This window comes from Ptychodera flava, chromosome 13 (assembly GCF_041260155.1).
Source record: "Ptychodera flava strain L36383 chromosome 13, AS_Pfla_20210202, whole genome shotgun sequence".
In the NCBI taxonomy this organism is placed as follows: Eukaryota; Metazoa; Hemichordata; class Enteropneusta; family Ptychoderidae; genus Ptychodera; species Ptychodera flava.
In genome coordinates this window covers 26,916,425-27,038,320 of record NC_091940.1, presented here as the reverse complement: position 1 = coordinate 27,038,320, position 121,896 = coordinate 26,916,425, and the positions used below count along the sequence as shown (strand labels likewise).

General features: G+C 39.0%; 3 protein-coding genes and 1 long non-coding RNA gene across 4 annotated transcripts; 2 read left to right on the top strand and 2 right to left on the bottom strand.

Annotated features, from left to right (window-relative positions):
- Positions 1–1,413: 1,413 nt before the first annotated feature.
- Positions 1,414–46,565, bottom strand: LOC139148002 (testis-expressed protein 11-like). The gene is made up of 31 exons (XM_070719258.1): positions 46,455–46,565; positions 33,824–33,962; positions 31,481–31,617; positions 30,048–30,132; positions 28,813–28,892; positions 27,329–27,359; positions 25,809–25,858; positions 23,214–23,339; positions 22,208–22,294; positions 21,792–21,877; positions 21,374–21,425; positions 21,034–21,129; positions 19,940–20,021; positions 18,425–18,506; positions 17,866–18,014; positions 16,686–16,765; positions 14,034–14,177; positions 10,851–10,953; positions 10,197–10,333; positions 9,405–9,541; positions 8,879–8,916; positions 8,495–8,581; positions 7,680–7,750; positions 6,523–6,639; positions 5,789–5,885; positions 4,641–4,790; positions 4,020–4,128; positions 3,465–3,576; positions 3,044–3,114; positions 2,757–2,850; positions 1,414–2,238 (listed from the first exon to the last, which is right to left on the bottom strand). The coding sequence occupies exons 2-31, from the start codon at positions 33,867–33,869 to the stop codon at positions 2,155–2,157; spliced, it is 2,820 nt and encodes a 939-aa protein (XP_070575359.1). The 5' UTR covers positions 33,870–33,962; positions 46,455–46,565; the 3' UTR covers positions 1,414–2,154.
- LOC139148001 (uncharacterized) lies at positions 12,827–13,678 on the bottom strand. The gene is made up of 2 exons (XR_011555849.1): positions 13,160–13,678; positions 12,827–13,063 (listed from the first exon to the last, which is right to left on the bottom strand). It is a non-coding gene; the product is annotated as an uncharacterized lncRNA (long non-coding RNA).
- LOC139148003 (tyrosine aminotransferase-like) lies at positions 37,913–64,123 on the top strand. The gene is given in 11 exon segments (XM_070719259.1): positions 37,913–38,075; positions 49,897–50,052; positions 52,234–52,338; positions 53,118–53,344; positions 55,291–55,429; positions 57,033–57,168; positions 60,348–60,417; positions 61,333–61,464; positions 61,957–62,040; positions 63,019–63,117; positions 63,846–64,123. Coding segments are annotated over 10 exon segments (1,278 nt in total). The 5' UTR covers positions 37,913–38,075; positions 49,897–49,898; the 3' UTR covers positions 63,978–64,123.
- A 23,859-nt stretch (positions 64,124–87,982) lies between these two features.
- On the top strand, positions 87,983–89,871 carry LOC139148000 (zinc finger protein SNAI2-like). Its single transcript, XM_070719257.1, is given in 3 exon segments — positions 87,983–88,250; positions 89,045–89,701; positions 89,704–89,871. Coding segments are annotated over 3 exon segments (996 nt in total). The 5' UTR covers positions 87,983–88,003; the 3' UTR covers positions 89,796–89,871.
- The last annotated feature ends 32,025 nt before the right edge of the window (positions 89,872–121,896 follow it).

The following is a 121,896-nucleotide window of genomic DNA, read 5'->3' as shown; positions in this document are numbered from 1 at the left end:
TTTGCTTACTTGTTTTTTTCTTTTACGGCTGTTTTTTTCTGTTTTTTATTTTTTATTTACTTCTTCAGTTACTCAGTTAGAGTTCCCTGTGGTTGAATCTCCCGGTGACAGCCAGCTACTGAGTGACTACGTTGTCTTGTCAATCATCAGTCCTTTGACTTTTAAACTGAATATCCTTTTCAACCAAAGCATTTATTGTCATACAACAATTACATGTGCTACTTTAACCATAGGCCATAAAAAAGATGCCTCAAACAGTGTGCTTTGTGTTGAATGGAGGCACAATCTTACGTTGTTACTTTTAAGATAAGTCTTAAACTTCAAGTGATTATATTATGATTGTACATGATGCCTGTAGATATCATGTATGACTGACACTGGCTGGACTTTTAACTAATTAGTAATATTAGTAATATTGTGCACTTCTTGGGAAAAGAAAATGGTTTCAAGTATTGTTTTGTGGTTTTACTGGTAAATATGTCTTTTTTCTCAACTCAATGTGTGACTACTAAGATGGGCTCAGACCACTTATGAAGCTGGAAAAGTTAAACTTTCCTTGATGAGAAATATTACGGCATAATTTTTGAAATCCATCGGTACAATCAGAGTGATCACTAAACTAAAACTATAGATCAGGTGAAAACTGCACTGCATAATGGAACACACAACCATTTCATATTTTCCTCTGGAGAGTAACGCCTTTTATGAACAAACATTGAATTACAAATTCTATGAATATCCCCAGATATTCTTGCAACCTTCACTTAACCTGTTCACCCCTAATTCCCTGTAAACAGGTCCACAATCACCATTGACAATGATTGGTTTGGGCCAAACCATGGTGGTTAAAGGGTAAAATTTAAGAAATCATTCAAAAACATTTTAGCTTGAAGAAAATCAAGATATGCAAACAAAAGTTGTAAAAAAGTGCCAAAATTTTGTTCAGCTTAGGATGTTTATTTTCTGAATTCCTGTAGATTTTAATACTATCACCAACATGTGAGGAAAACAAGGTTAGGCTAAAACACTGATAGGTTTGTTTCTCAGCTTAGGTCTGGTACAAAAATGATGCTTTGTTTTAACTTCCAACATGAAAACAAACAGGTGATAACTTTAATGTTCAGAAATGTGAAATGTGCATGTGATCTTGCAGCTAACAATGTTACAGTTTCTGCCTTGCATATAAGTACACTGTCATTTACATTTTTTCAAGTGAAAAAAGGTGGACATGCTTGTAAATGGCAGCAAGGATAGGAAACAAAACCTTTCTTTTTTCTGGCCTTGCGATAAAAACAAAAAGTTTACTGAGACCTAAAAACTACAGAGTTTCTTCCTACACATCCTCTCTGACACACTACATGCTACACTCGTACATTATTTATCAGTCTGCTATGACAGGACTCAGCAATTGTTCTGAAATCTTTTATTGTTTCATATTTACAAGTTGGTTCTGAAAAGTTGAACGGTTAGAGACAGTATCCGTAAGAAAACATTGAAGTCAAGCAAAGTCATCAATGGCTAGTTAAAAATACTCAGTAACATACCAAAATGCCATACAATATCTGGTTATTTATGGAAAATCGTTAAGGTTAGGCACAAAAATTATTAAAGTATCAAAAATCTTTCATTTATGGTGAACACTAAGTTTTGTATAATGTTTGTGGTACAACTGTCCATTAAATTTGTAAATCATTCATAATTAAAAATACTGTAAGCTGACAAAGCTTGTAGATTTACCTGTAATATGTAGGATAACAACAATCTGTTGAAGGTTTTCAACCTCAACAACTCCTTGCTTTAAAACATTCCTCTCTCACTTATGTTATTGATTATAGTACTATCATCACCTCCCCAACCCCCAATGAAAAAGCTTTATCACTGGGTACACATAATGCATAACTGAGTAAATTATAGCCCAAACCTACTGCAGTTGCTTTGGAACAAAACAACTTGGCAAAATCTTGAAAAAATGTTAATACTGGTCCTTTCAATGCAAAGACAATTATGTCCAGTCTTACAGAAAATATTTCCTATACAAATATTGGTACTTCAATTTCCTTGTGCTTGGAAAAGTGACAGGAAAATATGAAGAATAGCAGGTGAAGTTCCTATTCAAAGTCCTTCCAACATCACTGCATACCACCATCTTCCCTATCATAAGTTATTTTGTCCAACTGCTGTTTGAGGTCCACATCTCTCATGGAGTTTGTCAAGTATCTCTGAGTACACAACACTCATCTACAAAATAACACAGTTAAAATATGTACTGTAAAAACAAGAGTCGGAATACTATAATATAAATGTGCTAATCAATATATCATTAGTAATTTACAAATCATCAATAATACAGAGAATTCAAGTTGAAAGAACCAAATGAGTTTACAATACAGTATTAATTATGGAAAATTACTTTATTCCGCACGTTAGTTGCCTTCAGTTAGGTCTTACTGACTCGCCTTACATTTATGATTTTAAACAAAAACTGCATTTCTCCCCTTTTCCTAACAAACGCATTAATATTCAGAACCATGGTTACAGTTTATGTTATGTGAGAGTGCTTTCCACAAAGTCAAAGAGATTGGAACATTTAGTATAGGGTCTATATGCCAGTATTGCCTGTAGGAGAGTCTTGCAACTATTAAGAGTTCTGTTTCAAAATGACATCAACCACAAACTACTGAAAGACAATTTTGTAACCTTCAAGTGGACAATTGGAAATCAGCAAAAATGACCAATACTACAGAAGACCCACATACCTGTGTTTCATAATTGGATTTCAATGTTGTCAGGTGTTTCAGAAGATTGATTGCTAAGCTACACCACTTTTCTGCGTCTGTGTACTGACATGAACTGGAAAAATATCATAAATAACAAAAATTAAAGGAAAATACCATGAATATTATCTGAACTGATCTGTAGAAATATAAGTCCCTTCTAAGTGGGCTTTGATAGACTACAATTTCCAAACTTTTTCACATTGGACAATAGTTTCTGACAATGAATTGTTAGCATTTTCAAAACTTTACTCCTGATGACAACCTACCCATACTGATGTATCCCACAATTCCAAGCTTTGGTCATTAACCATAGAATTTCCATCTCTGGATATTGTTCCTGGAGGCAAATGTCAACACAAACATAAATAAATAAACATACCTGTTATATGGTGACATAAATGAATAGTGAACACACAGTCATTGAGCAGAATGTGATGATAACCAGGTCCAAATTAATAATACCTTAGCTTTATTTCAAAATTTGTACTCAAGATTACATTTGTACTTAAACGTGTATATGAAATTTACGAAAGTAAAAGTCAAAACATAAGAAAATAAACATACTGGTGTTCATTTTCTTGTATATCGGTAACCAGCTTACATCCTTCAAAAGAATGGTATTTATTCTCGACAGCAGTGAATTCATGGTTAATTTTTTCACTTGAAAGTCTCTGATAAAAATAATACCTTTGCTTTATTCTGAATGATGTCCAGAACGTCACCATAGTACAGCCATGTCTCTTCAGTATTGCTACCACTGCCTTCAAATGAAAGCTGTATCAAACTGTGAAATGTCTTGCTGTGAATAAATGAAACACACTCAGTGACCTGGATGTAAAGTGTCAGTAGTTCTACCTTGTTCACCCCTGATTCTGTATGAACAGGTCCACAATCACAATTGATAACAATCGGTTTGGGCTAGGCTATAGTGGTGAAAGGGTCAAAATGCCAATGCGACTAGCTGGAATATTCAGAACCAAATTGGCAAACATATCCATTGTCTGTCAATTTATCTCTGTAGCCCATCTGTTGAAAAACTTTTTCTGTATCATTATACTATTCTTACAAAGTCAAGCTTCAGTTTTGTTCCTGTGAATGGGGCTTTGTGTAAAGACAGCCAGAGGTTTAGAAATCCACATGCCATTTATAAGCAGTACTGATTTTCATGCTGTACCGGAAACTTTTCTTCAATTTTCAGGGAAGAAAATACACCAGCTTTGAGCTGACAGTAGCAAAGCTCACCTCAGCTTGTTGTAGTCTGGTGATTTCATCTGCATGAGTTTCTTAATGGCCACTTTTAATGCTCTTGTACAGACAGACTTGTGTTTTAATGATGGTTCCATGGCCAGACCTGAAAACGCATATAAAGGGTTTGTAAAGTGGGCTGGTATTTTTTTTAAAAAATCTTCAATCTCACTGTATCATATCAGCATAACAATGGTATATATATTACAGTATTTCTGAACAAGTCAAACCTGTTTCTCATTTACATAGGAAAATCAAAATTGGTCTACTAACATTACACATAAGAACTTGTTTGAACAAAAGACCCCTGATGTTGAGAGAATAGCACAGATAGTGAAATTTATGAGTTTCCAAGAAAGTTCAGTTTGATGTCAGGGCGCCACCAACTTTGACAACGCTACTGATCCTAACCCTTTTGTTTTTATTTCTGAAGTTGCTAAAGCATACACAACAGAATAACAATGGAATCCTTTCTCCTGATTTTAAAACTAAAAATAATTGCCACATACTATTATGAGATAATTCATCTTATTACAGCCTGAAAATTATATCAAAAATTACTTCAGAATGTGCAAACATACACACGTACATGTACATTACATTTGTAAAATGCCATACCTGCTAGTGTCTCAAATGTCTTGGGTTCAGCAAATGGCAGCGATAATGCTTTATCCAAGAGTGTAGTCAGTTTATCCGTCCTTCCCAATCTTGCATAGGCTTCAAATTCATACAGTATCAGCAGTATTAAAGTGGTGTCTTGTTGGTTTGCTACAGAATAACATAGGAATAACAGTACTTGAAACATGAGTAACTCCTCTGGAGCTGCTAATCACATAACTTTGATTTTATGAAGTCCAATCAGTGAATGGTCAAATTTTGCTGTGCAAGTATGTTCAATGTTGAATTGTACACATCTTACTGTATTACAGACGAATCTGTACATTCATGGAGTTTCACGAACACCACTCTTTTTGACTAGATAAACTATTTAAACTTGTCCACACATGAACTAGCTATGGTTTTACAAAATATCATTTGATACCTTTATTTAATTGAAATAGTTTTTGACAAGACATGATATCATTTGCAATGGATGCATAATAGTAGTACCATATATATCTTATACATACAGAGATGTTTTTGAGACTCTACCTAATGCCAAAAAAGCAAGACAATGTCCATCACAATCCACCTAATGCAGTTGTTAGTGGCATCTACAGTATACCTAGACTGAGGAACAACACTCCATCTCTGGGATCAATGGAAGAGTTTCAATACATTCAAATTTTTAAAATATTTCCAACTAGCAAAAATTGTAGGATTAATCCAGAGTAATTAAATTATTTGTTCTGCATCCATTCCAAATTTTGAAATATTCTTTATTTTGGGTCCATTCAATATTTTGGAATATTCTTCGTTTTGTGTCCACTCAAAATTTTGATATGTAGGCAGGTAAGTGATTCAAAAACACACACATTTGATTGTTTCCATATTGAGTGAGTGTCCATTAAAGAATAAAAACATAAACCTCCATAATTTACACATCAATGAGACATTCCACAGGCACACAAGTTTTACATTTTACAAAATTTGTAAACAAAGATTTGTAGGTGAAAAAGTTATGCAGTAAAGTCCTGTTTTTTTCAATGGAAACCAAAAATCGACCCATAAGGCGATGTAAACCAAAGACCTTACACTTGGCCTTGACTTGGCCTTACAGCCTGAAGACTTTAACCTTTCTTCTAGAAATTATGAGATTCACATACCAGTGTTTGAATCAGAAATATTTCCTTGTTCTTGAAGCTGACTACAAATTTGCCTGCACTCTTCAATATGGCTCAGAGCAAGATGAAAGCTTCTATCCTAAAGGAAGCACAATGCAAAAGAGAGGATTTCAGGCTATTCACATCTTTCAAACTACCATTTCCTAAACAGCTACAATCAAACACCAAAGGCCTGAAGCATTGAAGGTATATCTATTGATGCGGTTCAACCCCTTCACTACAATGGTTTGGCCCAAACCCATTGTTATCAATGGTGATTGTGGACTTGTTTACAGGGAACTGGGGTGAACAGGCTAAGGTGTGAATTTCCAGCTGGTGTGCATTGAATTATTTTTTTCTCCTACATTTATCAACATTACCAGAACTGGGAATTACTTATACAGTGTTTGTACAGTCTAACTTGACTAGAATGTCACAACATGTTTGTATTGTCTAAATTGACTACCAACTCAAAACATGATATCATTCTCAGATATGAAGGGTCCTTGCTTCAGTGCTAGGAAGGATCAGGAAAAAGCAAAGCTGCTAATTATTGACTTTTTCATAGAAGGTGGCAAAATTGTTTATGTAAATAAAGCTATGGCCACTATTATTAAATTTAGTTTGAAAGGGTTGATAAGTCATGCAGCAAAACTTAAAAGTATCAGGTATTTTTGTTTACATTTAAACGTTTGACAATTTACTTAATCATATCTGTGACAACATTTTTTTCATACTTTTTCTTCAGCACTGTCTACATCCTTGGCCATTTGTAGACAAGACGCGGCTGCCATTAATCTGCACGTCTTCTGTTTCACTAAGTTTTCAGTGTCCACTGGAAACAGATTTGCAAACTGTAGAGTAGAAAATAGAAATACCCAGAAGCACTAGATGAAGTTCTGCAAATGTAATGTGATGATTACATCTCATAAGGAATCTTAAAACCCCCATAGCTGTAAATGTGTAATAAACTGATCAGAAACTGTTATTGCTAGATAACAAGTTTATAAAATTACTCAAAGGTTAACTTTTTTGTATCTATAGACTTTTTGTTTGAGTCTCTTTTAAGATAAATAATTGACAGTGCTGTCAGAAAAGTGTATAGTATGTTTTTTATAAGAGAAATCTGTCAGAACAAATCGTTTCCTACAGGCCAACTACTTGTAACTTTGGTACATACACCATCCACTTATAGAACCTATATGTGCAGAGTTACTACATAATACATGTAGCAACACAGCATTATGCTCTTGTCTGACTTCCAGCGTGGAAAAGATATGGATCTCTGGTAACTGGTAAAAACAGAATAATCTTGATGTGATGAAATTACACAATATAGTACACAAGAATACACCTGTACATTGACATCGTATGGTATGGTTGGAATGCCGTACATGTAACGTTGCCATATGTAACTCATGGTTTTTAGAGTACCTATAATCACAGTGGGGTGACTAATAGAATCTCACACCCCCAAGGACCTGGGATCAGATTTCTCACACGAGTTGGGGATATTTTGTCTCACACGAGCCGCAGGTGAGTGTGAGACAAAATATCCCGACGAGTATGAGAAATCTGATCCCAGGTCCTTGGTGTTTGAGATTCTTTTTCTCACATGACCACAAAATGCTTTAAATTCACATTGGACACATACAACATTATCCAAAATCGTGACCTGCTTACTTTGTAGTTCTGGTCCGTGTGTTACTCGTCGTGCCATTAGATAATATTTTGCGCGTGGGAACAAACAGACTGTATATCATCAAATCAGAACTCGTGTAATATTTACTGCAGAGTGTGGGACGGTTTCTGAGAGTGTGGGATCGATTTTTCCAACACTGTCGATCCCGCACTCCCAGCGGCCAGGAATGTGGGGTGACACTCTCTTACTTACCTTGCAGCAATAGTGGAAAAACTCATGCATGTTGTAGCTTGAATCAACACTTTGAAGACCGATGTTCCAAGCTGTTCAATGGGAGAAATACATTTGTTAACTAGGCCTTTCACTGGTTGACAGACAAGAGAACTGAATTTAGCAACATTTTTGTGATATGCAATGCCAGTGACATAATATATTTGATATAAACAGTAAATGTGCTGATAAATTACATGTATATGTAGCACATGTATACTTGAATTACATATGGCATTGGCTAGAGGTAAGCTACAATTTTTATAAACACCTGAAAGTCAAAAAGTAATATTTAAAAGCCATCAAGTAAATCTCAATTCTGTAAGTTGGTGTGCAACCAAGATCCTTTTGCACAAACAAGGTCTAAGATTTGAAAATATAACAGATTTTCTCCTTAGTGACGAAAGGAGTGATACAGGCAGACTTGCAGTTTTTTAAAACCCAACATGACACAATCATGGCACAAAGACTGGCAATAAGAAAAACATTATTATTTGATTTCCATCATAAAGGTAATGTAGGGGAATTTTTAACATCAGTGTTGTATGGGGTGGACACACTGAAATGCATTGCTGCCCTCTCTACACCTGAATATAATATATTTTCCGAGATTCTTTAAAAAAAGCTTGGCTCTTTAGCCCTGCTCATTTCTCATAGAACACTACTAGTGAACACTTTCTGAAGGGATTTGCGCATTACCTATTTTCATAAACCAGACGAACCCTCATTGTAACATGCTCTGTTCATCATCTAGACATTCACTCCAAAACTACAAAGACAGGATCTCAAAACATTACCTATTTTCATAAACCACATTGACTCTTGTTGAATGTTGTCTCCGTTCATCAGCCCCTCTTCCTTGACACTGTGAAGTTTCAGATACGCTGTCAATATAATAAAGATAAAGACAAATGTGTAAATAAACAATAAATAAAAGGTTCTTAAATAAAAAAATAAACATAGTAAACAGAAAGTAGTATGTGGTACAAAGTATTCTGGTTTTTTAACTATTTCAAACTTTGAATCATTGCGTTTGACATGATTTTATTATCCTCACAGGCATTTTAACCTGTTCATCCCGTGCCCTGTAAACAGGTCCACAATCACCATTGATAACAAAAGGTTTGGGCTAAACCATCGTGGTGAAAGGGTTAAACATTTCAAAGGAAGAGAAATATTACCTGTCTTGATATCTCCTAGAACACTGCTTTTCTCATTTCTATAAAAGAAAACAAAATATAAAACACAATTCATTCAGATCCTTCTATGGCCAGTCTAAGTAAATTATTTGTTTTGAACCTGTATTCACGTTTTAAGTTTTTACAGAAAAACACATTTTCTCGCAATTTTCCAATTTCAACAATATTCTGTCACAAGTCTCTTGACTTTTACATTGCAACAAAACACTTCCATATGATTAGGTTATATGAGAAGACTCAAATATGATGACATGTATTTTCTTGTCTTAAATTTCTGAAAGTGTCTTTTTGACCACATGCTCACCTACCTTTCAGAATTTTCAATGTACAAAGAATTTACATACTGTGGCCTAATGTGTACTTTGCAAATCAATTAAGATTCTTGGGAAAATTATATTGCCATAGAATCACACCTGAAGAACACAATCAATTATCAATACACGTAAGCTAGCACACCACAATTGCAGGACTAGTCTTTCCAGTTGCCTGGAAAAAAGCAACCACCAACCTTGGGTCATCTTGGGTGTCCATGCGGGTGAGTTTGAGTCTAATCAGACATCTGAGAGCTGTCAGGATCTGTGTATCATTGACAGAATACTCAACCAAACCTTGTAAGGCTTCTACTGCAACTTCACGATTACTTTTCTGTGAAAGACAGTCATACTGATGTTCAATCTGTAACTTCACATTTCAAAAGCAGGTATTGTAGTAGCCCTCGTTCAAAATATTTAGTCTTTCGTGTTATGCTATGTGCATGCTAACAAAAATATATCATCAAATCACGAAAACATTGGGGTAAAATAAAGCTTTAAAAATAAAAGCCATGCATAAAAGTCACAAAAATCTTCCACATTATTAACACTATACAAAAAATTATTCAGTTTTTCACATAATAAATTGAACATTGATTACACATGCAACAAATTGATTAATACTTTGAGTGTCAAAAGTAAATGTTGTTGCCTCTATAAATAAACACCAACAACTACACATCTAAACACTTTTTTCTCGATTTTTACAAAAATTTTGGTCAAAAATTCGAGCAAATAAAAAGTTATGTCCATCTGGTCCAAAATTATAAAAATATTACAGAGAATTCATAAAATTTGATAAAATGTGACACGTTTTTGGCAGGAAAAATCACAGCAATCAAAGGGTTGATAAATAACTTTACAGAGGAACAATATTATTTTTGAAGTGAATGGAATCATACTTGTAGGAAAATATTTCAAACAGTGGTTTTCAAATTTTATCAACAATACTATCACCTCAGGACAAGTGAACTGCTCTTCAAACCTACTTCAAAGGCTAACTGTGCAGCTAAGCTAATAAAACCATGAATACTGTAATTATCCGTGTAATCTCCAGCTTTAATATCCTCATTCTGACTACTAGTGGGCTTCCCTAGCATGCAAAGCTTCTGCAAGGCATCTACAGCTGATGTGACAAGTTGAAACAATTTATTGTCAGTGAATACAACACAGTAATACTAAGCTTTCTGCTAAAGCTAGTAGGCTGGACTTCGGTACAAAAATCCGCAAACATCATTTAACAATGGTTCGCCCTGGATCAGCTATGCTTGCAGCCACAATTGGACAGCAGCAGAGCTCCTGCAGGTCAATAATCAATTTCAAATTTTCCAAAACCCCTCTTTGCATAAGCACTGGATATACATTAGTCATTTAATTGCTGTAATACTCAATTATAATATCAGCATTTCTGTTTTACTTTCTTTACTGTATTTTAACAGAGATTTTTTTTCCAGTTCCTTTTCCAGAAAGGCAAAACTGTGATTATTGGACTCATGTGACTATTCTTAATAAATTGACAAGCGTTGACAGACACTACATCTTCTCAATACACTGACTTCAATAAGAACAATATTTAATTTTGACTGAAAAAGTGCTTTTTTTCAGCAAGAAAACAATAAAAAATTATGTAAACTATTACTTACCAATTTTGTTATCATTCTTCAATAATGCAATCTTGAAAATCAGATATAGAGTATGAGGATTATTATTTTCATATTTTGCAGCATCATTGGCAGCACCCGTAGCCTAAAATTGAAAAGATTCAGATAAACATACATTGACAGTAGTACGTTGCTTCTCAGGTTAAATGATGTACATATGAGTTCTGAGTCACCACATGGTGGCGCTGTTTGGGTCACACTTGTTTTGAGTTTAGTCGAAATTATTTTACCCTACTGGATGTGCTATGATGAACTGTTCAATAATGGTCCAAAGCAGGATTATGAGACTTTTTTGCATGTAGTATAGATGCACAAATACCCTAATAATTGAATTTCTCAGTCCCTGTGAGTAAGATTGTTGGAATTTATGGTTTATTTTTTTCATCAGAGGGAAAGACCGGAAACCTCAGTCACCAATGACTGGATATCTGTTTGTCAATCGATGAACAAAAATTACTTCTTGCATGAAATATATCAGTCTTGGAGCTACCCCTCTAATTTGCATAATATCCTTTGCGAATCGACCCCCCGCAAAGGTCAAATCATCAATGGCGGTCCACACAAACATGCGAATCCCGGAAGCATCGTTTTTTCCGCTTGCACTGCTAAATTATTGCTGTTCGGGGCAAAATACCAAGGTAAATATTCACTGTTGATGTTTAGCTCTCTCATGGTTTTTGAAATATGTGAAAATAAAGCGAAGAAAATCCAATATGCACGCTGTCTTATTTACGGTGTGGATGTTCTGATCGAAGGTCACATCCGACACATGATATGCGGAGGACCAAAATGACAACTTACTGACCTTGAACGGAATTGCCGATTTAACATTTTTTAGTTACATCGTTTTGACAGCACTGTGCGAAATTTTAAGATTTTTCGTCAGTGGCCTTGCATTTGGGGCAGTGTTGAAATGCACCTGTCATTGTATTGTGGGATCGACCATAGGCGTATATAGAACACCACAGTACACACGCGTACGATGTAATACTGTGAATCATGGGGGTTTGTATCATACTATGCCACTGTAACGTAGAAGCATACGTGTAAATTCTTTGCAAACGTTGCAAATTAGAACCATGAGGACAAATTATTGCCATGAATACGTAGATGAGAGAATAAATTGAAAGTAGCAGCCAGTGACAGCCAGATATCTAATCATCGTCACAATCAGAGTTGTACGTTGTTTCAATGTGACCTTCATCATTCCCACCAGATAATTCAATTACATCATTTTCTGTAAGATCGTACTCCACCTCTTCTTCCTCGATTTCTACTTCATAGTCCTCAATTACAGACACATTCATTTCTTCAAACTCTAGAATATCATCAGGTACAGTGCGGACATTGTAAATTCCTGCTGTATTTGTGCAGTTTTTACACCTGCAACCAGGGCCACACTGTTTGTCCCTTTTGAAGCACCTGCAAATACGACGGTTGCAGCCAGTCGTGCATCCGCACTTCGTACTTGAATATCACCAAGTAGAACATTTTCCACTTTATTTCTATTTACACATTTTTGTTTAAGTTGCCTGAACTGTAGTAGTCTCTTTTTGATCATGTTTATTTCCTTGAAAACTCCAGGACATTGAAATCCAACTCTAAATTTCTTCTGAATAGTTGCAAACTGTTTCATATGAGATTTCAGCTTTTTATGCTGTTTCCTATCAAATCTGCTGTCATTATGTTCATGACAGAAATCGTCTTTTCTATATTTTTCACCAAGTTTGTCAACAAGCATCTGAAACTGTTTCAAATGCCTCAAATTGCATTTCAATGTGAATCTATCTGATACACCTTGAGACACTTTTTTATAGCCCACCATTGTGGCAAGACTAATCTTCTTATTGCTTTGTCAGTATTTGTTGTCAAAGGTACAGTACCTAGCATACATGCAGAATACAAATTACTAAGCTCTAACAAAGTTTGCTTTGAGGACAACGTAAGACAAAGACTCCTTTTGATTCTCTTATCAAATGATGGTTTATTTTGCATGTTCATTGTCTCTAACACTGATACAGCACAGCGATATTTAAAGGATCATGTAGAGTCCAAACTCAAAATCTGTTTAAGGCTTCTGTTCAAAATGAAAATACGGTGAACCAGTTAAAAGCCTTCCGCTGGCCACACATCTGAATACGGACACCAGAGCGTCGCCACAGCAAACCTACCAGAACTGGAATCTTCTATGGTCCCTGTTGATACGAAAAATGGAACTCGATTAGACAAGGGCCAGTCGAGTACTGAGTAGTGCATACAATTGATAACGCACAGGGCAAGCGAGTACGCACTTTGATAATGCCTTCCGGCCTATGATGTCGGCGTGTTGTCTTCGGTATGCACGCTGTGTGAACTGGCGTGAACTCTGGCATGAGGCCCACCTTACTAAAAATATAAGGCTTCGAAACAGTAATTTGATGAATGAAACTGCAATCAAATGTATCCCGACTGGATATAACATAAACCACAGCTACGTTGTTCGCCTAATCCAATAGATCCCGGCAATAGATCGGCTATCGACCTTGAAGACGGACAGCGGGAGGTCCTATGTTACTCTCTCGCTGTCAGATTACACAGTGGAGAGCGCGCGTGATTTTTACACTACAAAAGCGTGAACGGAAATAAAAACAAACTTAGGGACTAAAAGAGAAGTTGGTCCACTTAACTAGGTATATTTTGTTCACATACACGCCTGGCCTTGAAAATGGGGCAGTGTTGAAGATGGGCCATTGCGGCTCCGGCAAAAAACGGTATTTTCCTTCTCGACCATCAGAAAATGCCAATTAGTGTACAAAAAATTGTGTGGTGAAACTTACCTCGCCAAGGAGACCGGTAATGCCACTTTTAGGAATAAAAGACCTCCAATTCGACAAAATTTATGAAAGAAAATTTCATGAAAAATGAATCAACGGTCGCTCTCAGCTAGGTGGGGGCGCTCTTCATTCGAAATGATTCTTTATTTAAATATGCAATAAGGGGGTCCACTGCCAGACTGATATCACAATGGAATATCTTGACGTGGTCAACTTGTAGTACAAAATGTTTGTAACTCCTTCACTATTAATTGAATTTCACATACACACAAACGGACAAAAACCAAGAAGATCTAATCTTACTTTTGAAATTTCCTCACAGTTCAATGATCAGTTTTATCGTTGCACCCACCTCTGCTAGGTTATTGAGCCCAACAAAGCAAGCAGCCCTGTTGCGATGCAACTTGGCCAAGGCCTTCCTGTTATCTTCATCATCCGCTGAAAACAGACTGGCTGAGTGATCAAACCATTCAAGGGCTTCACTGAATTTACCGAGCTGTGGAGTGGAAGAATGAAAAGTGAAAGTGAAGGATTTATGTATTTATTGTGTATTATGTCCAGTGTGCGAAATTAAGAGAAAATAGCTTCAGGTCATAAGGACCTGCTTCAAGCCAAAGCTTCAGGTCCTTACAGAAAACTGCCGGTCCTCAATAAATGCAGTTGTTAACGACCATTAAAGTCAACTTCTCCACCAATACTATGCTTTTGAATGTTGTAATATTTAATTTTTCATGTCCTTTTATCAATAGAGTCAGTAAGTATTCACTCAAGAGGACTATTGTTCACATAGATGCAGAATAGTGTCGGTGAATGATCATGAATCATTTATCTACATGATCTGGAATCTGAAAAAGATCACAGCCCTCATCTTCCTCGCGCACACATTTATCAATGTTTTCCACCTCGGGGGAGGGGGACTATGGGACTAACAGGAAAATTTGACATTTTTTCTAGCCATGTCAAATCCCCCACTCTCAGACTATAAAATGATGTCAAACACCCAGGGGCCGGGGAATACTGGCTCATGCACTGGCTACATGTGGCTGATGAAAGCGAGAAAATTTGTCTTTCATGACTTTCTACGGGGATTGGTGTTCTCTACATTGATGAGTAAAAATGTACACTACACCAGGGCATGTGATATTGTGATTTGAAAATGGTTGGCAAGCTGAAAATCACTTCTGAAATTAGCCAACGCGAGTGGTAGAAGAGTGAGTGAATAACTTAGTACCTTGAAAACAGTCATAGGTGTATGAATAATTTTTTATGCAAACATTGACTACAACGTCTTTTTTAAACAAGGGAGAAAATACTTGGTATGTATTTTGATATGACGTATGGATTACTTTCAACATTTTTCAAAAAATAAATATGCTTAAATGTGGCCTCTGTTGCATTCATGAAGAACCAGATGAAGTTATACTTTTAATTAAAAAAGACAAGTATCGTAACTTTTTCTCGATTATAGAAATTGCAGACAACATGAATGGCAAACGCCACTCGCGGAAATGAATGCATATTTTTTGATTGAAAAGTTTTGCCTGAGCGATTTTTCGACATTTAGGCCTACAGCCCAGGATGACGGTGAGTTTTGCATGCCTGTCGTAACACGGTATCGATATACATCGAAACAATTTGAAGCCTCAGAGAGTATACACGACGGATCGTGCAACTCGACAAAACTGATATGATAAGGCCGCTCTGTTTTATAAAATGTATACTTATTATTACGTCGATATATCGTGGTAACAGTCGGCCTTGTGAACTTTGGTTAAAGACCAACGAGCAAGCAAGATGTTCTAGCGGTCCACAAACAAACACAGCGAAACGTGAATTTGATTGCCGACTGCAAGTAGCACAATTGGGCTGTCGTGTAACATCTAGTCCTTGTATCGGGCGTAGTTCAAAACCATAGAGGTAAAAAATACCTCCATGTTTAAAACCAAATATGATTAGTCAACAGCACTGTTCTCTTAGTAGGTTTTTGTCTTAAACTCTTCTATGAAGTGTTGATGTTTTGAACGCTTCAATGAAAAATCAAAGCAAAGAAAATGGAGTCAGTTTGATAAAACGAAGGGCTGTATTATGTACATTTGTGTACATGTAAATTCCAAACACTTAAAGTGTAGAACTAGTGAAGTGATACAGGGTGTTGTTGTCTTATGACACAGATATGCTAACATTACCAGGGTTACACTCACTAAAAGAGTATTAGTATAATATTGTATCGCATTATTTCACCAAAATCAATCCATTCCATTGCTTGAATCTGCATGCACGGACATAATTCATACTGATCTGAATGTAATCAGCTGCACCGTGCTATGCGTGTCGATCGGAGGGATTAGACTCTTCGTACATGCAAAAAGTCGCAAGACAAAAATTACCATGTTGCGACATTGTCAACCCCACCCCCTCCCCGTCTGGCGTACCATAGAGATCGAACTACCAGAACTCGAAGTGCGATCAATATTCCCTGTTGCCCCGTACTTCCACGGTGGAAAACATTGATAGGTGCATGCATGGCATTCAAGTCTGAATCACATGATTCAGAGTCAGTCATCATCAGCATCTGTTACAGGTCTTGACGGAGAAATTTTCATCATTTATTCCAAATTTCAGTCGGTCATAAGGACCGACATGTTGCTAAAAACTTTCGGCCCGACGAGAAATCTGTCGGTCTCGGACCGTCGGACCGACGTTAATTTCGCACACTGATTATGTCCTAAAAAATTTTCAATATTTAAACAACAACAACAAAAATTTAATTAGAAGACAAAAATTTTACAAAGCAAAATGATTTAGTACATCTTTGATATGATGGTGATTATGGTGCAAAAGGCAGCTTACAAAATATGAAGATTTAGAAATATCCTGTTTATTGGGATGAAAGAAGCCTCTACATTATTTTGATGACAGAGGTAACTGGATGGTACAATCATATAATATTACAAGCTTGGCAATTACAATTGAGAGCTAGCTACATAATTACATGATAACAAACCTCATATTTCTTAGTTGCTTGTTCCCAGAGAGCTGACTGGAACCTTTTCATGACATTTTTGTCCATTCGTTGGCCATGTTCTGCAAAGAGATACAAAGCAGGCCTCAATGGAAGAAGAACTGCAGTCAAAAGTTGATCAGTACTGGCAGTCTTTAAGATGAACAGCGAAGGCTTTACTATGCCAATGCAGCTGGTTAGCTAAGCTTTCAATGGCGGATGGATAGACAAGGATATCTATGTCATTTCAATGGTAGCGTAAAATAAGCCTTGTAGATCATTTTTTACGAAAAATTGGTTAAATACTTGTGACATAAGATGTCAGTGTTGACCACAAGGGTAGATGATACTTTACAGATGAGTACTGAAAGACGGTGAATTATTGTGAAATGCAACAATTTTAAAGGATAAGTTTCCATACGTTTGTTTTTGTGTGTCAAATTTGCAAGTTCTTGATCGTCCATGTAGCCGACACGAACACGAAGTGTCTGTTACCGGCTACCAAAAACTATGAAAAAATAGTAAAGAATGAGGTACAAAATCACTATCACTTTTAAGTTGAAGGTAGAATAAGTCTGTGCCTTTGTATAAAATACTATAAAAATAGTAGATAGTGAGCAACCAGCTGAAAGTTATTCGAGGAGACCTTAACCGCATATCATTTGCATCTCATTGTCGGCTACATGGACTGTGTGCCCAAATTTGCAAGTTCTTGTTCTTCCGTCTCCCCAAAGCATGAGCAAAATATGTACTATTTAGCTTGTCATCACAATGTTTATGAGTGTAAAAGGCACTGTTTGTTTACATTGTCTCCACCAAATTTCACTTCTCAACAATAACAGTGCAATCTACATTATGTACATGCTGAGTTGACAAGCTGAATACTGCACATCTCAACAGGATTTTGGCAGTAGGACAAGAAACTGAAATTGATATTAAAACCAAAAAAAAATGGTGCTAACATCAAAAGTGGGAGCAATCAAGTGAAGCTACAGGAAATGGCTGGTTTCATGATACCATGTGTATCTTTAAATTAAATCTTATCTTTCCATGCTTCAAGTGTACATGTAAATTAAATTGTGATTATTTCATTTGACACTGACATTAGATTGATTTAAAGAAATTCATGAATTTTTGTTGTGATCACAAAAAAGCAGTTACATTATATCTCATTTTAACATACCATGTACACATGAGACAATATTTTTCGCCTTTTCATCATCCTCCTTTTGCAAAAGTAGGTCAAGTTGAAACAAGCGGATTTTTCCAACTTCTGGAGAGTTTTCAAACCAGTCTAGCAGCTGGGTCAGTCCATCCATGGTTAGATCATACCTATGATGTATGTACCATCAAACAATACTTATAAACAGCACATTAAGGTAGATATTCACACTAAAACTCTTTTACAAACTCTTTTGCAGTAACTATGAGGCAGTCTTACATAGATGTACACTACATTTATGTTTTGCGATAGCCTTTTTAGAATACCTGTGTTCACTTTAATCTATACATGAGTTGATAGTTTAGAACGCGCCTGACAACTAGAGAAAACTATGGAATTTTTTTTTACTTTACTTACATAATGAACAGTTCATCTACATTTACATGTTATTGTTTATAAACTATATGCAGAATGTCATTTCTCATCATCTACAAGGGAAGCAAGGCTTTGCATATACACATACTATATAGATGTATATATACATGAACAAAGTGGTAAATATTATATTTCTAAGACTTACTTCTTACTGGACACTGTCAGTCTCAGCATATTCAATGCCATGTCAACTGTCAAATCTGGGTGATGTAGCAGGTCATGAACAGCTAGACAGTAAACAAACACAATGAAAATTATAGGTGGAATGCACCTTGGGAACAGATATTCAGACAATAACTTTTTACATTTTTTTATGATCTACCGTTTGTGTGGGCTCATTTTAAAGCTCTTTGAGAAAATAAAGTTGTTGTTGTCTTGTTTTTTTGAAAATAAAAAAAAATTGTTCCTATAGAGTTAACGCAGGGATGGCGGCCGTTTGGAATTCCAAATATGGCAGGTAATTTATTTCTCTGCAACCAAAATTTGCATTGTGGTCCCTAATTTTTACTCTTGATTTTGAAAGAGAACAGTTCTAAGTTTCCTTAAGAAAAGCTTTGAGCAAAAGTTTAAGTCTTACACTTTCAATAGCACATACTACCTTAATATAAAAATCTCACATATGCAAACAGGAGGAAATATCCACAGAAAAATCCATGTGTGTTTATTCATTTGTACATCTCTTTCTATATCTCAGTTTTTGTGGCGTTCTACACGGTGATTCATATGATTTATGTAAACTGATAACAAAATAAATATCTGGTCTTTCCCTTCACCTCAGAGTAATAATGTAGCTGTGAAGCTTAAAGGCACTGTTTGCGATCCCTGGGATTGCCTTTGTTCTAGTCTGTAAGAGGATTATGGGGGTGTGATAGCCTTTTGTTTTCCATGAAAATTGTAATCTGGTGGGTAAATTTTCTGATGAGACAATCCGGTGCCAACACAGGCCTTTAATCAGTTTAAGCTTAATCAGTTTCCTTTTAGAGCTCTTGACTTTGGTCTTTTAATGTCTTTGGCCATAACACTTTAATAATCAGTTTGGTTCAGGACTCCCATTGACTTTGGTCATTTGATATCACAGCATTGAGAGGATCCAACAAGTGACACTGCCATATGCCACATTAATTGGAGCTAGCATGCTTAATACATGATCTCTTTTCCAGTCTCATTTGTCACATAAGTTCAAAAAGCGAAATAAGCGAAATTCATTCATTTACTGGGGAGGGGGTTTGACCTCCATTCAATTAGTAAACTTCACTTTCGCCCTTTTATTTTGTGATTACCAGCTCTCTTTACACTGTGTGTAAAAATAAGCAAAGACTGCACACTCCTACCACACTCGTACCAAAATTTTGCAGTATAAACTATTACCAACTCATTTGTGTCATGCTCACAGTGGTTGATCGATTACTTGACGATGTCATGTGGTCAAGGGAAATATATTCTTCAGTATCTACAGCAAAATGCTACATTGTACTCTCAGACAGACATCAACATTTCGCACTTTTGAACTTTCGTTTAGGGGGAGGGGGTTTTGATCTAAACGAAGGAATTTCATTTCTTGAACTTAAGCAACAATCTGAGACGGTCCCTAACTTGTATGGGCTGATTATACCTCTTATTATAACACTAAAGGACAATTATTTGTGCAACCTTTTTTTACCTGACTCCAGTCTGTCGCCATCAATCCCTCCAATCAAGAATATTTTCACTTTTAAAAACAGGCCTGCTGGGTGAGAGTGCTCCTGCAAGACACAATGCACTGGTGAAAAATACACACACACTCACACACACACACACACACACACACATATATATATATATATATATATATATATATATATATATATATATATATATATATATATATATATATATATATATATATATATATATATATATATATATATATATACCGGTATAGCTGTCTTTTGCTTTGTAAAGTATAGGAATTTGCGTTTTTCGCAGACATTCCATCATAATTTCACCAGACAGTCTGATTTGGTCCTAAAATAAACTAGCAAAGCAATGGTATATTCACTGCTCAACTGTTGAAAAAATAGAATGTTGATTTCATCATAGATAAAGTGGGGTGAATTCAATATCAAATGTACAAACTTAAACTGTCAAACTGCAGTAGCCAGTAAATCATGTTGCATACGGCAATCCGCCCGATTTTGAAAACGTGGCAACCTAGTTCCTCCAACTATGAACACACAGCTGCTACCAATGTTGGATTAAACGTTTAAGCATTCATCTTTTTTGTATCTGACTCGTCCTTATGGATCCCTCCATGCATAAAATTGACAAACACAAGTGAAATTCATGTGTGCTGTCAACCAGGGATGGCTCATTAGAATATCACACACGTTTCAGCTACACTTCCACTTGTACAAATACAGCTCTTTGTAAATCATGTCACTGTTAATGTCAAAGTTGATACTTGTCTGAAAATTTAGATGTACACTTTTTGGAAATGACGCATGGAAGTGTGACAAAAATATAACTAGATGGGCGACTGCTGATGTTACAATTTCATGAACAATAGAAAAGACAAATTTATGATTGAGACAAGTTAGAACAACAGAAACACATGCAGCACAACAAAATTTGTCTGAATTTCTATCAGTAGTGTCCAATATATGTCATGTGCTTGCAGCTATATTTAGCAAAAAACTTGTGATCATGAACATCCCCTATTGCACCGACTTGAGTGTGACAATTGTGATTTTGATGATGAAAACTCCCTCTACTCACAGAATTTGCCAGTCCTATAGCATTTAAAGCTTTCTGCCAGTGCTGGTCACCATTCCAATCGAGGTAAACATTGGCCAGTAATCTCAAACACTTTGCCTGAGAGAAGAGAAAATGCATTATAGATATTGAATAGCTGCAATTCACTTATTTGCACCGCAGTCAGAGCATGTCTTAGTTATCTTTTTATATCTTTTTTTCCCAAACTGATCTTCTTTGTACCATTTTGCATGATGCAAAGATAATTTCTTTAACGTTAGTCATATTCAAAATATAAATATTTGTATCATTTTGATTTGAAGGACAATTGTGTGTGTAGGCAAAAGATGGTCATTCTACATACCTGATTCTGAGGACCAATGCTATCGTTTCCTTTCCCAAGTTCAAAACTTTCCCTGCAAATCAAAGGATGACAAAAGCAATGGATTATATGTGACATACACAATTTCAGAATAGTAAAACAACATCCAAATAACCTTTAAACTCAGAAACATTCAGCATAGAATATTGTATAAAAGGTCTTCTGGATGGAGTTAATACAAAAAAAGTCTTTTAAGTTGATGATAAGGCCTTTGGGGAAGGGATCTCACATACATGTCTCAGAATATGAAACATTCAGACCAACTAGTAATTATTGTGCCAAATCATCAACCAATCAACCAACAAATTTATGTGAATTCACATGTCATTTTTCAAGAACATGGTGTGTGCATTATTATTAGTTTGTGCATTATTGTTCACAGACATTGCCCGCTTCCTACCTCAGCCAAGCTACACTTTCCTCATAGTTTTTCCAATGGAAAGAGTCAACACCAAAGTTGTAACACAGCATACACAAAAAGGCAGTCTGTGAAATTAGGAAATAAACAAAATATACCACAGATGAAATAGATATCCCTTCTCTGGATCAACAGAAAATGAAGGGGTTTGTTCACATCTCTGTGTGAGAATATTGTGGACAGATACTGATACTAGTCTTGCATGCATAATTGTGTATATACACATGCAAAGAGGTGGACCCTATACTCACCTATAAGACAGATCAATGTCCCTTCCCGGGAACAACAGAAAATGAAGGGGTTTGTTCGTGTCTCTGTGTGAGAACAGTATTGTGGATAGACACCGATTCTATGCATTGTGTATAACACACATGTAAAGTAGTCTGCCTTATACTCACCTCTTTTGGAAGCCTCTGAAGTAACTCTTTAGCTTTCTGAATCAGTTGAAAAGCCTCGCCATGGTTACTGGCATCTTCACTGACATACTGTATATATATAAGAAGAACAGTTACAAAGTTAATACACATTACAACACTGAGGATTACATATTCTTAAATATTCCACTATGGATGTCATGTCATATCCACTGATGTCATCACCCTTGCATAGATATACAGACAGCGATGGACTTTTCAAAGGTGATTTCATTTCAGCTGCAGGCTAGAATTTCAAGTTTATGTAATATAATTTGAGTCTGCTCCCACCATCAGGTCAATACAAGCTGCTCTGATACCATAGACAGTCATGAGGATTGTCTGTCCGGGCTGAAGCTCTCTGTTCACAGCACAGACAGGACAATGGACTGAAAGTTGTCACTGGAAATTGCCATGCTCTTCTTTTTGACAAAGGAATTCACAAACGAGATATGGTCTGGTTACACAATGGTGTGTGGTTTTCTTTTAACACAAACAATTAACTCAATATTTCAATAATAAATAAATAAATAGATAAAATAATTTACACTTTTACAATACTCAAAAACATAAAATCAAACAATGATCACTCTTTCATTGACATAGGGTACCATTCATTTGATTCGTATAGCCTTGTATGCTACAAAATATTAATTAAAACATCTTCAAAAAAATCACATTTTGAATTCTACGATTATTCTCCACTTTTGGATATTGTTCAGCAATAGAACATAAGCCTACAACCACAGAGAACAATTGTTTTAAGGTCATGAGGTAAATCTACTTGAATATAAAGATATATCAAATTTATCATATCACTCTTGAATAAACAGGACTTGGGCATAACTTTCAGCTCCATTTCCTATGCGTAGGTCAGTCCACCCTATTGAAAATAATGAAAGTATACCACAGTCTGATGTTGTAAGGGTATGTCAAGGGAGAATATAGTGTATGGCTGTGAGTATGAGATTTATCACACAGATACACATACACACTCAGCTTTATAGCAGTACAATTTAAAGAAATCCTTCTCAAGGACCAGTTTGTGTTTCCCAACGTCTTGAAGTTTTCCTTCATTGGCGGCTGCAATCACTTGCTCCTGTACTTTCTCCAAACACTGAAAGAGATAAAACATGCTTGAATTAATACCACTGCCACATTATAGTTTTTGATGTATTTTCCATCAGTTTCATTCTTTTTATTCTTTTCGCTTCTTATTCTACTCCAACAATCATGTTGAAATGCTTTAGAGGTCAACTTTTCAATACAAACAGAATAAATATGCATGATGTCCAATGTTATTCATGAAAAATTAAGATAAATTTTTGTCTCTGCAAGCATTCATTTGTCCATGATAACATGTTGCAGTTACAAATACTGCGATGTATTGTAATTTATGCCACAAATACAACAATGTGATTGGTTGATTCAGACGTGAAAATAACAGTTCATATTCCCAATATAGCATAGCTGGAACACGCAAGAGCTCTCACTTTGAGAAAAATCCCTTTTTAAGGTGTACACCAGAATTTTAATATATCGTTTCATTACATGATATGATAGCAATCACTAAACCTCAGCATAAAGTATACCACTAGGTTTTGACACTATAGTTCATCATCAGATCATACACATGGCTGGTTGTGGTTACATGTAATTGCTTAACACCCCCCACCCCCCCACCCCCCCCACCCCCCTGTGCGGACTTAATCCAAAAATCTAGCAACATATTTATGTAGAGATTGCAATTTCAAATAAGACAAAAGACAGAAAACACCTCATAATCTTCTTAACACCTCAGTTAATCCTGGATCCGGGCCTTTTTGAGCCGGGTTCTAATTATTCACGACAATCATTTGACAAGTATATACGCAGCAAAGTTACCGTCTGTCTGTGAAACTGTATGGGAGTTATGTATAATGAACTGGTGACTGACAGAAGTATTATGTGTGTTCCACGGCTGAGTCAAATGGATTGAAGACAACTGTAATGTACTATGTGATGGTCTGGGCAATATGCCAAACAGTGTAGGTGAATGACACATTAATTGGACAGATTGAATGCAAGGTGTACAAAGAACAGGCTTTTAAGTTTGACGTACGCATGATGAGCATATACGGAAGGTGAACGGATGTTTGTATGAAAGGGTTACTCATGCTCCTAATGTTACGTAAGTCTGAAAGGGTGAAATAAACCAGTCTCTCCACTTTGTAAGATTGGTCACTCAAGGCAGGACTCTACCATTCCTCTAATATTAGACGAAGGGTATAGCTCCACCTCAAAGTGAAAGATCTTCCAGTATATCCCTCGACTATGACTTGATCCATATAGCGGTTAACTGAAAACTAAGATACCATATCATATGCTCAGGTTTTAACAATATTTAACAATATGTCAAAGTTTCACTAGACCACAGAGAGTTAAAAAAACTCACTTTTTCCAATTAAAAATGTCATTTCAGAAAAAAGTAACTCAAGGCTTTGTAATATACCGGTAAACTCAAAAATTCCTCCAAATTTTATGTACAGCTCTAGGGAAAGCATGCTTTCATCACATGATAGAACACCATTTTTCAATTTTCACTTATTTCACTTATTTCATTCAAATAAAGAATATTTGCAAACTATTGGTACACTGAGTACAATTATTTGTACATGTCTCCATCACACCTTGACATAATATGAGATGCTAGGATAATCCACTATTGTATTAGCTACAGAATTCAGGTATCAAGGCAACTACTCATCGACTAATCTGTGTAAACAATTACTGTTAGCAGATTAAAAGGACATTATATATACGATTAACTTTTGATTTTTTTTCAATACTTCCATTTTTTGTGTCACCTACAGTTTCTTGTTCTACTCTGTCCCCCAAGCACATTGAGATAGACGGTATTCAGCTTGTCAACTCAAGTCTACCCATGTGTAGACTGCATTGCTATTGTTGACGACTGAATTCTGGTCTGGACGAAACTTCAAATGTAAACAATAACAGTGCATTTAAATCGTATAGAAGCTGTATTGGCATGTGGTTAATATTTTAATATGCTCTGGGGAGTGGACAAATACTTGCAACTGACACATAAAACAAAACCAGTGAAAAAATCAATGAAAGTTACAACTTCTGGCCCTTTAAGTTGACCAGGCTACACCTGGCCAAAAGAAAGCAACTTCATCCACCAATTAGTCAATTAACAGATGTACATTAGGCAACATGATAGCTTATGCAGAGGATTAGCAAATGATCGTGGGTAAAGTGTAAGGCTGACACAGAACAAATAAAATGCACAGAAATAATTCGAAAACATTCTGTATTCAGATGATCAGGAGTTGTTCATAAAAATGGGTCAAAAACTTGCATCTTCCAGACCTCTTTTCTAACTTTCAAGCAGGTTTCTATGGTATACCAAAGTTGTAGGCTTTTGCCTGGGTTGAACACGAATCTTTTACATCATAATTTATACCATAAAATAATTCAGCTATTATGTATGCCACTGGATACAGCGTTACGTAATGTGCTCTACCCAGTACCAAATTTTTCTGTTTTATTGATTGCATTTCTATATGAGGATTTGCAGTCATACCTGTTGAGCAAGCGCCAGGGAATTTTCAGCCATGCTACTGTTGTTAGAGTCTGTGAAGAAAGGAAAAATGGCAAAATTCAAAATTGAAAAACCATTTAATTAAAGGTCTGTGTTGGTGCCAGATTGTCTCATCAAAAATTTACTAATTTAGTATAATACACAGGCAAAGTAGTTTCAATGGAAAACAAAAGACTATTACACCTCAATATACATACTACAACAAAGGCAATCTAAGGGATTGCCAAAAAAGCCTTTAAGAATTCAGCCAGAGTACATCACACTACTTGGATGTTTTAACAATTAAAGCCGCACTTTTCAATCCCTGGTTCTCGCATTAGTTGAGTTCTCCTCCCAGTCAAACACATCGCCAGGACGATGTTTGATTTCTATAACATTAATTACACAAACTGATTTCAATCTTTTGTCACCTTTTGCTAATCCTGCAAACAGAGCTTATATAATCGTTTGATTGGCGGTCGGTTCAAATTGCCAACGGTCATTTATTCCTCAGCACAACACTCGAATTTCCTTAAAAAACGTCTTCCAGTCACGTTATAATTTGAATGTAACCACTGAGTTCTATTGGCAGTAGCTTCGTACTGACCGCTTGGCAGTCTGTCAGCATTTTTGCGGTCGGAAAAAACTAAAAAGTGGCATTTTCTGGAGCGTGTGCCCTCATGTTACCTGCTTGGTGTCCACTTACACAGTGAACGCCGCCATAGGTTGGCACCCTTTTAAAGGGAGGCTCCGCCTTTAACGGTAACCCTTTGAGTGAGGCTGTAATTTTTCCCACTAAAATTTAAATGCAAAATTTTACCAATTTATATGAATTTTTGAGTAATTTTTTTATAGTTTTGGATCAAATAGACATAACTTTCCATCTGCTATAATTTTTGACCAAAGCTTCAGGAAAAATCTGAAAAAAAAAATTTGTCTGGAATTTAAAAAAGTTGTTGGTGTTACATTTTACAAAGGCATCAAAAAATTGACTTTGGCACTGAGAGGATTAAATTTTGTGTACGTCAGTACTCTTTAAATTCTACATACATCTAATTCATGTCAAACCATACACATGGCAAGAGTTTCTTGACTGTGATAACTTTCTAACTCACAAGATTTTATTTTACACTTTATACACTGTAGGTACGAGAAATGTATCCTTCAACCCCATACATTGGTGAAACCCATAGTACTATGAAACATATGTAATAATCTGCAGTACATTTGGATCTTCACACTATAAAATGGGGGTGACACGCCTACTGTCATGACTCCTTGGCTGACAACTTTGATCCTAATGTAAAGAGGTGAACAGTCTTTAAGATATTCAAAATTAAATCCACAACAGAAAAGCTTTGTAAACATAAGGATGCTTGAAAATATTTTGTAATAATTCAACTCATTCAACTATGCTATTTCAACTTTTTTTAAATATTTTTTTTCCCCGATTAATGCTGCTTTTTGACATATTTGTCTCATTTGTCGTAAGTGTATGTCCTTATTTGGAAATCATTGCTTACCTAGAAAAGCCCTTGCAGTCTTCAGAGACATCTGCAACACAAAGACAAAGTGTCCTTTAATTAGATTTATCCTGGCAACGGTAATTCTCTGCCAGAGTGACATCACCTTGGTTGTTTTTAGACTTTAAAGGTAAAACCACGGACTATTTATGCCGTTATATAAAATGAAGTGAAGAAAAAAAATTCTGTACACTTCAGAAATCGAGCTAGCAATTTTAATCAACATTAAAGAGGCACTCCCACTTGGTAACATTTTTAAAACACATTTTTTAATGCCAACGGTCCATGTTTGACGTGGCGACTGCGCGCCAATCGCAAGATATCGATAAAAACATGTCATTTCCGAGCGTACTTTTCACATCCCGAAGTTTTACGATCGTTTCTGATTTTGACCCGAAATCCACCGAAGGTTTTTTGTTGTGCTGATTGACGATATTCTAGGGAGTCTACAATAAGTTCGAACGACGCAATTAAGTTACTTCCCACTGCAAAGACTTTATATACAGCATTATGCCATTACCTCAGGTAAGTTTTGTAAAACTTCTTAGTTATTGTCGTTTTCATTGTTCTAAATCAGTTATACTATATTTTTAACCAATACCACATAAACATCAGTTTTACAGGTCAAATATTAGCCGCCTCTGATGACTACATTTTGTCGTCTGCAACACAGTACACCGTGCGCGCGTGGTATGCGTCTATGCATACCACTCGACGGCCACTATGTATCAACCGCACGTAACTGTGCTAGTCACCTATGTGAATTCTGGTGGAATCAAACTTGTTTTCCGTTTCTTCTCAAAGTCAGTAAGACTCACCTTTCCCCCAGGGAGCATGACTGATCACCGACGCGAGTGGTACTGTGGCGTACAGCAGCGTTAGCGTAGACTCGTACTCCGGTATAGCTTAGTTGAGAATGGCCCCAGTGCCGACTTTCAATGTTCGGAAGCTGAATTTAGGTGGGCCACGGGAATTCAAACTTTCACGTTTTTGAGGACATGTTTTTATCGATATTTCGTGATCCACGCGTAGTCGCCACGTCAAATATCGACCGTTGGCATTAAAAATATGTGCTTTAAAAATGTTACCAAGTGGGAGATACTAGTACTATTTCAAAAGGGATAGATTGATTCTTTCAGGTGGGAAAAATACTAGAGTGACACTGAAGACACATGCCATTACAGAATCATGAAAACTGTGATTTAGGTATGGTGTTATATTGGGTCTAGCAAACTAATGTTAACATATTAATATTCTGAAAAATTCCATCAGAATATATACTCTCTTTCTTGCCAAATGGGCAAAGTTTTTGTGCTCAGAACATTGATCAGAGAAAATGAAGAATCTGAAGTTAATATAACGTTATGTACTGAGTTGATGTTGCCTGAAATATTCTCATTGTGTTGTTTCAGTATTGCAAAAAGGACACTGCCAGTTCTCAATTTAATACAAATATGGACTACAAAAACTGTTGAAAACATTACCATAATTTGCCGTCTCAGAATTTGTTCATCTGAAGCTGCAGGGCTGGCAAGAAAGGTTAGTTTGCAGGCCAGGCTTCGCACTAGTGATTAAAAAGAGATAAAGTGAAATGTGTCAATATACCATGAAGGTCAATTCCCTTTTACAGGGTACGGTAAAATGATTTCTTGTTCTCTCACCCAAGGTCAAAGGTCAAACTTGCATTCAAATGGGATTTTGTATTTTGTTGGTATAGGTTAGGAAGAGTGGTAAATGTACATTATACTGATTGCTGTACTCTTATACAGGTCATGGTATTGATTTTGACAACAAAAGTGGAATGCAAACTTGAATGAACAGTTGAAGGTAACACAAGCCTTGAAATTCAAAGACTGACACTTTTGCTAAACCTATTTGAAAGTTTAAACAATTCCTTTTAGGAATCAAGACCAGAAGTCTTGGGTCACTGAGCAAAATTTGGTACTAGAGAAACAATTACTGACATTTCTTGACCATTGATCGCCCATCAACAGGGATGATTTTTTGATTTTCACAAATATAAGCCAGTGAAAAACTTTATTTACTCCATGAACTTCAAAATGAGCCCCAACAAATAGTAGACCAAAAGACTATTGTAAGTCCAAAGATCTATCCCCAAGGTACGTTCTACCTTACTGTAGTACATTAGCTTTTCATCGACCAAAGCATAGACAGTAGAGAAACTTGTCTATGAGCCAAGTAGGATTTTAAGCACATTAGGTAATTTCTCTCATAAAAGCTAGAATAACAATCAAAGTTACTGACTTTTCATGGAGTTTTCAAGGTAGGTGAAAAGTGGGTGATTAAAAATGTGTGTTAAGCTACTGTTTCCAGTAAAGATGAAGTAGGAAAATTATCTTTTTGTTAAAATGACAAGGAAAAATCAAGGACAAAATTGTAAAGATTTAGGTTTAGTATGTATTTTTCTGACAAACTGAACTTTGTTGAAATATTACTCTGGAACCATATTACTTGCAACTTTTTGTCTGGAAACCATGCTTTTCTTTCCAGCGGCTCAAGTTTGATGGACAGACACAGGTATGAGTAGAATCAAAGCCACGTCCCAATGGAAATATATAGATAAGCAAAAGTTACAGTTACTGTACCTATAGACTTTGACTGCAGCTGTTTGAGAAATTTTGCATTATTCATGTTATTGAAATAAAGAGAAAGCAATTTTAATGTAACATTAACTGTTATGTTATTGGGAAACAGTTACCTTTAGCATTCAATGGACAACTAAAATCCTGGCTTGACTTCTTGGCTACAGAGATGTTCCAGAGTGCAACGGCTGTACTGTGAATCTGACAATGATAAAGTAGACTGTTCCATTAAATCATGGCCTACTGTTGTATTTCTTTAGTCAAACTCATTTTTGGACAAACTGTAAATTAAATTTCATTGTATGATCATAATGTAATGTGTTCAAATTAAAAGTTCAAAGAAACAACTTTCTTGACCAAAATTTATAAATACCCAATTGAAACACACCAAAATCAGCTCATATTTCTGTGAACAAAACAAGAATTGTCAATAAATGAACAACTTACAGACTATATTTTTACATTATATACATAAAGAAATACCTAGAAAGTTATCATTATTATTATCGTTTCTCTTGTTTCAGAAAAATTCAATTTTATTTTTATATAACATTTCTATTGTTTGTAAATGTGGTGTAAATCAGTTATCTTGTATTTACAGGCAAGCAATAAATAGTACAATTATGCGTTTGTGAACATACAGTTTTCAAACCATTGCTCTAACTTTCCTCAAGGACACTTTAAACTAGCTCTCTTATAATGAAATGAAGAATACAAACCTGCGGCCACAATGCAAACTTGGAAAAGAGAAATAAATGACCTAAAATTACCACTATTTCAAATTCAAAATGATTGCTATACCCTGTATAGTTACTAACCGTATAGGGAACGATTAGATACTCATAAGACAAGATATTGAAAACTATTTACTCCATGGTGATGGTAGCAATTTGAATTTCAAATACCATTACATTAAAAGTCACTTTGCTTTTCTCAATTCAACTTTCCTTTCAAATCTACAAATTTTCAGGGTGATAACTCTCATTTTGATCTTTGATATCGTTTGATTTCCTTGAGGAAAGTTGCGGCAAAACTTTCTGACTTTTATTTTGAGATAAATGATGCACACTTTGATGACAAAGTATAGTTAAAATCAAATATAGTCTAGAGATGTGCTAAGCCACATGATTAGCTTCTTTCACTGTCATCGTTTCGAAAGAATAGTACACCTATATATATAACAAAGATGTAGAGCTTGCACATCTCTACATAGTAAAATTGATTTCACAATAATGTTGCAATAGGGCTGTTTGTAAATGAGTTGCAGAGTTCATAAATATGCAAACATAAATATATATCCAAAACTTTTGATCACATTTTTGGAAATTACTCATGCGAGAATGACATAAAAATCTTTACAGGTCACTGCCAATGCTAGTACAATGAACACTTGGAGCTGCAAAAACAGCCATGCATGCAACACAAAAGTTGTCTGCATTTCTAACAGTAGTGTCTGATGTAGCATGCGTGCAGCTATATTTAGTATCAAACCTGTAACTGTGAACAGCACTGTAGTGCTGAAATGTCACACAGGTTGTCTTCTAATTACCTTCTTGGTTATATCATCATCTGATTTTGTGATAACACCATCCAACTGTGAAAATCTTCCAACCAGATTGTCCAACTCATCCAGTGTTTTTTGACTTTTCCTTTCATCAGCATCTTTTTCAAAATCTCTTACTAAAGCTTTGGGATGCAAACAACAGTTTAGATAGAAAATGGTGCGAGATGAGCAATTTGCAATTAAGGAAAACATTCTTTAAAAATGAATCATTTCATGCAAATACTTGAAGAATGTTTGAACTTTAACTTGTAACAAAAATACATGTATTTTGGCATTTCTGTGTTTGTGTTACTAGCATTCACTCATAATGGCCAAAGATGGGCTGGCAAAATCAGAGGTACTAGAAGGAGTGTTCATCTGAAAATGGGAAAAGTGCAAATCGGTCATGCCTTTTTGATACAGCACAGAGGGAAGGGATTATCATACTAGGCTCATATACTGCAACATGTAGGATATTTACAAAAATGCACGGTAGAGCTCTACATGAGGGTCCATTAATTTTAAAAAATGTTTTTACAGGGAACGTGATTAAATTTTAATTTGACCATTTTGGACCCTAAAATTGGGGTCTATGATTTGACAGAGGTGCAAGAAAAATTTGTCGACCCATCTCCAGCTGAAATTGAATACTCCCGTATATCAAAGACAATTTAGTATATCGTGTATATGCACAGTCGCGAGTGGAGTGATACGTACCGGCCGCGGCCGCCGCGTACTATGCATATAATAATTGCCAATTATTATATGCATAGTACGCGGCGGCCGGTACGTATCACTCCACTCGCGACTGTGTGTATATGCACAGTCGTTTGGAGAGCTATTCAGCGCTGGGACTATTCGCCCCATAGATGAGAGTACAGAAGCGAGAAATACCCCAAGTCAGGAAACAGAATGGCTATAAAAACCGCGCCATGTCACATTCCGTGTCCGATTTCACTGTGAAAATTAGCAAGTTCAACTATCATGCAACCGTCGATCGTTCCCTACCATTCTAAAAATTCATACCTGATACTTTATCTGATTCAAAAACGCTCGTTTCGTGTGATTTTCGGCCGAATTCGACGGACAACTCGCCAAAACCTGGGGGTGAGCAACATTCCGGTCACCTCTTGGGTACCTCCACTTTACTGACGTTGGCGCAGCCTACCCATGAGGGATGACTGGAATGTTGCTCACGCTTATGTTTTGGCCAGGTGTCTCTTGAACTCGGCCGAAAATCACAGGAAATGAGCATTTTGTAAGCAGATGAAGTATCAGGTATGAATTTTCGTGTGATTTTCGGCCGAGTTCAGAAGACACGTCGCCAAAACATAAGGCATGAAACAACCTTCCAGTCACCCCTCATGGGTACGCGGCGCTAACGTCAGTAAAGTGGAGGTGCCCAACGTCCACTGTGAGGTGCCCGGAATGTTGCTCACGCTTATGTTTTAGCGACGTGTCCGTCGAATTCGGCCGAAAATCACACGAAACGAGCGTTTGTGAAGCAAATCAAGTACCAGGTATGAATTTTGAGAATGATAGGGAACGGTCGACGGTTACATGATAGATGAACTTGCTACTTTTCACGGTAAAATCGAACATCGAAGTTGACATGGTGGCAAAATCCCTATACGAAATAGCCATTCTGTTTCCAGACTTGAGGTATTTCTGGCTTCTGTATACTCGTCTATGGGGCGACTAGTCCCAGCGCTGAATAGCTCTCCAAACGACTGTGGTATATGCATCTCCCCGAAAAATTCTCACATCATGTCGTAGTAAAGCGAGTGCACAAACGTGTAGTACGCATTCCTTCTCTGAACTCGGGCAACTCGAAAAGAGACGCAGCCGACAGATCCACTTGCGTATGTCCCGACAGATTGGCGCCGCGAGTGAAATACGCGATACATGTGACTATTGAAAAGGTCCGACCATTTCTCAATCTCAGTACCTCACTACGTGTACCACATCGAGTCATCTCATAGACCCTATGCTTGTATCTAGACCACTGTATTAGCTCCGCTCGGCAGGGCTGTATATGGAGCGGCATAGCCTGTAACATATACAACCCTGCCAAAAGCTGGCTTGTGCATTGCTGCAGTTTCGTAGCCCCGCAACTCCCCTTGGAGATATTTTCTGGGTTTTTTTGTTTTTATTTTTCTGCTCTGCCCAACACAAAAAAATCTTCAAGGGGAGCTGCGGGGCTACGAAACTGCAGCAAACCTGTGCACTGCAGTGTCTGACTGTCGTCTGCAACGACAAAACTGACCAGGTCAGTGGAGCAACTCACAGCTACAAACGTTCTGCTGAAGGTTGATCACTGGAATCAGAGTGAAAGTATGATTTATTTACCTTCAAGTTTCCCAATCAAACGGAAAATTTCGCTTCTGTCGGCCATTTGGCGGGATTTGTAGTCTCGCTTTCCTCGAGGACTTCCCTCCACATTTATCTCTCGTTTCGGTGTTTCACATGGGGAGCCTTGCAAGGCCCTCTAACCAATTGTAAAAAAAAAACATCGCGAAAGAATAACTGTACATGTTACGCATGAGAGAGACACACTCGACCCCCTCCCCCTCCCCACTCAACTAGATTGCGAAGTCAGTATTTTGGTAGACTGTCGACAGTCCATTGTGTCTTTTCTGTCCCTTATCGGTGTACTTTACTTTTGTCATAACACTTGTCACACCTATTGTAGGGTGGACAATGGTAGTTTCATGACAAAAAGTGATCAAAATGAGATAAAACCGATAACAAAACAAAAGCAGAACCATAATACATTACTGTATCAAGCAAAAAGCACAAAACAAAATTGCAGATAAAGAGAGTGCTGGAGAAAAACGTAAACCCTAGAGAACTCATATTATGAGTGGATAAAGTGTGTGGGGAAATATCAGTGAGATTAATTTCTAATATTCATACATTCATTTATACAGTTTGCTACTTGTAAACATGATTTGGGTATCCATCACATACATTAGTTTATTTTGTGTGGTCAACTCATAGAATTGGTAGATGTACAGTTGGATGATGTTAATAAGTTGGTGGTTTCTCTGCTGTGTATATCTATTACAATGGAGTAGGAAACGTATTTGATCTTCTATTTCTTGGTTGTTACAGTAATCACATGTTCTATTAATAAGTAACGTTTTTGTATGTCTGCCTGTTTCTATTTTCTAGTTTATTTTCAGTTTATAGTTGCTTGATCTAAACTTGGTGAGAGATTCCCGTAGTTTAGGATTTTTTATATCGTTAAGGTATTTTTCTTCCTGAATGTCCTTCTTTAAAAAAATTTAGCCCTGCTACAATATGTATCACGTTGTCATGACTACTATCAAATTTACATACAACTATGAGAATGCAAAATCAGAGGTGAACTTCAAGATGAACGGTCAAAGCACGCATACAAATACATTGTGCCATTTCCCACCAATCAAAACCATCTACAAGAAGGCTTTGTGGAGATATGTGTAAAATCGCCATAGAGCTTTGAAAAGTAGCCTGCTGATTGGCTAATACGGTAAGTTAACTCATAAAGATTTAAATTAGCTTTCCTTATATGGCGCTATCGTAGAATGAAAATGCACTTCAAGGGCAGAATCTTGAAAACTAGCTTTTTCTTGTCTTGTTAATGAAAAAATGCCCCTAAGCTAATTTGTGCATGGGATACCAGCCATAGCCGCTAGGCTATCAACTACAGAAAATGGTAGCCCAAGTGGACCACCAGGGAAAAAAAGTTGAATTTCGAGCGCTGGGCTGCATTTATTTTTCAGTCACTGTGACAGCAATATTTTTTCTGTTGTTTGATCAAATTATTTCTCTCGTTTACAAATTTTATAACGTGCGGTTAATCTTACTGGTTCACAACGCACCTAGAAATAAATTGTGCTCTGTACAAGTAGTTTAATTTGTAATTCACGGCAGCCTTCAGTAAAACAACTGCCGTAAAGTTTACAAGTAGAGTGTATCGGTAGTCTACAGAAAAGTAATAGTGCATGCAGTTTTCAAAAATCAGTACCTGCAACTTCTTTCTAAACTTCTCGGGAAAACTTCTGTATTGTTCCCGAAAAAAAAAGAACTTGTATTTGTACACTCTATTTCATCAAAGGTCCGGGACAAATATTTGGCTCTTTAGTGTATATACTCTGGAAAAAACTGATCTTGTTACCATTTTCCAAAAGCCTAGATATTGGAAAATGTTGAGATTTGTATTTTATAAGCATTGTTTATACAAGGATCATCGACAGTAAATTTGCAAATTAACCGCTCCTGTCACGTTTAATGCTCCCTATTTACAAAGCCAGTCACACGGTCATCTTATTGTGCCAAACAACATATGTAAAACCCTACCTACTACTGCTGTGTTGCCAAAATCATAAATTTTATGATTTTTGCACGGTAATTGTGCAAAATCTATTCGGCAGGTTGGTGGACGTTATCAGCCATTGAACCCCATCGTCTGCTCGCACGGGTCCGTTACTTCCCACTAAGCATCCAGCTGCCCGGACAAGAGACCTTGGCAAGCGAAGATGCTAAAAGTGAGACAGAAATTCACGACTCTAACAAAAACACTTTCCACAGTCGAGACAGTGGTTCTGCAGCGATGACCTCTGTCTGACCCGAGCGCGATCGACTGCTCGTGCCGCGGTATAAGTACCTACCAAGGCAATTTGGATACATTGTAAAATATTACAATAATGGCGCATTACCAGACATACCGAAGTGGCAAGCACTTGGCACATACCCGTCTTGTTAAACAAGCAAAGTAAGAGCTCGAGCTCATTCCGTTTCAGTTTATCCATCTAGGGCCAAATGTGCGGTCAGTTTGATAAGGGTTACAAATGGATGTGTGTGCAAGAAATTTGATTTTGAAATTTCACCGAAGTATCGATTTACTATACATGGTAGTCTACGAGAGAACTATGATCATTTTTTTTTCCAATGTAAAAGTAAACTAACAATATCTGTGCATTTATAGACATTTGACAATTGATAATGATATACTATGATATGATATCCCATATATTTTTATTTCTTTTCTTTCATCAGTTTGAACTGTTCAAGGTGTTTACTGTAGGATACCACTGTATCTTCTTTGCTTGTGAATCTTGTCGATAATGTGTATCTGTGTAGTAATTAAGTCTCGCCGTAGACTCTGAACCTGGGCAATGGTGTCACTTGTATATTTTGGCACAGATTGTGAACCTATATAAGGGTTTCAAGAGGGTTGTTCACATAAGCAAATTACAATGTATAAAATATGATTTTATTAATCATAATCGTAATTTATTAATAATCATAATTATCACAACAATGGCATTTACACAAAGCAGACGATATTGTTTGTAAAAAATTAATATTCTGTAACATTCATATTAATAATTTATTAATATTCATAATCATTTTTATGATAATGATAGGAAAAAATCATCACAAATAATGCCTAATCGACCTGTGGTGCCGCCAACTTAAAGTCTGCAAAAATGATGTGATTATACTTTTGTATGGGTGGGAACTTTGGAAATTGTCGCGCAGTAGATGCAGGGCCTAAATGCGAATGTTTGTCGACACCAGTGGCTCTTCGAACCACGTGACAGTCGCAGCTACATATGAAGATACTCGATGAAGTGTACGCGGGACAGGTGCCTACAAGTATCCGGTTTGCGCAGGCTGTGTGCGCTGGCCATTAATTATTGGCAATTTGCCAAATCCACACACATACGATGATCGGCAGCACTCAGCAAGGTGGGCGCAGGCCGGGTGAAACCATACAAAAAAACATTCCGAGGTTTTATTTGTGCTGAAATTTTTTTTTCGTAACCTTTACGTGGTTTCGTTACGTATCGTTACGCACTAATCGTGCTGATAATAAGGTTGGCAGTTTTCTGTTACAGTGATGATCTCTATATTTAACATTGTTGGTGTGGTAAAGCACCTTGCCTTTGCGTTACTGGTAAACAAAACGTATCAGTTTGCCCGTCGTGGCATTTGTAATAAATATCTTAATGTCCGGTCCCAATGACTGTGATTTTCTAGATGGACCATAACTTTAATAGCACTGCGTGGCAGGGCTGTGTTACTGTGTTACCGGCTATGTGGTGGGATGGGAGGCCTATATAGCCGGTAACCCACACCCCTGCCACACAGAGCTTGGTCATTACAAACTTCAGAGCTTTTGATTACAATTTTGTAATTACTGCATATCAGTTAAATATTTGCCTCCCGCGAAATGTCATTTGATACCGAGGCCTCGGATGCCCTCTCGATATCAACTTACATAAAGCCTTCAACTTGATAGGCGGACACGTAATGATGAACACACCCTCCATTTGTCATCACTGATTGGCTCTTCCTCGATATACCGGGTCGTGCCCACCCTCGACAACCAATCAGAATGCCGATGCGTGAGCCGGGCCGCGCGTTGCTCTTCACGAGGCAGACTAGCGACTGACCACAACATTGACGTATAAACGCGGGGCCGCGGGAGAAAGTGAGGCGAAACCGTTTTTCACCGTTACGTGTTACACTGACTGATTGTAAACGAAGAAGAAGCTTTAAGGAATCTGTGATCATCTACAAAGTCTAAAATTACGAAGACTGGGCTGAGGTACGTGACAAACATCGAATTTGGTTTTTCCTCCTCGATTACTCAAGCTGCTGTCAATGCTTTACCGCACGGCACTATACTATTCACGCATAACAAACATGTCACATTTACGATCGATGTCGCAGCCGGATATTTTAAGTGTAAGATCGTACCACTACATCTCCAGATCGTAAAAATCAGGCAACGCTTGTAAATTTTGACAGATAATCAGATATCAAAGTGTTGCCAAGGGAATGGACCGCACCACAATTTTAAACACAGAGTTGTATAACGATGTTGATGCGGGCACGATGTAAAAATGTAACATTGGGTGTTGTGTTGTACTAGTAAATTTTCGCGGTCGCTGGCGATGTAACTTTGTGTTTCGGAGCTGGCTCGCTGTTGCGCCAGTTATCGTTGCTTTTGTTCAGTATTTTATTCAATATTTTCCTCATTCGTCTGGTGCTTGTCGACTCGATTGCGCGAATAATAGTTTCCCGACCTTTCCCTGTCCCACCATTTACAATTACATTGACAAGAAACGTAAGGTAAATGTTTACAAGTCGTTAACCTGAACGAGGTCACACCTCGTGTGAGAACACGCGTCTCAAAATATACAACCAGGAACAAATCTTCTATTCCCTAAGATTTTTACGCGCTAGATCATCCAAGATCCTTCAACAAAGTACCGTGACTGGCCGAGCAAAGTATTTCCTGTAAATTTCTGACCGTGAATACGTCATGTTCTGTTACGAAATAGAGCGTGGAGGGCCGAAGCCGAATTACTTCCCAGAGTTCCATGCCAGTTGACCTACTAAACGTGACATGCGTTATTCAACAGACTGGAGTCTTTTGAATGGAAATTCGGTCACGCGTCTTGTTACCCTACGACACATGTAGGTCACAGTCTCTTCACCACCAGTTTTTAAACTATTACCCCTACTGCAAGCACAATTAAAGCTTAATATGGGTTGGTCTTAGAATTTGTCATCCCTTCTCATTATTGAGAAGTTAACAACTTGCAATGCTTGGATAAAAATCGATGATTAATTGTTTATTAAGAAAGGAATTGAAGTGCTATATCAGAAATGTCAACTTTAAAATTGAAAAACGTTTGAACACTAATTTCCTGTTTGATATAATCATAACCATAATCTTAACTTCTTACATAGCGCATTACATATCTAAATATTTCAATGCACATTAGATTAAAAAAGTGAAAAATAACAGTAATAAAAATGTTCAATAAAAGCAACAAATTATAAAATCACAGAATGGTTATAATAAATATAGATCAAAATATAAAACTCATGTGTAAAATAACTTTGAAAGGTAAGTTTTTAACCCTACTTTAAAATTATCGAATGACTGACGAGCGCAAAGGTGTGGCAGTAAAGAATTCCACAAACAAGGTACACAAATTGAAAATGCTCTGTCTTGCAGTTGACATACAAAACAAAATTGATGAAAAAAAAAATCACCATAAGCTACAGATACACTGGCCCTGCAATCATTGAGAAAGATCTCTTCTGTCAACAATTTCGTGAGTAGATTTATACTTTCTGTCCAAATGTGCACAGTGCCGGGTGAAAGTCACTCATTCTGGTCACAGTCACCCCTTAAAAATTAAACTGATCTTAAAAATTCTTTGGGTAAACAAACTGTCACCTTGCATTTCCTGTTCCCCTCCAAATTTTAGTAGCATTTTGAATTGCCTGTGAAAAAACCTGCAGATTTGTACACCATGAAATTGAATGTAAGGGTTACAGATACCTAGAAATCAATTCCAGATAAGTTTAATCAGATGGCAGGAATCTAGTAATTCACTCATACACTTGATGCTGGCATCACTGTGCACGTGCCAAGTGTTTCATTATTTGAACTGCAAGGTCGTATCCATGGCAATGGTGACTCTGAGCTAGATTACAGTCAGTTGGACCATGTGAGTTTCGTTTATTAATTAATCAAAACAAATTCAACAAGGATGGTACTGGTATCAATTGTTTTGCATACTAAAATGTTACAACCTTACAGTCACTATAATTTTACGGTTGTGCTTTATCACAAAGGGTTGTAGAAATTGTATCGGATATTGACATCAAGAAATACTTCTTACTGTTGGTGTCAGTGAGAAAGTTCCTACCATAAGCATAACACATGTAAGCTTTCAGACCCACTATTCTGAAGAATTGGTCAGGTCCTCATTTATCACGATAATATGCCGGTCTTAAGGAGTGTTTCATAATACAGCGATAACATCCCCTCACTTGTACAGATCAGATGAGCCAAATGTTCCATGCAGTCTTGGCAAATTTTCATGAACGTATCTTTGATGATCCCATTAAACGAATCCTAAACTCTTTGTTATCATCAACTAGATTGTGTTGTCAGTGTCTTATCAAAGCAAACAGAGGCACGTGACTGTCAAAGTGACAGTTCAAGCAATGATCAAACTTAGTGCATGTAATGCGCCTGTTGTTGATAATGCAACATCACCTAATATTGGCTTTGAGCCAAAAGTGTGGCAAGGTTGACGTCATAACCTGATGTAGTATTATTGCCTATAATCTAAAACAGTCATCCAGATCACGGGACCAGTTCAAATCTGATTACGTTATCACTTATTTACTGGCAGCACATCCTGTACAACAGTAAAAATTAAATTTATTGATACAAAAAAATGTTTACTGTATGTATTACATAGACATGTGTCCCACCAAATCATTATATATTAATGTATGCCCTTCCATAAAACATGGATTCATCACCAGGAAGTTTTAAATTTGTTTAAATATTTACAGAAATTTCAAAACTTTACCAAAAATATTCGCTACTATAGAGTTGAAAATTCTTCAGCTCAATGTCCTTTTCGGCATAATTAACCCATATCCTGCCAGGCCTGTGACTTTCCCATCTGCGCAGTAAAAAAAAAATGTGGAACCCAAACCTCTATTAAAGTATTATCACCCAGTACTTGGCATGTAATGGTACAGTAGTTTACACTAGTATAAATCATGTTTTAGTTTACAGTATCTGTGTTTTCAGGGGTTTTCAGGTGCTGAAGTTTTTGTTAAAATGCAACTTATATAGGACATGTGTATGGATCACTAGCCTATACCCTATGTTGTTGCTTCGGAGGCACAGAGGCCAAAGCGAAGAAATAGGGTCTAGGCCATAGACGGTAGAGGGGGGGGGAGACTCTGTCTATGGTCAAGGCTAATGGATCACCAGTGTTAACCATCTCTTCCTACCTCCATGTTTTAAGTGACTTTACCTGATGAAATATGAAGACAGCAGGATCAGAGATAGAATTTGCGTGAAAGATATGTATTGTAAAATGTGAAGACTTTTTAATACTGTAGATCAGTTTGTGTTCTTTTTCGAAAGTTTGTTCTGGGGAATTGTATTATCATAATATCACCAATGTTTACTATCGGCATAAAGTTATCAGGGATCAGAAAAAACGGTTATTTTTATATAAATACATTTTCTGTGACACAGCATCATTTGGTCATAACATGGACTTTTAATATTAAATGCTGATTGTACGAGGAACCCAGCATATATTCTTGGATCTATTTAGTACCAACAGGATTTTAAGTACACACCTGGAGATTCACACTGTGTTTTGCACAACCATTTGATAGACAGTGATTTTCAACATAGAAAAATAGTTTCATGTTTGACTTTTCAAACAAAATCACTGAAAAGTAGGTGTACAGCATGTCAGATTTCAAAACTAAGCAATCTAATTTAGCGTTGAGGTATTTATGAAGATAAAAACATTGGTTTTTATGACTTTTTATCAAAAACTCAAAAGGTAGATTTATCTGGAGCTCTCTCCAGATGTTGGCTTGGGCGAAAGCAGTGTCTTGCATGAGTGTAGCAGCTGCTTTCTTGCTATTTTTATAAACCACCTGACATGGTTAAAACTTTTTTATAGAGGATTTTCATATATTTTAATGTGATTGAAAAGTGAAAGAATTATGAAAGATCAAACTTTGACATCATAATATCCATTGCACCAAATAAAACCTAACTGTACTTGCTTAAAAGGTTTGTAGTGTGTAGTTAAAGGCGTCCTTCTCAATCCCAGGTTCTCGCATTAGCAAATGTGTCAACAGCCATTAACAGTTTGTCATTCTTTGTTTTCCATTGAATATTTCATCAAGTAAATAATATTTATATTAGATAAATCTGATTATTGAGTGGGGGTTTAAGACAGATACCTGAAATTACTACATATGTAATTTCTTTATCTCATCTTTTTGTGTGTTTTCCAGTTATGAAACAAAATAAACCTTTGGCATTGTCAGGCCAACCATATTTTCAAATGGAAATCAAACAACGACGTGTCCAAACTGCACTTTGTTACCGATTGATGGGGTTATACCTATAGAAATGGTGTTTGACAGCAATTATAACATAAATGCCTGACAATTTGTGAACAGATTGGAACATTGAAATCACATGATATACTTGATGCAGTTTGCGGCCAGGTATTTTTCTAGTTTTGAAAGTTAAAGGTTTGTGGAAATCAGCTGTAAAGCAGAGTTTACGACGGTGGATTGTCAATATTGTGCATGCAACAGAGTGACTTTTGTAGAACTTGTTATACATGATATCTGCAACAAAATTATGTAGAATATTCACTTTGGCTTAACTCCTTGACGACAATGTTTTTTTTCACTATTTGTTTTGACCAGACCTACGGTGCAGTTTACTTTTCATGATCTCAGACATTTAGGCAAAAAAAAGATCGTTTCTGGTCACTGCAGCGTCATGGCTTTTTGGAGGGTTACACTACTCATCAGTACAGCATGTCCAACAATGCTAAAAAGAAAACTGTTGCATCAATAGTGCAAAACCAGGAATAAAAAATCGCCGCACCACTTTTGCTGAATGTCAAGGACCAGAAACTTTTTTTTGCCTTACAATGATCTAAAATACTATCATAACTGATAAAACTGATCTGCTATGATAAGTCATAGCTATAGTTTTTCTCAGTATGTTTTATATATATATACATGTATATATATATATATATGAATAGGCAATGATGAGTCATTAACTGTCTTTTTGACCTGGTTTAGTTTTTTGATATTTTATGTATGTTAAGATACATATAAATAAAGCTGCCATGATAAGTTATGGCTATATTTTGTCTCAGTGTTATTTTCATTTTATATGTATAAATATATAAATATGAATATGCCATGATAAGTCGTACCTGTTTTTCACTTGGGATGTCGTGTTTTGATAATTTATATATCATATATTATGTGTATCTGCCATGATAAGCCGTAACTATACACCTATACATCGATATCATTAGAAATAACATTTTGTACACGTACACAGAACCTTTGTTGTATTTCATGATTAACCCTTTGAGTGCTATAATTTCTTCCGTCAAATTTTTACTGCAACATTTTACCAATCCTTATGAATTTTTGTGATACTTTTGGGTCTAAGGGACAACATATTCCATTAGCTACAGTCTTATATCAAAATTTTGGCAAAAATCTGAAAAAAAATTTGATTGGTATATATTTTAATAGGGCGACAAACACTATGGCATTCAAAGGGTTAAAGATACCGATGAGGAAATGATTCTCAGGGCTGACTACTCAATACAGGCTGTTGGCAAGTTTTACACGTGGCATTCTGATATGAGATTGGAAGTATAAAACTGTATTTTTTACCACAAAACAGAAAGACTGTATTTGCCCGAAAGTGACAGCCAGCTAAAAGGAGATGTAATATACCTGACAGCAGGGTTTGAAATACTTGGCAGCTGACTACATAGAAGTATGCATCTGATGCAGATATAGCTTAATTACCAATATCATTACTATAATGATGTGTACACTGAAAATAGTTTACAAAAATGCACTTTGATAGTTACATGTACCAGAACATTATCCTGGTTTTTGTCATTTTGACTGGCAAGATTGTTATTTTCTAAAATGATTTACTGAAATAAATTTATCAAAAATGTTGAAGGTATATTCGCGCCCTTGTGACAAATGTCCCCAAAGCGGACCCGTTGTCCCACATTCCCACATACTATGGGTCACCTCTGTGCACTCATGGTGTTAGACTGCAAGTAACATCTGTTACAGCCGATGGCCTTTGTTTTGCATGAGTATTTTGAGGCTTATAACGTACTTTCGAAGCTGTGGTTAAAAGTAAATAAAACGCTGCACTTGGTTGCAGTCTGGCTAAGCTGTGATTGGCAGCAGGTACATGTACATGGTATACTGCTGCAAATACTTGTCTGAAATTAAAACATGAGCAACACTGTTCTGGTAGCTTGAATTTCGCTTTGTGAAACTAAATTATAATAAAATAATACAAAATTTGATTTACAACTGACGCATGTTGTCCCCAAGATGTGCAAAATGTCCCAAAAAATAGATGGTAGTGGTTCACATGCAGTTCCCCTGGTTGCAACACTGGATATTGCAGCTGTGCGGTTGAACTTGAAAGCAAAGGTGATAAAACACAAGGAGACTGTGAACACAGCCATATGTTGATTCAAATCTTAGAACTTGCCTGAAATGATCGGGCGTATGACTTTGAAGATATTGTAAATTGATAAACTACGGGCAGCACTTTGAGATGAGCACTTTGACCATACTCGGATAGAAGCTGCAGATGCAAGTTTTAGATTTGCGACATGAACAAACTTGAAGTTTACAAAAAAACTCTCTATGCTGTGACGAAATGCAATACATCAATGAGTATGTTCTACAATCCACAGTCTAGTCACAGTTAGTGGAGACCTGATGACCTTGGTCTAGACTTTGACTCTTCATATCATCTGAACACTGTTCTAGAAACACAGCTGGTTTCTTTGTGATAGGGCTTGATGTTGATATGTTGGTAAACAACAGTTATTAGCAATCGTGAATGCTGTGCTTGTTGTTTACATGTCATTTTTATATAGTTTAATTACAGCATTTCTACTTTTGTTTTCGTTTTAACCCTTTGAGACCCATAGTCAACTTTTGTTCCCTTTATAGAATTTGACATTATAGCCAGCAACTTTTTTCAGATCCAGACAAGTTTTTGCCGATTTTTTCCAAAATTTTGGTCAAAAACTCCAGCCATTGAAATTGTATGTCAATTTTGTCCAACATTATCAAAAAATTACAGATAAAATTCAAAAAGATTGGTGAAATATTACCCTGAAATTTTTGTGGGGAAAATCACAGCACTCAAAGGGTTAATATTGATAACTGGAGGCTATTTTACCTTTAACCATGGAGGTTTCTACCTCTGTGCTTTAACAGACTTCAAATCTTGAATTTTTTTTTTCAAGTTTTATATATATTGCACTTACTTGTAACATGGACATCCATGCTTGTAACAAGTATAAACTACAAGGTATGACAAAATTGCTGTTTTGTAATCACCGTACAAAGGATGGGAAACCAAACTGGAAATGGATTCTCCATTTTGAAGTTGACATTTCTGATTTTTTCTAAAACAATGAATCACCAATTTATCAAAGTTTTGCAAGTTGGTCACTTTTTGATAATGAGGAAAATGGAATGACAAATTCTGAGACTAATCCATATCAAGGCTTGTCCTTGCAGGAGGGGTAATTCACACCTTTAGAACAATAGGCGTTTCTAGACCAGTGCTGAAGAAACAAACATGTGATGCCTGTGTGAAGTTAAAAATGGACAAGAAACTATTTTGTATCCAGGAAAATTTGTCAGACTTGCTCTCTGCTTTTAAAAAGTTGAATTGAGTTCAGAGAAACACAAGTATTATGTACATTTCTTTGTCGATTTTTCAATTTTGTTCAAAAATTGCAACTTTTAGACTATCACAAAAACAAACATGTTTTAAATTCAGATTTTGTAAACAAATGTTTTCATCTGTGCAGAGAACATTAGTGAGCTTTGTAGCTGAGTTTAAAATTAAAATTTGCTTGGTTTTTAGAACACAGACACTTAGGTATATGAATAATGTTCACAGAACCTGTAACTTGAAAATTTTTTACTGTCTTTATCTTGTATGCCAAGTGCAAATTCTTGTTCTGCTCCCAGAAACATGCTGAAAGACTATTAATCAACACTAAAGTGGCCACGGGTGTAAGTTAGTTACCACATGGAGGTACTACCTCCATTGTCCGTACATTTAGACTGAACTCTTATTGTGCATAGATCCTCGAGGCTCTATGTCTTGTGTTTACATTTGAATTGTAGTAGTAGAGACTAGAATTCAGTTGTCAATAGTAAGAATGCAGTTTCCATCTCTACAGGCTGAGTTGACAAGCCGAATACTGTGTATCTCAACATTGTATGGGCAATAAAACAAGAAATGTTACATATTAAAAAACAAAAAAATAGTGAAAAAAGTCATCAAAAAGTTACACCTACTGACCCATTATAAGATATTGTATTGACATATACCACGGGGAGCCCCTGTAACAATCTTGAGGATCCCTGTTGTCAAGAACTCTATAGCTTTGGTATACCAAACTAGCAGTTCTACACATTCTAAGGAACCCATACACTGATTAGCCGTGGGAAATAGTCATTTGCTGAAAATCATGCACCATTCTGTATGCATAATAATAAAGGCAGGATGACAACAAACTTTGAATACTAATAAACAATTACTTATCAGTGTTATCCGATGAACAATAACAGATAAACAACGGTGTTGCTGGCTGTTGATATCATGCAGACCTATTGTTCCACAGTAGACAGTGTCTGTGGCCTAATCAAGATTGTGCAAATTGCTTTTTTGAGAATAATACCACATAACACCACAAATTAAGCCTTATCAGATAAGAGGGAGACATAAACAAATAAACTAATAAACTTTTTGAGCTGCATATAGTGTGTGAAAAACAAAAATAGTGCCCCTCCATAAGTGAATCGGATGCCAAGACCTGACTGTCATATGCTTTTTGACTAATTGACGATGTTGCGTTGAAAAGCCTTTTTTTAATGCACAAATTTTTCATAGCTAAGAAAGTCAAAAATCTGCAGATGTTCATGTTGAAGTCCAAGGTCCGGAAAGATGCATTACCCAGACACATGGATTGTACCATTATCGAAGGGAGGGGGGAATAGCTGAATTCAAAGTGTGCGCCCCGTAGCTTGTTCTCTACATGGTGTAATTTTTTGTAATCCAGAAAATGTGGGGTTTGCATTTGTTTTAACGCTTGGAGATTTTATATTTTCCTGTAGGAATGCCATATTGAGCCATGATCAAGCTCTCTATCACTGGTGATAGAGGTACCGTGATCAAGCCACAAAAACAGAGTTTTCAAACTGCACAGGTGAATCCCTGATCGGGCCAAAAAGTCAAATTTGCATAACAAAGCAGTTCACCCTGGTGTGTACGAAAGGGATCTTCTCATGAAGTCTAATCTATAAAGACCCTCTAGCCTTTTGAATATTATTGCTCTGGTAACCCCATCGTTGAAAGGGCAATTCAGCATAATTTAACATACAAAGGAATAATATTTTAGACATAGAGTTCACCTGAGAACTCACTTGTCATGGAATTTGGCGGCAAATTGTGGAAAGACTAAATTTTTTTGTGAAATTTATAAATCAAACCAGGGGTTTATTCTTTTGGAACTTCCACAACTCAATTGGAAACACTGTGAGCAATGAAAGGGGCCCAGGGGCTGGCCATTAAAAAGAAAGGCAATTTGCATAAATTTGGTGGCTGCTGTCTGAACACAGAGCTAGGGGTACCAAAATTGGGAACAGTAGTGTTTTAAAACCAAGTTTATACATAATTGGTCATTAGTGAAGCAAACTTGGCCGAGGGCACATCAGCAGTCTCCTGACAGAGGAATCACTGAAACAGTGCAGGTAGCTTGGTGTTTTTATATTATCTCTTTCATTAAGATAGCAGTGTGTGAGATATTATATTTTCCATCATCAGGCAAATTGCTTGTTCTTCTGTTGTGATATCAGCATTTGATCATTATCATGAGCTTTTGATTATCCGAGAGAAAACTTTAGAAATTAATCCAATTGACATGAACGAGAATTGGTCCAAATGTTGGTGCATATTTTTTCCACTTTCATTCATTTTAGAGAAAAACTCTGAACATTGACCTTCATGGATGAATTTACAGCAGTGAGTGAGTTCAAAATTTTCAGTGACTCTATCAAGGATAATCGATAGATTGAAGCCAAAATTTTCTTGTTGTAAAAGTTGATCATCCTTTGAAGCCATGTATCATCTGCAAAAGAACTCTATCCTGAAAAAATAATTTGTGAGTTTGCAAGGGCTGAGTTTTGTTAATATATGTTGCTTATTCTCTGCAAATGAATGTCAACAGAAACCAAGTTTTTACTCCTAAAAAGTCAAGTTTTATGAAGGTCATACCATATTTCTTGATTTAAACAGTTGTCTTCTAAACAATGATAGAAATTGCATGTATACATAACAATGTTTCAGAATTTGTGTGAATTTTAAATTTTGCGTACTCTGTCCTGAATTATGACTGATTTCTGAACAGAAGTAAGGATCCATGACCTTCAAAAAATTTGCAATACTTTGCAACATTGACTAAGTGATTCCATAGTTTTGAAATCATAGTCCTATGTTATGACATAAGAAACAGCTTTGTCTTAGAATTTCATAATGATAGCAAGGGACTGTGAAATTGTTATAACTCTCTGTGTATCTTCCAGTAGGATAATCATCCCAAATTAATAGGAATCAATTACGAGAGCTTACGCCCTTAGCAGTTCTTCAAGTCCCTGTTGACAGGTGTGAATAAAATAAACCCCCTAATGAGAAAAAAATATTGACAAATCAGCTGAAAAATGGTGACTGTACTCCCTAAACCAACCATATTATTATTTTCAGACAAAATAATAATTAGGCTGCTTTACATTACTTCATGTGGAGCATTGAGGTTCTCTGTCTATTATCTCAATGTATGGAGCATATCCACTATCAATAGACGGTGAGCAAGCCGGTGTGGTGACGTGTTCAGAGATTTAAAAGTCAAAGGTCATAATAAGCCCTGACAGTGTGGCATCTGTGATTATACTGGTGTAATCTTGTGAACTGAAAGTCAATTGTCAATGATACAGAGCTAGACTCATTCCGTTTTGATGAAAATCTACACAAAAGTGAAATACAGCTCTATGCCACCCCTCGGTTTTTACAAGCTGTGGAGAACAATGAAATGCCACGGTTGTAGATGATGTGCATACAAGAACACACTGAACCTTTCACAGTCTTGATTTCAATTGCCATGCAGACATAAATGATACATCAAAATTGGCATAGACCAAAGTTACTAACAGGAGAGGAACATTTGAATGATTTCAAGAAGTCCTGAAAGACAAGTTTTTGCCAGTTCAAGCAAATTTGTGCTGGAAAATTTCTGTGGTTTAAACAATTTCAAGTGTAGGACGCAAAAAAATATTACATTCGCCTTGTTGAAGAGGATACATCCTCATTTATGACAGCCATGCGTAGCAACTGCTGAGCAATGATATTTCATCAATTCTCATTCATAGTTACATACTTTATCCGCAGTCACCACAATGAAAACACAGGAGGAAATATTGACTGTCAGTCAATATACGGGGCACCAACAGTGTAAATATGAGTCAATCACCAACTTTTTGCTGAAACTTAGGTGAAAAGGTGTAGGAATATTTATAATCCCAACCATAAGTATCGAAGCCAGATGACTTGCAAAAGAAAGTCAAAATCCTTGAGTTACAACACTTTAAATATAATAGGTTCATGGTCAGAGACAGGTTAAATTGATGTAATGTACCCATTCTCTACTTATAGTTATTTACTTTTTCTTTCTTCTCTTTCTGTTATACAGGTATGAATTCATCCAGCGGTATCAAAGGCAAGAAATCAACATGGGATGTCCCAGCATCGGATATGGCCCGCAATACTTTCAATCCCATCCGAGATATCGTCGACAGCATGAGAATTCAACCCAATCCAGAAAAGGAACTGATTGCACTCTCAATAGGTGAGCTACAGCTGGCATCACGGAACCATTAGATTGACTTTTGTCCCATCAAGTGCATATGTTATGCCATCGAGTCAAGTTGTATAAAACTAGGGAGGCATAAACATGTCCTGTATGTTGCATTTTAACAAAGACTAAAACATTTTAAGGTCCGTGGAAATGGACACTGCAAACATTAACATTATATTGGATGTATATTGGTTTTGGTTCAGTTGTACTTTTTACTGACTTAATTAATTGGCAGATGGGGAAGTGATAGGCCTGGTAAAATTATGGTAAGCATGCATTTACATAATAATTGAATGATCTATTCATATGGATGATCTGTGAAAAATCAGCACAACTTAGTGAAATTCAAATGTTTGATATAAAAATAATGGCAATTGAGTTTAGGTTCAGTAGCTTTAAATAGCATAGGTTGGGTCTCTGGAAACAGATATTTTTGGATAATGTGGGCTGTGTGTCGCCACAATGTCTGTCTGTTTGTCTGTTTCTTTGTATGTGTATATGTGTATCAATCGGTATTTCTGTCTGCTATTGACAAATTTTGCTCATCGTCACAAATTAAAAACCACTGGTCAGAATATCTTGCAATTTGCTAAGTAGCATCATCACACAAACTTAATAAATCTGATTACATTTTGGTAGATGTGCACTGCATAATTAATCGTCATTTGCATAATTAATGAACATACATTAGGCTGCAGCTGATGAAGTCCCCCACCAAAATTGATGAAACTATGCAGGTACTCAAACTGTTAAAGTTTAGTGGGTGTGGTTTACAGATTTTAAGTCTTTTGCAAATTTAGTAAATTTCCGTAATAGCGTTGATTGCGATTTCAGGTTTGTTATAGCTGTATGCGCGTGACTTTCGGACAACGCTGCCTTAAAATTCGGACAAACTTTGTTGTTGCATGTACGGCTGTTGTTGCAGCTTGTAGTCTGAGCTATAAAATACCACGAACTAGTGTGATTTTTAGTAACCATTGTAACACTACCAGGTTTTATTTTCGTCGTTTATGCGGAAAATGCAGACAAATATTTATTTATGCATTTTAATGAGAGAAAAACATGACATCATTTGCGATCAGTGCTATTGGACTCTAAATCAAAACTGAGGTCACCAATTTTGACTGGATCCCTGCTATACATTGATCATACTTAGGTCTACTTACTAATATGTGTGTAATTAGGTGATATAATCAATATTTAGAGCACGGATCTTGACCATACTTTGTGCTATTAATTGTAAGTTTGACGAGCATGCCATTCCAATTATCAGCTCATTTGGATATTTAATGAATTTCTGTAATCATGCAGTACTGAGTGTGCCAATTTTGACCAAACCAATTGTTATTCACGGTTCTTATTTCTAGTCATTTTAGACATTTTTCATGTTAGACACTTTACGAGCACCAGATTCTTATTACTAGCTCATTTGCATATTGAATAAATTTCTGTAATTAGGCTGCATACATTGTATCATTACTGAGTGCAGCAATTTTTATAGAACCATTGAGGGTTTTGCAAACAACAAGAAGTTATTAAAATAGATGTCATGACTATCTCCCATTCCTACCTCCATGAGAAGCCTGCGTGTCATGTGTGTATATGCCTATAACTTTACTTTTTCTATTTTATCAAGGAAACATCTCATTCTGGCAATTACCATCCCTATAAATCTCCTTCATCAACTTGTTTTACCAATCACCAATGCGGACGCTTATAACATTGACCAAATTTGTAATTTTAGAGGTTTGCACATATGCCTTAAGGTAGAATGCGCCTCAGGGACAGATATGCAGACTGAAATTTATAAAGTTCTTTTCTGATCTATCACTTTAGGGGTTCATTTTAAAGCTCTTGGTGTATTAAAGAAAACGTTTCACTGGCTTAAGCTTTTTTAAATTCCAAAATTATATTTTTCTCCATAGAGTTAACACAGGAATGATGGGCATTTTGAATTTCAAAAATTGGTAAACCATAGATAATTTATTTCTCAGACTAGCACCAAAATTTACACGGTGACCCCCAATTTTTATTCTTGATTTTGAAAGATGCAGAAAGATGTTTTGAAACATTCCTTGAGAAAAGGTTTAGCAAAAGTTAAAGTCTGTCACTATTGAGGCTACCACCTCAATACCTTTCTTTCATTTCTGATTTTTAATTCAATGAACACAGGTGATCCCACAGTCTTTGGCAATCTGAAACCATCAGAGAATATTGTCGATGCTGTTGTGCATGCTGTCAAAACTGGAACGGCCAATGGATATGGACCGTCTGTTGGTAAGTGTGTGGAAATTGCCGAAATTTGGAGGATATGTCAATCACTAGATTTATCTGCATGATTCAACTAAGGAGACCCTATTCTTTATCTGATGAGAAATCATGTTTTGCATGCAAAGCTGACATTCAAACCCTGAAAGTACAAGGCTGTAGAGTGTTTTTTCTTCATATTGTCAAAGAAAACAGAAGAAATATGAACTCTCAAAACATAAGACCTCATAGCAACATATCATGTTCCTGCGTCACCAGAGCAGAAAAACATTTCTACTTTCCGAAGCTGTTCTTTCATCAAACTTATGGGTGCAAATAACGCATGTGACGTGTGTCACAGTAACTCACAGGATGTATTATAAGTATTTGCTAATGTTAGTGCTGTATTTTTTCCCCAAAAATTTTAGTGCGACATTTTACCAATTTTATGAACTCTTCTGTAATTTTCCTGATAAATTTGGACCAAATGAACACACATTTCATGGCCACAGTTTCGATCAAAATTTGGTAAAAATTTGACAAAAATGACTGAGGTATATTTTATAAGGGTGACAAAAATTGACATTTGCACTCAAAGGGTTTTAACTTGACAGAATTCATCAAATGGTAGTAATTTTAAGTATGCAACTCTTTAGATAATGTAATATTGACAGTAATGACAATATTGAAGTACCTTGTATTGCGCATTATTTACTTTTTTAGTGGAGGGAATAATTTCTGTATGATTCAAAAATGTGACTTTATGGCAAACTGACGCTCCGCATACTGTTTTGTCATCTTGTGCACAGGTTACGTGGAAGCCAGAGAAGCTGTAGCTAGAGCGTACAGTGACGCAAACGCTCCAGTCGAAGCCAAAGATGTCATTCTCACCAGTGGCTGTTCAGGTGCAATAGAACTTGTCATATCAGTGTTAGCCAACCCAGGACAGAATTGTCTAATTCCCCGTCCTGGTTTCTCCATCTACGAAACTATCGCACTGTCCCTTGGGGTCGGAGTGCGCAGGTACAATCTCTTGGTAAGTCAGGTTTACATGCATAGTTAGTTATCAGGCTGTTTCCATAGTGATAAAAAAATTCAAACTGCTTCAATTTCAGTGTGCATCCTTTCGGCCATCCACACATGGTCAGAGGTTATCACATGTATGAAATACATGGAAAAAAGTTTTGACAATTCGGATGCAAGTGCTATATATCTTTTGATACTGTGACCTATATCAAGATGCTGGTAGCTTTGAAAGCTTGTCGAACTTACCATCCACCTGTTACTATTATTTTGTCAAGAATATAATGAATTTATTTTATCTCATGAAGTATTGTTTAGTGCCAAATAATTATAAAAACAGCACTCATTAAGATTGTCAAGATAAGAATCTTTGGCACACTGAAGTTACAAAGCATATTCTGTCACATAATAGGCAACTGATATATGTTCAGAGTGTGTACATTTAGTATGTATCTCAATGTGTGTTTGTTCTGTATAGTTTATGCTGGTCTGAAAAATAGCTGCCCTCTTCAGTTGTCTTGCTACAACATGCTGTATGCAGAAAAAAGTGCAGATCATGGATTTCTGTCTTTCTGGTCTAAAGAAAAGGATTTTCACACCATTACCGTACTCGTCCGAGTATAAGCCCGGCTCGGCAACACTAAACAGCGGTAAAACTAGGGGAGGGGCTTATACTCGAGCAACCCCATGTTATCTGGCATGGACGTTTAATTTATGCTAATTTTATGCACGATTTTTTCCAACACCACTCGATCTTTCTATCGTTTTCAAAATCGACTTACACATCCAAAGAAATTGATTGTACAATCTCTGAATACAGAAGTGACATTTTGGTAAAATTTCAGCGTCGAAAAAAACCCCTAAACTTCAAACAAGGACGTCATGTATGCTGCTGATCAACAGTAATGTGAACAGGCATGCATTGCCTACACGGAAAGGCAACTCAATATTCCAGTATCAAACTATCTACACCTTATGAAAACAACAACATAGCAGTGAAAATTGTAATAGTCACCAGGAAAAGTCTTCACAAATGAAAGGATAATTGCTTCAAACAAAAGAAACTGCATGTTTCAAGCATGAAACATCGTGGACGTGAATGAAAATAAACAATGGCGGACCGGACGTGAGTGAGACTATTCTATTTATGCGACGGGGGTGAGCAGGGTCAAAGAATCAGGAAAGTACTGGAGAAACGTGTCATTTTCCTTACGATGCTGTCAACGGAACTCCAGTTTCCCATGTTTTAACATCTTTTAATAGTTTCTTTATTATCTAAAAGTAATTTTGCCAAGTTTAATGACCAAATATACTCTCCTACCCTTTCTGTATGTGAGTTACACTAGGGTAGGGGCTTATAAACGGATGTAATGCATTTTCTAAAATCCTCTGAAATCAGTAGGGGGGGCTTATACACGAGCAGGGGCTTATACTCGGACGAGTACGGTATATGTATGGTAACGCCCATCCATCCATCCACCCACTTTTTCTTGTGCAAATTTAAATGCAGTTGGACATATGGTGTTACCAGCCACCAGAGGGCGCAATTTACATTTCCTGCAAGGTGGTTTATGAAATGTCTGATTTACCTCAAGTTCATGGGCCATGTAAGTGAACTTGATGAGACTGATTTAACCCTTTTCCTGCCAGACAGTAATATCTGTATTACTTCCCCATCAGCCAAGTCAGTAAAAAGTGGTATTTAGCCAAAACATGACGTATTTTCACCCGCTTGGCTTGGTATGTTATAGCATCTTTTGTCCAAAAAAAATCAACTTTACATTATTATGTTTTCAACAGCCTTCAAATGTACAGTATTATGTTAAAATACATCATATTGAATATGTTGTGTTTCATTAATTTTAACCATCTTGACCTGGTGGTGAAATATGGACTTGGCAGGAAAAGGGATATACACGTGATTTTCATAACAAATGTTCATGCATCTTTTCTCCAAAGCCGGATAAAGACTGGGAAGCTGATGTAAGTCACATGGAATCGCTGATTGATGACAACACAGCATTTATCATTGTTAATGATCCGTCAAACCCGTGTGGATCTGTCTACTCAAAAGAACATTTACAGGACATTTTGGCTGGTGAGTCTATACACTTTTGCAATAAACTATTTCTTCTCTGAAACTAAATATAGGGCCTGACTTGGAAATTAATCAAAAAAGGCATAATTGTTTGTCAAATTATTGTTTTGACAATTTAAGGAATTTTTTTATATCTACATGCCACTTCTCTAAGCCATTTTCAAAATTTGAAAGATTTTCATTCAGAATTGAAACTTTATCAAGAAAGTGACGTGGTTTGTAAAAATGATTGCAACGTGCACTCTCAAAGTTTTGTACATTCTGTGTGTAAAAATAGGCTTCGACAGATTTTACATCGTCTGTATTTAACTTTCTCATAGTAATAATCCATGTTAGTATCAGGATATACACAACATATCGGTACTGAGATAGTCTGTCCATCTTGATGTTAGATAGTCATAATCTTTTATTAGTCCCCACGGACACCGTCCGGGGGGACTTATAGGTTTGGTCATGTCCGTGCGTCCGTGCGTCCGTCCGTCCGTGCGTGTGTGCGTCCGTCCGTCCGTCCGTTCACGCAGATATCTCAGAGATGCCTGGAGCGATTTCATTCAAACTTGGTACAAGGATTACTTCATATGTCATACAGATGCACGTCGATTTGTTTGTGATGCGATCCAATATGGCTGCCAGGCGGCCATTTTATTATGATTTTTTCATGTACAGAGCCATAACTCAGGCATGTTTCAACTGATTTTATTCAAAGTTGGTACAAGGACATTGACCAATGTCATAGATATGCACGTCAATTTTTTTGTGATACGATCCAATATGGCCGCCGTGCAGCCATTTTGTTACGATTTTTTCACGTACAGAGCCATTACTCAGGCATGTTTCAACAGATTTTATTCAAAGTTGGTACAAGGACATTGACCAATGTCATAGCTATACACATCAATTTGTTTTGTGATACGATCCAATATGGCCGCCGTGCAGCCATTTTGTTATGATTTTTTCATGTACAGAGCCATAACTCAGGCATAACTCAACCGATTTTATTCAAACTTGGTACAAGGATATTGACCTATGTCATGCACATGCACATTGATTTGTTTTGTGATACGATCCAATATGGCCACCGTGTGGCCATTTTATTACATTTTTCATGTCCAGAACCATAACTCAGACATGTATCAAGTGAATTTATTCAAAGTTGGTACAAGGAGATTGACCAATGTCATACATATGCACATTAATTGTTTTGTGATACGATCCAATATGGCTGCTGTGCGGCCATTTTGTTATGACTTTACATGTACAAGCCATAACTCAGGCATATCTCAACCAATTTTAATCAAATTTGCTACAAGGACATTGACCTATGTCATACATATGCATATTTATTTGTTTTGTGATACGATCCAATATGGCCACCGTGTGGCCATTTTATTACGATTTTTCCATGTTCTGAACTACAACTCACACATGTATCAAGCGAATTTATTCAAAGTATTTTTATCACAGACCTAATGAAGAGGACTCTATCCTCTCTGAGGACCTGTAATCAAAGTACCCATTAACAAGTGGGGACTGTGTCATCAACGATGACATAATCTTTTGTTACATTTAACTTAATTTTTTTCTGCATCTTAATATTTTTCAGTCGCTGAAAGGAACAAGCTTCCGATCATGTCGGATGAAATCTACGCAGACTTTGTTTTCCCTGGTGAGAAATACTACAATCTTGCATCGTTGACAACAGAAGTACCCATACTGGCGTGTGGAGGTCTCACAAAGAGGTAACTAATACAGTGCAGTCATTTAGAAATGGATAAATGCAACAAAATATGAGTGATATGGTGCTACAGTTGTGCTTTCTGAGACTTACAATATTTTTATGTAATAGTTATATCTGTTCACACGTGGGACACTACACTATCGGAATTTGTATGGAGGATGTTATCAGAAATAAGATTAACTTTTAATCAGTGTTGTAGTATACCATCATGACAATGCAAAAATATTTTTCAGAATTTTTTTATTAAACTTGTAGAAATAATTATTGACAACAAAGTCAAAATGGTCCTCTTTTACCACCAATGATAGAAATCGCAAAAATCACAAATTAAAGGCATTGAACATAATTTGAATGAAATCATGTGGTTCGATGACCCTGCTGTGTTTATGATTCTTAGTTTACTTACATCAGTGTTCACCTTTGTCACATGCTCCCTCATTAGTTTCACTGTATTGTGTAACTTCAAAAATTCCCCATCAATACAAGGACCAAAAGCTGTAACCTTTGATGGATTTTTTCACTTTTTGTGTTTTTAGTTTCTTATTCTACTCCCTAACCCTTTCTCCCCCAGTTCCCTGTATACAGGTCCAACTTTACCATAGAAAACAATGGATTTGGGACAAACCATGGTGGTGAAAGGGTTAAAGCATGTTGAGATATAGTGTACACAGTGTTCAGCTAGTCAACTCAACCTGTACATTATTGTGAAAACTTTATTAGTCCCCACGGACACCGTCCGGGGGGACTTATAGGTTTGGTCAGTCCGTCCGTGCGTCCGTCCGTGTGTGCGTGCGTGCGTCCGTCCATTCACGCAGATATCTCAGAGACGCCTGGAGCGATTTCGTTCAAACTTGTACAAGGATAGTGCCCTAGTACCTCATACAGATGCACGTTGATTTGTTTCACAATGCGATCAAATTTGGCCGTGTTAGAGGACTTTTTAGTTTTCACCTCCATAGACTCCCATGTATAAGGCAGACCATAGACTCCATGTATAAGGCAGTCCATAGACTCCCATGTATAAGGCAGTCCATAGACTCCCATGTATAAGGCAGTCCATAGACTCTCATGTATAAGGAAGTCCTCAGACTCCCATGTATAAGGCAGTCCATAGACTCCCATGTATAAGGCAGTCCATAGACTCCCATGTATAAGGCAGTCCATAGACTCCATGTATAAGGCAGTCCATAGACTCCCATGTATAAGGAAGTCCTCAGACTCCCATGTATAAGGCAGTCCATAGACTCCCATGTATAAGGCAGTCCATAGACTCCCATGTATAAGGCCAAGAAAAATAAAAATTTAGTTTCTCATTGTATTCATATTGCAAAAAGGATGCAGTGACACAGTTTTTAGTCCCCACAGATAAAGTCCAGGGGGCTCATAGATTGGGTCATGTCAGTCCGTGAGTCCATCCATGTGAGTCTATCCGTTCACGCAGATATCTCAGACACTTTGACAAATGTCACGTGACCTTGGTGACCTTTGACCTCGAATATACATATTTGTCCATAACTCAGTAACCACAAGTGCTAAACCTTTCATATATGGTATGATGGGACACCCTATGATGCCACATATTGTACCTCATTAATTATGTGCATATCTAATTTTGAGCGAGCCAATAGAGCTAGAGGTCTGATTTTTGGTATATATGGATAACTTAGCAATACAATTTTTTTGACAAAATGTCACGTGACCTTGGTGACCTTTCACCTCAAATATACATATTTGTCCATAACTCAGTAATCACTAATGCTACACCCTTCATATTTGGTATGATGGGACACCTTATGACGCCACATATTGTTCCTCATTAATTATGTGCATATTTAATTTTGAGCGAGCCAATAGAGCCAGAGGTCTGATTTTTGGTATGTAGGGATAACTTAGCAATACAATTTTTTTGACAAAATGTCACGTGACCTTGGTGACCTTTGACCTCAAATATACATATTTGTCCATAACTCAGTAACCACAAGTGCTACACCCTTCATATTTGGTATGATGGGACACAAGGTTACTCACACCTTATGACGCCACATATTGTACCTCATTAATTATGCGCATATCTAATTTTGAGCGAGCCAATAGAGCTAGAGGTCTGATTTTTGGTATATAGGGATAACTTTGCAATACAATTTTTTTGACAAAATGTCATGTGACCTAGGTGACCTTGACCTCAAATATACATATTTGTCAACTCAGGAACCATTAATGCTATACCCTTCATATTTGGTATGATGGGACACCTTATGATGCCACATATTGTACCTCATTAATTATGTGCATATCTGATTTTGAGCAAGCCAATAGAGGTAATGTATGATTTTTAGTATATAGGGATAGACTATAGGATAGAAATTTTTTGACAAAATGTCATGTGACCTCGATAACCTTTCACCTACAATACACGATAATGTCAATAAATAAGTAACCACAAGTGCTATGTCCTTTATATTTAGTAGGATGGGAGACCTTATGACAGCACATGCTTTACCTCGTTAATTATGCCCATATATATTGTGGGCAAGCCAATAGAGCTAGAGGTCTGAATTTTGGCATATATGGATTAATTAGCAATACAATGTTTTTCTTTTCAAAATGCCACGTGACCTGATGACCTTTGACCTTGAATATGCATATATATGCATAACTCAGTAACCACAAGTTCTTTACGCTTCGATTTTGATAGGATAATAGACCTTAAGATGTCACATCTTGTACCTCATTTATTATGCACATATGTATTTCTTGGCTGGCCAATACAGCTAGAGGTCTGATCTTTTTTCCTGATTTAGAACCATAACTTATACATGCCTCTTGTTTCAAATTGGGAACAATGACATAGACCTATGTGTCCATAGATCTGAACATATACACTCCAGTGATACTTCTTAATGACCTCATTTCCCTGCCTCATCAAGACTAATACTCCTATTACAAGTTGGGACTATGTCATTGACAATGACTTGTTGTTATTGCTAACGGTGAATTCTGGTCCAGACTAGAATTCATAGGTAAACAATAACAGTGCATTTTACACCTATAGATGAAGTTGTGATAATCTAGATAATAGCTGTTTCAAAATGCTTTGGGGAGTAGATCAAGAATGTACAATTGATATAAATTATTTCTAGATTTGCTAAAAACTTATCATCATCACCTTTTACTGTACAGGTATCTGTGTCCCGGATGGAGAACTGGGTGGATTATTGTTCATGATCGTAATAATGTCTTCGATAAAGAGGTAATACTTTACAGCAGGCCTTCTTTCTTCAATGTCTTTTTTCTCAGTCACCCAATGTTTCAGTGTTAAGGTCCAATCACAGTGTACAAAGGCAATACGGGGATGTATCAAAATCTGTAGATTAGAAAAGAACAAGCATGTAAATTCACCCCCATTCACCCCCTAAAATTCTTTGTGAAGTCCATAATCACTGTTGATGACAATGGGTTTAGGCCAAACCATTGTGGTAAAAGGGTAATGCACATTCGGTCTAGTTTTTTTAGAGGCCGAGGTTAACTTCCTCATAAGGTTTCTAAGTTTATCTTTTTTGCCAGTCCAAGGGGGCTTATGTTGAAAAGCAGACAGTGAAAAATGTGTTTATTTTCATTTTGATTCATATTGAGAAGTAACTTTTGCCCAATCAAGTCAATACAATGAATATCAACTTTTGAGTTTCAAAATCTTCACAGAATGATCTGTCCATAATAAGTCAATTATTTTTTTCATCATTGAAATAGCAAAAACCAAATGCATATTCCATAACATAAACTATTTCCAGACACCACAAAGTGCCACACTTTGCATTTTATGGTTCAGACAATTTCAGGGGACCCATTGGATGATTTCAGGAAAATGTCTCTTCCTCTGTTTGTGTGTTACCAGCAAGCTGTCAGAAATAGTCCAGGATAGCAATCAAATCAAATCTTGCTATAGATCAGGAAAACAATAGATGCAGTTGCCCAAAAACCTTTACTACCCAGTCAATTTGACGTACGTTCCATTCATTTATGTAAGGTGTATAATGATAAGTTATAATGAAAATCCTGCAAATGATGCATTTTAGGACATTAGTGTCACTGTGCTGATGTCCTCACGCATGCATCCTTTGTGGTATTTCTTTCTGTATCTTGACGTTTAATTGTTTCACACCCACAGGTTCGTGATGGATTGTTGCGTCTGTCACAGCGAATTCTTGGACCAAACACACTGGTACAAGCAGCCATGAAAAATATCCTAGAAGAGACTCCCCAGCATTTCTTTGATAAACAATTGAAGTTGTCAAAGTAAGTATTGTCTTACATGGGTATTGTATACACAGTGTACAATCCAGATATTGGAAGGCTACGATGCAAATGTTTGAATACTTTCATAGTTATCATATCTTCCACTGCCACTTTATAAAATATTAAGATTTTAATGTTAAATATGTGCCACAAACTATCTGTCTATCTATAGATAGATAGACAGATAGATAGATAGACAGACAGATAGATAGATAGATAGATAGATATATAGATAGATAGATAGATAGATAGATAGATATTAACATATTGAGTGAGTGAATAATCCCCTCAATTGGAAGTGTCAGATACAAGGCAATGTGATTTGATGTCACCATTGTGTGGTTTTGTTTCAAAAATGGTTGATTTCAATCCTGATGTTCTCCAGTGTGAACGTATATTTTTTTGTTAAGCAGCCCTGCCTGTGGTTTGTACTGGTCATCTGATAGATTTGTATCCTGGTGAATTAACCCCGAGAAATGTTTTTTGTTGTTGACAGAACAATGCACACCACTGTTACAACAGAATTAAAGACATACCAGGCTTGACGCCAGTCATGCCAAGGGGAGCCATGTACATGATGGTAAGTGTGACATGGCTGTGTCCATAAAAAGGCAACTCAATGCTGAGTTTTTTTATTGACTTTGGTTGTCCATCAATATACTTGTATCATGCCACGTCATGAGATCATCGATTGTGAGAAAAGTCGATCAAGTCTTGTCTGAATATTTTTTTGTCTTCGACGACTTCAGTTTGATATTAATAGATTTTTGAAAGACATTCAAGTAGAAACCTATCCCCTAGAATAACAGCAGCTTTTGTTATTGCCAACTATGGTATTGAAAGGGCCAAAAAGCCCTCTGCATATATTTATCAGTGACAGTAATCATATTATTGGATCACTTTATGCATTATGCTCCTGCGAAACTACAGTATACATGAGCTACAAGAAATTTCAAAATTACATAACTAATCTGGCTCAAGGATGTAATGTCTAGCCAGTGTTGTGCTTCTTTGAATTCCAAATATTCCCAAACATTCAGATGCATTTTACAAATGGAAGACATTCCCTGATCTGCTGTGATTACTGTACTTGACGACTGCGCATATTTATGAAACTTTGTTGTTGCAGTCAGTCTTTTGGATCACGATTTTTAACCAACGACTGTATCATTCTCAGTGTCATAATTGAGTATCTGGACAGGGGAAAAAAAAGGTACCTGGGTTTTCTTAACAAGCTGACGACATGATCATCTCCATCAGTAGTATAGCTGATGTGTTTAATGAAATATTGTGTTAACTGATATGAAAACAACATGTTAAAAGAGCTAGTTCAGTAAGACAAAAATCTTTTATTTGCAGGAATTTCTAGGACTCCCGCAACTCATAATCATAATCAATAACTCATTGTCCTCCTAGGGTGCTGTTGAATTGTAATATGGATAATACCGACCCAAAACTAGATCAATGTCAACAAAAACTAATGTTAGAACTGCAAGTAGCTTTGAACAGTGCGTGTTTTCTCTCTAAAATGATTTTTTTTTAAAAATCTTTTTCCAAGATTGGTATCGACATTGACAGGTTTCCAGACTTTAAAGATGATCTAGATTTTACCAGACAAATGATCAGTGAGCAGTCTGTTCTCTGCCTTCCTGGACAGGTAAGCACATGGCCGCATCAGTTTTAATTTTTCCACTCTGAGAACAATAACTCTGTACAGAGCTACAGGACAAACTAAGTGGTTTTACTGATACCCAACTCTGATTACGATATTAGAATTTGTTCTCTGAAATGTCACTTTTTAAAAGAGATGACAGTGACCACTATTTTCTTCTGCTGAAGTACTATTGGTGCAAAATACGAGGCATATTAGTATTAATTTATGCAAATTATATTAATGAGCATTGTTCCGGTATTGAAATTTTATGCTAATGATTCTTTATCAATGTGGAATATTCATGTGCCCCAAATCATGCATTGTATACTGAAGTATACAATACAGATTTATTGGCTTTGCCAAATTGTTAGATGATCAAGAGCAAGAGGGAAGCCTTGAGAAGCAGAAGATTAACCCTTAGAGCGCCAACATCAAATTTTGTCACTTGATAAAATACCCTAGTCAATTTTTCTCTGATTTTTGCCAAAATTTTGACAAAAAGTGTAGTCAATGAAATATGATGTCTGTTTGGTCCAAAATTATAAAAAAAATTCTTATAAATTCATAAAATTGGTAAAATGTGGCAATAAAATTTTGATGGGAAAAATTACAGCACTCAAAGGGTTAAACCAAGTATGCATGTATAGTATACAGATATGCCAATGGGTAAACATTGAATCATAATTATTGTGTCAAGCCATTTTCTAACTTGCCTTACACTTCCTTTCCAGTGCTTCAAGTATCCAAACTTCTTCAGGGTCGTGTTGACCTTGCCACAGAACCGAACTGAAGACGCCTGCGACCGCATCGCAGAATACTGCAAGCAGCACTACATCACGGAAAACGGCAAAGTCTCTGACTAAGGGATGCACCTGTGATGCTGCATTGACATCTTATGAGTTTGGGGATGGGGGGTGGGGGGTTGACATTTGGAGGGAAAGACTCTTACTTTGGTCGTAAAAGACCAAATTTTTTTAGTATTTTATGACATCAAACAATCGAATGGCTAACAAACTGTATTGTTTAAGATCTGATGGACTGGTTAGTGTTTATATCTAGGAGGGAAGTCATCTACCCATCCACCATGGATAACTTGCATTACTGACATTTTTACCAACCCCATGAATATTTCTTGATGACAGCACTTAGTGGCAAAATGCAAACCTTCTGTTTCGTGTATTTTTTTTTTCATTTCAACCGATGAAGAAAAGAACTTCAGATGTATAATATCTAATTAGCAAAAAAAATTGTTTTCTGTTATCGTAACAGAATGTATCACACAACTAACAGCTTTATGTTGCCTGTTTTGACTGTGATTTCTTCATGTTAGGCAAGGCATTTTCAGTCAAATGGCTATAACCTAATTTGAATACCATGGCGCAAATTGCAGCTGAAAGATTTTATATTCCTTCGTTGATTCTGTGACTCCATGAGTGAATTGCATTTTTGAGTTGAAATTTTGACATTTGCCTCAAAGCAGAAAGGCAAAAAAATTCTTATCTTCTGGTGTTTTGAATTGATTTTAATTTTTTTATGTAAACATTTTCATTTTGTGTTCGGTATCCTCTCAGCAGAGGTCAAGTTCAATGGTCAATGCTAGTGATTCCTGTTACCTTGACCTCTGAACCTGATATATACCAAACAGGGCTGCAAATTGAATTAGTACTGCAAAGTTACAGTACACTTGCCTGTGGATTTTTGCGATGGCATGATGGCCAGATTTTCAAGAGGGCTGAATTCAATCTTTGATGAAAATAAAAATTTTCAATCGTTAATCTCTCAAATTCTTTGATGGTGGCCTTCGGACCATTTTCATTTCCAGTAAGATGGAAATTTGTGTGCAAACTTTGCTATCTTCAGAATAAAAAGCTCAAAAGCAAATTATTGTACTACCTGAAGGCTGTCTACAGCTCTCTGCTGAATCTGACTAGGGTGTACAGATTTTTATGGGACGACTGTGAATAGGACAGGTTGTTTTCTTCAAGTCAAAGTCAAGTGCTTGTCTTTGAAATTTTGACACGCTCATGCGTACACGTTCATACAGTGTGCCACAGTGAATTATGATTGATGATGAAAACAAAACCCTGTTGCCCTTAACTAATTCTAGAACTTAAAGCAATATGCAAAAAACGTTTTTTATTATTTTTGAGGTCCTGAAAACCAGCGGGATCAACTTTGTCCTGTGTTTTCCTGACCAAAATTGAAATCATGTACCAAAGGAGGGATGTGAATGTCAGCAAAGCCTAATTAGAAAAACTTTATGGTGTTGTGTTTGAACGATAGAAAAGTTTTCAATATTAAGCAAGCTACGAGTGTACCTTAGACTTATATGGGCAAAAAGCCAAGTCTTGGTGTAATGTAGATGCTTTTGAGCAATATTTTACTTGATTTTGTCTCATGTGTGACTGAGAAATATCCAGTAGCATGTATTGAAAATTTTTGACGAATTTATATGGCATCATCTTGCCAGCAATATATTAGAACCAGTGTGTGCTCATGTTGTTTTATTCGCAATCCAGCCATTTCAGCTTGAATCACAGAGTTATCTGTTCAAAAACTTCATATGTGATGTAATAAAGTGTGCATGAGCCATCAGATGTATATCTTTAGATAATGTGGAAATGTTGAATTTCCATTTATTGTGCTTTTGTTTTCAACTTGAGTGTCGTTTTTGTCATTTTTTGTTTTTTCACAATGTCGATACTGGACTCAAGTGCAGGGTTCCATCTTGTGAGTGCGGCTGGACATGGGAAATGTTGTCTACAGTGAAATAGAGAGTATTTGCCTTGCCAACACAACACAGTGTGTGCAACCTTGCCTCTGCTGTCCATGATATTACTATGTAATGTCCATCATTCACAAAGTAATTGTAGTTCTGGAGCAAAATTCAATTGTCATCAGCTACATTTGACCACACACAGTCTTGACAAGTGTAATGAAAGGGACTTTTACATGATTTATGGAGTAAAGCGCGAAATTATCTTCCGAACGGATTAAAATTTATGCAAAATTACATCAAAATTTACATGTAATAAAGCTTTAAACTGAAAAATATTATTTCAGCACAAAACAATATGAAATAATGATCATCCTGTGAAACTTAGAGGGTCAAGAAAGGGGAAGGGATATATAGAAGTTCTGATAAGACAGATGAATTGCCATAGGTATGGCCTCTAGGGTTATCATTCATTGAAACAATCACTGGATAGAACTCTGCACTGCAGTATAGGTCCCAGCTCTTTTGTTTACATGTTTAATTATGGTGGCTATATTCCAATGGAAATAAAGATATTTTAAACAGTTCTTCTCTTTATTTTTATCAATTGTCCATGGTGTCCAACACCATATAGCCATGTAAGTGTGACAATAAGCCTTTGGCTGGGATCTGAAGTGACCCCCCTCCCCCCACATAATAATATCAGATGGTCCTATTCGCCTTGTGTGTAAGGTTTTGATCATTTAATATGGTCTTTTTAAAGATTGAAATGAAGCTTCCAAGTTTCAATATCACTCAGTACAAAGTTTCAAACTGCACGTTGGCCCAAAAAAACTTTAAAAACTTTATAAGGTAATGGACTGTAAGGTTGCTTTAAAAAAACCAAAAGTCAAATACGACCTAAGTGTGTAAATTTTGTGTGCATTTTTAGTTTGTCCAAATGTGTAATCAACCCATTTTTCAGCGACTTCATTTCCGTAATTTGGTGAGTTAATGAAAAGCCAGCATTAATTTCAAGTTCCTGAAAATTTGTCACGAAAGATAACAGTTTTGTCCCCTCAAAAATTTCTAATAACTTTAGACTTTATTGTTTAATCATTTCTTGAAATTCATTCCTTGCGCTTTAAATATCTACTAATGTTGTCGAAAACGTAAGTGCTATTTTTCCGTTGCACCACAGACAGGAACTTTTTGTCTGTGGCTATACACAGATGTCTTGATGGTTTTCCAGACATCGTTGCTCTGCTTGCCCATGTAGTAAAGTGCGCCTTGAGCGGTGGAGAGTGGTGCTGCGGTCCTCTTCGTGTCTATCCTTACCGCCAGTGGCGCACTTTGTCCTAAATACTACACACGCCTGAGCGAATAAACATGCTCTGGAAAGCAATACTAAAATTCTGCAGCAAAAGTTTCAAATGAAATGTTGATAAAAATGCATGGAGAATCTTCTGATGTCATTCTTTTCATGTGTAGATATCAGAAATATAATTATTTTTCAAATTGCACTGACTTTTTTTGTATGCATACAGCAATGACAGACTTGAATATCTATCAATGGGTAAGTTGGATTTCAAAACAAAATTATCACTGTGTCACGGACATTTCCATTAAAAATGTCCCAAAGTAAATCATGTTAATGTCAAAAGAGAAGAGGAATACTGGAGGGAAGTATGTTGCCGTGTTGACTGCAAGAAAAACTTGGGAGTGCAATTATGAAAAACATTTCCTCATCGGGCTATCCCTTTCACAGCGATTCAGTTGAGCGTACTGTTCGAAGATAGAAATATTCCATTGCATTCCAACGACAGTTGATGACATGCAAAAAGTAGTTTTACATGAAAAGTCTCGGCCACTTCCATACATGCAAGATTCCGCTGAAACGTTTTCTGCATGGTATTAAATGCCTGCAGTACCCCAGATATACTTGCCCCAAGTCTGTTGGCTTACACATTTCATAACAGAATTTAAGGAGGGATTAAACTTCAGCGGACTGTCTAGTTGGTAGTGGATTGATATGATCGCCGAAAACGTACGCAGTAGTTTAATACCGCCGGACCAGTGACTACCACTCTCGCATACTCGGTAACAAATATTCCGACTCTCGAATTTTTACTATATTCTTGCGAGCTACCGTTTGTTTGGAGTTCATTTTAAAGCTCTTGGAGTATGAAAAATTTTCACCGTCTTAGTTTTTCGAAGATCGAAAACTTTCTATTTCCCAAAGAGTTAACACAGGGATGACAGCCTTTTTGGACATAGATAAGCTCTTTAGTTTAAATTATGCAAATATACCTTTGTATTTAAATTCGGTAAATGTTGGGTAATTCGTTTCCTAATGCTGGTTTTTATTCTTGATTTGATAAGAGATCTGTTGAACGTTTTAGTGTGGAAAGTTTGAGGAAAGATTTTTCACTTTCGAGGCACATACTAATAACAAGTAACTAGTGGGTCAAGTCTATCCCGAAGACTTGTCAAAAGTTGTCAAGCGTTACAGCGCCATCTATCCACCGCTCAATATTCCACTTTTGTTTTTAGGCCGCTTTCAGGCGATGACGACTGCACGCAACGCCACGAGTGCGAAGTGATTCGCTGTCAGTTGGAAGTAGAGTTACGTTTACAATCGTTTTGTTCCGTTCTGTTTAATGTCGACATGACATCTCGAGCAGTTAACAAGACTAGTCTGTTCGCTCAGTCAGAACGAGGACAAGCAGAAATTGCACACATTCGTTCTTGTACTACGGAAGAAGTACATTATCTTCAAATCCTTCTCCCCGAAGTGGATTGAACTAATATTAACGTTTTGGCCCGGCAAATATAAGTCACTGACAAATGAAGTCTATAATATGGCGATCAATAACAACATCGCACATGAAATGCACATACGCTGTATTGACCAACTGAACTTTAGATTACGCATTTGACACGATTTTGTGAGCAGAACCCTAAAGTATTTCACAAACAGAGCAAAATATTGGAAAGACACGGTCCCTCCACAAAAGACAAAAAGTTGCATTGAAAAGTTACAACTTTAAGAAAATCTGTCGTACCATCGGCGCAAAAAACCGAAAACACCGCAAAAAACCTCCAGCGTTTTGGATGAATATACGGCACTGACTATTACCTTTGTTATTATACAAATGTGTGACTGACATTCTCCCTCCAAAAAAAGGATTGAAATTTCACACCGTCTAAATCACTTCGCACTAATCCCTTTCATAGTCACAGCCGTGACAATCACGTGATCGCGGTCCAATTCAGAGGAAACTGCCCGGCATCTGGCGATTAACCTGCTGCCCTCTACCTTCCTTATTTTTCAATTATCCGTCTGTCTGTCTTGCGAGATCACCTCGTGTTCTAAAAGTTTGAGCGATACCTTCCGTCTGACTGGTCCTTTTCTGCAGATATCAGACACACACGGGACAGCTATAATCGCTCTGGACATGCATTGATCTCAGGTCAATATCGCGGACGCACAGGCGTTCTGTTGAGTGGGTAGTTTGTAAAAGTGTAGTTTATGCTACGTTCCGACGTTCTTTCCGTAGCCTTTTACGGAAGAGAACGTCGGAACGTAGCATTAACTACACTTTTACAAACTACCCACTCAACAGAACGCCTGTGCGCGGATGCCTACATTCCTTCAACCACCGTGGGTGGAGGGACGGTGCTTCAACGTTAAAATTTTCCAGGCGTGCTGTAAAGTAACATTCAGTCAAAAGCACACACACTTTGATATCAAGGACCGGTAGCATTATCAAATTATCACCACTATTCATCTCAGGATAATTGTGCCATTTATTCTTTTTATCCACAAAAATTATAACCTCTCCTGTCTCAAAATCAATTTGCAGAAATCGATGAATAAAATTAATTTTTAGCGTTCACCAAGTTCGGAGGGTCAAGTCATATGTTCTTCTTGATCGCTAACAGCATACGATATCGGTTACCATAGCTACGATAAATTGAACAGTGCTACCTGACTAGGAGGTCAGCGCCCTTCTCAAAGTATTTGCACAGTCCTGTGTTGTTTTTTGTGCGTTATAAATCTTATTTGGATTGGCGGCAATCTTTCCTCCGTAAGTGCCCTAACACTTTGTATTGTTGAGGGACATCAGACACGTTTTCTTCAAGAATCTGATGTCTGTACGGTGGGCAGTTATGGAGGGAGATTCCGTTACCTTTCAAGGTGCTCTTATTGAAACGTGTTTGTGGAGAAAGCTTCAAGGTTTTACGAGTGAGCGGTGACCCTGATTGAAAACGGATAAAAGCTGATGGGCCGACTATATCCCGTAAAGTGGAACCCTAAAAATGCCAAAAAATTAACCAAATTTATTGCTTCTGTGGCAGCAAAAAAAAAAACACGAAAAAGAATTTGAACGACTTTCAGTTAGGGGACGTGCTCGATTTGCAAAACCTCGGTAAAATTCAAACGTTTGACACCTTTCAATTATGTCTAGTGGTTGCCGCGGTGTTGTGTTCGGTTCTTGTATTGTCGAGACGCGCTACCCGGGGTGATAATAACCTGTCTTTATTTACCGAAGTGAATGGGCCACGGAGGAGCTCGGGCAGCGGGAACATGCTCGGACCTGTCAGGGTCAAAGCGATTTCACCCTTACGACAAAGTTCCTCATTTTCCAGCATTGTCAACAGCCCCGAAGCTCCGAATTTTGCGCTCTGTGGCGATCTACCCTAGCAACGTCAAAGTGTTTACAGACTTCCCACCGGGCGATCTTCAATTGCATTTTATGAAAAAACAAGCGGTAATTTATAACTGTTGAAGACAAAAAGTTTATCAAAATAGGTAATGCCTTGCCAACGTCCGCGTTAAATCACCCTAACTGGTGTGTATTTGTGTATTTGTTAGCACAGGCAGTAAACTGGACGCAATTTTTTTTTTAACTCTGCCACCTGTACAAGCGTCGGGCTTTACAGCGATGTTTTCACTACCTGTATGCATACAGGTAAGGGTAACAGGTCTCTTTCGCGCTGTATAGGTGCCATTCAGGTATGGTTACCACCTGTCCGCCTCGCCTCAGCTTTGAATTGAGAAAACCAACCTTAATGCGTAGACACGGTGAACTGTTCAGTGTTCGCCCAACTACAGAAGCAATTCCGACCTTCACAGCTTCACTAAATGGTAGACACGAAGCACAGCATGGACATTTTGCATCGACAAATTAAACAATCAACAGCACACGTTTGATCATAATCAAAAGTGCATTACGAGTTAACTGATGAGTATCGACAAAGGCGGTCGGGTCTTGAAGTCGACGGTTATTGAATCAATATTGCCCCAACGTGCGTGGCCCATTCTCTGATCAGCTGCTGTGTTAAGACGCTCTCTCGTTTAATTTCACCCTGAGAACAAAACGGTTCGCTGATTGTCGTGGATTCACACTCATGTAGTTAAAAATTATATCGGGAAAAGCGATCAGGTTGTTGCTGTTTTTGTTGATGTTCGGAAAGCGGTAACTAGGACAGTTTGCCAAGGCGAATCAATCAAGTGCGTGAATGCGATGTCCGGTAAATTTCTTTGCGCTACATGGCGGTCAACAACCGTGGCAAGCGACTTGTCAGCGAGCAGAAGTCAGAAAAAATAAAAGTCGAGTCAATCCTACTGACTTGGGATGACATCGTCAAAGATTTCGCAACAAAGGACAAAAATATCGAGACGCCTTGAATCATTTGACGTTATATTTATGGACAATTTGATTTCGGAATATTGCAGATCCCACATAGTATCGAGCACATTCGCGGTTTCCCAGGTTAAGCTACTCAGCGTGCTCATTGACATTTTGATCCCACGGTGCTCTGGGAACGGCTTTGCTTCCCGTAGGCGTCAACGATGGCCACGCTCGGTTTGGCATTTCCATGGGAACGATTCAAAACGTCCTGAAACAGAACCGCGCTACTTCGTGTCACCTGAAGGGTCGATCCTATTGAAGTCGGCACTACTGACACCTGTTGGCTCGGCAATGCAGTGTCCTTCCATTGCGTCATCTTCCTAGGAACAAAAACACTGAAAGTCCCGCTATTTTTTATGATGCTTATATTTGTATCCTCTTTCTTCACAATAACAAATGTTTATCAGTTAGAGAGGAAAAATCGTCCGAAATAAACGTCTAGTTCGCGTTAATTAAATTACTGTAAGTGTAAAGATAATGTACAAAGGCCACGAGGCGATAAAACACCTTTCACAAAAATACATGAAGTGTGAGTGTGCCAATTGAGAAAACCGGGTTTCTTTCTTTCACTCGCTTTATCGACCATGCGGACCGATAGAGGCACGGCCCTTTTTTTTGTATGGTGCTGGGAAAAGCTTCTGAACTTTTGGCGTTTGTCGATCTGTGTATCTGTCATTGGGTCGTAAAAATGGGTCGTGTTCAGGCTGTGTGGTGATGGAAACTAAACTTGTGCGAGAAGTAGCGGCAACAGGTTATGATCTTTCCACTTGGACATTCCTACTTCCAATCACCTTACCAGCAATTATAGAAAACCCGAAACATAAAAGTTATGTGCGGGCGCTTCGATTTCAACGTGCTTTGAGGGAGAAAGCAACGAGGACAAGATACAGCCTCAAGCCATTGAACTTGTAACAGGCTCTCAAAGTCATTACGATCGTCAATTTGTAACTGCTCTTGTAATTCATAGTACACAGATGGAGTACTTATTTTTTGCATTCTACGTCAAAGGTGGATGCATTCCACGGAAACTGTTTGACACTGAAATTAAAGAATGCAAAAAAGCGAGTCCCCAAACAGGTAGAAAGTGTAATCTGAAATCAGAAGCATTTGAATTTTGCGAACGAAATCCAGGTGAGACGACACTGCTCGCCCTGTTATCTCGTTCTTTCCAAACATTCACATAATTTACGTACATGCATTCTTAAGAAAACGATACTCTTCTTGACGTCATGTGCAGTTAAGGATTTTGACTTTTTGTCAAGTCTGAATTTTGCAAGACACACGGACCGTGCAAAGAATTGTGATCATGATATGATTAAATCGTACGAAAAACAATAGAAAACAGCAATCAAACTGCCATACTTTGGTCCACTTACAAATAAATGTTGTCTTTCACTTTGTGAACTGTCCGACCAACTCATCTTACAGACAGACTCAATGGAGGAACATTTTCACGTCATTTCTAACGGTTTAGCTCTAAACACTGTCAAATCATGTTGATGGGGACTGAATAAGAGACAAGTAGTCACTTGTTATTACATGAGTGCAAGGTATGTGTAGAGATATTTGAGAGTTAAAATGTTTTGTTTTTGTTTTTTCTTTAAGGTAGAATACGCCTCCGGGCGGGACAGATATTCGGACTCCCAAACTTTTACAATTTTTTGCTGATCCATCACTTGACTTGTAGGGTTCATTATCAAGGTCGTGGAATAAGAAACATTTTATTTACTGTCTTAGTTTTTGGAAAATCGAAATTTCATTTTTTCCTAGCAGCGTTAACACAGGGAAAGTATAGGTAAATGTAAGGCAATTTGTTTCTCTGGTGCCTAAAGTGGCTCGGTGACCCCTGATTTTTTTCTATATTTGATACAAAAGTGCTTGAAAGTTTATTTGGGGGACTGAAGGTTTGATCAAAAGTTTAAGTCTTTCACTTTTGAGGCGTATACTACCTTAATAACCCAAATTGTACAGGCGACAGTGTAGAATTTAGATTTTATACATGTTAAGTACAAGTAATCACAAGCATTGTCATGATATGACAGGATCGACCAACAAACACCCAGAGCTGTGAGTTTATCGGTTGATACGTCAAAAAGGCATGGCAACTGTGCACGGTAATTGAGTTTAAATATTGCAGTTAAAAGTTTGAATTTGTCAAACAAAGTTTACCGCTCTGTTGGGTCATTGCTGGTCAAACGGTGTCCTCACTTCCACATGTTTTCCGACGCGATTTATTTTAAGCATGAGGAAGTGAGAGTACAAGGGGGTCATAGTTCACAGTAATTACCATAGAATGAAAACAAATCAAATCAAACGATAAACCGTGAAAAGTGTTCCACGAGCGATGCTCGATTAAGTCTTGTGAGATAAATTCCCCGTCATCTATAAACAGAAATTTTGTAAACTGAAGAAAAGAAATCCGTAGACTTGCTCTTGTAGTTGCGTCTGTAGGTACAGGAGCTGTTGGAATGTCTGCGCATGTCCTTTGCGGTCTTTTAGGTTATTATCATATTAATTAACTCGCTGTAAATCTAACGATTCTGTACGACACTTTCTCCGTGACTCTAATTATCCTCGGGCGGTCAATGTTGTTCAGTTCAATCTCTCCGCTTTTGCGCCGTTGCCTCGGGGATGACCCCGGCCGCCGCGGCAACCGTACCCGAGTGACGCCGGCGCTTTTGCGAGCGTCACGTCCCGGTTGAAATGCCAACAAACTCCATAGCGAACCGTGCAGGCCATTGAGGGGGTCAAACACTTGCGTGTTGACAAAACTCTCAAATTGAATGTCCATAATTGTGTTTCAGTTGAATACGACACCTGACTCGTGTTGACTCAGCGATTAATGGCTCACAAACGCTTTACGGACTCACATCTACCGACTAATCTCCTAATCTACGCCCTTGTTGCCGGGACACCGGCAAATAAAACATTGTCACGCTTTCGCAAAGTGGCAGCAAAAATCCTCGACATTCAAAAGGATTTGGACGCTGCTTCTGTGCACTTTTGGTTTAATCTCTGCAGGTATCACACGCCCAATTTTGAAAAGTGATAACAAACGAATGTAACACAGTAAAAACTCTCATAAAACGAGTAAAAAAAGGCTAAACAATTTTACAAATTTACGATCCAAATACTGTGTACATATATTTTCGTAATATATCGTGTACATTTGACGTCATACGCGCTGATGTCAATATCTGATCGATATCTTCACGAAGCTTCGAAATTTCGTGTCCGGGACCACTTCTTGACACCGGTGGCGCTGTGCAGAACCAACCTGCTCCAAATACAGTACGCCGTATGATGGGGGACTGGAGATGTTGTGAATTATTTACGGCAGCCATATATGTACCATATCAGCAACGTATCATGGAAGCTAAGAACTGTTTTAGGCGTCACTCTGAAAGAACGTTGTTATATTTGTGGGGGGATGGGGTTGGGGTGGGGGAGTGCGGTTGTTTATCGTACGAGCAACGATCACTATCAGTGATTGCTTCCTTTTTAACTTGGAAGACAAGTGCAGATACATATCTACTGATATGTTCCCTTTTCATGGCCGATCATTTTAAGCTTTAAACTCTCACTTGTACGCACAGGTATTTTTTTTCTTCTCATTGGTTGCATAGTTTGGAGAAGTAAATTCGCAGGGAACTGACGGGAAACACTCCTTTGGCCCGGATCCAGAGTCTGAAGAAATAACAGTTATAAACACAGCAATTGTTTGTTGATACGCAGTGCTATAGAGTCAGTACAAAGACACGCATATATCATCCATGAAATTGGTTGACTCCGTTTGATTTGTGGCCGTGTCACAACCTCCGTCAACGCCTATCCATCGATTATTCATGTCTCGTTTTGCCATTTCTAAAAAAAAAGTAAAGAAAAGGGAAAAAAAGAAAACCTGCGATATTGTCTCTCCCTTCTTGTGATTGTCTGTCGGCTGCTTCAAAACTGAAAAGTTGTTTTTTCACCCCGATACTTCTCCCGCAGTAACCTGTTGTTGAGAGATAAGGTGTACACGCACGCCGAACAACCTGTCGGCGACTCTAATCTAAGCCTCTTTTCAGAAATATTTAAAAATAGTTTGCGTTGTCACTGTCTTTAACAGTACCTTTGGTAGGCCCGTTCTTTAAAGAAAATAAACAATTTCTTCGTGAAAGGAAGTCGGTGAAACAACCGTGCATAAATACACTTTCAAGTTCGCCAAACGTCTTTTGAAATATGAATAAGGCAATTATTTGCGCTCGGTGAAGTATTGCGGGTGATTTTGATTGTGGCGTTTTACAGTATAAGAACACTGACAGCAACACACCGTGTAAAAGTCATGTAGAAACACGCACGTTCCGCAAGGTGGAATGGCATCTCGTGTGAAATATATGCCCACTATCTAACGCGACCATTAATTTTCAGGTTGTTTTTCTGTCTCACTTGTCGCATTTTGACGTGAGAGGTGTAGTTGGGGACCTAGGCAGAGATTTCCAGCCCGAAAGAATCTCGCAGAATCGTGTTCAAGTACGTCCGCGTTCTGTTATCCGCCTTTGTTCTCCGTCCCGTTGTCTGCGCCTTCCTTTATTTTATATTGTCACCTCGCCCAGCCCCTCTTTGTCAGGTTGTGTCGCTTTGTTTGCGAAGGGGCCTTTCACAGCTGTGACTTGCTCAAGATGTGTGACAACTTTTACAAAAAAGATCGAATCACGGCGTAAGATTCACAATCAGGGTGTCTAAATGGGACACCAGTTAGACTGTCCTCGGTAAATAAAATGGAAACTTTGGGAATCGAATCAGAGATTATTTCAAGCGTGGCAGGTATTTGTTGTCTGTCCATTATGACCACATAATCTGTCAGCTCTTAAACTGAATTTGCGGGGATGGGAAATGACGAAGCCAGAACATGTACAGGGCACGCAATCGAGATGTCTCCAGGTGGATTTTTGCACATTCAATATCCCATTTTTCTGACAACCACAGAAGATTGCGTGCGCGTTACTGCTGCGCTTGATCTGAATTATATTCTCTTACTTTGCAAAAAGATTTGTCTTGCGATTCATTCTTGTCAAAGGGATTGATGAGTTTCAGATTTCTGTCTTGCAAACAATCACCTTGTCTGACTCAAAGGTCGCCATTTCACACAAACGAATGTCTGCGCAATTAATCTTTACGACCATCCCCATCATAAGGGAATAAAACTGACCCTGGAGGACAGATATCGCATGCCAAGATTTTCACGGTACCTCGAGTTTTCACGGTGTCCCCCTATGACACATTGGACGTTCTCAATGCCGGCGAATATCTAAACAAACAGGAGGTTGTCATGGGACAGATACTCGCCTCGTCTTCCCGGACCAACCATACGGAACGATGTAATTTGCGTCCCCGTCGTAAAACATCGTCACAGATGAGATGTGAAACTTTGGCAAATCATGGTGCCCGCCTTTTCCGCCTGAGCTTGACACTGTACTGATTGTTCACGTGATTTACTAGAGCAGAAAAACTCTTCTTGCCAAAACGTGCTACCCTGGTCTCCTATGCACACCTGACCAATTATTGGACTTAAAGCTTCAAATGTGCGCGTTTTGAATTCTCTTTGAATATAGCTAGGGCTTCAGAAGGTTTTCCAATATTTCTGTTCTGTTTGTAAAATATAGGTTCAAACCGGTGTCACACATAAAACAATTTTGTCGAAATGACTATGGTATTAAACGTGTCCACATAACACGCATGTACTCCATTGCAGTCCGCACTTGAATCGGCTTCTTGGCAATGACATTACACACTGCTACAGTAAATTATGCATCAATGTGTCAATGGTTTTTGTCTTTTAAAATTCTGTAAGGAGAAAACAAAAAAAAACTGTGAAACTGTACACTACACTTGTTTCTGGAAAACACACAGTGAAACTTTAAAAATCAAGAAAAGTTATCTATCTACGCATATTTTCCGAAACGTTTTACCCACCCTGAGCTATTTCACCTTGACCGACCCTTCCCTGTTTTTGTCAAAAGATTTTATTGAACAAAGAAAACAAATAAATGAATACATAAAAAATACAGCAATAAACAACAGGTGCACCTTATTTTGGGTTGGGATATACGCAAGGCAAAAAATATTTTTGTCTAAAAACTGTGCGGGTAGAGCGACTCACCGTAAGGGTAAAAAACTTCGTAATTTTTGAGCTGGATTTTTTGTATTTGACAAGTGTCTCGGTGAAGGAGCCCATATTACAGTGTATATAGTTTTGACAGTTACGCTTACCTTCCGTACGAGCGTGTCAATCAAATCGCAATTCTGGCATCAGAGACAATAACTCTGTTTATGATAGTTTCACTGCTTTGTTCTAGACATCAAATGCATTTACTTCTATTCCTATTCCTCTCTGATTAAAATGAAATGTAGAGAGTGCTTGCTAAAGATCTTCGTATCTCGTCTGTCTAGATTAGAGGGACGAGGACCAAAGTGACACGAATGCCGAGAGCGAAGAAACGGAAAGAAAGAGACCCCATCTCTGCATGACATGTCTTGAAATACAAAGCACTGGCCTCGAGTCGCCGACAAAAAGCACTGTACACAACATATGTGGGTTGGATGAAAAGTTTTTGGCCTTACTATTAAGGAGCGATATGCCAGATCAATGAAGCTTGGTTTGCATTTATTTCAACTCTTCAGATGACTAACTGACTGGTTTATTTTCAGTTTGCTGTGTATTTGACTGCTGATACAAGACTTACGGGAGGCTATCAAAAAAGGTTGAAAGTTGAGAGAAATGGGTGTCTTGTTCCATCAGGACAATGCTCCACCCCACAAGTAAGTCATTGCCATGGCAACAGTGCGTGACCTGCGGCTTCAAACTCGTTCCACACCCACCATACTCTCCTGACCTAGCACCCTCAGACTTTCATCTCTTCCCCAACATGAAGAAACAGTTAGCTGGAAAGCATTTTGACGACGACGATGACGTCATATCCGCCATTCAGGACGTTTTTGACGACCGAGATGAAACCAACTGCAAAGCAGGTTTCCAAGCGCTGGAGCACCGCTGGCAGAAGTGTGTGGACCGCAAGGGGGACTATGTTGAAAAATAAATAGCATAGAAACTCATTCCAGTAGTTAGGCTCAAAACTTTTCATCCAACCCTCGTATAATCTTGTCGTTGACAACTGAGTCCTGGTTTCTGACCAAAATGCAGTCTTAAAAAAAATAACTGTTGACGTTACACACACATACATGCTGTACTGACAGCATGAACATTGGGCATTTCGACCTAATATTCGGGAATAGGGTAAGAATTTTACTTCACCAACTAGGCGAAGTCTTCTGGAAAATGCTTCGAAAATTACACCTATACCAATCGCTGCAACATTTGGTAATTTTTTCACTATTGTGTTTTGTACGTCAACAAGAGTTCTTGTTCTACTCCCCAAAGCACGTTGAGATACTCAGTATTCGGCTTGTCAACTCAGCCTGTACATGTGTAAGTTGCATCGTTATTGTTGAAAAGTAAATTCTGGTCCGGACTTCAATTCAAGTATAAATAATTACAGTGAAATTTCACGTATACATGGTTTGTTGACAGCTGGATAGTGGGTGTTTCAACATGCTTGGAGGAGTAAGAGCAATAATTTGACGTTAACTAAAAAGAAAAGTAGAGAAAAAATCATCAAACTACTGGCCCTTTTAACAATGTTCACGTTTTGTTTGAATGAACCACGATGTATGACTATTGAAGTATATGGTGTGGTACATATTGACTGCTACTGAAATTTACGTGTGTGCGTGTCATTCATTAAAGGTCGCGTGGTTGCCATCTTGAGACGAAACGAGCATGACTCAAAGGCACAGTATATGTAACCTGTGATTTTTTGTCCTCTATTATAGTTTTTAATGCCAATGACAGTTTCTTGTTCTACACCATAAAGCATGTTGAAAGACAAAGTATTCAGCTTATCAACTATAGTCTTTAGGTGTGTAAACTACATTGTTATTGTTGACAAGTGAATTCTGGTCCGGACTAGAATGCAAATTTAAACGATAACAGTGCACGTATAGACGCTGTGTTGATAAAACCAAACAGGCGATGCTTTTGGGAGTAGAACGAGAACTTGCAATTGACATACAAAACCAAAATAGCAAAAAAAGTAATTAGAAGTTACAGCTACTGGCCCTTATAAGTCGCAAATTGGCAAGACTGACCTCACATTAAACGTCTGTGCGGAGAGTATTGTACATATCGATGAAGTTTGCACCACTCCGATTTGGGCAAAATGCGCTCCCCATGTTCATTTAAGGATCGAGGTTACTTTCTTTGATGCGCCGCCGAGCTTGCATTTTGATGAAGCAGTGCGCATCCTAAGCAAGGCGAGTGACAGCACCAGCATCGTATAATACCTAAAACGGGTCAACGATACAGAATTTCTCGGTTCTCATGGCAACGGTTGCCGGAGTGCCACTCATAACCGCGACAGTATAGCGTACGAGCTGCGACCATGACCACTGTCATTCTGGCGTTATAATTCACTTCGACCACCAGAGTCCATTCGCACGCAAAATGTGCAACTGACACCTGTTGAATGTCAGAGCACAAGAAACGGAGGGGAAAAAAACATCGATGCAGGGCAGCAGGGAGTGTGAATCATAGACACTCTGTATGCATAAATGCAGTCACAGCACTATCACCAGTTACTTCCCTGCGGAGGACTGATCAACTGTCGGGTAGCAAAGGCACCGGACACGGTCCATCGTAATCTTTAGACAAGTGCCTGGACATTGATGGCACTGCGGGCGAAGACATTAGCATACCGGAGTAGTTCCAATTTTAGAAATGGGAGTACAACTCTGCCTGTCAAACACCCTATGCCCTGATGCCCTTATTTTAACAGGTGACTTGGTTCACTTCCGTTAAAGGAGGGAAAAAAATCGTTTGCCCCTGTCTTGTTCCCCGCATCGCGGCTTGATAAGTGTGTGAAAGAACGAGCATGCCAATTACAGTTAGCTTTTATTTGTTTTCTTGTCTTGTATGACCCCACGGCGGAAGCTTTACGCCGAACAACTTAACAGGTCTCCTGTATAGAGTTAATGTGCACCTGCCGGATTCCGTTGACAAATTTCAATGAAGTTTTTAGCTCGGACATAAAAACGTAATTATGCACAGTAACATGCGTCCAAGCGTTACCACCTTAATGCTCTTTCTCACCAAACAACCATGTCGGGTCTAACATTGTCTTGTTGGGCCCACTCAGAGTACCAAAAAAACCCCACACGCACACCACCTAACGCCAATTGATTGCTGAATGTTTTTCCCGGCAACGTGTATCGGAATGCCGGCGCTCCCACGGTGACATTGACTCCCGGCGGCAAACCGGGGTCCATTGTCACGGGCAACTCTCCCACCTGTCCCGTTGGCCCGGGACAGTCGTCGCGTGCTATGCCTTTCGGCTATCTATCAATCAACCTAAGACGTCTCACTCCGACTCTATCTTCTTCAGATTTTCCCACGACCTTACCGGACGACGCCATCCACGATTTATCGGTTCGAGCCTCACGGCAATAGGGTGCCGTGCTTTTCCCACGAACCCACGCCAAAGCGGCTGAAGAAAGAAAAAAACAGAGACAAGAGTGGTGCATCTAAATCTACATAGCGTCTTAAACACCGTGACTAATGAATTATCTACGGTATCTATGACATTTGCACGCCGGTTTTGTACTTTTTCGAACCGGATAATGTTTGCTGTTGATTTTAGCAATTGGCGTATGCTTTGCCGATCGGTTGGTCACCTTAGCAATTAAATATATCAAATAATAAGGGGTTTCATGAATGGGCGCCATTTTTCACTTTCTGACGAAGCTGTTTGTGTTTCCTGTCGGGGCCGCGCTATGAGGCGTTGAAAGAATGCATGACGTCGTCCATTTCACCCCGAGAAACGGTGTCCATGGTCGTTAAACAGGTGAGCACATAATTTGGTCGCTTGCCCTACTGGCGTTCATCCAACACAGACAAAAAATACTTCTTCCCACCGTTCGTGCGTATACCACGTATGTTGTCAATTGCTTATGTCCTGTTTGTTTTCGAGCGACAGGGACACGACGCGCATCACCCCCGGGCGTATCCGCACAGACCACTGGCCAGACGATTGCCTCTTACGTTCAGTATTCAAAAGTACTGATCTTTCAGAGGGGTGATAATCTTCCAATCTTAACAAAACAACACAAAACAAAGTAAACTCTGTGACCACTTTATAAACAAGTTAAACAGGACCAAAGTGGTAAATGCGCCATTAGCATTCGGTAAATATACCTGTAGTTGTATGGCGGTGAACATTTTACCCTTTCTTGATTGGATATTACATTTAACTAACTTTTGTCCGTTTTTTGCATTTTTTAATGGCAAGAAAATATTCGCAGTAAATTGTTCATCACAGCGTTTACACAGTTTATGTTTATCGCAGCGCCTTTCACTCCCGAGGTCTCTTCAAAGTCAACTTGAATGAAATTGAAGTGCTACTTGACAAATGTTGTTTCCAGAAGCCTTCTATGAGCTTCCTTCTCGAACTATTCAGTCCAAAGCATCGTCAAACACACACGCTGATCGATCTCATAAAACTAAATTTCGAGAGATTTGTTTCAACGTCTTTGGTGTCGCACGCACAATAGTGTGGGAGAGGCGAGCAATGCATAGCGCCCTCCTAGGATGACCGTGAAATAAATTCCCACGCTATGTAGTGGCAGCTGGCAACTCAGCGGCAGGTGTGTCGGAATGCTAGTCTTTAAGAAGTCCCAAATTCCCGCGCTTAAATGCACTCTCTCTCTCTCTCTCTTCAGTGTTCCACTGAAAACAGCTTTCTCGCAGCCGATTGAACGTACGGCCTTTAGAACCCACATACAAACACGGTACCTCCGGGTGCCGGTATGCGGCAATGCAACTATTCAGTCGGGTTTTGAATAACAAAATCGCTTTGTTGGAGCAGCGACAGGTGCCAAATAAGAAATTGAAGTTGTTCGACAGCAACTAGTGTCCAGGCAGCTGGTTAGGCCACTCTTGTGAAAGGAACGATGGCGATCCGCGAGAGAGAAACTCCAAGACAAAACACCAGATGGGGGAACGGTTCATTTAATTCTTCAGATCACACCATACTGTGCACACTCTCTAACTCAATTCCCCCGGCTCGTCTCATTTTGATGCGATCGATTTCAAAAGGAATACATCTGCCCTGAAAGAGTTTGCGACCCCTTTCGAAAGCGGGAGTAATGGCTTTCCGCTTTCGAAATGCACATGGTTATGTGAAAGTGGTGCAAAAAATCTCTCTGGAGATAGCAGGGTCGACACCCCGAAATCAAACAGTGGCTTCGAATGAAATGAACACCCAGGTGAAAGTAACAGCCTCCTGAAACTTGAGCGCTTGAGCCAAACCAGCGCCGTTGTCATTGGGCGTTTACGGATGTACAGTTATGTGTTTAATCAAAGGCTTTTGGGTACAGGGTTTTTTTCCTTTCTTCTTCTTCTCAGTTATAACCCGTAGTGCCTGAGGGGGAGCCTCAACTGTGTGTAAGCTGTAAACAGGAGGTAGCTGACTACTGGTCTGTGAGTTCACAATAAAACGCGACACAATTGTCCATACAAACCGTTGGTTTCAAGACTTTTGTGAGAGACAAAGCCTGACCCTAACTGGCTACACAAGCAACGGCTTACACGTAAATAAAAGTCCCGTTAAACACCGTATGCTGTAGCGTGTAGGAAAAAGAACATAATTATATGTTGAGGGCCTGCCTGTAAACACATCCTTATGCTCAAATTCTCGTCTAAGAGCATTATTCAATTGTCCAGGAGAATCAAAACAGCACGTCCTGGTCGTCTTTTGTACTTGATGTTGGTTGTTAGGGCGTGTATAGATTATTAAAACGTCGTCGAGCGCGCAAGATTTAACGTAAAGGGTTTTTGGTATATCGTCTATAGCATGAGTGTCTTGCCTTTTTTTCGGCAATGGTGCAAATGCGGAAAGAGCTTGCTTCGAGAAACCTAGGGTTATTAGTGCATGGGATAAGTGGCCGTTCCAACCACAAGGCCATTCGTACGATATTAAGAATGGATATTATGAATACTAATCGTTTATACACAAACCCGTCCCTGGCAACCCAAAGCGGCCGCAAAAGAAGACGCGAGATCCCCCTTAGCCTCTCAACACTCACTATACATACAGTCGCGCGATGGCCATTCACGCACGTGCGCGCGCGTGCATATGCGGGCGTCGCGATGACACATTTGAAGCCCGAATTCTCATGGACGAACATTTGCGACGCAAGGTGACCATAACTCTCTTAAGTCTAACTTTACACCTGCAGTGGCTCGCCTTTACTTTGCTCTCCCAGCTGTCTGTTAATTCACCTCGCCAACAAATGCCCTTTGTGGGTAGGTAAATAATGGCCAGGCGTCTTTTCTCTCCCGAGTAGGCACTCCAACAAAAACCGACGGCAGGTGCAGTACCAACACCGTGCATAGGAATTTCGACCTTGCCTTGTTTAACTTCAAATGCTCATACACATTACGTCCCCGAAGTAACTCAAAGACTGTACTATCATTTCAATGAAGTATGGACACATTACCTTCAAGACCGGGCACCCCGTAAATTATTCCCACGTTTTGTTAATTGAAACTAGCCGCATTCGTTTTTGTTCGTACTTTTCTTTTGTACGTGAAGTATAGGATTTTACTCCGAACGTCAATAAAATCTTCTTTTGAAATATTCTAAGGTGACCAATCTTAAATTCAAATTCATGGCGATATATATATATATATATATATATATATATATATATATATATATATATATATATATATATATATATATATATATATATATATATATATATATATATATATATAACACGCGAAATTTCGCCAGTGGCAGTCTTGTCTTCACGGTTGAGTAGCCACTAATTAGTGCCAGTATTGCGCTTGGTATTCGTTCTATCGTCCAGTGAAGGCTGCAGTTTCAATGACGTGTTTGAAAGCATAGTCCTCGCCTATGTCTGAAGATGGTCGTCGCAGAACCCGTGTGAAAGGACTGTCTACTGTTCTTCTTTCCTTCTTCCTTATATGAATGAATGAATAAATGAATGAATGAATGAATGAATGAATGAATGAATGAATGTATGTATGTATGTATGTATGTATGTATGTGTGTGTGTATGTATGTATGTATGTATGTATGTATGTATGTATGTATGTATGTATGTATGTATGTATGTATGTATGTATGTATTTATGTATGTATGCAAATTAAATTAAATTATATTATATTATATTATATTATATTATATTATATTATATTATATTATATTATATTATATTATATTATATTATATTATATTATATTATATTATATAATTATATAATTATATTATATAAGTCTTTTACTTTACTTTATTTTCCGGTATGCAACAATCTGCCGATTGAAGCACTTGATACTCCAATAAGCATAGATCCTGCACTCGTTAGAGGTTATCCTGTAAAAGCATTAATGTTGGTTTGTTTGCTAGTTAATTAAATGACTGTAACAGACAGCTTGGAAATATCATATATATTCTACCCAGTTCTTAGAATCGCGAAATACGCCCTCATTGAATGAGTTTATTCCTCGTGTAGTAAATCATCTTAAAGTATGTTGTTTACAGGGAGGTTAGAGAAACAAGATGTTTTCATCAGTTTCGGAGAACCCTCGCATGACAAGTTTCAGCTCCCCAGACTTTCAAAACTCCCCTCCCCTCTTACAGGAAATCAATAGACATTCTGTCCCAGCCTGATGTGAGATGGTGGTGGTGTCAGATCAACAAAACCCGGGAGCCTGGAAAATCCAAACACATTGCAATCCTGGTAAACACCCGATGATACCCTAACTAACCAAGTCAATATATCATATCACATTGTAACATTTCATATTACTGCTACTGGCATTGGTCGTTTTGATTGCTACAACTGTCTGGGTCATCACCTTATCATGAACTTTACACTGACACAGTCCGCATGCGACGTCTGCCAATTATATATATATATATATATATATATATATATATATATATATATATATATATATATATATATATATATATATATATATATATATATATATACATTTGTGTGTGTATATATATATATATATAGATAGATAGATAGATAGATAGATAGATAGATAGATATTCAGTTTTTAGTTCCTCTAAGACCTTGTGTCTTTTAATCTTTTCAAACAAACAAACAAACAAACAAACGGAATAAACGTATTACGGTAGTCTTTCCACGGTACATCACGTTTACTGAGTTTCACTTCTGTTAGCAACGCACCTGTGATTGAAAGTTTCCTGTGAAGTGTGATTTACGGCACAGGGCAAAAGAAATCAAGAACAAAACCCCTCTCGCTTACAGTAGTAGAACCATTGGACAGTTTCATTCGGGAAGAGTGGGTGTAATCCACCGAAAAGAAGATCGAAGACATCGTGACGAGCTAAAACAAACCTACGGAGAGTTTTCGACCTTCCCAGAAAAGACTCGACTGTCCAAATTTCAGGAAACTTAGGAGGGCCGTACTTTTATGTATGATTAAAAAAGTTTTGTTGTTTTTTAAATGGAACTTTGGTGCGGGGATACCGCAACAACAAGGGGAAAGGGGCATTGTTTTGTAGGCTTGCTGAGCGAAAGGTACGGTAATATGATAACAGGATTGCGAATGCCATAGTGTGTGATGAATTTGCCGCGTAAGACCAGAAGCGCAAACCAAATGAGAAAATCACGCACGACAGCTAAATTTAAGCATTCACACTTTTCCGAATACTACAAAGCCACTCGGCTTTTCTCCTCCCTTGTACATCGCACACCTCAACATACCTTCGCCTGTATCACGTACGGGAACTCTTGGAGCTCCGAAGATTAGTTTAAAGTTGCCGATCGGTGGTTTCCAGAGGAAACCCACTGGTGCATGTAACGTTCTGCAACAGTTCACCCATCTATAATTCGAAGAAAAATGGAAAGCTAAAGCCTACCGCAATGTGCACATCTTCAAAACATAAACGCGAGCTGAATACGTTTTTTTATTTGTCTCTCACAGGAAATTGCTACATAGATTTCATTTTTTCTCGTTTCACTTGGGTTTTAGGGGAAACGTACAGATCTCGCTCAAGGCGGGAAATAAGCAACGTTTTAGACAAGGTCCAACCCTGTGAACCAACCTTGAAATTAACAATATGAATAAATCAATCGAGAATTCCGATACTTTCTATGGGTAAGTACTAGCTTCGACTGAGCATGCGCAGTTTTGTCGCCCGTGGCTCAGTTGAGTGATAAAACGAACGCCTTCCCTTTTACATGTACTGTGCGGTTCGGCTCATGGTTTATGCATTGTCTGGTCTACCACAAGAGGTCTGTGATGCAAAGTTTCCATTTAATTACGTTCGCAACATCTGTTTAAAAAAAAAAACCGACCTGGCAGTGCCCGGCTCGACTTCCAATCCAGAGAAAATGAGAAACTAGATAAGATAATTCAGCATAGAGAAAAAAAAAGACGGACGGTTCATTTTGAAAGCAAATCAAGATCAGCGTCAGCCGTTGAAAAATGAAGCTGCTGCTGTCGGAGAGAGGAAAGCAAGTGGCGATGAGCACCGGAAATGTATCTTGGCAGCCGTGTCTATAGTAACAAAGATCACCTGTAATAGAGCCTTTTAAGGCGACTAATGCACGGTAACAATGTGTACACACAAGAATTACCGGCCGCTGATTCCTAAGTATTACTCGAAGAGGAGAAAGAGTCTTGCTACGAGTCTGTTGCATGGCCCCTGGCTATTTCTCTGTGACTTCCATTTTCACAGCGTCGAGTCTGTGTCTAGTGTGATAATGGGGAACTTAGGATTCCAAGTGGCTGAGTGTTTTTCCCCCTTTTCTTGGTCGAGCGGTCGAGGGTTCTTTTATTTCACCTGTTTCCAGGTTGCGCCTAGCCTACTCTCACGGTTTTTATAGCACCTGTCGAAACACCATTGAAGGTGCGATCTGTGTACAGTTAGGGTCACCGCTCGGTAACGACAACAACAGAAGCCGCGTTGTCGCCCAGCTTTGTGTGTCTTCACACGCAGTTTGGCAGACCGCGGAGCTGAAACTTGTTTATCCCAGCCGACATTAAACACCGGCATAAAAAACGGGCTCCGTGTTTGAATGCTGGGGTCAGGCTTTTCACCGCGCGCGTCTCAATCGCTTCCCCCCTCCTCAATAGCCTGTTTTATATTTTTTTGTTTCCAGTGCCTTTTCAGCGAGTAGAAGTGGAAATAATCATTATCTGCTGCATCACAATGCACCTGTATCACAAAACCCGCCATTGGCTCGTCCAGTGGCACCTAATCCCTGTCCGTAACAACTGTTTTGGTTGGATGACGCCACGACCACTGAGCTCGCGATAGGCTGCCACCCACGTGCTCATTTAAATGCACCTGACGCGGTGTACGTGATTTCACAGTGCACGACATTGGTATGTGTTGTCATGCAAGGAACAGCCTCACCACTCTACACATCGACTCCGTGACAGTTCCCGATCAAAGCGCCGAGGCCCGTCACCTACTGAAAGCGGGGTACACATATATACATACAAACGCACGGCAATTATTATTGTTTTTCTTTTTTCTCCACGGCGTCGAGATGCCACGCTCGTTCTTGATCAAGAAGCACAACAACCACCACCACCACGGTCACCGCAAACAGAGTGGCTTACTACGCACAGGTTGGTCAACGCTACACAGCGTCTCCTTTGATTTTTTTTAATGAGACTTTTATAAGTACAGTCGTCCCTGCGCACTTACGGGAATGGGTTTACAGCTAGCAACCACTCGTTCGGTTTGACATTTGCCCACTCCAACGTAATAACAGCACAATTCTCTCAAGGAGCGTCGTCTTGGGTACTGTTTTTTTATGGGAAACATGTTCCATCTCCAGACAGAGGGGAAAGATGAGGGGGGACTTGACACACGAGTGCACAAAAGAATATAGCGGCCACAGGATCACTTGTCCCGCTATAGTATAATAGTTGGGTTAGAGTCCTTACCATAAAACTCGCCCACAGCATGGCGATAAGGTGACCGCGGCCGTTACGTGTCTGTCATGTCTATGGCACAGGTGTTGTTTGTTATGGACATCGAAGTCCATACTTCTGTTGTTGCCTCGCCTCTATTTTTTTTATCACTCGTTCATTTCCTTTCCTGTACCATGATTAGCGACCCGGGCGAATCGACGAGCGTGCTCATAACATTCCAAGGTAAATTTCACAGCTCGGTGGGTTAGGCTATTTGCCCAGTCAGCGTAGGGAAAGGTGAAGAGAGCGTTAAGTCAATATACAGCTATAGCAGTGCTATTGGGAAATGCATCGGAGAGACAATCGTTTCGCGCGATCATTGAAATAAACATTGCCGAGCGTTCGCACGAAAGTGATTTGCCAATATTGTGAATGGGATGTGTGTGTGTGTCGTTGTTTGAATTTTAAATAATCCTTTTCTCCGTTTCTCTGTTTCCTCCCCTCAGTTTTCAAAGCCTACTATGATGTGACGCCGCCTGTTATTGTCAAGCCCGAACCGGTACACATCAGTCCGCATGAATCGACGTACTGGAGATGGTCGGAAAATATCCCCATTGCCCCGATAATGCCGCCGAGCCAGGAAAACCTGGACCTGAAACTGCACGACATGACGCCACCCCCGATGCCGAGCGTCCCAATCATGGTCCCCGGGATGACGTTAGAGAACAACCACATTTCGCCACCCCCGCCGCACTCGCCGACAGCTCCGGTCGGATCGCCGGCGGAGAAGTTCGGCAGGAAGCGACTGAGCAACGGAGAGCAGCCTCGCTACCAGTGCACGGAGTGCAACAAAAGTTACTCGACGTTCAGCGGCTTGACCAAACACAAGCAGTTCCACTGCGTCACCCAGACCAAGAAATCATTCAGTTGTAAATACTGCGAAAAGGAGTACCTTTCGCTAGGGGCACTTAAGATGCACATCCGTACACATACTCTACCGTGCAAATGTAAGATCTGCGGCAAGGCGTTCTCGCGCCCGTGGCTGTTACAGGGACATATCCGCACGCACACCGGGGAGAAACCCTTCGCCTGTACGTACTGCAACCGAGCGTTCGCCGATCGGTCGAATCTTCGAGCGCATCTTCAGACTCACTCGGACGTAAAGAATACTGTTGCAAGAACTGCTCTAAGACATTCTCACGCATGTCATTGCTTACCAAACACGAGGAAGCGGGATGTTGCTCCAACGTCTTGTAACGTCGTGTTTTCTGAAACAGTACTTTTTCATCCACCCAAAGGACTGAGAAAAAAATCCAAAAGGACTCTTATTTTCCTGTCAGAGATTTTTTTAGAATGTATTAGAAATTTTACTGCCAGAAATGTAAAGAAAAACTATCGACCGACGGTGGATCGTTGCTCGTCTGAGAGTTGTCAAACAAAATTTGCTAGTCGATCAGAATTGCGCAGCATATCAATTGGCCATTTTGTTTGAGCCTCGGTTGACTTGAACCACACGACGGTTCTGCAGGGTATTCAAAATCAATTTAAGACAATAAATAAGGGAATTGGAATCGGACCGAGCCATGTTCGACTTGATAATGTAGTTAAATGGTAAGCCTATCAGATCTAAGATCAACATTAGAACAATTAATATACATTGCCGGAAAATTGATTTTGCCGTGTATTTGAAATTTACATAGGTTCCAATCAAAACGTCGCTCTGAGGCAGAATTTTAAAACAAAAAATGACGCATTTTACGTGGCTGATCTCGACCACACGTGATTTGAAAATAAGGTAGATGTAATTTAGTCAGTGCCAGGAACTGTGCGCATGGTATGGTGTTGCCTGACTGTCTTTGTACAAGGCACACTTTCGGAGAAAGCGATTACCAAATCAACATCTGCTAATTACATTAATTAGTGAGTGGGGGTTTATGCTTAATTCCTGAATGAGACCGCGGAAGGAGCTGCTCCAAATGACACAATGGTCTAATTTGCGTCGCGCATTTAGACTTAAAAGCACAGTGACATCCTATTTAACACGAGTCAAGCAATAATCTGAATAAGTACTGGGGTCGCATCGTTGAATGCGGTCCCCCTAATATTTGACAAACCAATCGAGTCTTTTAAACTTAGAGAGGGATGCACATGGTATTATTTTTATTTTCAAGAGAATTTATTTGTAAAAAAAAACAACGAAGTGCATCCGCATGAAGTTATTTTCTTTCGTACTTTTGACGAGTATTTGAACTCTGAACCTGGGTTCAGAAGGTCGATGAATTAGTCACGAAGCTCTGATTTTGACGAACTGTGTTCATATCTGTACTTCATTTTTTTCCCCATTTCACAGTTTACCTTAGAGGGTAACCGAAAGGAAAGAGAGACCTTCATTTTGTTGTAGAATACAGAGTATTTTGTGATTTAATAAATTATTTGTCACCAGAAAATCCCTGCCGAGTGTATTGTGTTATTCTTCTTGTTCATCTCGTCGAGACCTACGTCAGATTCTGCATCCCGTCGCTCTGGTTTCCCGAGCCGTGAAAAGCCTTCAGACACCGATCATCCCTGTCAATCTTACACGAGGAAATGACTCTGTCAACACTGGATCGGTAATAACCATAATTCGAGGTATGAAAGAGGGAGGAACCGACGCGAAGCTGTGCAAAATGCGGTTTATCCATATTCCTTTTCTCATGAGAGCCCCGTTGATCCTAATTTCCCTAGTTTATCTGGTGATTTCACATTGGGAACCCTGGAAAATAACATTGAGTATACAGTGACTGGGTTAAGACGTTTATTATACCACCCATCGAGTCATCTGAAAATGGGATTAATACAAAAGGAAATGAGAGAAAGGGTGACTGGAAAGACGGGAGCGCGCCGGGAAAGAAAGCTTCGATGCACGGGGGTGCGTCTCTCATTGTAGTTGAATGAATCTGACGCGCAAACTCATATTTGCTATCGATGAGAACACACCAACGCAGGGAAGCTTTAAAACGTCAACTTTCGAGACGATCTGTTAAAATAAATGTTGGAACCAGAAATATTTAACCAGTGGCCGTAGATATCAGTGATCTGGGCGATAAATACCTCTCTTCTTATAACTTATCCCTCCAAAGTTGACCTTTTAAGTAAACAAGAAAATAAAGTTAATAGTTTGTTTTCGCAGGTATTCGAATGGAAATAACACACCTGGTGTGGTGTACATCCGGGCACAGTGGGCGGGATCTGTGGCCGCCACTTTTCAACGACCCACGGTCACTTTTTTCGAGTAACCGTGAACGACCCAATTATGAGTTCAGGTTTCGGCCCCATCATGTTTTCAACCGACGCTGACACTGCTACGGCTTGGAGCGGAAACCCCAGGTTCAGTACAGTCATTCACCGGGCCACGAAGCAGCGAGAGTGAGCCAGCCCCGACCGCGCTTAATCCCATTTGCAGGAACTTTCTATGTCGGCGATGCAAGGACTTAGCTCAAATAACCCTCGCCACTATTGGGAATTGCTCCAGATTTGTTCGGCACAATTAATGCAAATGTAAAAATCAGTTTATATTTGAGTCGCTTCCATTTTTTACACCTGACACCCATGATTTCGGTATTACCACCTTACAATCAGTTCTTTTGTGATATTCATCCGCTGTCTATAATCCCCGATATTATCGGCTAACAATTCCTACGGTGTGGACGATTACACCGCTGTATTCGTGCATTAGATATCGCCAGAAATCCCAGCGAGACTCCCTTTCACAAGTCAACTCCCCTGGTTTATGTGCTTAACTATTGAAACAGCTGGCATCGCACAACAACTTACGAAAATCTGAACTTTCAATTAGAACCACTCTCCGGTTGTCAAATAAGCTATTGCAGCGTATCAGCCTATATGGTATTAGATTTAATCGACTTTTCGGCTTCGCGGTGTAGGAGTCCCGCGTTCAATAGCCATCAGAAAATATGTATGTGTATATTTATGAGTTTATGAAAGCACTTCTCGGGTTTGGGATTTCTCCCTTAACAGAAGCAACTTTCCTTCATCGGGTTAAAGTGTATGTCGCATTTGAAGAGTTGCAGATCAGCTTAATACTGTCGACTGTGATATTGTTATACATGAACGCTCGCAAAGTCGATCAGGGATATAAAATCTAGGTCGACAAAGCCTTTGGAAGAAATTGAAGATTGTCGTCTCCGTCTAGTTGCGATTTTTTTTCCCGCGAACGTTAGAAGAACGATCGGGACCGCATTGTCGCTTTCTCTCGGATTTTCATTTGTAAGACCTAATCTAAATCATACCGGTACGGCGTTGTCGAACAGGTACGGGCGTAAATCTCAATTACATCGCGATAGCTAACAAAACCCGATTAATTAGACCAAAATCCCCTTCTCTATCCAAACTCCGGTGATTAACTACCATGGCAACCAATTAGCGTGTGATTTTTGGCCCGTTGCCAGGAAGACGTCGTACCGAAGACAATGAATCCGAACGGGTGATCCGTGGAAATGTTGATAAATATGGGAGCCATTAACATAGACAGAGACCCTCATATATACGCACAGCCAATCAAGCGGAACCTGTGCTAACTTCACGGTGCCGGATGATGTTTTCACGATTTCCTTTTTGACTATTGGTCCCTGACATGGCCAGATAACGATCTGATTACCCAAGGAACAGGTAGTCACTTCGATTTTTTTATCAAGAAGCTTAATTGTAAAGAAAAAAACCAACTGTCAGGTCTACCTGAAAGAGAGAAAGGGGTGTGGATGTAAAGGAACTATGAAAGCGAACAAAAACAACTTATGGAAAGTCCATTTGAATCCGTGAGAGTCCCCTTATGTCAGTTACTATGGCTCGCTGCTAGTGGAAAGAAAAGTATTCTGCGAATGGGCCTACAAACACAATGTTGGCCCTGTCTCATGGAACGAGGTGATTTTTATGTGAAGAGACAAGCTGCTTCAACAAAACTGAAGGCACCTGTTGCAAACACGTTTGTCCGACGGGAAAAAAAGTGCGTCTGACCTTCAAATCAGAACTTTCAGACTCCTACGAGGAAAAGTGAAATTGCTTTCTTGACTTAACTAAGTCGGTTCGGTTGCGACTTTTTACGGGCTCTCTTTGAGCAGCGCTGGACCTGTTGCCGCATGCATGCTAACGGTAAAACTCACGAATACCATAACCGCAGATTACTCTCGCGGTGAAACGCCCTTTGTCTTGGCAATTGAACACAAAGTGGGACCATCACACCAAGGCCAGACATTGTCCGAAATCAGTAAGTTTGCGTTCTCCCATGGGGGCGACAAACACGGCGGACGGACGGCACACCCCCGTGTAGCGGATAATAATCGTCCTTCCAATCGCTTGTATGTGTAATTTTAGTGCCAGAGAAGGCACGCTGCCCTGTCCTTAGCATAGGGCACCGAGAGAGCGGAAAGGCAGTCAACTCGGATTCACCCCTATGACGCAAGTCGTTAGATATTTCTCTACAAACTGACCAAGGTTAGAACTCATTGTGCCACTGGGCATAAACAAGTGAAAGAAAAAGCAAAAAGGTAAACACATACAGGGCGGGGTCAGACTTAGCGGACAACTGTGATAACTGTCCATGATGAAAATAAAAGTAAAAAAAAATCTCGTCGGCAGCTCGGATACCGACTCGTCCGCCATATGTCCCGGTGGTAATGGAAGTGGATTCGGTATATCACATGGGCAAATCACTCGACCATGCAGACGACAAGCACTAGAACGTGGGAGAGGTCAACGGATAATACTATCTTTATTCGAAAGGACTCTGGACACAAAGTTGACCGTAACCCCACGAGAATGGCAATTTAGGGCCGCTTTGTGCGAAGCAGACTTAGGTGCTTTCTTTAAAAAATGTCTCCAACTCTGACAGGTGGCCCCACACACACTTACAGAGTTTTTTTTCTTTGGGCGAATAGGCAGTACATTGAAAGGAAAGGCGTGAGTTGAACATAAGAATAGAGACAATACCAGCACACAGGTGCTGAGATGCACGATGAATGCGTCTCTTCTTGGCGACGAAGAGTGCGCGAGGCGGATGCCAACGCACTCACCGGCCTTCTCACTCACAAACCAATCGCCAATTCCTCCAGCTTATCTTGCCAGCTCGTTTTCTCGTTAATGTGATGTCCCTCTGAATCACAATTTTTTTGTGTTGGTGATTAAATCTATGAAAGAGGGAGACAGCACGGTGATCTCGTCACACAGACTGTGTTTGGAGTATACCTAAACGCACTTGATGCAACGGTGTTGCGATATTTAACGGTCGTTTTCACTTCTTCAATATGCCGTGTTGTCCGACGGAGTTACCCGAACGCACTCGATGCACCGAATCCGCGGCTCCATTTTTTTTTTGAACACGTCACATTTCCATAAAGTTCCTACAAGATGTGGCGCCAACAAAGCTCAAATCAACTTTAAAGAGCACTGCTCTGACAAAAACAAAACAAATAAAGAAAACAAAGTAAACAGAACAAAAAACAAAAAACAAAAATCGCACAAAAATATTAAGTTATGTTTAAGTTCAAGCAGAGGTAACAAGCGGTGAAGAAATACAGTTGACTCCGTGTCTGATTCAAGCGATCGAAATGGCGCGGCGTGAAAAGTCGTTAGACGGCGTAACTCGTCGCTGATTTTTACGGCAAAGCAAGTTATTGCTCTATAAAATGCACCTATCTCAACAAGGCAGTTTGCTTCATGGGTTTTTGACACTCGAATTAAAATTGAAGAGAACATTAACGCAATTTCCGTTGCCACCTTAAAAGTTATATCAAAGTATTCGACGGGAGCGACCAGTGTCGGTATTTTTATCGGGGCGAAATCGCTGCACACATGGCGATGGTAGGAATACACATGTTTGCCTATTCAGAGTGAGGTTGAGCTGTTGACCCCCCTTGAACAACCATGACTGGCTTTGTCACGTTGGCGCTCTTTTGTGGTAGTCTGCAAGAATTTTTCCAGCGCAGACCGACCGCTGCAGCTGGCCCTATCTCGGCATTGTGCATGAGACCGGCAACATCAGATGTTGTACTGGGCTGTGCGATGATAGCCTCAACACCTGCCCCTATTTTAAACCTTGTTAGTTTTGTGCTCGCTGTTATAACAGTCAATTCGCGTTTCTTTTCTCCCCGGCTGGCTTTCAATGTGATGCAATTTTAGGGTAATTTCTCTCTATTTCCCCTCGCCCCTGTGCTGGCTCTAACGGCGTTTTCAGTCAGACGCGCCGAATAGCGGCGCGCTCTTGCATGCTAATGCCGTAAAGGACAGGGCCTATTTATTTCGCAATCATTACACTAACTGACAAGTGTATTGCGAGGCTTTTTTGAGCAAGGGTGGGTAACGAAGCATCGCTCGGTAATTTTGCTTTCAGTGAGCCATTTATTTTGACATATGATGAGCGAAATATGGCACCCTGGCAACACCGACTGCGCTCAGGTGCGCGCGCAGATGAAAGAGAACTGGCAATGTCGTTGCCATTCGAGTCAACACTTGGATTCCAACTAAAGTCTGATGAATCAGGAGAACCCTTCTCTTTTTCCGTTGTAGCCCACGGCGCGATTTTTTTTTTCAAGGAGCGAAATGCAGGTGAAAGGCAACAGTGGAAATTTCTATTCCCGCCTTTTTTTTCATGGAACATAAGTCTACTCGACAGGTTTGGTTCAGTAGCGCCTCCACTCCCACACGCGGCTCCCGCGCTCTGTTCCCTTTGAGAGTCGGACTATGAAAGCAGTCTTGAAATGAGAAGCTGCAAACGAGTGAATTGATTTTCTGAAGGCCCGCAAGATTCTCTCAGATCAACAACTCTTGAGGGACGAGGCTGTGCAAGTCACATCGCAGTGGGAAGGCGCACATCATGGGCCACTCGGAGTGAGTTAAAACGAACAACATCACGATTTTCTATGCGAACAATAAAGAAAGCTAGACAAAAAAACAGAGTCTTGTTTAATGGGAGCGGAAAAGACGAGACGGCATGGTAAGCCGGCCAATGAGGAACAGGCTGTTGGCGTGGTGTGCAGAAGGAAATTAGTTTTATTGTGAATCTAATAAGATCTTCTCCTTCTCCTTCGCTTCATCCTTCTTCCCCCACTTGGTCCAATTGTTCCTGGAACACGCCGGGGTGTTGCCATAGCGACCACATCCAGCTGAAGAGTTGACGAGTCAAATCAGCCGGTGTCACGGAGGATGTAATCACAAAAAGAGCGTAATGAGTTGTGACCGGCGATTGATTTTGAAAAGACATTTTATAGTTGTAAACATATCAAAAGAAACAAGGCTCGCCACAACGGAATACCCCGCTCGTCGAAACTGGCTGACGAACGTGATCAGCTCTCAGCGGGCCTCCTCGTGTGCCTTCTCCACTATAGAAACCAGCTTTTTTATTATGGTAGCGCGATTATTAAAATCTGGCGCATATTTTCTTTATTAAGGTCATAAGCAGGTATAGATTTGAATGGAGGAGAACTGTAGTGTATAACGTGTCCCCAAGGGCTGTCTTGCCTCACAATGACTCCGCACTCCAAAAGTTACTTGTCTGTACAGAAATCGTGATTTCAACCCGTTTCATCGTTCTTTGCCCCAAGTCAACACACACTCACAGATCAGAACGCCGGTAAAAAATACTCTCCATCATCGTAGAGAATGAAAAGAAAATTCTGCTTTCGTTTCCAAAGATTTCAAAAATTTAAACCCTTTCTCATGCAAATTATTAGTGAATCAGATCAGTCACTCGGACCAATCGCTCCAGTGGAAAAGCAGGGCCCTCACAAATATTTTTCGATTAGCAAAATAATTATATGACAACTATGGACCTTAGATAAACTCTACCAGCAAAGGTCGACTTTCCCCGTAGAGCGAATGAGCATACACGTGATGACCTGCCAAGGATTTGCAAGGAAGCCAAGAATTCTACCTCATCTGTAGGCTTGTATAGTGCTGTCTGTCTATCTGTCCGTCTGTCTGTCTGCCCGTCCGCAGGTATATCTACCATACGTCCTTTTGTGCCATAACAGTAATATATATATGTCTAAAACGTACGTTCAATATCATCCTTTGTAGTTACGTCCGCCTGTCTGTCCATCCGTCTGTCTATCTGTCTGTCTGTCCATCCGTTGGTATCCTACTTACATCATATTGTGCCGCAACAGTATGTCTAAAACACATAAATTTAATATCATCCCTGTAGTTTTTATTAATGCTTATAAAATAGTGACAATAATATTGGCTCTAAAAACCGTGTATGGGATACGTTGACGCTGACAGAAAAAACACAGTCAGTGGAAGAATGACGCGCGGAATATATCAGATTGATAATATATTTTTTGAATATGGCGGATGACTTAAATCTGCATGCGCAAAGCAAAAGGAAGTGCGAAAAAAAAGACAGAAAAATATGGCAGTGGGAATCACGAAGACGTTGGAAAAAAATATATTTTAAAGGTGGAAGAGATGAAGAATCATGACATTTTTCTGGTCTGAAGAAGATTCATCTTATAAATTGTAGAGTATTAAGGAGATACACGTCTCGAAGCAAATCGTTTTCAACTCTTGCTCTCCTATATTACCTCCTACAGCTCCAATACCTTTAAAGGGTCAGTAATGATAACTTTTGATGATTTTTCACTACTTTTTGTTTTCACTGTCAACCATAATTTCCTGTTCTGCCCCCCCCCAAAGCAGGTTGAGATACACAGTATTCAGCTTGTCAACTCAGCCAGTATATACGTGTGTAAACTGCGTTGTTACTGCTGACAAGTGATTTCTGGTCCGGATTAGAATTCTAATGTAGACTGTGCATTTTACACATATAGACGCTATGTTGACATGCTAAATAGTGGGTGTTTCAACAGTCTTATGAGAGTGGAATAAGAACTTGCAATTGGACATAAAAAATAAAAATAATGAAAATATCAAAAGTTGGCATTACAGGTCATTTAAATTATATATATATATATATAATATATATATATATATATATATATATATATATATATATATATATATATATATATATATATACATAATATATATTCCACTGTAACAAAAAACTTAGTCCAAAGGCTAAATGCGAGTTAAAATGCGAGTACCAAAGAAACTGTCCCAAAAGGCGCATGCTACCTTAACTTGCCCCCTCCCTCCCTCCCTCCCTCCCCCCTCCCTCCCTCCCTCTCCCTCTCTCTCTCTCTCTCTCTCTCTCTCTCTCCTCTCTCTCTCTCTCTCTCTCTCTCTCTCTCTCTCTCCCCCGAATGTCGGTAACGATCTTGTCCAAAGCCTCAAAATGTTTCTCACATAAATTCTGTGCCAATGGTACAAAATGAGGACAAAGTGTGTAAGATATAAAGGAGATGTAGCTTTTAAACATCGTTGGAAGTTTATCGACACGAACATATTTTCCGAGCTTGTCCAAAATACTTATGACGAAGAATTTAAAATAATTGACACTTAATTGTCGTTTTATACAAATGTGGAAAACGCGTGCGATAAAAAATGGAGGGGAAGCGAAGGTCAAGACGTTTAAGTATATTTTGTCACAATTTGACTAGACACTTCCGGTCGTGTTAAACAACCCGTAAATTTACATGCGATGAAATATACTAAGATTTTTTCAAGAGTTGATTTTCTTTATCGGCGACTCAAATATATGTTTCAACGTCTGTTCCCATGGTGATACCCTGAAGAAAATCTCCATTCACACTGTCTCAGGAATATAATAAAGAAAACTTCCGCTTCGGGCAAAAAACCTGTTAAATCACCTAGTTAATTTTAACACAATAAACAAAATATTGGACGATCACGATATGACCTACATCGATCCGTCTAAATCAAAGAGGATATAAGAGACCATTTATCAGCGTCCTGTGCCAAAACTAAACGCCTTGAGATTCCAATAGCTGTTTGTCTACTTGTACAAATATGCCGGGTTTAGACAAACACCGGGGGAAAATTATGAAATATTCAGCACCGCTGAGTTTTGACGATACTCTTGCCCCGCCAGCCGACATAAACTAACGCCGTCTTTGGCGGGGCGATATAATAGCGTTAATGTTGCACGGTGGCGTTATTAAATGAGTTCCTCTATTCCCGAACGTATCATGGGATCACTGATACTCCTCTAATTTAATTTCTATTAAGATGTATTTGATTTCTCATTATTAGCGCGAATAAATCAAGGTCTCCGGTTTTTTTTTTCCTGCGGTTGTAAATCTTCCGACAATCATTTCACGACGAAGAGCTAGGAGTCTTGGTTACTTTTTATTCAGGGCTCACCGTTGCTGAACAAATCCGCTACCTTCTATTACATTTCCTCAATTATTGGCAGACCCTGCATTGGCATGCTGCACATGTCACTGGCTGATTGCCGCCATGAATGAGCATCGGAGATCGAAACCCTTCCAAGTCAGTATTTGAAAAAAAAGAGAGGAGACAAGAAAATAAAACAAAATGTCCTCTCGATAAAAATAAAAATAAAAACAAAATAAAACAAGCGCTACCAAGCTGGGCGACTTCAACCTCGTCAGCCATAACTGTTGACGTCTTCTCCAAAAGTTTTGCTTTGTTGTGTAAAATATCATCTTCTTCTACTCACAAAATTTTGTCGCAATGCTAAGTGTTCAACTTGGCACCACAGCCAATATGTGTGCAATCTCCCACGATTAGAATTGATTTGTCAACAACCAACACAACAAAAACACAACAACAACAACAATGCTTATAATACTTTGTATGGCATAATTAGGGGAGAAATCAATGTCTTTTTTGTCTAAAAAAAAAATATAATCAATAATTAGAGCTATTACCCGTTTAACTTTGAAGAAAACTACAATTTACACTTCCGATGGAACCGACTTTCTTATTCCAGTTCAGTTCCTGGTATTGAAATTCAGGGCATTTCTTTCCTGGCGCAATGTTATTCTGATAGCGGGCCAGTAAGAGTATCTTTTCCGCCTTCGTTTCCTGTTAAATGTCAACACGAAGTATTGCATTTGTACAGCAGTCGTATCTGCATTATGGTGCACGAATGGGGTTTTACTGAATCGGACGCTGTGGAGGCGGGGGGGAGAGACAGACAGACAAACGGAGACAGAGACAGAAATACAGAGACTGGCAGACAGATACAGACAGATAGACGCAAAGACAAAGAGGCAGATAGAGCGACAATATGAGAGAGAGAGAGAGAGAGAGAGAGAGAGAGAGAGAGAGAGAGAGAGAGAGAGAGAAGAGAGAGAGAGAGAGAGAGAGAGAGAGAGAGATTACGTGAAGGGTATCATGTTTCAATCATAATTTGGAATCTCGTGAAAGGCTGAAAGAGGTGTAACTGATGATACGGCTGTCGAAAACAATGAATCAAAACGTCACGTCGCTACACTCAAATTTACTTCTTCCACTAAATAAACTGCAGACGACCTCTTACGATACACATATAATGTCTGTCACATAGTGATTGCGTCCCCTCCTTGTTCCCAACAGCTGACGTTTTCCTCTGCGCCTTTTTTACTGAAACAGCAGGGAGAATTATCGGGCTTATCTGGGATGTAAAAGCCCGTCTGAGCACGCAGCGAGAATAGGTGCACAATCTTCAAATTTTGCAGTTCGCTGAGGCAACTTGCCCCGTACGCGTGTCATTTAAGGTGATGAAACTCTCTCGGCTAAGTAGACAATCAGCGTTCTCTCTGGATTGAATATCGATTACGATCAACTTGCGTACTCGACACGAGAGCGGAGAAAAAACGTTACTGGCATACAACGTATATACTAATTCGGATGAAAAAGATGCCTATGTACTTTTTAAAATGAACTCAGGTAACGATAACCATTTTATGATGACATTTGACACGCTGTAAGTGGGAGTTAATCCTAAAGAAAAACACCGGTAGCCAAGCGTTCTTTTGAACCGAACCTTGCTCGATGAATCTAGTCATCGCTCTTGGAGCGATCCGTGGTCTGTCATCACACACAAATGCTTGATTTCAGTGCAGCAAAGTTGCCTCTGACAGGTACAACTTCCAATTATTCAATATTCACCCTTGCCCCTTTAAAAAACCGACCGAAAGAGGGTCCACGCGCTACGCTATGACGTCATCACTGCGTCGACTATCGTCGGAAATTTCCGAGCGTGATGTTTGTGTGCCACAACAGAAACTTTTAAGATGCGGTACAGCAAAATGGAAACACGAGACGACAAAGTAACTTTATATAAAGTAGTATGCTATTGCATTTTATTTAATCAGATTCCCTCTATGCACCTTCATATCATAAATACAACAACAGATATAATCCTCGCGCCCAGTTTTTTTCTCTCACACAGTTGTCCCGCCCTCTCAGCCACACACCACTACACAGACACTATACAAACCTCGTACTATATACTTTGACAATGTACCTCGCAACACTTTCCCGCCTAAGGAGTCGAGGTTCAGTGGTCGGTTCCACTACACTTCTACATCAGAATGCACCGTCTATATCATAATGTTCTATCGACTCATGCGGGGACACGTTTATCTGAACTGGACCATTTTGTTTTCAACTGATATTACATATATCTCCATACTTTAACCTGTCAACAATTCCCAGGAAACAGGTTCACGTTTACGATTGATCACGGTAGAATTCTGCAAAACCAATGCGGCGACAGCGATAAGGAGAGCATCAGCGCCGTGTAATAGTTTTTGTTTTCCTGTAACGTGTAAGGCCAGCCCTTGGTTGCATATATATATTTTCATCTGTTTTCGTCGTAAGTAACTCATGGTAAACAACTAGATACCTAACAAGCTGTTTCAGAAGGTCTCTTGCTACACTCTGTATAAAATGACGTGGGCGTATCAACTGTGTTCCTTCTGCCCTTGATCTGTTCGTTTCCTATCCATTGGAATAAAATTACAAGATAGTCTGAGTTACAAATGTGTATCAACCATTAAATATTTTAGGGTACCGTAATCAAAATTTCTGATAAATCTCTCTCTCTCTCTCTCTCTCTCTCTCTCTCTCTCTCTCTCTCTCTCTCTCCTCTCTCTCTCTCTCTCTCTCTCTCCTCTCTCTATGTATGTATGTATGTATGTATGTATGTATGTATGTATGTATGTATGTATGTATGTATGTATGTATGTATGTATGTATGTATGTATGTATGTACCAGCTGATGAAATTCTTGCTTGCTGTGAGTGTTCGAAGTGTGTAAAATATGTAACTGTGCAAGCAAAACCAAACAGGGATTTATTTTTCGATATGTCAGACAACATGGAACGAGTGAATTCCTGGGCAAACTCACTGCATGGGATTGAGATCTTTTAAACGAATCAGGATAGGCGACACAGCTTGCTTGGATGTTTGGATGAGTGAATCTGGACTGCGTTTCATGGACACTCCATTTCTTCCTCGAAAGTACGTTTACACTGCTCACGAACAATCCCCTCAACTTGAACCACACAAGTGTATCTACCAACACTTTTGCGGCTACATCGAAACTTGAATGTCAACGCTTGTTACCCAAGATATCTTACAAGGTGACCGAGTAGGCGGCCTTCTACAAATATTTGACATGTTTGCAGCAACTTGATCACGATCAAACCATAACAACTTCATTTTTTGGGGGGTCGTTCATATGTACAATCACCATGATCAGAATTAGAAGCACCTGATAGGGCATTGAAGACATGCTCGGCTGGACGTGGAGACACGAGATTTTAATAGTCTGGTCCTCATCTTTTTCAATTACTTCACCGAGATCGGAGACGTTAAAAGTGGATTGACTTGTTGGAAGGCTTCTGTTGGTTCCACTTGTATCGGCAAAGACGCTACGCTAATAACATCAACGTAATGAAGTTTTTTATCATTGACAGCAGCGTCGACAGGTCATTCGATGTCCCCGCTTCCTTTGATTGACACGGCACAACCAATCTCTCAACATGCAGCTTCAAGGAGAGTCCGGCGTCTAGCTTACTATGCCGATCCCGACTCTGCATATGTGTGTGTTGTGTGTGTGTGTGTGTGTGTGTGTGTGTGTGAGAGAGAGAGAGAGAGAGAGAGAGAGAGAGAGAGAGAGAGAGAGAGAGAGAGAGAGAGAGAGAGAGAGATTCACTTTTCTTCCTATTGTAGTTTCTTCTCAGAGTGGAAACAACACTCATTACATTACGAGATAAAAACAATGAAAAAGTGAGTCGATAACGAGATTAGCAGATAGCTCTTCTTTGGTAAGAGTAAGATGATCTTATTGTCTACTATCGGGTATTTTACAACCCCCCTCCCCATCTGTCTGTCAAAGTCCCAGCTGTGGCTGTCGGTGCGTCTACCTGTCTGCTAGCGTATACTTTGTTCATGTTATTCGCCGCCTTCATTTTCCACTCGTCAGTTCTGGTTTCTCTGCTCATCCCTACATCCATAATTTTGTCTCTGCCTGTCTCTGTGCCTATGTGTTCCCCTGTATGACTCTCTCTCTCTCTCTCTCTCTCTCTCTCTCTCTCTCTCTCTCTCTCTCTCTCTCTCTCTCTCTCTCTCTCTCTCTCTCTCTCTGCCGTCTCAAGGCCAAGGGCAATGACAACCTGTTTCGGCACATGCGGATGAAGTCCACGATGCCGCGATCGCAAAACTCACTCGTCAGCGAGTGGACTCCCCGCACCCCTGTGTAAATGGGGCAAGTAAGTTTACTTTTGCATTTAGATGAAGAGGTAGGCTAGAGCAGGTAGTTAACCCCGCCGATTGCTTCTATGACGACCCCGGCACGACTGTCTGAATAGCATTTAGATTGTCAAGCAGGCGTGCTGAACCAGTTTCACGGTAAATTGAATTGTAAGGAAAAAAAACATAGCTCTGCGCTGTCAATGAGATGTTAATTGCTCAGCCCATCAAAGTCACTTTTCCCCAATTACCATACAATAATAACAGAAGTGATAAGATTTACCATCATATTGTGCCACCTCTGACCTCAAGGTCAAAAAAATAATTTTTGGAGGGGAGACCCAAAATTTATCATGTATACTGCCGGCTCTGAGTCGTCTCCGCACACATGTATCGAAGGAAAATATTATTAAAGCTACAAATTGTTTCTTCTGCCCAGGGAGATGGATAGAAGTGGTTGACTGTCTGGAAAACGGCGTCATTGAGAACGGTTAATTACATGTCCGCATCGTTATCGTCAGTCTGAAACAGCCCAAGCGCGTTAGTTATATTTATTCCAGTATCACCACGTCCTCTACAACACGGCTTCGGTCTCTAGAATTTCCTAATTAAAACATGCATTTTTCTTTGTTCCTTGACTGTGGAAGAAAAAACAAAATGTTAAGGAAATCATCGCATGAAAATTAGGACGAGGTTGAAACTCAAGGTGTTTTGAAGGAAACAACGAGCTGCTTCGTTGCAGAAGGCCAGCGCAGTCGAAAGTTCTCAATAAGGTTCTGAAGCACGTTCGCTTTCTCGAGGACGTGTTTTGTTGTATGCGGACCGCGATTTGCGCACATTTTCAAAGAATTCTCGCTTGGTTATCGTCGTATTTCGTGCAAACCGAAACCCGTTCAAAAAAAAACTCCCACCCAGTCTTGAGCACATTTCTGGACTCGGAAAAACCTGTCAAAAATCACGTAGCACGGCGACAAAATGCCGTAATGAGAATTTACGACTACTCGGGTCGACTATGAATTTTCCTCCCGGCTAGATGTGGTGCTGACTCACAACTGCGCAACCGTGATTCCGACTAAGTTCGTACAACTGTCAAGTTCTGCTAGAAAAACAAGGATACAAATTTTACGATTGTTATCAGGTGACGGCACAGTTCTTCTCCCGTTGTAAGTCGCCCCTCGTCACCGCCGACAGATTATCCTTTCATCTTAAAGCGCCATTGTTAGAACTTTTGATGCATTCTTGATCATTTCAGTTCCGTCCGTAATAAACCGTTTCTTCTTTTGCTTCCTACGTTATGTCGAGATGTCGGCTGTTGAACTTGTGAAACATTATCCAATGTCATCGTTAACAACTGTCAAACAAGACCAGAATGTATATGTCAGCAATGATCTTGCATGATGTAAACAAGGTGTTGTACATTCGAGGTCAAAGTTCAGTGTACTTTACGTAGAAGACCAAGAAAAAGTATATAGATCGTTAGAAAATGTTACTTCTATTGCCCCTCCAATATACATTAACTTATAGTTAGTCGCCCCTGTCTCGGCAGAAATAGGAATTTACGAGAACAGTAATAAAAATAAACCTGTTGCACTTTACCGAATTAAAAATTCACCAAAAATATAGGAAAATCGAAATGGGCGTGTGTTTTTTTTTAAAGAAGTGACCTACAGTTTGCAGAAGCTAGACAGGCATGCGGTTTTTTGTACAAGAGGTTAACAACTCGGAGTGTAAATAACACGATAACGAGTTTTCAGATACTTTTGCCATCAAAAACCCAATCAGGCGAACAAAAGCTGTCATCTGTATCGCCATTAGTCGTCACAAAACACGGAAATGGTTAGAAGTCAAGAGTACATGGAAATGTGGAAACGGTCATTGTTTTTGTCCTTGGCGCCGTCCCTTTGACTCGGCGATGCGAACGTGCGGCCCACAATGGCTTTTCTGTGGGTTGCCTTGCAAGGTTTCTAGTGGCTAATTTCAAAGCCAAGTTAATGACAAAATAGTCTTATTTGCGGTTTTTTAAAGACACTATCGCAGTCCTTAAGTCACGATTTTAACGACGAGCTAACCGCCGTTTTCATCGCAGTGGCTTGTACAGCACAATAATTGCCATCCACGTACGTGCACAGAACTGAAGAAACGGCGCATGAAATGAGTTTGACCTCTGACCCCTGGCATGACAATTATATCAAGCTACAAGATGGATATAATAATTGGTCGGTATTTACACAGCTAAGCTGATTCTTTATCACAGCCCGCTGATTCGGGTACTTGGTGTACTTGCCACGCTGAAAGCACTCCCGCTAGGCCTGCACTCAAAGCATCATGGTGCGTGTCCGTATCAAACGCACTTGTTAAAAAGTTACTGGGCTGCTAACAAGGCTAAAGAAGCCAATTCGAGTCCACTTAATGGTGCGGACAGGAAACCAAGCGGAGAGAGCCATAGATATCTCTTAGAATGTTCAAAGCGGGAGGGTTTCAACCATGCAATTTTTCCCTCTCAATCGCAGTTCGCTTTGAAATTTCTTTTCCTGTGTGTGTGTGTATCTCTGTGAGTGCTAGTGTTTCCCCTCTATCTGAAGTGAATAGGCAACGCCTCTGCGTGAGGAAGTTAAGACGAGCTGACACTCTCCTCGTACAACAAAATTAAACAGTGACTCGATTCGGATTATCTTGCTTCAAAATCTCTACTCTCCGAACGAGCCCCTTTTGCACGCGCCAAAACTTTCCCGAACGATAGTGTTTTTGTTATTAATATTTCCTCGACGATCGCGCGTTGTTAAATGGCGCGCGACAATCACGAGAATATGCTCATCAAACACACATTTATAGTTCATTTGCTCTAACATTTCCGGTGAAGTGAAGGATTTTCTCTTATTAAATAACAGGTTTAGATGGCTGCGACAGATGACAATCGAACGGGAAACATTTATGGCTCCTTCAACGTCGATCTTGGATCTGAATTACCGGCGAGTTTGATGTCGTGTGTAGCCCTCGAATATGTCATTTCGTCTCTGTATGGGGAGTCCTGTCGTCTGCACCTTGACAGACGGCCACTCCAGCAACACATTGAAATCTTGTGCTTTTCAAACCTTGCAGGTGGTTTCCCGGTGTCATGTATTTGGAGGATTTTAACCCTCTGTTGTATTTCCTTACTTCATAATGTTATGCAGAAAATTGCCCAAAAAGGCATTTTTGCCAGTAATGTTAATCGCACATATGATCGTTAATTATATAACCTATGACGGCAAGGATATGCATTTAAATTACCGAACGAAATTATTCCATATTTAAGTGAGAAAAACACCTTCGTGTTTCTATGGTAACAGCCACGGAATGAACCTGATACGGGGTCGCTCATAACATTTAAATGTCATTGAATCCAGACGTCTTCAAATGGCAAACAAAGACTCGAGAATTGATACAGTAAAAAGTTACACAGTATATTTCACTGTCGTAGTGTATAAAATAGCTGCGTTCTTTTAGTTCTCAAAAGGAAAATGTATTATATGGTTTTATCTATTGCGTCTTCTGCAGAAGACGAGTGCTCGTTGCAAATACGCAAGGGTTTATAATATAGAAGCTTAAAAAAGATAAAAATTGCTGTTATTTAAAGGTCAGTGAATCCAGACGTCTTCATAATTAACGTATATATATATATATATATATACATATATATATATATACGTATATATATATATATATATGTGTGTGTGTGTGTGTGTGTATTCATTCATTCATTCTATCTATGTGACGATAGCATGAATGCGTAAAGCTCGAGTAATATGTACAAAACATGTTTGACGTATTCTCATTTTATTGGATATATTATATATATATATATATATATATATATATATATATATATATATATATATATATATATATATTAGAGAGAGAGAGAGAGAGAGAGAGAGAGAGAGAGAGAGTCGAAAGCTAATTAGAAAGAACACAACTACATCTGAGTAGTGTCTCTACACTGCAATTTTTTTGGGCTCGGTTTCTAGTTTTATATAATATATATATATATATATATATATATATATATATATATATATATATATATATATATATATATATATATATATGAAATGATGAATTAGAGATTTAAAAGAAGGAATTCTTTTCACAAACGGTTAGACGGGTAGAAAAAGAACGCATAATACCATGCAGTAAAACTCATTGTCTTCTTAGATAGAACTGACGCATTGAAGCGGACATTTCCTTGGTATAACTTTGAAGAAACGACCAGCATGACTGCAAACCATGGTCGGCCTTAGTTGACTTGCAATAAAAAAAACGTCGACTGAAGAAGAGATGGACTATAGACAAGATATGGGAATGACACGAGGAAAGACATTGCAATGCTTGTGGGTATAAACAAAAAAAAACACACAAGTGAGGGCACCCCGAAAGGTCGACGACAATGATTTTCTGTTCTTCCCGACTCGAAATCACGTACCGTCCTCTCGTTCAAATCACGTTCGACCCCGGTGGCCATTTGAGCAATTTTCTAGTCCCCAGACTACTTTTTTGCCGACCAGGGTGCAACATGGTGAGATCCATGGAGTGTTGGCCCTACCTTCATCAACACTTGTACACTTTTGCTGGATAAATTAATGAAATATTTAACGTCCATTGAAAATAAATAAAATTATAGGCGATCGAGTTGCCCGCGTTCCAGTTCACCCCTATGACATCTATTATCCAACATGGTTTTAGGCAACGCTCAGCTATCGTCATTGCATTTTTTATCAATTTTCTCATCTTCAAGGGATGACACCGTGAAATCAATGAATTGACATTCCGTCACAGCGAATTAGTGGGTATTTCCATTCGGGGAGGGGGGGGGGGGGTTATACGAACCGAGATTCTCAAACGCCAAGAATTCACTTGTGCTCCCGTTGACTATTTTTGACGGGGGAAAGCTGACTTTAGAGTTGGTCTGGAAAATGCATGTGCGAATACAGCGACTTTGTTTCTTGAGAAGATACACGCCTATTACATACAAATTTATGGCGATAATTGCGCGATTAGAAAATTCTCCTACATTGACAAGAATACCTATTTATTCATCACTGCCGCTGATCGAATGAACCGACTCTTTACTAATTATTTGTTGAACACGCAGGTGTGCCTAAAAATTAGTCAGCCAAACGAGACTGAAATCGCGCCTGAAATCAACGCTTTATTCTTCGCAACCACCAGACGAATTACGTCACTTTGAACCCTGCCGTAGCAAATCCGACTCTCTAATCACTATTCTTGTCCAATCTATGGATCCTTTTTCCCACCATATCAGCCGCCAAATTGATATCAAGACGAACAAAAGAGAAGATATTTGACAAAAGTCTCGGTTTTATATTTCAAAGCGCACGGAATTCACCGATGTGACACACGGGAATCGTGTCGGCAATTCCTAAGTGCGAAAGACCTGCTTTAAGCGCCTAAATTGAAAAAGGAGACGCATTTCAAAAAAAAGTATCAACGCTGAAAAATTGGCCGCACCAAGGAATATCATCGACCCACTAACTGCAATATATTTTATTTCATCCCTTCAAACATTTCTGTTTTTTTCTTTGCTTCGAGGATTTCTCTGTTTCTTTTGAGGACGGGGTGTGTGCGTTCCCGGGAGATGAGGATGAACGCTTTGATAGGCGTCATGCTGAAGCGATATCACAGCCAATATGGACGTCCCTTGTGTGTAAGAGCGTTGCATATATAGACGGCAGGTGCATGCAAAACAAAAAAAAGGAACCGCAATAGATAAGGGAGCCTGTGTTAACCTGAACATCGCTCGCAAGAATCTATAAAAATATGAAAATCTCACCAGTGTGGGTAAATCTGAAGTAACACGTGTGATGTGCTAAAACTGCATCCCCGACAACCGTCTCGAATGGATGGATGAGAGCCACTGTTGCCCTGGCGACGGAAATTGGGTGGGAGGGGCCTGTGGAGAGTATTAGAGGCGTGCGAACTGCGCTAATGCACTGTGCGCCAGCGCGGTCACGGCAGCGACCTCACTCTAAGAACCCGGACCGGGTTAAAATATTCCAATCTGTAAATGGATATATGAGCACGTTTTACAAGGCAAATAGATAGGGATTCCGACGGCCGTAGGGGCTATTATACGCTGTCCATCAATGAGTTAGATGGAAAAATGCATTGCAAAATTCATTAAGCAAATCACTTTTTTGGTGGATTTTTTTTTTACCTCATGAAATCAGCGACGAACAAAATGGGTGAACAGAGAGCTAATCACGACAATATGGATTTGCTAGGCAGCTTCTATACAGCGACGCCGGAGTCGCTATATAGTATTAACTGATTACGGCGAAACAGAAAGTAATCAACTAAATTATATTGTAGGAAGCGAAAATGGAAAACCCTTCTGGCTTGAGAAGTTGTTACAGGTCATTTTTTTGAATGGCGACGAGAGAGCGCATCTCAGTGTTGCCGCTGTTTTGGGCGGATCTTCAACGGATAGCAAAATTGCGTTCACGACGGCAGGTTGAATCTCTTGTTTGTCGGAGGACAGGTAGGGAAGAAACAAGTGCCAAGTAACCAGTTTATTGCCTTCATCCAGAGTACAGTGCAGTAACTATACACAAAATCCGTGTTCAAGGTAGCTCTGAGAAAAGTCAATTAAAAAGGCTTGCGCTTTTCCAAGACAACATGAGTTAATTTGTTTCGCTCACTTAGAGTACTAATGTGAAGATTGTGTGGCCTGCATGTTGACCTTAACTTTGGAAGTTACCGTGACGGAATGGGCAAGCATGAAAACGCGGAGGTTTTTCATTAACCGTGGACTTCCCAGCGATATAGATGAAATGCTATCGTTCTTTAATAGGTTGTAAGTGTCGTCCTAAAAATGAATCAAAACAAAAGGAAAATCCACAGACTGGCACATACTGAGCCACTTGTATGTATGTATGTATGTATGTATGTATGTATGTATGTATGTATGTATGTATGTATGTATGTATGTATGTATGTATGTATGTATGTATGTATGTATGTATGTATGTATGTATGTAGCATGCGAAAAACTGTCTTCTTTTATCCGTATGTGCAGACTCTCTATGGGTCAGGTACCTGGCTTTGCGATCCCTCAATGTGCGTGTATCGTCATGACATAGAGTGTGAAAGCATGTCTTTCAGTCATCACGGGATCGGCCACAAGACATCGCAATAGATGTCATGTATCGGGCATTTAAGTCTAACCCTAATCCTTCATTGGTGTATCTACGGTCCTTCGTGGTGTATTATTGATAGAGGCGACGAAAACGATGCCGTAGACCAATGAACTTTACCGGAATAGAGGGAGAAGGATAATTTAACGAGATGAAAGCTCGGGCCAGGGAATTCAAGACATAGAGGGCGCATAAAAGGCATAACAGGGAACAAACAGAAACGAGAGAGAGAGAGAGAGAGAGAGAGAGAGAGAGAGAGAGAGAGAGAGAGAGAGAGAGAGAGAGAGAGAGAGAGAGAGAGAAAGAGAGAGAGAGAGAGATGAATTGATGGAATGATGGAAGTGATGGAATGACACTGACAGAGACGGAACGATACACCAAAATGCATACTCTGACAGAAATGCACATACATCCATACACAGATACATATAGACAGACAGACAGACAGACAGACAGACAGACAGACAGATAGATAGACAGATAGATATATAGATACATACATAGATACATACATAGATACATACATACATACATACATACACACATACACAGCTACATACATACATACACATACATACATACATACATACTGCATGTATACATACATACATACATACATACATACATACATACATACATACATACATACATACATACATACATACATACATACACCCTGTACTATACGCCTATGCACTTCTGAAAAGAGCACTCGACTCTCAGGGGAAGACATCACAAGTCTGGTGATATGACTATCACGAATATTGGCGAGTGCATTCCTCAGAAGAGGAAGAAAAGCGGGCAAAGAGGGAAGTGACTAGGTTGACAGGAGCCGAAGACACACTGTTTCATAAAATGATTCCATCCAACCGAAGTGGCAGCAACAAGAGAATTAAAAAACCTGACTGAAGTTCGCGTACCACTGAAGAGCGTACTCTGAGAGTAAAATTGTCACCGCGATATCAGACACAGAATAACAGGGTGAAAGTTTTGACCCGAAAACCGTATTCGACTATCGATCGGGCAATTTTCTCCTCTCTCCATGGCTAACAGGTTTCCCAGTTAAATTGGCGTGTTTGTCAGGGCGAATGTGCAAGAGGAGTTTACAGGGCCACTGAATGAGCTTAATGGCCGGCCGCCATTATCGAAATTACACTCTCGCATTCACTATAGTAACAGTGCGTCGTCAGAGTCAATCCACTCAAAGGCAGAGAAAATGATAATAATGAGAAGAAAATGATGAAAGTCCGGTAAAAAGACATGTGCGCTCGCGATTGACAAGTTATTCAAATACAAATCGAAAGTCTCGGTTTTAGCACTTAACTCGCGGCACCTTCTAACCCCCCCGTATACATGTTGACTTTCCATTCCTGCCCAATTTACATAGGATTTATTGGAAACTAATGTGGAAATTATATCAGCGGAGACCTATCCATATTTTATCGTTTTCATAATCATATGATTGTCATGCCAACAGGGCTTTCTAACGGATCCGTAATTTTTGCGACCCGGTCAATTTCCATCAGGGACGCACACTTAAAGCGTTGAAAGAGTAACATGCCTTTTTTAAGGGTATAATTTACTAATAGGCACGGCTAATAACTTAAGTCGTGCACGTCATAGAAGCTCACTCAAGTCGGCAAGATACCGTACTGAAAAAAGCCTTGTATTTTCCGCGACTGAGTGGACTCGTGGAACACCCCCCCCCCCCACCATAGTACAAACAAAACACCAGTAAACCTATCACGCAGTAGTAAACGCGCTTGTGCAGGCCGATAAACTTTATATTTTGGCGCGTGATGATTTTACAACTTGTACAGCAGGTTAGAAAAACTCCCGCGCAGAAGTACACAAACGCTGACGTCACGGGCGAAATTTATTTAAACGCGCGGAACAAAACAACGCCAATTCTGCAGGCAATGCGATTTTCGCGCCTAACGAGTAGACCGGGGCATACGGATGGATGTCCTAGAGAGAGAGCGAATCTGAAATTTGCGAAATAATTAGGGCGGCTAGGCGGACGATCGCCGCAGGTGATTCGATTGATAAAAATCCTGAATAAAGTATCGGATAAAGAAATTAGAGAAGCCGGGGAAATAAAAAGAAACTGCGAATGTAAATGAACTTAATGGTGCGTCCTAAATCAGGGTATAATGGGGTATAATAGTATAATTTACTTATCAAAATTTAATTATTTAATATTTGACCATTATTCCATGTAAATGACATATCTTAGACGATACAGTGATTACTGGGTGATTTGGTATCAACTCGTTGCTTCGTTTCCCCTCAAACCTCAATAGCAATGGAAATGTATGTGATGGACTTTTATTGGATTTCAATCACAGCAACTTCACCAGTAGTAATTCGCTTCTTCGCGCTCTTTTCAACACAAAGCTGCCTTTGAATGTTGCATGCATTTCGCTCGGTTTTCTCCCACGCCCGGAAGGGGGAGACAACACGGACAAAGCCGTCGCACGGTGACTTGAATTCCACGGCGCAGCACCCGGGGGAATTGTCTTCCCTTTTTGACGAAGATTACTCAGAACAACGTTTTTATAGCTCGGTGAAACAAGCGATGCATCGACGATTCTCTCGCTGACGCTCTCAAGTGAAGTCGCTCCTATTGTTCGCTCTGCGTGCCGGCGAGCGCACGCATTGAAGTTCGAATATGGACAACAGCTAAACCCTCTCTCGCTTCATTTTACTGTCTGCCCTCCGAGCAGAACGCGAATGAACGTCAATATGTGACCCCCTCGAAGTTGAACGTGACGTTGACCTCGCCATCGCGTCAGTAGAACTGTTCGCCCAGGGTTTAGAAGCGTTGGAAAAACAAAATCAACTGTCGCATTTGTCTCCAGTAAGCATTGTCGTGGAAATAATAACAACCTCATTAACTCCGCCATTTTTTTGAAGATTGTTCTTCTGTTGGGGGGGGGGGGGGGGTTGAGGGGAGTCATCCGTAGATGATTTAACGGGGAGACAATTAAACCTTATCGCTATTTTGTTCGTTTTCCTTCTTTTTCTCATCTGCAAATTGTTCGAGACGATTTTGATACAATATTTGTCGACAAAACACCATGCTACTTATTCCGCGCGCGGGCAGACACTTAATACCGCTGACCAGACGTTTCAGGTTCAAATCTACACATTGTCATTGCGTGACAGTGTCGTACCTATGTGACCACGTGTATACAAAACAAAGAGGATGAAACGCAGCAAAAGTCAAATAATCGAACATTATATAGTTTGTACAACCTGCCATGCGCAATGACCGCCGTAACACTCAGTGCCGAATATACGTCTCTCCAAAGATTTCACGAGAAACTACTTGTTTCGCATTGGGGAGCGAGGCCGTGCGGCGAAATATCAAACATTCGCGGAATCAAGGTGGATAAGTTCTCCGAAGAAAAATAATTCAAATGAAGCTAAAATATTGCCTAATTGCCTTGCGGGGCACGAGCTTCTAACTATACATGTATACAACATACGCGTGCGCGGTGTCTACAGTTTCAACGCCGTTAGCTTTGAATGACTGGACTATAACAGCATCCGGATTTCCCGCCATCACGACAGAAAATTGGAAGGCTCTTAGAATGAGAGCAAATCGATTTCAAGCAAAACTACATGTATTTAAAGACAAAAAAGAAAAGTCCTAGACGTATGGGTTCGATTTGATCTTATGACATGCTGGGTCACTTTGCTTTCATAAATCGCAGCGTCTTTTGCAAGTTTGAGAAAGCACGTCAAAAATGTGTACGATCTAGATGAGTACACCAAATTAAGTCATGAATGGAGCAAACGAATTCTCGGCCTTGAGTTCGCGACTCAACTCCAAGTACGGTAAACATCGAGATGTGCTCCAGGACATATGGGCCGACGTCCGTGCCAGACCTGGCATCTGCGACTAAAGCTTACGTCATGGAAAATATTCCCTCGTGTTGACTCTGACCACTTCAAGGTACATTGTGTCAAGTGTATCGCACAGAGGACAATAGCTAAGGCCAAGCAGGGGGTAAGTGCCTCTGTCTCCATGACAACGGATATTATGACCTGTGGGGTATCACGGAAAAAAAAAAACGAGCTGGGCTCGTTTTGCGTGCAAAGTATTTTATTTCATATTTTTTACAGTCACGGCACAGAGAGTGGAGCGGAAGTCCCTACTCTCTATCGTTACAGCAATATTTGACGTGATTTTCGCACTGACAGATAGACGACAGACAGACAGACAGACAGACAGACAGACAGACAACAGAGGAGACAGACAAATACAGTTAAGATCCTTTAAGATGAGCAAATAACAAAGAGGCCGTGTGACGGACCGCAAATATTGACTCTGATGAGTGCGGTGAAGGTGGGAGGAATGGAGAAAGTACAGAAGTAACATTTAGAAACGTACATGAAAAAGTGGCCAAAGGTCATGTGACTGGATATTTCATTGATGCCGCGACTTGTGTACATCCAACTGAAAATGTAATTTTATTGCATTGTCCTGTCAACACTCGTAGCATTGAGAAGGGGGGGGGGAGGAGTTGCCGTAAATTCATTAAGCGTGTCTCTGAGGAGGAATCTGCACTGTAAGATTCCGACGACTGGATTCTTCCTCAAGCTTGAATCCTTGGCCAACCTTTGATGTCTGCCAAATGTCGGAGAAAGGGGAGACAGACGACTTCGTGATGTGGCGAGCTCCCTCGTAACCATAGTGACGGCAGAATTTCTGAAGAAGAAAAGAACTTGATGATACAGATTTATCTATTGGAAATGTGGCAGATGCTTTGTGTGGGACACGGAACGCGCCGGTTAACCTGAAAACACGCCGACATCAAAACCCTTGAGAAACGAGCGAAAAACCCCTCCATGTGGAACAAGTAGCCGAATATCCACATCACGATTGGGGCACCTGTCATCCGAATAGGGCTGCGGGCTATGGATTCGAATTCTTCCATGCATTTTCTCGGGTAAATTAGCTCAATTTTGGACTTTGCCTGCTCGATGTGATGCGTTTGATTGGTTTCCAACGATGCTGAAAATTCTAGAACAAGTGGCGATTCGTTCACCTGCTGGCTAGTTGGTTCAGTGACGAAGAACCCGTATTGAATTTGCGCGCCAATCTGTCTAAAGATGTGGGCTCGCGTTCTTTCAAATCTGCTGTGCATTTATTCATCCACACAAACGACATTTCTTGATGAAAATGATTAAAATCTGTCACCGGAAATATTACACAGAGTCTCAGCAAAATTGAAAAGGGACAAAGTCCCCCGTTGCTATGCATTTTCAACCGAAGTAAAAACCAAAAAGATTCATGGTCATACGACAGTCTCCTTACATCTTCTTCAACATTCGATCGCTCTTGAAAGAAACCATTAACGGGGCAATAGTAGCTGTAACCTTTGATAACATTGTCACAACATTCTGTTCTGTAAAACAAGCACAATTTAAGAGTCCTTTCCCAGAGGTATGTCGAAAAAGAAAGTATTGGCCACCCCTCAACAAAGCACAGTGTACAATACGAAAATATATGTGATTGGCAATTATTGTGGTCCGGGCAAAAATTTAGTTCGTAAGATAAAATTTGAGATTACTGACAAACAAGGTGTGTTCACAAGTTGACGACATGTTTTCACGCGATCTCCGGAGTGGGATAAGGAACTCTATTGTACAGACAGAGCAAAAATGACGGAAAATGCGACAAAAGTTAAAGGTGATAGAGATTTTCCCGCGCGCGGCTTATGTAATCCAATGTCATTAACGGACCCTAACCTTTCACTTTGCCTACGAATAAAGACTAGAGATCTACATAGCCAAGTCAAACAACGTCAATATAGCCGGCGTATTAAAAATAAATAAATAAATAAATAAATTTGAAGCCTTATTCAGCTAGACTGTAAAACACTAGGTTAATACTATCCGGGGGAGGGTTAGGCTAAGTTTGCACTTCATCGTGAAATAAACCCTCATCTGGACCAGCGTCGCATTGAACGCTGTCAGGAAATCTGGTCCAATTTAATTCAGGCGTTCTTTCCGTACACTGCACTATCGATTTATTGTTTTATCTCCTCTTCAAACGCGTCGTCCCGTATTTATGAGTGCTGGCCAACCTGAAATCTCCGACGACAAAAAAACCAATAGATTAATAAATAAAAATAAATAAAGACGGACGTGATTTGTCTCAAATTTATCTTTATTATAAATTCAAAACGGCCGCCAGAACTGCCTTGTATATTTAAGGGGTGCGTGATCAGGACGCCGACTTGAAAATTGTTCGCGTTCCAAAATTAAACGATTGTCCTGGACTTTGAATGAGTGAGACACGCTCATGTTTTTCCACAAAAAATCCAAAGTTTTTCTTTTATATTAGTAAACTCCTCCATCAATTTATCATTTTGGTCGCTGAAGCTTTTATTCGTATATTTTACAACGCCCTTCTTGTATTTTCATTGTTAACAATTAATGAAACGCCACATGACAAAATTAAGAATAAAACATAAAGTTTCCATCTTTCGTCTGTTAGACTTATGTCGGTACATTCATTCACAGAAATCGCCTATATAGACACTCAGGTATCAAAAATCTCGGCTAAGCCTAGTTCATGGTTTTTTTAGATAAACCTGTAAGGAAGACTTTCATCATCCCGTTTTTATGAATATGGAATATTTCATTTTTGCCCAAAATACACGCTCACCTTCATCGAGAGGCGGCAAATTTGAATTTCGATATAATGATAACTTTGAGACTACCATTCTATTTTCCATCTTGAAGTTTTAGACAATTTGTTATGTTGTGTATGGCCTTAAAGACTTTGGCATCATCAGCGTATAAAAGATGCCGAGAATCGTACAAGGAGGTGTGCGGGCGATCGTTGTGTACATGCATACACAGAACCTCAGACAACTGCCACTAATTTTTGAGACTCCACGAAAGGGGATCATAAGATACTGCACCCACCTCAGAAAAATACGTGTAAGCGGAAGCTCTCTGTTTGAGGTCACTTAAGTAGGATTTTAGCAACTTGTGTACTTATACCAGAAACCATACCGCTCAAGATTGTAAGGAGTTCTATGTTTGACTGAGCCAAGTGCCTGGCGAAAAAATCAAATTGAAATTGAGGAGGCGTTAAATTGATCGGCAGGTGTGTGAACAGGTTGCAAAGCTTATCATATCAAGATACATACAGATACCTGATCAAACTTACATATGCAGTAAGTCACAGACTCTCTGACGTCAACGGCAGCAACTTTGTAACAGCTTAAGTCTTGGTTTTTGAGACTTTTTAAAAGTGTAAAAACATGGTGTCAATGTGGCCGTACTGGAATGCGGCAACATTCCTAAGGGCTGTATCATTAGATCTTGGGAGAGGGTGGTCAAAAACAGAAAAAAAAATCAAAGCGAAAAATCAGGGAAAAACTCTTCATACTAGTTTGCAAAATAACAAATAAAATCAGAACAAAAAAATGATAAATCTGACGATTTACTTTAAAAAAATTAGCACATCATGACTCACTTGGAAAAAATTCAAAAATTTACAATTGTAAAAAGATATTCACGATCTTATTGTGACCACCCACCCCCTAAGATCTAATGATCCGTCCCTAAGAGGAAAGTGTAGGCGCCAACCCTTGTGATTTTTGTTGCAGCGGAGATACTCTCGTCGCCACTGTTTCTATTAAGCACAAACAAATAGAAGAAACAGACTAGCAACGCGGCATGGCTTTTGTTCCATGGTCGTCTCGGTAGACTATGGCCTTTTCATATTAAAATGAGCTTCACAGGTGTTAGATTGTTTTGAGACCTTTGTTCGTGGTTGATAATTGCACGAGATTATGCAAAAAGTACGACGAGATGGCATCGTGCTGCCAGTCGCGTAGCAACCATACTTACTTTGTGAGCTCTCAGGGCAGAAACACTGCTTCACGCCAATCAAAACATAACACGCCCGCAGTTTCATAAACACGTCCTTCAATGACCAACTTTTAATAGACGATATGACTGACCGTAAACCATTGAGTAAAACCAGACAGTATCGATAGAAGATTTTCAAATTTGGTTGAAACACACTCATTATATATTCAAAAAAGTGGAGGGATTTTTAAGATTGTAAAACTCACTTTCCCGAAGCTCAAAACTTTCCCGTTTTCGCCAGCATGCCGATTCCACTCAGCACCACATGACAACAATAACACAAACTTTGCCGAACATACTTTCGCTTAAAAATTGGCGAAAATCCGGAAACTACCGAAGGGTGCATGGTCGGCACTCTTCGGAAAAGCGAGGCGAGAGCTACCTGAGGCGAGGCGAACATGGATCATGACTTACGTAACAGCTTCATGCCTTAAACAATACCCGTTGCCAGTCTGTTTCTATTTGTCTGTGTAACTTTAAGGTACTTCGCGCCTCGACATTGAAAGTCTTAAACTTTTGCTCAGACTTTCCTGAGGGGAACTTTCAACTATTCTCTTTCAAAATCATCAGTACATATCAGGGGTCACAGGTACAAATTTAGGCAGTGTAACAATGAAAGCAAATTACCCATCTTTAATCTATATTTGAAATTCAAGATGTTGCCATCATGATCCCTGTGTTAACAATATGGGGAAAGTTTAATTTTTCGACTTTCACAAAATAAGCCGGTAAAATCTTAAATTATTCCATGAGCTTCAAAATGAGCCCCCATAAATGGCAAAATAAAAAAAAACAACCTTTTTATGAGTTTGAGATTCCGAATATCTGTTCGCAAGGCGCATTCGACCCTGGTTTTCAGCATGTGAACGGTTTCGTACGTGCGCACACCGGTCACAAACACGTGCTCATTTTGTTTTTTTTAAAATAAGAAATATGTCGGGGCATTTCTTAGAGGTAGCTTCGTCGCGAAACGAGACTATTTTCACCGTATGCAGGAACGGGCCCTGTGTACTGAAGAATATGTCAGACCGAGCAATACCGGAACAGTAAATACGCCGATGGAAGTCTCTTAAACTCGTATGGTCTACGTCCAATCGCAGATGACTATTTGGCAGATAAGATTATCTCTATCCGTCTGTTTCTGTCCCGCGAAGCAACCGAGTCCCCTTTTAGCCTAGAAGCAATCTACGTTTGCAACTTTCCGACGATTTCGGAAATTTCTCGGTAAAAAACCTCTGACCCTTTCCCTCAGCTATTTTTGATCGCATACGAAATACATTGTGCGCCAGGCTGTCAACGCGCAACAGGTGAACAACGCCACGATTGCGCCTGTGCTCATCTGCATTGAACGGGCCATTCATTGCCTCGTCTATCTCCGCGAGGCCGAAGTTCCTTGCCACCTGCGAGGTCTCCTTGGCAACATCCTCCATGTTGGCAAGGAGATGGCCATCTCCAGACAAAGTACGCGTACACGCCATCGGTCAACGGAAACATTTTCACTTCCCTTGTCAGTGATGCCTTCCCTCCGGCAGAGTATATTCATTGGTCCAGCCGCTGTCGGAAATCTTTCAGAGCTTCTTTGTAATGCAGCTGTCTACGAAACGATGACGTAGAAATGACAACGTAAAACGGCACCATAGCAATCATAAAGAACTTAAGAGCGTTTGCTAGACACAATGTGATATATTTCAGACAAGATCTTAAAGGCATCCTTGATAGGACTATTTTATCATCATCATCATCATCACCACCACCACCACCACCACCACCACCATCATCACCATCATCATTATCATCATCATCATCATCATCATCATCATCATCATCATCATCATCATCATTATTATTAACAGCAATAGGAACACAATACATTACAGATGGACAAAGTCGCTATCTCTGCGATTTATTTCTGTAATTTTTGTTTTAGGTAATTTTGTCATATCTGTTGTTTCATTGAAACATGTTGAATTATCGATAATCGGAGCCCTACTCACACCTTGCGTGTACGCCCTGCAGATGACAATGATGATTTCTGCCTAGTACAAGCATTCATTGTCATAACTATACAAGCAAGCAGTAGCAGATATCTGACAACTGACAGTTAAAAGCGTGTTTAGGTGAGCAGAAAGACGCGAACAGTTGCTAACATGAGACAAAAATAAGCGAAATCATTTGAAAAGATAGCTACTTTGTCTTTTAAGTTTGACTGTTCAACGCCAATATATTAACACCATTTTATCCATAGAAACACCGGAACAATTATTGCTTTCATAGATTTCACATGAGACTGTGGACGTTTACGACACTACACACTGGCGAGAAGGTGTTGTAAGCCCCCCAGGACGGCAGCCTCGTCCGAATAAAGTTTGTTGTTGTTAATGCGGTTGTTGTTGTTGTTGTTGTTGTTGTTGTATTGGTCATTATCGTTATTAAAGTGGTTGTTGAAAACCTGGGAAGGAGTCTTGTGCGCTTAGTGCAAAAGCGCGGCAGACACATTTTTGCGACTGCATACATAGAGAAAGGAAATGTCTCCTAGACAACAGAAACAAAACACACTAGGATCAAATCTTTCCTTCGCGCACGCGGGTAGTTACGACAGTTTGTCAAAACAATGCAGTTACTGCCAGCAGGGACCAGCGAAAGTG

Bases quoted from the DNA above. Each gene is read 5' to 3' on its own strand.
- LOC139148002 (XM_070719258.1), bottom strand. From the start codon at position 33,869: ATGGCCGACAGAAGCGAAATTTTCCGTTTGATTGGGAAACTTGAAG. The intron at 20,022-21,033 runs GTGAGTAGAGGG...TGTGTCTTGCAG, and splicing joins CTATAGGACTGGCAAATTCT to GAGCACTCTCACCCAGCAGG. The intron at 9,542-10,196 runs GTAGGTTTGAAG...TGTCTTTCACAG, and splicing joins CTGCACAGTTAGCCTTTGAA to AAAAGTAATCGTGAAGTTGC.